Genomic DNA, 144,179 nt, shown 5'->3' on the forward strand with positions numbered 1-144,179 from the left:
GATGGCGTCCACACACAAACAGAAATGTGGTGGTCCACAGATCCCTACATAAGGAAAGGTCACACTGGGCATGCTCGCACACTTAGATAAATGAGACGTGGCAGTCAAGAAGCCATACAAACTGCGAACTGGGCATGCTCACACACTTAGGCCATGTCACAGTTCAGTAGTTGCACACACATATCTGGCTTTTCTATGTGTTAACACAGGAACCTCCCACAATACAGACATCTGCCCAGTGCACACAGTGAAGTTACAACAGAGACATAAGTAAAGTACTGGATCCCACTTATATGCAAACATCTCCAACAGTACACACATTGTTTATAGAGATAGGGAAGGCTATGGCAATAAAGACCCACAAACAGTATATGAGCAACAGATACTTGCATCTGACAGATAAACATATGGCCGTAGAGTGCAATACCTGACTGTTGTCCCTAGGGAATACAGAAGGCTATCCACAGTGTATTTGGCGTCTGCCTCCACAGTACAGTAGGCCACTGTGCCTGTGCAAAGTTAATGCATAGATATGCTCTCCCCTGTACTGATGGATAGTCACAGATGTACATACCTCTTCATCCATAATGATGTCAGCACACTATACATATGTCAGGAGCAGAAATTATGCCCAGTAATGTGAATAGCGCGCTCTGCTACTGCATCTCTAAAAAAGTGTCATAACATAGTTAGGTAGGGGTTTGAATCCTGCAAGTGCTCAGTATGTGTGTGGGGGAGTAGTGTGTGCAATTCCATGTGTATGAGAAATGTCCCTTTTGGCAACTGTTACTACACAACACATGCTGCATATTCCACTGTCTAAACACTGATGATGTCAGCACCCTATAAGTACAGCAAGAGAAAGCAATCCCCCCAGTAATGCAAATAGCGTGCTCTGCTAATGCGTTTCTCACAAGTGTCATAACATAGTTAGGTAGGGGTTTGAATCCTGCAAGTGCCCAGTGTGTGGGGGAGTAGTGTGTGCAGTTCCATGTGTATAACACATGCTGCATATTCCACTGTCTAAACACTGATGATGTCAGCACCCTATAAGTACAGCAGGAGGAAGCAATCCTCCCAGTAATGCAAATAGTGCACTCCACTAATGCGTCTCTCACAAGTGTCATAACATAGGTAGGGGTTTGAATCCTGTATGTGCCCAGTGTGTGGGGGAGTAGTGTGTACAATTTCATGTGTATGAGAAATGTCCCTTTTGGCAACTATTACTACACAACACATGCTGCATATTCCACTGTCTAAACACTGATGATGTCAGCACCCTATAAGTACAGCAGGAGAAAGCAATCCCCCCAGTAATGCAAATAGCGTGCTCTGCTACTGTGTCTCCCACAAGTGTCATAACATAGCTAGATAGGGGTTTGAATCCTGCAAGTGCCCAGTATGTGTGTGGGGGAGTAGTGTGTGCAATTCCATGTGTATGAGAAATGTCCCTTTTGGCAACTATTACTACACAACACATGCTGCATATTCCACTGTCTAAACACTGATGATGTCAGCACCCTATAAGTACAGCAGGAGAAAACAGTCCCCCAAGTAATACAAATAGTGCACTCTGCTAATGCGTCTCTCACAAGTGTCATAACATAGTTAGGTAGGGAGTTGAATCCTGCAAGTGCCCAGTGTGTGTGTGAATGTGTGTGGGGGAGTAGTGTGTGCAATTCCATGTGTATGAGAAATGTCCCTTTTGGCAACTATTACTACACAACACATGCTGCATATTCCACTGTCTAAACACTGATGATGTCAGCACCCTATAAGTACAGCAGGAGAAAGCAATTCCCCCAGTAATGCAAATAGCATTCTCTGCTATTGCATTTGTCACTAGTGTCATAACATAGTTAGATAGGGGTTTGAATCCTGCAAGTGCCCAGTGTGCGTGTGAATGTGTGTGGGGGAGCAGTGTGTGCAATTCCATGTGTATGAGAAATGTCCCTTTTGGCAACTATTACTACAAAACACATGCTGCATATTCCACTGTCTAAACACTGATGATGTCAGCACCCTATAAGTACAGCAGGAGAAAGCAATCCTCCCAGTAATGCAAATAGCACACTCTGCTACTGCAACTCTCACAAGTGATCTAACATAGTTAGGTAGGGGTTTGTATCCTACAAATGCCATGTGTCTTTTTGTCACACAGTTTGTCCATGTGTGTGGGGTGTTGTTCCCAATATTGCACGGCATACATTATATCAGTAATGTCAATGCACATATGATGTATGTGTGTGCCACCTACACATATGTACCTGTGAACTGCAAGAGTTCCCATGTCCGAAGCCTGCCTCATGTGAATACATGGAATATGCATCAGACAACTGTATGACTGTGGTGTTCTGTGCAGGGGCTGCATGTGGTATGTGACTATACAGTGTGGGTTGTAGATGGTGTCATCCCACCAGCGAGGGATACATGATTGGTCTGGAGCATATAGTCCACATGTTGGTGATGAACAGGTGCAGCATGTTGTCACCACTTGTGGGAGTGGTAACAAGTTGTTCCATAGTAATGCAGGGAATGAATGATAAGAACCCTTCAGATAGGGTCTTGCAGCTAGAATAATGCTCACACTGTATATTTGGGTAGTCGCAGTACAACCATATAATGGTGTGTGTAGAGACCGTCATATTCCCAGTGTTGTCAGGAAGGCCAAGTGTGTTTCCTGGGTATGGGAGTGTGGTGTGTGCCAGGCTATTTACCTGAAGGCAGTCTAACCCACTGTGTGTTGCACATGGAGAGGCTCTGACGCTTTGTGCAGTGCCACCAACCTGGGGGGGGGTGTATCTGAGGTGCCTTTGGATACATCCCCCCTGTTCTGATTTGGTGCATGTGTAGGGGATGACAAGCATGGTATCAGGAATGACCTGGCACTGATGGTGTGCACCTGGGAGCCTTGTACCAGGAGTCTGTTACTGCATGGATATTGTTGTACCCCATGCTAAGGACAGTTTCCACTGCATGCATCTTGAGGTTTACAATGCTGCGGTTGAGTAGCATTGCTATTAGTGTCCTATCCCGTGTGATACCTGTGTAGGTGGCTATGTAATGTCAGCCTTGCATACAAAGGCACTATGTGTGTAGCAACAGCCTCTGCCAATATACAACGGCCCATGGGTGACAGGTGCAAGTTGTCCCAAGCAAAGCAATGTGGCTTGTCAAGCATGTAATCCCACACTGACAGGCACTGGATCCCCTTTGAATGTCACTGAAAGATACGTTAATTGCAGAAACTAATGATCCTGTCTACATATTGTGGCAGTATTCTTGGTGAGGGTGAGATGCTACTCAAAGCCAGGGTCATACCAGCCTGTGCCACAAGCTCAGAGAGCCCCTCTATGTCCCCTAACATCTAGTCCAGGGAGGTGCATCAGAGGTCATACACACTGGCACAGACAATGACTGAGTCATACTTCTACATGCCTTGGAGTGACCAGTATGCTTGTGTTATGTGGTGGATCATAGTGCCCGACGGTCAGCTCATCGTGACCATCACCTTGTTCAGCCTGGGAGCAGGACCTCAGTGTACGTGATGATAAAGGTACCTCATACAACTGTAGCAGGTGTGTTGTCAAGCCGTATGGCCTGTGACTGTTTGGCACACAGGCTTTGTGAGCTATGTGTTGCATGTGCTCTGCTCTGGCTTAACGTTTGCTTGTGTGTGTGCTTTGCAGGTGTCAGCTGCTCAGGCAGGATGCTATTCTGAGAGCCCAATAATGTACCTGTGTGTTTCTGTGTTTGGATTGCGGTCGTGGCAGGTCTATGGGAGACTGGTACTGTATTCACTGTAGTATCTCACTCCACCTGACAGGGAATGCCAGTGCTGTGTTAACAGAGCTTAGCCCCCTGTTTGGCTATGTGGTTGCATCTCTCACATGTGTTGTACGTGTATGGGAAGGGGAGAGGGTTGTCTGTGTACATGAGGCAGCTGTAACATTGCCACATGACTCACAGATTCACCAACTGGACCTGAGAGTAGATCGACAGGTGACCTTTGCACATGCTACCATAGCATTGTGACTCCCATACTAAGTAACAACACATAGGACCAATGGGGAACAAGGTACTCAAGGTGACTATGTGAGGGTGTAGTGCTCCTGATTTGTTAGTGCTGGCATATATGAATGCTGTCTTGAGCAAATGTGAGGTAAGTCATATGCAATGTGTTACAGGCAAGCTACCTGCAAACAGGACAAACAGTGACGTTCTGTCAAGTGACACATGGACATCAGTACAGTAAGCAATACAGATGTCACTAGGGATCCACAGAGGCACTGTATATCTGCACTGCAGGTGGAATCAGTGTTTCAGGAACATAACAGGCAAACATGCATACAAACAAAGCTACAGTCAGCAGGCCTGTATGTAGACTATGCTACAACAAACAAGGTGTACGACTTCCAGTAGGTAACGGTGCATATATGCAGGCACTATAAGCCAGTACCCAGACATTCACAGGTCAGACAGGCTGGGTCCAGCCGCACCCCATACAAGTGTATAGACCACGTACCTTTGTAATGTTGAATAACTGGCCTGATACCCAAGTGCTCATACCTGTAATAATACACATGTCAAATAACAGACACTGAGCCCTCACTCAGCAGTCCCAGACTTAGTATGATGTATGCTACCTGTCCTGGCACCACACTATCTTTGACATGTATGGACACTCTCCCTCCTGTCATAGTTAATTCTGTGTTTTGGTGCTGTCATGCATGGTATGAGGAGTGACCTTGTAGTGCTAGTATGCTCTTGTGAGCCTTGAACCTGTTTTGTAGTACTGCACAGATATCAACATCCTGAAACATCTGCATTGCAGAGTCGTGTGTGGACAGCATGCAACTCGTAGTTGACATGGCCATCATTGAGTATCAATATGTACATTGTTGTATCCCCTGTGCTACCTATGTAGGTGGCCATCCCTTCACAGCCTCACCACCAGTATGCAAAGATGTGCAGACAGAACACTGTGGTAATTACTATTGGTGTACAAAACAATACAATGACATTCATACTGTAACTGCATCTCAGGCATGCTGGTATATACCCACAATGCTATCATTACACTGTACTGTTGTCAACATCATATTGTTACAATACATCTATGTACTCACCCTGTGCATCAGCACCATGTTAACCTGTTCCTGCACCGATTTTACAGGGTGCAGGAGGTGGCACAGTTTCATCATATGCACAGGGTGTGTACCTGGTATGCCTGAGTCTGCCACTGATACAACTAACTGACATGTCTATGTGTGTGTGTTGGTGAGGGACAGCAGTACAAGATGGGGCAATGTTGATGCAGTGTGTGTGTGTATGTGGTAGCCCTAGGTGTTATCACTTTGCATGTGTGTATGAATGCACACAGTCCCACCTCATGGCTGCCATATACAGGTGTTTGTGGACAGCCACAGACTGTACCTGCCAGGTCATACAGATCACTGTCTGTGGCCACGGACACGGTACCTGTGCCTGGCAGGGGTTCAACAGACCGTATCAGGTACTAAGCCAGACTGGGTACTGTCATCAGAAGCAGGTGGTTGGTGACTGGAGACAGGTCCCTGTTGGGACTGTCCACCGCCACGTGCACATGGTCTCCTGGGGCGGTCTGATGACAGCACAGCCCCAGCATTGCTGGGGCTGCTGCTGGCACTATGTGAGTGGCCGCGGGCCTGTTGTCGTCCATGACGGCTGCCAGCTGCTGCTGTTGCTGGCATACAGCCATGTCGACGCCTCAACCGTCCACTATTGCCCTGGCCATGGACATGTAGTTGTGGAACAATTCTAATGTGTCCCCCCAACATCTGTCAATGACCTCGGTGAAGTTGCGGATGGCAGCCGCAACATCACGCATACTGTCACTCATGGCTGTGCGACATGCTCTCAGCTACCTCAGACCCTGTCTGATGTACTGTTTCATACGTGACTGTGCCTGCATTACAGCCTGAAACATAGCTGAGGTTGAAAGACCTCTGTGGGCATGTCTGACAGGGGCGGTACGCCCATGGATGCTACCACGAGAACCCATGGACATCTGCCTGTGTGGTACTGTGTCAGGACCCTGGCCATGGCTGCTGTGTGGTGATGCATGTGCCACCAGTACCACATTACCCTGGTAAATGCCCACTGTATCCTGTCCATCACCTAGGGACATTGGTGACAAAGGATGTATTGGCAGGATGACTGTGCACATTGATGGGGTCGACAGCTGTGTAGTGTCAACTGGCTGACCAATGACGGACCCTGGCACACCTACCTGTGCCATTACACAGGTATCATCATTATCACTATCCACAGCAGCTGATTCAGGTTCCCTGCTGCACGACACCAGAGCAGCACCAGAACCTGTGGGAGTAAGACAGGAAACACAGTTTACAATGTGTATACAATGTCACCACTGATGCACACATGCACACATGTGCACATGCACACATGGGTACATGCACACATGCACACATGCACACATGGGCACATGCACACATGCACACATGCACACATGGGCACATGCACACATGCACACATGCACACATGCGCACACCTCAGTATATGAGATATCAACCCACAGACACAAACACACCTGCAATCAAACACATAGCACTACTGCTTTAGCCTATTATTACTATTAGTATCAAGAGTATTGAAGGTAATGGTGTTACACACTCACCAGCATGGATAGGCTGCCTTGCTGTTACACCAGAGGGACATGCAGAAAAGAGACATTTATTGTCAGTGGGCACAACTGTGCCATTGATACTGTGGGCATGATACAGTTCAGTAGTGCAACAGTTAGCTTCCGCAGGTGTACTGCAGATATTGAGGATATCACTCTTGCACAATAATTACCAAGATTACAGCTACAAAACAAGGACACACCTCACACATGCATAACCTAACAGTGTACAGAATGGTCAACTATACACATGGCATGTTACCTGCACGCTCCGTGTCCTGCTGCTGTGTGGCTCCAGCCTCCATCATTACACATGTATGCTGCTGCTGTTGCTGTTGTGCTGGAGCCACAACACTTAGGAGTAGTCCCTCCAGTCTGGTGAGGGGGGATGTCTAGCCACCCCACCACCTGTAGCAAGCTGCTGCCTGTGGATATCCGACGCACGCTGATGGACATTTCTAATTAAATCACTGCAGTGATGGCGTACCTGCTCATATGTCCGGTTATGTGTGCCTATGTCATTTACCCGACGGACCAGCTCTTGCCACAGTGCAGCCCTCTCCTGCTGGTTCTGGCTGGTGCGGGAAAAGAGTACAGTGAAATCCTGCACCAGGATCTGGTGTATCTCCTCCTCCTCTGCAGCGGAGTAGACAGGGTTCCGCTGGTGAACCATAGCCCTGAAAAGGAGAAGGAAAATATGTCAGCAATATCTGTCAGCAAACTATGGCACACATAATACACACAATACTCGACTGCAGTGATATAACTTAAGCTCCATATATAGCATCTGTCCGTCTATTGGGGGATACACATGCAAATGACCAGATATCAGTGCTCATCCGACAACTGTGCAACAGTACCTGGCACACTCCATACAACAGACTAGTATACTGCAGCAGTCAACACACTGTTTCAGGTACAATACAAAACCTCACACTGGGGGTTTGTATCAAGGTACTGTATGGGGAACATTATCAGCCCATGCACTGCACACAATGCACGTTACATATTTCACTGGTAATGCACACTACTCTTACTTGCCATAACCCTACCTACACCACAGTGACATACAGGGTAACACAGCACAACATATGGCAATGTAGTATGTGTTGATCACAATACCTCACACACCTGTCTCTGGCCTCACACCAAGGACACACACTACCATGACAGACAGACAGTCATGGTGAGCAATCACACCAGTACACAACATGCACCCAGTCACTAGCACACACATTCCACCTCACATATTCCGTTTGCAATGTGTTCATGGGTGTGCATTGTGTCTTAGGTAGGTAGTGTGCTTTTGGCCCTGGGCCTACAGCAGCATACTGTTATGCTACCCTGCCCCTTGTGACACATGTGTTATGATCGTACCTGCTCCTTACAAACAGTTACACAGGGTGACTCATATGGCATATTACCTATCTGCATAACATTCAGCAGGGGTATGTCTGACATCTACTCATGGGGAGCCCTGCTTCTTAATTCTGTGTGGTCTACTACAGGGTATGTCGTATCTGTGGGTAGGGTCCTATACCTACACCATGTGATCTATACTGCAGTGACAAGGACGACAGGCATAGGTAATTTGTGTTGTGGATGTTGGAGGTGTTACCATGGTTGTTAGACAACTGTCATGGGTGTGACCAAACTATGTATATCCAGCAGTGGTAACCTCTATGTAGGTAGTCTGTGTGCGCTCTGTGGTGTTTGAGTGCATTGACACAGTTACTTGCATATGTCTGTGTCCTTCTCCATATCTGTAGCTGTCATGGGAGGTACATACCGTGTAGGACATTGTGGGGGTGTGGAGGGGTACAGTGACCTACATGCCCATAGCTGACACACCATGTCCGTTGACACATTCCATGTACAGGTATTACAGGACTTGTGTGCCACTGTGTATATCAATGTGGAGCCTATTGTACACTTGTTGCCCCTGTTCCCCCCTGACACATGCAGTGGTGGACAGGCATGCACATATGTGGTGGTTATTGGTGTCAGTGTTTTTGAATGGGATATGGTACTCCAGTATCCACACTGGTGTTCACTCCTTGCCTTTGACACCAGGCACCTGTTGCAAGACATATGCACACATGTGCCTCACACAGTCTATATATATATATAGATATTTGTGTATATATATATATATATATATATATATATATATATATATATATATATTTATATATATATATATATATATATATATATATATATATATATATATATATATATATATATATATATATATATATATATATATATGTTTGTATATATGTATATAAAATATGTATATATAGATGTAGATATATACATATAGATGTGGGGAGAGAGGGGGAGAGAGTGAGAGAGAGACACAGGGAGAGTGAGAGTGTGAGGGGGTGGGACATAGAGAGAGAGAGAGATATAGTCATATACAGACATATCTGTTGTCAGTCAGATCTATCTGTATATGTATATGTCTCTACAGATATCTATATATGTATGTTTGTATTACATATATCTGTACGTACATATTCTACCAATCTTGATGTCTGTGCAGTAAGTGAGAAACTGGTTCAAGGCTCCTGAGAGCACACCAGCGGTACCAGTCTATACCCCGTATTATGCTTTTTGGCCCCAGGACTCGGAACAAAACAAAAATGGAGGGGGGGTGTCTATATTCATGAAGGACACCCACACCTCCAGGTTAGTGGCAACACATGAAGCATCACAGACCATCCAGGTGCAGATAACCATAGGCAAACCTGCTATACAACTGGTAGCATGTTACAGACCACCCTCCCAATCTCAGGAACCACAGTCAGCCTTCCTGAAGACATTGGAGGATATGAATGTCCCACCACACACCATCATATTGGGAGACTTCAACTACCCTAACATACACTGGGTGCATTATTCTACCCCAAACACCCTAGCCCAAAGGTTCCCGAATTCACTAAGTCAAATGCAATGGAACAGCTAGTCACCTCTCCCACAACAGGAGATAATATACTAGACCTGATCATCACAAACATGGGGACAATGTGCTACACACCGGAAGTATACCCCTCACTAGTCACATCTGACCACAGACTAATCCCCCTGGATATACATATCCCACCTCCCCCACAACCCAAAAGACTACAGTGGGAAACCTCTCACATGCCGACTTTACACTTCTTATAACTGAGTTGGTATCCTTAATGCCCACTGGGCCAGTGGAAACCACTTCCCACAATGCAGACACCTTCACATATGCTTTCTACGGACATCTCCAAGAATGCATGGATCATGCAATCACAAATAAAACCATGACCCTCTCCACCAGGGGCAGGCATCCTGTCTGGTGGACCCCAACATTGAACAAATTGTATAACAACAGAAGGTAGCTACTGCACGGCAGAGCATAATTCCATAGAGCTACGGCATCTCTGATCAGCAGTAGTAGAAAGATACGTTTTGTTGTACAAACATGCAAGGCCAACAATGAGGGGGACATCGCTATGGACACTACAGATAACCGCAAGACCTTCTTCTGCTATGTTGCACACCTGGGTGGGAACCCTCAGATATGTTCACAGTTAGTTCACAGTGACAATCACTACACTGAACACACAGATAATGGCAATATTCTGGCAGACAGGTTCAGTGCAGATTTCTCCCCTCCCTCACCCACACATGAGGAATTACTTATCCCAGCTGACTGTAACCTCTCTGTCATCTCAGATGTCCAGCTGGGAACCACTCTCAGCAAAGCTATAAACACAGCACCAATGGGACCCGACGGTATTGCAGGTTGCATGCTACGTGAACTCCAAGAGGAGCTACACATGCACATTAAATGCTATTCAACCGTAGCCTTACTACAGCATATGTACCTGGGCACTGGCATACAGCAGCAGTAGTCCCACTCCACACAGGAGGCACCTCTACAGACCCTGGTAACTACCGCCCCATAAGCTTAACCACCCTAGTCTGCAACGCTATGGAAAGGATCATTATGGAACTCATACACAGAGACATTGGGGACTTAGACACTTGATCTCACCCAGTTTGGCTTTGTAGAGGGCAGATCCTGCCTTATGAACCTGGTTGACCTTTTCAAATCAGTCACTAGAGCCATTGACGAGGGCACAGCGGTCCATACAGCCTACCTGGACTTGCCTATGGCTTTCGATACAATACCGCACTCTGGCATCATAGACATGATCAACAGCTGAAATGTAAATCCATATGTCACAGGATGGGTTGCAAACCGGCTAACGGATAGAAACCCTACAGTCAAACTCACTGGTGCCATGTCAGACTCAGAGCCAGTCACAAGTGGTGTCCCACAGGGCTCTGTCCTGGGAGCGCTCATGTTCGGCATATAATTCTCAGATGTGGAAGCAGACGTGGGAGGGTAGTGGCTGACATTGTTCAAAGATGACTGCATACTAGGGGCCATAGTCGATACACCAGCTGACACATACATCCTACTGACAGGCCTCACGGACACCAACAACTGGTGCCGGAGTCATGGCCTTAAACTGCATGCCACATAATGTATACTCATACCCTTTTGGACGGACAAGGTACCCACATATTATCACATGGACAGTAACCCACTGAGTACAGACAAAGTAATTGGAGACCTGGCGACACTGATCGATGCTGACCTTTCATTTGACACCCATGTTGCCAAAGTGGTTGGATAGACTTCCTACCTTGCCCACCTTATCATGAAGGGATTCACATCCAGATCAAAAGGGGTCATTGTACCCCTATACTCTTCCCTTATCAGGCCCATGACTGTGTACTATGCCCCATTTGGTATGTACCTCACCTGGCACTTGCAACAGCTAGGGGGACACCATAAGTACATCACCAGGAGGATCAAGGGTCTCCAACAACTTTCATATGCTGCCAGGCTAAAGTAACTCATGCTCTATTCCATAGCATACTGCCTACGTAGGGGTGATCTGTGCCTGATGTAGTAGGCCATGTACAATCAGGTATTGAGGAAATGTTCCACCTCATACAATCCAAATCCATCAGAACCACAACAGCTACGGATTTAAACCTCAGCACACATATGAATAGGACATACTGTAGGGACAGATCCATCACTAAGAGGCTTCCCATACTGTGGAACAGGATCCCAGTTCATGTTAGGCAGAGACCCTCACTGGCACTCTTCATGTGCATTCTTGACGAGTGGATGGGAGATCATAGGTTTACAGCAGGGGTCATCTCTGTGTCACTACTAGACAGAGGCACAGTAAACTAATGCTATTATGTAGGGGGGTCTTCACTGTGTCACTACTATACAGAGGTGCAAGTTTATAAATCTATTCTATACACTGTCTGCAGATAGCCTAGTACTAAACTATGACACTGTGAAACTATATATGTCTATGTATTTCTACATCCCTCTCTATCTATGTATACACATATGCATATTATATATATATATATATATATATATATATATATATATATATATATATATATATATATATACATATCTCGATATACATACGTATACACATGTTTTATATATATATATATATATATATATATATATATATATATATATATATATATATATATATATACTCCTTTTTAGTTCCACATATGTATACACACAGTAACGTACTGCTGAACATCCATTACTCTACAACCTACTTGTACATTGCACTACAACCTACATTGCTATGTGCACATAGCTACCGTCACATACATATGTATGTGGAGCCTTCAGTGACAGTTGCAGTATGTCTCCGGCCCTATGCACATCTTCATATACATAGATACAGACCAATAACACATCTGGAGGGTTCACAGTATGTAGACTATTATAGTAGTACTTTACATTACCTGTGTTTGTTGCAGCTGTTTGCATAGGCTTGCAGTTACTTGGCCTGCTGTCAGCCTCTTTGTTTTGTTGTTACCGTTTTTTTTTCTCTTTCTTTCTTTCTTTCTTTCTTTCTTTCTTTCTTTCTTTCTTTCTTTCTTTCTTTCTTTCTTTCTTTTCTCTCTCTCTCTCTCTATCTCTCTACCTCCAGCGGGTGCAATGAAAGTATTACATGTGTGGACTGGGAGTACAGGATGCTTTTGTAGGTATCTGCACATGTCCATGTGATGGCCTCTGCACCAATTGTTAGCCAGAATTTACTAACTGCATGCAGCCTGTTGTGTACTGATTGCAGTTCTCACTGTGATTACAGGATTGTGCTATAAAAAGGTCTGTTAGGTAGGCGTAGCCCTTTCAGATTATCAGGGTGAGGACCATGCTGGTTTGCTGTGGACACTGTTCTATGAGTGTAAGGGTTGGTATGTCTCTCATATTTCAGGCTGTGTTGTAGACACTGCAATGCATGTTGTTCTGTAAACTGAGTATTCCTTCCTCCAGTGTCCTCTTCTCCGTGTGTATGTAAACTGACACCTACGACTAGTAATACTGTGTAAATGGGTGTGTGTGCTTTCCTGTGGGAATTGTGGTGTAACTGGTATATAGCAGTGGCTCTTGCAATCTGTTGCTATGGCTTCAATATTTGGCCTTTACATTCACTCGTTGTATGCCTGCTAGGTGTCTTTCCTGTAATGTGTTGCTATGGCTTTCCTATTTTCCATTTATATTCACAGCTTGTAATACTTGCTAAATCTGTTTGGGCAGCAATTCCCTATGTGTTTGTTGTGGTAGGGTGTTACTGCATGCAGTGTGGTCTGGCCATGGTGTGGGCCTTGACACTTACAGGGGTATTTGGTCATGCTGCTAAACAGGCCTCAGATACTCTCCGGAGCATCTTTTATCAGCCTCATGGAATGGTACATAGCAGTGGGTTACTCCAATGACATATTCTGATATTCTGCAGTTGTGACTGTGGGTTATTTCAAACATATGTATTAGTACTCCATTTGTGGCGTGCAGGTGGTGCATACCTTCAGTCAGTCATAGTTACCATTGCATGTGTAGTTACACCTTTCTGCCTACTGCTAGTACATTTGACAGGGTGTCAGTGGGGCACAGTTCACATTTGTTTTCACATTAGGGACATCCCTGTAACTCAGTCACAGTTGCTATGTCTGATCTCTTAACTATTCAACTATGGCAGTGTTTATCCTGCTCTGAGTATGTGTGTGGCTTGCCAAATGCTAGTGGCATTATTACATAGTAGCTACCAACTAGCATGACTGTTTCTCAGCACACAGTACTATTTTACAAATCCACTAGATTTGACAGTAAATATACATGACATGCTTTGTGTACTACACTTGCTATATTCCCTTTACATCAATTCCTACTATTTTATGATATATTTCTTTCAGCACAATGTTCTTGTATAGCAGTCATGGCTTTGTGGTAAGTCATGCAGACTAGTGTTTCCAAGGTCCTGGGTTCGAGACTGAGGGAGGTATTTTATTTTGCTGCTGAGAATACTACAGGCCTTGTCATTCAGAGTGACTAAGGCACTTTTAAGCAGTTGTAAGTGGGTTAGCGCTGGTTTGCACGGAGCTCACGCATGTGCAATGCTTACCTTCACGCACACACGCTTAGCTAAGCGCACATCCACTTTCTACTGCTTAAAAGTGCTTACTCTCGCCCACACCAGTGCTATTTTCTTTTAAAGAAAAGAAAATGGGGAGATAGGAAAGTGGTGAAAAAGGGGGCACAAAGAGGGTAGGACAGCAGGAAAACAAGCTCGGGTTTTGCAGGAGGGATGTAGGAAAGGCCCATAGCTGCCCATTTCTTCATCAGCAACAGCTGTGCATATGTTTGTAATTTGGTGTGAAATTTGAAACTTCCACCCCTGAGAGAGGTGTGAGGACAACAATAATATTTGTTGTACAGCCAATTGTAATTGCCAGTTCACATGTCCAGCAGACATGTGTGCAAAATGGGTAGCTATGTATGGGGCGTAATTTTTTTGTGGGTACAGAGTGCCCTTTTTTTTTTTTTCAGGTGAGAGTGGTATTTCAGGTACAGGAAGTCGTTATAGCAGGGGAGGTAGGTAGGGGAGGTTAACAGACAAGACAAACAAGACACATACAGGGGTGGTGTATGACACATGTGGGGGGGTTACACAACTGACGGGGACGGATGTTTGAATATCTCGAGCCCATGAGCCCACAGATGGCAACAGTGGAACTGAGATCCCCACCCATGGGCAGTTGCCACTGTGCCTTCACTGCCCAGGACGGGGCTGTGCTGGGGGCTGTGTAGGCCGGGCAGCAGGTACGCCTGTGAGTTGTGCCACCTGTGCCTCAAGCTGACGTAGGGGCCAAAGCACAGCGTGCTGGATCTCCCTACACACCACAGTCCGGACACTACGGAGAGTGAGTGGATGTTCTCCGGCCACGCTTGCAGAGGGGGGACGAGCCCCATCCCCTGCAGCGTTTCCACCCGCAGGTGGCACAGGACCACCGGAGGAAGGTCCAGCCTTGGCACTACTGCCAGGTGCACTCGCCAGCTGAGGTGGGAGAGGTGGGTCTACTGGAACCCGCCTTCCCTGTCATCCTATGTTTTGCATTATTTAGTGACAGTTTGGGTTAGTAACGTGCAATACCATTCACAATTAGTTGTAACAGCATGCATTAGTATTCCCATTAATCAAACACCCATAAATTCAAGCCTTTGAACAGCAAGCATGACACATGCATAATTTGAACAACAATACACAATCCAACAGCATGCAGGGTTGATTGATGGCAACAGGCCATCAGGTTTGGATATATGAACAGGGCACATGCATCAACTTACATGCATATATGTATGAACCAACAGGACAAATGTCCAGGGGTGTTAAATGTGGATACACATACCCATTTTACGTGGAATGGAGTATTTTTGGTTATAGGGTAGGGTGAAGAAATATTTCATTAACAACTTCAAATACCTATACATATGCTGTACATTTCTACTAGCTGCAGATATATACACACTACAGGTCTGACTACAGTTTCCTATGTGACAACTTATTCAGGTTGGTGATAGGAATGTTACTGCTACATCAATATACATTTCATATTTATTCATACACATTCATATCTGGCTCTGTTCAGCTACATCATCCTGCTACATTTGTTTTATATGGCTATAGACAACTGTGGATGTTTGGTATTTCATACAACCATGCTATCTGCATATTGCAAACTGAGAGCAACGTATCCAGATTTTGGGACACACATTCCTACTTCAGTACTTTTTTCAACACATGTTGCTGTTTGGTTCTGCCTGTCACATTCATTTCATTCTGTACTGACTGCAGTATACTTTATTCAGGAGTTATTACTACTTTATTGGTGAATTCATACCTCTTTCTCACACTCTCTCACTTGTTTTATTTTTACAATTCAGGATGGTACTTAATTCTAGGCTTTATTGACATGTTTTACTTTTAGTTATAACAATCCTTTCCAACAGTCTCACTTGTGTCATGTTTCAGAATTTAAACAGGGATATATTTCACACGTGTTTTACTCAGCTTCTGTAGCTGTACTTTTCAGCCTGCTGCAGGTTATGTACTATTATATTACAGGTGGGACATCTTTATTTCAGACTTGTTTCATTTTTATTTTTGGATTACAGGCTGCATCACACTTTTGTAATCAAACAATACTTGCAAACTCTCTTACACTGTTACTTGCACATTTTATTAATAAGTGACTACACTGCACTCTTTTGCAAGCTGTCATACTTATATCTTTTTACAGTTACAGGGAGAGAATTACTGACCTGCCTGGTGGCGCAACCACACCAGCCTATAGACTCGACGGTTCACAGAACGGACACCTGCAGCTGCAATATAAATGAAGTGATATTGTAATACACATCTCCATAATATCAGCTAGGTTACTTTCTTACATAAATAATTACTTGTAACTTACTCAGTAGTGGGGCGTTGGGCATTTGCCGGGCTTCCTGGATCCAACGGTTCAGTTGGTCCTGCTTCCGTCGCTTCAGGTTCGCATGGTGGTGATGGACCTGTTCACCAGTCCTTGGTATTCCTGTGGCACTGGTGAGATCATGTGCCAACCGGTCCCACCTCTCAGCCCTATATGCTCCCCACAGGACCTGGCCCTGCATGAGTTGGGCCTCATGATCATGGACGAGGAGCCAAACCATATATTTGGATTCAACGCCCCACCTCTGTGCTCGGAAGCAACTACCCTCTCCTACACCTGCCATCCTGACTGCAAGTCGGTTCCACAATCGGTTATGCTGTGTATTCCCGCCTATGGGGCTTATATATGCCGTTTTCCCGCACTTATCTGTGATTGGCCATTTTGGAATTGTATCAGCTTCACAAAACCTGCTTTGTCATGCTCCTCTTTCCCTTCATTCCTATATATATGCTATTACTGCATTTCTAAGAGCAACTGTCATGGTTTAGTGGTTCAGTACTTTGACTATGGTGCATGGTATCCTGAGTTCGAGCTTGGCTATTGCTTTTTATATTTTATGACTGTCTACACAGGCTAGGAGGTGTGTCTGTGTAAAGGCAGTTTTGATACAGCTTGCTCAATGTTGCCCGCCGGTTAGCTTGTTGGCACGGTGCGCAGCGCTGCGCAAATGGGTCACGCTGGTTTACGCGTTGTTTGGCTGTCAGCACGCATATTACGCTCAGCTCAGCTACGGGCACACAGTTTCAGCGTGTTAGAACTCTGCTCAACCCCGGGCACTCATTTTACACCTGTTAAACCACTGCTCACCTACGGGCACTCATTTTACACCTGTTAAACCACTGCTCACCTACGGGCACTCATTTTACACATATTAAACCACTGCTCACCTACGGGCAGATATACTCAACTTGTTAGAGTGTAGCTCAGCTATAGGCACATCTGACATTTTTTTTATTTTTTATTATCTCACATTTCTTCAAAATAGAATTGCCCTATATAGGGCATTATGTGGATCCTTATTCCTAATGGATGGCGGATGTTGCAGTATCCTTATCTTAAACATATTATTGGTCATCCCCACATAGAACCCTGTACATTGTGAACATTCTGCTATGTACACCAAATTTGCTGTCCTACATGTGGCCCTGGCCTTGAAATCAAAGGCCTGCCCACTGATGGGATTAATGAAAGAACTGTTCTTATTTATGTGGGGACATGCCCTACAAGTACCACAGGGAAAACTGCCTATTTTAGTCATCAATGGTCTCAGCCTATTTGGACATTTCTCACCACAAAGCATATCTTTTAAGTTTTTATTACGTCTATAACCAATGTTCAGTCTTGGCCCTACCAATTCCCTTAGCCTATTGTCACTCCTAAGGATGTTCCAATTTTTATGTGATCAGCAATAATTATGGCATACAGGCCATTGTTACAATTGTTAGTGACTTGGGAGCAGAAGTAGCCCAAATCACTTTGGTTAGCTCACTACTGCAGTTAGTCTTAGAGAACAATGTGTTCATAGGAGCACAGCAGGTATACAAACAAGCACAGGGGGTTGATTGCAACATCTGTCATCCATTAGGAATAAGGATCCACATAATGCCCTATATAGGCATATTGAGTCAAACCCCACACACACCTTCCTTTTTAAAGCTGTCGCTAATGTGAATATAGGTAACAGAGGTGGAGATTTAAAGCTGGCTACAGAATCCCTGGAGTCAAAATGGATAATTGAACTAATGGCTCATAGAAGTCCTGGTTTAAATGAGATGGTACCTTTAAAACCAGCCTTACAAAAAAGGTGGGTTGTTTATTGAAAGCCAATTGGTAGTTTATGTGTTTAAAAATGTTGAGTTCAGTGGTTTTATTTGTCTGATGAAGGGTTGTTAACCCGAAAGCACTTACTTTGGTGTATTGTGTTTTTAATAAAGAAGAAGATATTGTAGCAGTGTCCTGCCATCATTGCATCTTCTATTTGGACTCAATTTTGTGTTTGGTGGGACTTTTGGTATAGCACAAAACAATTTTGCTGGAATTTCTTCAAAATACATTGCCCATTTCATTACATTTTACATAAAATATCATTTTATATATGTACATATATGTCAGGGAATTGTTTCGTGCTTATTTCACTAAAAATAAAAATTTATGTTGTAGGGGCTCGAACCATGACTGCCTCCTCTTCAGCCAACGTCTCTACCATTACACTATTGCTTCTTGGCTTACTTTGCATATTTAGTTCTTATATGCTTTTCCACTGACTGCTAACTGTGGCTACATGTTGGGCACGCCCGCGCAAATGAGCGCACTCATGGGCAAACATCTTTACAACTTATAAAACAAAATATAAGATGTTCATTTATACATTTTATGTTCACCGTCTGTGGGGGAATGTGTTGTGTTGTGTTTATTCACATTTACACGGACTCTGTCGTGGGGGTTTACTTTCGGGACTTTTACTCTTCTGGGGGCATGTCCGTTTGCAGGGCTCGCCCCCTACTGTCTTACACGGACCGTGTTAACCCTAGGTGTGATTCAGCATGCCCTCATGCATATGCATGGCATGCTGACGTCACACCGTTTAACTGCAGCCTCCGTGTAAGCCTTGTAACTCTTACATGGAGGCTTCGTGAATCCTGCCCACTGTTAAACAAAACCTTCCAGATCTTTATCACTTTCTTCCTTCCTAGCTTCCAAACTTCCACAAAAATGGCATCTATATATGCGTCACTGTTTTTATCGCATCTTTTCTCCTATATTAACTGTTAATTATTGAGCTTCATCTTCCTCTAACTTTGGCTTACTTAAGTCTTCCAGAAATATTTCCATTTATACTTGTTCTTGATTTCCACATTCCTCTGTTTTATAGAAATTCTCATAAAATGTTCAGAATATCTATAATACCTCTACAGGATCTCTAGATACTTTTCTTGTTATCTGCTCCCCATGTTTTGCAACAACCTTATCTACTCTGTTGCCTAAGTCATTGTGCTAAAAGGTTTTGTGCTTTGGAGTTATTATGAAAAACAGTTGCTTAACAGCAGTCTTTCTAAACTCATGCATATTATCCAGGTACTCCTTCATTTTCCCTTTAGCACTCTGCTGTCATGCCTGTTCTTGTTCTGTGAGATTTCCCTTATTCTACAATACTTTAGCTTTCGACAGCCCATGTAAATAATTCTTGTTACTTCTTAACCATATCTCTTTTTCTTTTATTTATACCCTGTTTTTAAACTTCACTTTCATTTACTGATGATCTAAAATAGTTAATGGATATGTGTAAACACTTTCAATTAAATGCACATGTTCCAGTGAAATATAATTTCTGACTTATCTAGCCCAGTCATTGCACCTTGGGGAATAATATGCAAATTATGTCTGAATTCCCACTATTGAATTCATCTCTTTCATACTAAATATGTTCAGAAATTTATTCAGAAATCTGCCTTATTTTGTTATATTTTCCCTTCTAGGTCCCCCAGATACATCTTCACTGTTGTAAATCAAGTTCCAGTCCACACCTATAAGCAATATTCCCTGCTGAAAGCTAATTATGTATCACATGTTTTTCTTAAGCACCATAATAGCAGTTGTAGGTGGAATATAAATACATGCCAATGCAATCCTCCTCCCTTGCCAGTAGCCTCTTACTACCACAAATCTACCATCACTATTTTTTTCTCTTCCATCACTATTGGAGCACCTCTAGCAATCAGTGTAATAAGTGTTCCCTTTTTCCTTCGTCCCTGATATTCTGCTGAATATCCAACCTGAAATAATTCCCTTAGTAAAGTCACATGCTCACTTATTTCTAAAAGTGTCTGCTGCAGCATTGCTATTTGCACTCTGCATTCTTAATAAAATGTAATAGTCTTGCCTTTTTGTCTACACCTGTGATGTGATTTACTTTCCAAAATAATATGTTCAGTGTAGCCATTATGATGATAAGTTGTTATTCCCACCTATTAAATATGACAACTTTTTAAATATCTATTCCCTGCTTTTGTGTTACATGCAACCAGTAATGTTTGGCAGGTTGATCTTTTATACAGTTGTTTCTTATCATCTCCATTTGAACCTATGTCACATTTTACAAGACTTTTTTGTTTTAATGAAAGCCCTCAAAAACAAAACAAAACAAAAAAAAAACAAGCAAACACCCCCCTATAACATCCCCATTAACTTATTAACTTAAAACAAACACACAAATCTACAAACATATTTAAATAATGAAGTTTAACCCTCCTGAAAGAAGCAATTGACCCAAACTGACAGCTGCACACACAGCATAACTTAACCCAGTATTAAGGTTATCCGTGCTAAAATGCATATTACAGCCTGTGTTCCTACTTACACTAATTGACATTTGTTCTTGTCTTATCTTCATTCCCCACCCAGATGTTAAAAATAGCTTATATGCTTTCAGAAAACATTAACATTTAGCCTTAAAAAGTGTTCAGGCTTTTATTGCTTCCCCCTATAGTCAGCTTTTCTCCATGAAAACACAAGTTCCAAATGTACAGCTCTACAAACCTCTCACCTTACACTGAATATTTATTTGCCAAAGGAAAACTTTCCATTACATTCAGTGTCCTCTTATTTACTTGCTTGCAGAAAAAACTTGAGTAAACCAAAGGTCTTAATCCAGACATTCACTTATACAAAAGTATGCAGGAATGTATCAACTCTACATATGTTATAATCTGTGCACTACTGCATCTCACACCTCAATAACTCAAGATTACTGCATATTAACTTAAAAATGCTATTGTCCACTTTATCTTTTCCTCTACATTACTGGAAGCCGTGTTTTGCACCAAAGCTGAAGCTTGAACTATTTTTTACTGAAAAGCTGTACGATTCTTCCCAGTCATTGTGATTCTCTTCACATTTTTCAGCTGATTTTCTTTCAGGCTCTCAAAGTTTCTTATTTCCTGGCATCCAGGAAGTGTACTTTCTAGCCAGTAACTGAATTTACTAAAACTTGTGGAGTTTCTGGCTCTTAGCTCTCGGTTTATCTTTTCATACTAGGAGACCTGAAATCAAGCTGTTGATTACTATTTAGCCATCTTGAAAGACCAAAGTGCAGATATTTTCAAAGTAATTTGGAGTGAGAGACTGTGCCAAAAGCTTTAGAGAGATCTGAAAAAGTGAAGAAACAAGATTATTGTTATCTCAGGATTCGATGATGGTGTCAAAGAAGGAAACCAAGGCAGGTGCTGTATTGTGGCATGGGTGAAAGCCATGTTGGGTAGGGGGCTGTTTTTCTTGGAAAAAGTATTGTAAAGTTTGATGATTGATACATTGTTGTAATATTTTAGAAAGAGGAGATATGATAGCAATAGCAATAGGTTTAAAGTTAATAATTTCAGTAGAGTTGCTCAAAGAGATAGAACATGTACTTCTTGAATGGATCAATTAATTAAGATGGAGATTGGATAAGCACTGGAAGTGGCAGCAAGCTTTGGGCATTCTGTAGGTAGGTTGTCGGTGGAGGGAATGCAGGTATTAAGATTGTTCAACAAAAGTTTTATGTATAAGGTACAGACAAGTTTTAAGGGAAAAGATGTTTAGTTAGAGTGGGGGCCTTGTGAGGGATATTATGAGTTTATACAGAGTTATAGGTTAGGGAAACTATTGATTCTGTGAAATAGGAGTTACATTTATTAGTAGTTTTGTGGGAGAGTTGCCTGGGTAGGGGTTGGAGCAGTAGGTGTTACAAAGTGTAAGATTTTGTTAACACAGTCAAAGAGAATCAGGATGTGTCTATACATGCATGCATCTGATGCTGTCCGTTCTTCTCAGATGGATGCATGTTGATGTATACCCTTGTATGGGAATTTAGTCCATGCGGAGGGTGTGTTGAAGTGTGTATTCAACTGTATCAGGAAGTTGTATGTGCTGAGTCATGACCTGGCAATCTGTGATATTGCCACAGGCCATTGCTTCCGTGTGATAGGACTGGATGAAGGTATGACAATGCATACTGCCTATCATGATCTGCTGTAGGGTTTTAACACAATCCTCCATGCAGGTATCATTGATAAACCCTCCAAGGTGGAGATTAACCCTTACATCAGTAGATGGGTAAGCAATTGGCTCACTGACAGAACACATACTGTGAAAGTTGGTGAATCAACCTATACCAGTAAAGCTGTCACCACTGGCAAACCCCGGGGATCTCTGCTTGACCCTTCACTGTTTGGACTCTAGTTCATGACAGCTCAGGCTAAAGTTTATGGTCTTTGCCTTATCAAGTTTGCTGACTTTTGCATATTGGGTGCAATCATTGAATCCACTAATGATGATAACATAGTACAGGGGCAGTTAATACAGGCAAATGACTGATGACAAAGGCACATGATTTACAACTAAATGCAGAACTATGTCTTTTTTTATGTTGTCTCTCTGAAAAGTGGAATGCCATGTTAATCACAGTATTGACAACAGTCCTGTTATGCTGACACCCAGTGAGTCCAGCACTGGGAACACATGTAGATAGCAGTTTGGACTTCGACCATCAAGTGTCTACACTGGTATTGAAAGCCTATGTTGTGCACATCATATGTCATGGCATCATATGCAGTTCTTAGGATTTTATGACAGCACTATCATCAAACCTCATCAGAACAGTAACAGAGTATAATGCTCTCTTTGCCATGTATTTCACCAGACACATGCAGCAGCTGCAGAGACCACTGGGCTTTCTCAGCAAGATAACACAGGGCCTACAAACCAGGGCATGATGTATGTGGATAGAGTTAAAGCCATGTCACTGTACTTTGTGTGTCATAGGATGACGTGAAGTCTGTCTGGCCCCAGGCCAATGTCTGATCCTGCCTTGGTGGGAGTACTGCATATCCAAAAGTCTGATATGGCTGATGACATCAACAGTGTCTGTTGAGGAGAATATGGTAATAACACACACACACACACACACACACACACACACACACACACACACACTTGACTGCAGTGAGAATAGGGCCCCTACCTAAGTACACAGACTATAGAACCCAGTACGTTATGCAAGTGCCACAGCACAAGCCTGACTTTTACACAGCTGCAGGCCAACTTATAGTGGATGACATCCGCAGTGCATGTTGGAGGGAAGAAGTTGGGAGGCCTGCATGAAATAGATTTGTAGCCATGTGCAAGTATCAAAAAAACTGTCAGTTCATGGGAATGTAATAGTAACTGCAACATACACACTTCTGTTCTTCTGTCTAGACACACACAGTTGACTTTAGTGATAACAGAACCCCTGCTTATCTAGGTACATGAGTTACAAAACTAAGAAATTTATGCAAGTACCACTGCACAAGTCTGACTTTTACATGGCTGCAGGTCAACATATAGTAGATGACATCAGCAGTGCATGTTGGATTGAAGAAGTTGGGAGGCCTGCATGAAATGGATCTGTAGGCATGTGCAAATATCAAAACAGTGTCAATTTATGGGACTGAAGCTGAAACTTCAGGCCACACTTTTGCTGTTCTAGCTGGGCACACACACAATTGACTGCTGTGATAACAGAACCTCTACATATCTAAGTTCACATACTACAGAACTCAGTGCTTTACACAAGTCTGACTTTTACATGGCTGCAGTCTAACTTATAGTTGATATCAGCAGTGCATGCTGGAGAGAAGATGTTGGGAGGTCCACATGAAATGGATGTGTAGGCATGTACAAGCATCAAAATACTGTCAATCCATGGGATTGGAGCAGTACCTGTAGGATACATGCTTCTACTCTTCTGGTTATACACACATTTACACACACACATCCAGTTGACTCCAATGAGAACAGAACCCCTACCTATCTAAGTACACACACTACAGAACACAGTACATTATGCAAGTGCCATGGCAGAAGTCTGACTTTTAAATGACTGAGATGAACTTATAGTACATGATATCAACAGGGCATGTGGGAGACAAAATGTTGGGAGATCTACACAGGCTCATATGTACATAGGAGGCTACTAGCCTAATGGTTGTATGGTGTTTCGAAGCATAGCTGTGTAAAAATACAAGTACCCTTATTGAGTATAGTTGGATGGTCATTGTTAGCAGAGCGATTTTGTAAGTAGCACCAACTGGACCTGTCCATAAGGGGCAAAGCTGCCACCCCAGAGGTAACTTAACAATCACCCAACCAGTAGTTAAGGTTATGCTTGAACAGCATCATTGAGGAGCACTGATTCACAGCAGTGGGAGCCTCTTACAGGGGATTTTGAGTTGTTGGGCAATACAGTTGTCTCCTCAGCATGTTTTGTTTATCTCACAGGCTAGGTTGAGAACCCAGGGCCAAGTTATTCTTGTCTCATTTGATTTTCAGATGTGCAACATTTCCAGTAGGGCAGGGTCTGAGACTGCTCTATACGGCAGGCATAGGTCACTTCTCTGCAGCCTGCATGATACTGAGTACACTGACAGGTCTTTCAATCTTTCCATTTATGTCATGTTTGAAGGCCCTGGAGTCTCCCAGGTACAATCCTGTGCTTTCTCTAGTTGCTGCAAGTGTCTGGTGAGGTACAGACAGAAGGGAGCATTGCATTAAATTAGTTGTCTGATAAGGGTAGAACGCAGCAGAGGTATGACTAACCTGGTCTTAGATGTGATGTCCATATGTATGATGTGTGCAATGCAGAATGTGTGTGTCACCACTATGGACACATAGTGATGAAAGCATAGATTGCTATCAACATGTGTTTATAAGTCTCACAACACTGTGTTTGATCTTAGAGGGTGCTATGTACATTATAATTAGCAGGGACACTTCACTGCCAAAGGGGACAATGAGCTATTGTATGCTTTAAGGTTCAGTCTGTGAGTATGGCATCAATCATTTGTGTGTGGCAACCCCTTCAGTAATATGTCACCATCATTGGAGGACTCTATATTAGTGCATCCTGTTACCAGTCATCTGCAAACTTGGTAAACCACAGGCCATCTACCATTTCCTTTACTTCAGAGAAGCAGTTTGCAAACACCTGAAGGCCAAGCACAGATCCTTGAGGTAATCTAATGGTAATTGGTTACTTATGCAGGTGCAGTCCCCAACTTTGAGAGTGTATGTTATGTCAGTGAGCCAGTTGCCTATCCCTGTACTACTGTATGACTTAATTCTCACATGGAAGATTTTCACTATGACACATAAATAGGGGATAGTGTCAAAGGGCTTGGATAAGTCAACATAGGTGGTATGTCCTGTTATACCTCATCCAGATATGTGGGGTCACTATCCAAGAAGTCCATAAAGTTCAATAAGCAAGATATACCCTTGAGAAAAACAAAATCGGAAGCATCAAGTGTGATGAAGGTCACCTATGTCCCTGTGGATATTGTCCAGGCTGATTCCTTCGCTAGCCTTGCAGATAAGTGTTTTTGGCATATGGAGCAATAGTTGTAGTTCTGCATGTTACCCAATTGATGTGCATTGCATAACACACAACATTTGTGGTTACATTTTGTACTGAGACACCAGGGTTGCAGTGCTTGGGGGTGGTGGCAACAGATGGATGTATTGTAAATATGTGACATATTGCTATACAAGACCATCAGTTTGTAATGTTTACACATCTAATTTTATATCATACAGAGAGAATAGACAGTAAAGAGCAGTAATACAACATAATGTGCAAATTTCCATAGCACAGGCAGCAGGAGGTTTGCTCAATGGTTACCAAAGTGCAGACACATGCATGATACACATGTTTGCACATAGGCAAGCAGTGCACAAACGTCGGCCACATTGCTAAAGTCTGACAATTAGTACTGAGTCTATGAAATACACCTGCTGCTTAACTGACTCTGTGGCAGCATGTGTTAATGCATTGATACATTCATTGTTGGTGTCAGATAGTACTGGTTTGATACAGGTGTATCTAATACATTTAAATACATTTCTCTGTATCTAATACTTACTTTTAAATACATGTAAATACATTGTTGCTATTCCCTGTTGTTGCTAGTTGGTGCTCAATGAGCACCTTCAAGCCAAAAAGGCTTAAAGAGGTGAAATGGGTAGATAGGGCAGTGATGAAATGGGGAGCAAGCACGGTGAAGAACAAAGGGAAAGTAGGGCAGGAATGTGCAGGAGGGAGATAGGAAAGAACCATTTCTATCCATTTCTTTAACAGTGTAAAGTGAACATATGTGGAAAATATTAACTGAATTTGGACTGTCACCTCTAGAGAGAGAGAGAGAGAGGCGACTACAACACAGTCATGTTGTATACCCAATTGAAATGAATCAACTGTCTCAAGAAAACACATGTGTGAAATAAGGAGCTATGTATTGGATTATTTTTTTTTGTGGGATAGGAACCCATTTTTCTTGAGAGAGAGAAGAATGTTGGAGAAGGGATGTAGGAATATCTGGGACAAGTACATTAGATGGGTGAGGAAGCAATTGCAGACAGACAAGACAAACAAGACAAGAAAAAGGGATGGTGATGGATACAAAAGGTTGAGTGACACCATGATTGGGATGAGGGTGGGGATATCCCAACTCCATGGTCGTCAAGCTGGGTGACAGTGAAAATTGAGTCCTCACCCACTGGACTGTCATCATAGTCACCTCACTCCACCACTGGCTGGAGTGTTTGATGTCTCCTTCACCTACTCCTGGGACTACATAAAATGATGGAGAGCAACCTCTACAGCCAATGTAGGCATGCACCAACACTGCAGTGCACAACCCTATGCACCATCTCTGGCAACTCGTTGCGGGTGATAAAATCACCACCTTTCCCACTGTTCCCATTGGGAACAAGTGGACAGGACTACCTGAGGGGCATGTAGTGCAGGGGCAGTAGAGGAGGTACTGCCAGGTTGGCTCCGAGACATGTTTGGAAATTATGCTGGAGCTGGTGGATGGGGGATAGGTAGATCTTGTGGGGCAGGCCTACCCTGCTGTGCTATTGAGCATTTAGTGATGTAGTACATATGGATGACATGGACACATTTTGACGACACATAATAAAATTAAAAAAAAAAAAAACAAAAATAAAATACAAATAAAATAAAAGAGAGAGATAAGGGTGGGTAAGAGAAAAAATAGATTAAACTAGTATCTTCATATGTGGCATACAATGCATTAATACAATTATTTGATTCTATTATCTTAACTTTTAAGACTACCACCTCCTAACAGATTACTTTTACTTTTAAGATAACCAGCTCCTAACAGATGCACACTGTGTTACAGATTGCAGCAAGTATTCCTTGACATGTGCATACATTGCACATATGCGAGTTCCAATTATATAGATTACAGTTTACAGCAGGGCATTTGTGCCACTGGTATACAGGTTTTAATTTAATTTAAATATAATTGAAGGATTAACAGTACTGGATAGCTGGTAAGTATGGTATTTGAACCCACAACCTCTGACTAAAGTTTAATATTCTTCTCTTGGTTTGTGCTACAGACTAATGCAGGCATACTTCCTTTTACAGTTGAGATATGTATGCTCAATTTGATACAACTCTATAAAAGGGTTGGGGTGAGAGAAAAATAATAGATAAGATTAACACCTTCATATGTGATGTGCAATGCATTAATACAATTATTTGACTCTATTATCTTAACTTTTACATTTAAGACTACACCTCCTAACAGATGTACACTATACTGCAGATTGCAGCAAGTAATCCTTTTCATGTGCATATATTGCACATATGCATGTTCCAGTTATACAGATTACAGTTTATAGCAAGGCATTTGTGTCACTGATATAGAGTCTTAGTTTAATTTAAATATTATTGAAGAATTAAATGAACTGCATAGTTGGGAAGTTTGGTATTTGAACCCACAATCTCTGACTAAAGTCTAATATTGTACTATTGGTTTGTGCTATAGACTAATGATACAACTCTATAAAATATCAAAAAAGTTATATTTAACTTTTAATGCTACAATAACACTATTCTTCTGTTGCATGGATACCACATGCGTCCCTCATCCTCACTGATCTAGCCCCACAGGTTCGGACACTGACCTCCCAGTCCCTGGCAGCTATGAAAAAACAGAACAGAATACCATTATGAATACCAGTCTTGCCTATATTCAGATTTTAAGTCTTACATGTACTCTCTGTAGCTGATACTTACATGGGTGTGGGATTTCCACAGTCTTAAATTCCGTGATCCAACAGTTGATGGTATCTCTTTTATTCCTCAATAGGTCATTGCAATGATGCATACATTGGTCAGCAAAGCGTGGGATGTAGGTGGCACTGGTTACAGCCTGGGCTAAACTATCCCAAAGTTCCATCTTATACTGGGAGCCAGACTAGTCCCCATGTAGAAGCCTGGCAATGTGGTTCTTAACTAGGAGTCCAATAAAAATCTTGGACTCCTGGACACCCTATGTCTGTGCCCTAAACCTGACACCTTCTCCACAAATGTCTGCCATGTCTATCATGGATCAAGGGCAATGGAGAATGATGGTTTCCCACCAATTACTGTTATCTCATTTACTAGAAGTGCTCAAACTGTTTGAAACTGTTGTGCTCCACTTACCATCGTGCAAACTCAGTGCTTGGTATTGCATACCTCCGAGCATCGCATTTGTGTGATGGTAAGCAGAGAGCAACAGTGCCAAGCAGTGAGACATTACATAATTGCAGTTGCAATTTGAAGGTTATTGGATGTACAGGAAGTTGTGTATGTGTGTTGGGCAAATGTGAAGGCCATGCCAATCCAGATAGCAGAAATATACTTAAAGGAATATAGTACATAGTATACTCACAGTCATACATCTGATAATAAATGTGATAATACATAGATATATAAAATTATGTCAAGTGTTATAAGTGAGAGTGACTATAATGGGAAGTGGAGCAACAGAAAAAGTGTATAGAATACACTGTATTGGAACCCAGGACCAAGTGTATGACAGTCCTACACTTATACCTGTTTCCACAAGGAAGTTGAGAAAACACTTGTCTATGTTGCAGTTCACTGCTATAAACTACAATGTCACAACAGTAAAACAAAGGTTGCACACCCTGTACTAGGGCCCAGGATCATCTGTATTCCAGCTCTATACTTACACCTGCTGCCACAGGGCAAGTTACATGACATTCCTATTTTACTAATCATTCTTGCTGTTAACTGCTTCTTGACTTTGCTTTGTGGGTTTGCGCGATGCCAAATAGTATTAATTGAATGCATCCAGGCTCTCTGGATCCTGTCTGTTTTGTGGGTGGGCCAGTTGTCCAGTTTGCATGCTGCTGCACTTTGTGCAAACCAGATATGATTGCCAAACCTGGCATTCATTTTCTCTATCTCCATGCTTGTACAAAGCAAAGCATTGCACAAACACTGGTCAATAAAGAAAAAAAAATAAATAAAAGAAATTCAAAAAAGAAAGAAAAGAGAGAGGTAGTTGAAATGAGGAAAAGCAATTTATGACACACGCACACATGCACACACACACACACACACACACACACACACACACACACACACACACACACACACACACACACACACACACACACACACACACACACACACACACACACACACACACTAGAAAATATTAGTTCACATGAGATATTTCTGTGATGCCCATGCCCTGGCCCAGCAATCGAGGAGCCTCAATCCTCACCACTAACACCAGAGAGGGCGAGTCATATATGAGGAAATGATAACAAATACACACAGTAAAGTGCAATTTCTCTTAAGAGCACACAGAGATCACAGTCAGTTTGGGGATGGTCGCTCCCTTGCTCCCCAGGTCCCCAATAAGACTCCCCACTGGCACAACTATAGGGTCCAGATCTCTGCCTAGCTATGCAAGCTAAAATCTCCAGCACCCTCTCTGCCCAACCAGTGCTTCTTGTCCCTGCCCAAGTAGCTGACACACACACACTTTGAGATAAGTTCCTACAACCACACAGACACTCCTGGGGAAGGCTGGCACATGTTCTCCAGCTGTGTTCCTTTTACCCAGACTATACAGTAGTACCCTGCCACCACCAGGCTAATAATTACCAACTACTCAAAGGCCCTTAAAAGGGTGTCCAATTATTACTGTGCAATATTATTATCCAATTGGTAGCATGACTAAACAGTCTCAATGCTTATTAAAGTGACCTGGTACATGATCCTTATATACATGCAATGTACTCTTAGAGCTTAACTTATCTCTACACAAATCAGCCACAGTTAAAAGGTTTTAAAATATTTAATAATAAATAATTAAAACCACAAGACAATACTTTCTACTACACAGTCAGTGCTAGTCAAGAGTTCAGAGTTCACACAGAAATCCTTAAAATAATTCAGTAGTACAGTTCTGACATCACAGAAAAACACTTAATCTAATTTTTCTAGCTTCTAGCTACTTCTAGGAGAAAACACAGTTCTAACATACTACTTACATAAAGAGAGCATAAGGCAGTGCTGGGCTGGATGTTAAAGACAAAAATGCTTAATGATCTCTGGTTCTCACTGTTTAAATTGAAACTGCAGTTCCGATAAAACATTACATCATTTTACACTTTCCTGGTGTTCCCAGGCTGACAGAAACTGCATTTACATTCTTTTACACTTAGAGCAATAAAGGACATTCCACATGTAAATTCTGGTCATTAACTTTAGCCTTAAAACAATAGGCAGGAAGCCTTCATCTAGCCCGGCCAGATCCAAATTTAGATCAAAGGGTCACAACATGCTTTTACTGGGTCAATAGAGAGCACTGTTGCCACATTTTTGTAACAGCATTTTTTTTCATTTAAGACAACAAGCCTGTGATTCACATTCATATTTACAAAAGATAGAATTATCTATAAAATTATATCTGGCTAGGATGGCAGCCCTCAGTCATCTCTACCAGTCTTCACATCCCGCCCTCCCCCGGAGAACTCAAAATAGTTTTTCAAGTGACCCTTGAGAAATGCCACTTGAGAGGTTAGGTCTGAGTGTACCTACCCTATTCCCTGTCTTGAGAGCCCATCTGCATTGGCATTGCTACTCCCACTACGGTGGTGCATGGACATATCATATGCTTGCAACCCCAGGCTCTATCTTAGCAGCTTGACATTTTGCTGACTGGCTCTGTTTTACCAAGTTAGAAGGTTGTGATCTGTCATAACAGTGAATTTCCTTCCATACAGACAAGGCTAAAGTTTTTGCAGTGCCCACAATATGGTTAGACATTCCTTTTCTACAGCTGCATAACATTCCTCCCTGGGTTGGAGCTTATGACTGAGATAAACCGCTGGGTGCTCTTCCCCCTCTGAAGAAATCTAACTAAGTACAGCCCCTACCCCATGGTTTGAAGCATCCACCTGCACAACAAATTATTTGCTGTAATCTGGACTGGCTAATACAGGGGGTCCTCCCAAAGCTTCTGGAATGCCTGCTCACATGCTGGAGTCCACTCTGCCATATCTGGCCTGTTCTTCCTTGTCAGGTCTGTGAAGGGAGCAGCTATGGTACTATAACGGGGGATGAACTTTCTGTAGTACCCTGCTGTCCCTAAAAATGCCCTCACCTGCTTTTTGTAACAGGTGCAGGCCATGCCTGAATGGTTTCCACTTGGTCCTGCTAGGATATTATCTGCCAGCCTCTGGAAAGTTGCTAGGGCATTGTTCATCCCAACGGCATCTTTTTGAACTCATACAAGCCAAAAGGAGTCACAAAGGCTGACTTCTGTCTAGCACTAGGAGTCAAGGGCACCTGCCAATAACCCTTGGTAAGATCAATGGTTGTAAGATACTTAGCCCCACCCAGCTGCTCTAGGGCCTCATCTGTTCTAGGCATGGGGTAAGCATCTGTCTCTATGTGACTATTTAATTTCCTGTAATCCACACAGAACCTGGTGCTGCCATTCTTCTTTGGCACCAGCTACACTGGGGAGGCCCAGGGACTGTTGGACTCTTGAATCACCCCCAGTTCCAACATCTCCTGTACCCCCTCCCTCAGGGTCTGTCTGACTCTCTCAAGCACCCTATAAGGGGTCTGCCTAATAGGCCTTTGGCGTCCTGTATCCACCTGGTTCTGCACCAGGTGGGTGCACCCTGGTTTCCCAGTGAACATGTCCCCAAATTCCTGCAACACTGCTCAGATTTCTCTAACCTGGGTAGAAGATAGCTGCTGGGACATTCCTACCCCTTCCACTGAGGTGTCAGCCCGAGCCTCACTGAGGAGATCACTCCCCAGATCTCCCTCAGACTCCTCCTGCAATTCACTGCAAATGTTCAGCACAAGGGCCTCCCTATCATGGTAAGGTTTCATCATGTTAACATGGTACAATTTGTATCCCTGCCATCTGCCAAGCATTTCCACCATGTAGTTAACATCACTTACATTTCTTACCACTTTGTAGGGGCCCTCCCATGCTGCTTGCAGCTTGTTGTGTCTGACAGGAATGAGAACCATTACCTGCTGCCCTACAGCATATTCTCTAGCTCGAGCATTCCTGTCATACCACACCTTTTTCTGTTGCTGGGATTCTGCCAGGTTCTCCTGGGCCAAGCCCATGTGTTCCCTGAGCCTTGTCCTGAGGTTTAGGACATATGCCACAACAGACTCTTTGTGAGACTTACACTCACCTTCCCGCTCATCTTGAATTAAATCTAGAGGTCCCCTCACCTATGCCCAAACAGCAACTCAAAGGGTGAAAAACCTGTGGACTCCTGGGGAACCTCTCCATAAGAAAATAACAGATGGGGTTAATATTTGTTCCACTCCCTCTTAAACTGATCTGCAAATGCCTGTAGCATGGACTTGATTGTAGGGTTTAACCTCTCAACAAGACCATTAGTCTGGGGATGATAGGGGGTGGTCTTCATGTGCTTCACCCCACAGGACTTCCACAGATAAGCCAGCAGGTCTGACATGAAATTGGCACCTCAGTCAGTCAGTATTTCATTTGGAAAACCTACCCTGCTGAAAATCTCTAACAAAGCATTTGTGACCTTCTCTGCCTCAATGGAAGACAAAGCCACTGCCTCAGGGTATCGTGTAGCATAATCCACTACCACTAGGATATACTTTTTCCCTGTGGATCTTGGGGTACTCAGAGGACCCACAATATCCATAGCTACCCTCTGAAATGGCTCTTCAATCACAGGCAAAGACATCAAAGGAGCTCTCATCTTGTCTCCTGCCTTGCCTACCTTTTGGCACTGCTCACAGGTCCTCCAGTACCCTGTTACATCTCTGGAAAGTCCAGGCCAATAGAAGTTCTGCATAATATGTCTCTTTGTACGTTTTATGCCCATATGACCTGCAAAGGGAATATCATGGGCTATGGATAGAAGCACCAGATGATAGGCTCTAGGCACTACCAACTGCTGTCCTCTCTCACCTTCTAGCCCTCCCTCAGGGGTCCACTCTTTGTATAGTAACCCTTTGTCCCAGTATACATATTCCCCCTTTCCTTGAGAATCAGGTACCTCCCTAGCTACCTGCCTCAGGCCTTGCAATGTAGGGTCTGAGAGTTGAGCCTGTCTCAACTCTGTCCATGTAACCCTTCCCAGCTCTCCTTCAACAAGAAGTCTGGCATCCTCTGACAGTGGTGCCTCATTGTCAGCCTGGGTACTCTTACTCACCTCTACCTTTGCAGTCACTCTGTCCAAGGGACCATCAGCACTCACAAGCAGATGTGGCTCACCTTCAGTTTCACTGCTACAGAGTAGCTCCCTCCCTGAAGTAACCACATCATCAGTCCTGGCTGCAAGTATGCAGTCTGTCTGGGTCTTCCCCAGGCTACCAGATGCACATGCTTGTCTCCTAACCTCACCACTTGTAACTGCATAAGCACATGGTACTGCCTCATCCCGATCCTTCCCTCTCAGAACATCTGCAGGATGGTAGTTTAGTACACCTGTTGTCTCAAGACAACCTACTATTGGCATTTTCTCTTTCCCACTTACTGGCTCTCTCACCGTTAGTTCCCCACCTTGCCTCCATGGATACCTGTATGACACATGGCCCCACTGGTTGCATTTAAAACATTTATCCCTAGCTCCTGGACATGTACCTGGACGAGAGGCTTCCCCTGCTAATGGCAGATTCTGTTGTGTCAGTCTGTGCTGCCCACCTTGGGTTCCTTTAGAACCATAAGCAGTACTGGGGATCCCCTTCCTGTGCAGGGCTACCCTGCTTGCCAGGTACAGGTCTTCCTTCTTCCCCAACTCATCTGAAATAGCACATTGTCTATCAGCTAACCAGATCCTCATGTCCTTAGGCAAAGTGCTAAGGGCTTGTTCCCTCACCAAAAGGTCTGTCAGCCCTTCAAAAGTGGTGACCTGACAGCCACTCACCCACCTATGGAAATAAGTGCTCAGTTCAGCAACATATTCACGCACACTTTCATCTGCCTTGCGTCTATCCTCACAAAACGTTTTCCTATACGTTTCAGGTATTAGCTTAAACAGGTCTAAAAGACATTTCTTAACAACAGTATAATCAAAACATGCAATGTCAGACATTTTAGACAGTGCAGCTACAGCTTTACTATGGAGTAAGGGGGTCAGGAACCATACCCAGAGCCCTTGGTCAACTTCATACTGTTTACGTACCCCCTCAAACATATGAATGAAACTATCAAAATTATCCCCCTCTTTAAACTGCAGAAGAAATTTACTGACCTTTTCTGCTTCTGGGGTCCAGTTACTCCCTTCCCCATTACCTCCATGACTCTGGCGAAGAGTAACATCTCCTTCTCATGCTGCCTCTGCCTCTCTTGTTCCTCAGCTTGCAGATGTAACAGTTTCTCATTTTTCTCAGCCTGTAGACTCCTCAGTCTCTCAGCTGCTTTTATTTCCAAATGCCTGGCCTCCAACTCAAGTCTCTTTAGCTCCAGCTGGATTTTTAAGTCCACTGCTGAAAGGTTGAGCTGTCCATCTCTGAGGTTATTATATCTCCACTGTCATTCTGATTGTCCTCCTATTTGCTGTTTTCTGATGCAGCTGTAACCAAGGCTGCAGTCAGGTCTGCCTTAGTCAGGTTTCCATGCACCAGTTCCCTAGCCTGGCACATCTCCACCAGCTGACTCCTTGTCAACTTTCCATACTCCTCTGCTGACATGCTGCCTGCTCACCCTGACTAACTAAGCTAACAAAAGAAATAAAACAATTGTGATCTGAACTCTGAGTATTTACTGCATGGCTGATTTAGAGTACAAAACACCTTCAAAACTCACTATACACAAGGTACAGGATTTGCTCTACCCACACCACTACAAGCCAATTAGTATTTGCCAACTAATTAATATGTGATGTGGGTATCCCACTGCTGCCAAACCATTAATATGTGAAGATATCCCAACCATTGCCACCAATTAATATGTGAGGTAGATATCCCACCACTGCCACCAATTAATATGTGATGCCCGTGCTATGGCCCAGCAATCAAGGAGCCTCAATCCTCACCACTAACACCAAAGAGAGCATCTCATATATGAGGAAAGGATAACAAATACACACAGTAAAGTGCAATTTCCCTTAAGAGCACAAAGAGATCACAGTCAGTCCAGGGATGGTTGCTCCCTTGCTCCTCAGGTCCCTAATATGACTCCCAACTGGCACAGCTATAGGGTCCAGATCTCATCCTAGCTGGGCAAGATAAAATCTCCAGCACCCTCTCTGTCCAGCCAGTGCTTTATGTCCCTACCTAAGTAACTGACACATGCACACACTTTGAGATACGTTCATACAACCACACAGACACTCCTGGGGAAGGCTGACACAGGTTCTCCAGCTGTGCCCCTTTTACCCAGACTAAATAGTAGTACCCTGCCACCACCCAGCTAATAATTATCAGCTACTCAAAGGCCCTTAAAAGGGTGTCCAATTATTACTGTGCAATATTATTATCCAATTGGTAGTATGGACTAAACAGTATCAAGGCTTATTAGAGTGACCTGGTACAGGATCCTTATATACATGCAATGTACTCTTAGAGCTTAACTTATCTCTACACAAATCATCCACAGTTAAAATGTTTTAAAAAATGTAATAATAAATAATTAAAACCACAAGACAATACTTTCTACTACACAGTCAGTGCTAGTCAAGAGTTCAGAGATCACACAGTAATATGTAAAATAATTCAGTAGTACAGTTCTGACATCACAGAAAAACACTTAGTCTAATTTTTCCAGCTTCTAGCTACTTCTAGGAGAAAACACAGTTCTAACATACTACTTACATAAAGAGACCATAAGGAAGTGCTGAGTTGGATGTTCAAGACAAAAATGCTTAATAATCTCTGGTTCTCACTGTTTAAATTGAAACTGCAGTTCTGATAAACATTATATCATTTCACATTTTCTTGGTGTTCCCAGGCTGACAGAAACTGCATTTACATTCTTTTACACTTAGAGCAATAAAGGACATTCAACATGTAAATTCTGGTCATTAACTTTAGCCTTAAAACAATAGCCAGGAAGACTTCATCTAGCCCGGCTGGAGCTGACTTTAGATCAAAGGGTCACAACATGCTTTTACTGGGTCAGTAGAGAACACAGCTGCCACATTTTTGTAACAGCATTTTTTTCATTTAAGACAACAAGCCTGTGATTCACATTCATATTTACAAATGAGAGAATTATCTATAAAAATATATCTGGTTAGGCTGGCAGCCTTCACCCATCTCTACCAGTCTTCGCAATTTCTACATAGGTCTGGATTGGAACTTTCACTCCAATCCACCTTCAGAACACAGGATGGATGCCTTATCCCTCTTTGCACACAAACAGTTTTGCAGCAAAGAGCTTGAATAAATATGCACATGACTGCAACAACATCTACACTGATATCAAACCATACAAGTGTTATTTGTATATTTATTAGTTTTGGATGTAGTGCACCTAGTGATCATACAACTTGTCATGATTATTGCTTGCAAATATACAGCTCTGCCTTACATTTCTGTGTTTGTTGGCCATTTTTCATTTATTTGACCAGTAATCTGAGACATGCAGTGTGTAAGCTATTCTATATCATTGGTCTTAAAATGTATGAGGATATTAAGTGGAAATAATATCATATGCAGTTGCCAACAAATGAAGGGCAGTTTGGATGTTAAGGAATAAAACCCGTGACTTGTGTGATGCTTACTTACATTTCCAACCTTACATCTAACACTTTGTAGATTAAACCTGACACACCCAGTGGAGTTAAGGCAGCCTGTAATGGTATAGTGTTTTCCTTCTCCCAACCACTAATCATTCACAGTTGCACTCCATTAAAAACAAAGACTGAGGGAGTGCCTGCACTATGTTTACATCTCCTACATGGATCCATGTTTTTGACATTCAGCAAATCTACTGAGTTCATACTTCTTTTACATCTTCACAGTGCTAACAGCCCTGAATCTACACCATATAAAAAGGCAACCATGTAGTTAGAAAAACTGATGCTGAGGAGACTTGTTTATGCTGGGAAGACTGCACATACTACCATTTCTTCAGGATATATCTGCAAAGAGGATTACTGAACTTCAAAAGGTATGCTTCCATTTGGTCAGCTACATACTGCATATGATGGAATGTATTTAAGAAAAATCTGAAGCAAAGGCTTTTACACTTTTATCTGTATGCATTAGTTAGAAGTGTACTGATGACATGGGCATATTTGCCAAGCCATTTCAGAGGTATACATGATTGGCAATACATGAAAATGGAATGTTGTGTAATAAATATGCACAAATGTTCCAGGGACAGTTCATTTGATTGCACTTTTAGCATTTCAAAGATGGTTTGTTAGCAAAATGTGTCATTTTCCTGTTCATTGGGGGGAGGAAAGGTGAGTTACTGTTATGGCACAAACAAGGATAGACTGTTCCTTTGTGTGAGGGGGGGGCAAAGATGAGTTACTGTTATGCCACAAACAAGTATATGTTGCTCTTGCTACTCTTCTTGGTTTGCATCTGGCCTGTTGTTCATATTTGACATTTGTAGACTTTTGTATGTTTCTTCCAGGGGTAATACTGAGTGGATACCTTTTTTCTGTTTTATCTGGAATGAATTATTCAGCACTTATGTGATACTTATATGTATTATCCTTCTGTTGTCTTTTCAGACACATAGGATTATGCCACCCAAGCATGTCAATCCTCTGAGACCCCCCCCTTCACTGATACTGAGAACTAGGTTATAGTAGATGCCTTTAGGCAACATGGTGCTTTTCTGATGGAAATGGGATGGGGAGATAAGGCATGCAGGATGCAAATTTGACAACAGATAATTGCTGTTCTGAATGCAGTGGATGGCCACTGCAGGACATATGAGCAGGTGTACCACATGGCTACTGATATGATCACATCTCCACGCAGGATAGCAGCTGCAGTTAACAGTGACCAGATGGGTACCGGGGAGGACCTGCTAGGGAATCACCACTAACACCCAGCGAAGGGTTCCTGACCAATATCAGGGATGTAGACCTTTTTTGCTGAAAGTATACTTAATGGATATATAAAGGGGTAAAAGTATTATCCTCTATGTTACTGTTTATTTATTGACATTTGTTAACTGAGATGGTCCAACTGAGCTTAGGGCCCATTTTCAGTGGAGACCTGAGACTGTTAATTTTGATGATGTCACTCTTACCTCCTGCTTAACTTCTTCCAGGACTGTTTGGATTACAGAGCAGAATCTCTTCTGCAGATGGTAAGCAAACATGTTTATGGCAATACTCCTGAGCAATTTAACAAAATATTTTAGTGTGTGCTGTTGATGTCAGGCCTGTTGCGCGTATTGTTGCCTTTTCTGCAATAGTGGCAATAGTATTACTTTTATATTGCAGTATAGTAATGTAGGTATTAATGTATTTATGTGTAGCTTTTTATCACAGATGATCATGACAGTGGGATTGGGGGCCCTCTGCCACCTGATGTCAGTGTGTCAACAGACTCTGATGATGATGTTTGCCAAACTGAGGCACAGTCAAGTGATGCAGAGGTTTTAGCTGACACTGAGCTTGACATACAGCCATCCCATGCAATTCCACTGTACACAGTCAGTAGGTGTATGCCTACCCATTCCAGTGAAGTCACAGATATTGGACAGGTCGAGGGTGAGGCCATTAATCAGGGAAGTGTGGCTACTGGAGAGGAATGACATACACATGGGCATAGGTCAGTCACATCATCTACTGTCAGCCAACATGGCCATGCCAGATCACTCTCTGACAGTGGTAGTACTTCCACTGCTCCATCAGTGAGAGTGTTGTCCACACCCAGACATGGGAGTCCATGGGGTAATAGTCATGGGCGTCCCCGTGAAGTGAGCTCATCCAGCAGACATCAGTCACATTCAGGTAGCAGCACTGCATCTGACGGTGGGTGTGGACATGCGAGGGCAACTCCTGGCAAAGCCAGTTCTCATGGTTGGGTACAACAATGATGAACTGCCATCTCTACCATGCACAGCTCACACCTGTCCACCATACCAAAATGCAGAGCCAGCACAGTGCTTGGCCGTATTCATGCAGACACTCAGAAACCAATTTCACCTGGAGGACCCCTACAAACACAAACAACAGTTAATAATTTTCTCTCACTGGCCATTTGTTGGTGTATCCAACTGTCTATCTGCCTCTCTTTCTTACTCATGCACACTCACCAACCTTTTGTGTCGACTTAGACTTCCTGCCCCCACACAACACCCTGTGCATGGAATGATAACTGTGCCATAACCCAGTTTTCTATTTTTGGATTCAGGGATACATAAGCTTTGTGTCTGATGCTCAGGGTTCATAGCTAAATTAGTGTTTAGTATATCTGCATTTGTGGTCTTGAACTAGTAATTGTACCTTTCACATATATTGGCCTTGGAAAGTTAGACAGCTGATGGCAGCAAAATTTCCCAACTTTATAGTGAATGAACTTGTGAGGGTTGTGAAGTCAGAAACTGCAATGTGTAGCATTACTTTTTAACTTTTTTCTTGAATGATTTTCCAGTACAAACATATGGTGCTAAACTGACAGCATGAGGTACTTTTGAGAGGTATTACTGTGTGAATCTTTGATGAATGAGGCCTACTACTTAGTAATGGACACATATAAGTCAAATAAGTCTCTGCTGTCACATGTTAAGGTACTTTCTGTAGAAATCTCCCACCTTTTAATTCCTTACTGGACAAAGTAATGAAATACAAGAATATGCCACACATTTATATTATTAAGCAATATACTCCAAGTTCAGGACTTACTTTGTAAACGAAGCAGTTGCCACAGTTTTTGTTCAGGGCTGACTCTGCCTGATCCAATCAGTAGACAGCCAATACATGGGGAGGTAAATGTTTTGTGAGTTGTCTGGCATTAATGTTATTATATTTATGTGGGTAGGAGGAACGTTTTAGGCACCCTAGGTGGTGAGTGAGTATGCTCTGCATTATCTCTTAGCTAATACAAAGGCTTACTGAGCAATACATCTGCCTGTACCCACAGCAGCTGGTGGCTCCTGCTCTGACTCCTCATCTGCCTGTGGCTGTGATGACCATGGTGGAATGTGTGCCACTTCCCCTTGCTAATTCTGCTGAAGCTGTTTCCTCAAGATTATGTTGTGTAAAATGGCACATACAGTGAGTATTTCTGTATGTGTCCATGGATTGTACTTCAGGGCTCCCCAGATGTAATTAGGCACCAGAACTGTGACTTCAGCAGCCCAAACACACACTCTGTGATATTTCTGGTTTGAGCGTGTGCCTCATTATGGCATTCTTCCATGGTTATGTGTGCATTTCTGATAGGTGTCATCAGCCACGAGTCCAGTGCATGGCCTGTATCCCCCAGTAAATGACCCTGTGTAATATCTCCCCCTAGCAGATATCTGGTACAGTTGGGAGGTGTGCCAGATATGTGAGCTGTGGTAACTGCCAGGGTTGCCAGCACACATGTTCAAGATCATTCCCTTGACATTACACACAACTTGGCAGTTGGTAGAGTGTTAGCCCTTTCTATTCATGTACAGCCTATCCTGCTCCCCCGTTAGTGCCTTCATTCCTATATGTACAATCTATGGCACTCATTACTTCAGGGTGGTGTGCTACACTGTAGAATTCCTGCATATTTCTGGCCCTTTCCTCAGAACTATGGGGAAAATATATATGGTCACTGCCATGTTGGAGCATAGCATTCAGGAACTGATGGAGGATCCTGGATGATGATGCCTGTGACACCCCTAGCATGCTCCCTGCTGGTCTCTGAAAGGTACCTGTAGCTAAGATTTTAAGGATATACATACCTTTGTCTCTACTGGGATGGGTTCCTTCAGATGGCTGTGGCTCTGAGTTGAGGACGGCAGAGGTCACAGAGTTCCTGTAGCGCTCAATTTCCACATCATGTAGGTTGTGAAAAGTTAAACAGGGCCTAAAAACTCTTCTGTTTCTCAGTCTAGGCCTATTAGCAGCAGCAGCAGCATTGGCTTTAGCATGCACACATACAAATGCTTCTGACATTCTGTCTGTGTAAACTCCTTTCCATAGATGTATTCCAAAAGTTTTGGAATTTGCAGAAAAAAACAGCATGCAGTCTACACAGATGCTTTATAGCTTGTTGAATAGCTCTACTATGTTGGATTGGCTGATTAGTATGCAGTTCAGCTGCTTATGCTGTAATTAGCATGCCACATTGTTTACCTTGTTTGAACAGTGGTGATTGCCTCTTCAGAGTGTCTACTGAATCTAGAATTGTCTGCAGCAGCGTGCTTGTTTCAGTGTGATGTGCACATAGTGAAAAATAACCATGTAGGCTTTATTGAATGCCCCCTTGAGATTTTCAAATATAACTGGTCTAATATTGCTCTGAAAAGAAGGAATAGGGTATTGCTAATTCATTTATGTGATATTGCATTTAATGACAAATCCTATAGTTTTTCAGAGCAACTGCTGTCTGCGCATGTGTATGTGTGCATGCATTTGACTGCGTGTGTGTGTGTGCGTGCGCGCGCGTGTGTATTTATTTCATTGGTGGTAGACATACCTTTCAGAATCATATGGCAAGCCCAAACAACATATTGGTTGACATTGAGTGTATCTTCTTCTTCAGTCTCCAGGCTTCTCTTTGTCAATGTAGTCTACTGCATTTTATAATCAAATATTTCTTCCTAAATTTTATGATGTATTGATAACAATGAATGTGATGTCACTGAATGTGAGGTTGTTGTCATTTCTCCAGTAATGTATTCTGTTTAACAAATGTAATTGTTGTCCATTTTGCTAACGACAGAACTCCACTTTGATATCAGAAAAAGGCCCAAAGAGAAGAGAGCACAGTAAAGAACTCTGTGGAATGGAATTAGTTTGGTTCAGCCAGATTTGACAGGAGATCTCCCATCCTAACTTTTGTTTTGCTAAAAAGTGAGAGTTTTGCATACTAATTTGACCATTAACATTAAGCTTACAACATTTGTCTAGAATTTCCTTCTGAGCATTTGTAGTAGAGGCTTTTTTGTCAAGTCCAAGCATGGCCAACAGAAAGTAAATCCCTTACACAGTACTGCTGTTGCTTCTGTGAAAATTGTGACAACATTCAGCAGACATGATATATCTTTAATATAAAGCTGTATTGATAAAAGGTCAAGAAGTAAGGCACTTATAGCTTCTGAAATTGTTCCATAATGATTCAGTATATAACCTTACAAACAAAATACACTGGCTGCAGCTCCAGCTTCTAAAACTTTCCTGTGAGCTATTACTTTAATCATGGTAAATTGAACATTTCGCTCCTTATGTTCTGTATAACCTAAGATCTTGCCTTTGATAATTCTGTCAAGAACCTTCACTAGCAGAAATAAAGAGAGAAATTACATTAGAGCAACACATTTTACTTTAGTACCAGTTTTGAAAAGGTAACTGCAGTGGTGGTGCTGCGGTAGTGTTGTCGCCTCACAGTAAGACGTTGTCCTGTTCAATTCTCAGCTAGAGCGTCTTCTGTGTGGAGACATGCATGAATGGGCATACCATCGTTGAAGGTTGTGCATCAGGGCCAGCAACTCGGCACATAAAAATCTACTGCCAATCATTAGCGGACCGAAGTTCTGCTGTGGCGACCCCTAACTGGGAAAAGCCGAAAGACACAACAACAACCAGTTTTAAAAAGGTAGAATGATAGAATGTTAGCCCAGAAAATAGATTAGAATATACTTAAGAATGAGGAAGGTTATCTTAGTGATTATGTGAAAAAGAGTCTGGTGATTCTTTATTAATATTAAAAAAAACAGTGCCTAGAAGCACATATCATAGCAGGTTATCTTATACTAACACAAGAAGTAGGGAAAAAGATAGAAATCCTGAAGTAAAGGATTATATAGCACAATTTTTCTGTAAAACAAACTAGCACGGTCTTCAGAGTGAAAACACTGACTGATGCAGCAAAAGAAAATAAAAGAAAAATACCTTAGCTAAATATATCAAGCCTTGAAGTTATGGGGGGGCATATTTTTCATAAATGGGATTTGCTACAGCATATGAAAATTCGAGGGGGATTGCTTTAATTCACTTTTGCAACAGAAAGCTAAGGAGCAACATAACCTAGAAGCATATAAAAACTAGGCCTTGATTATTTTCCTGAAGTTCCATTTATTAAACACAAGAACAATAAATAAATAAATTTGACTTTCTTGATACATTTTGGATTAGCTGCAGTGATGACATTTAAATAATTATTATAAGATGTTAGCAATGATTAGTAGCCTTTTAATTCTTCATGCTACACTGATTTACTTACTCAGAAGTTACAGTCACTTTATATGCTCATGTGGTTGACATGTCTTAACATAGTGCTTGGTGTTTACTGTTTATTACTGTCTGTTTAGACAGGTAAGGTGCTTAAAATGGGAACAGAAGCTAAATAAGTCTGATAATTGCAATAAAACCTTCCTGATCTCTTCTGGAAGCATAGCTACTATATAGCAGGGGAACAGGACCTTGAATAGTGAGTACCATATGTCATCCAATGCTATATACTGTTTCTGCATAAAAAATGGAATTAACTGCAGGACCATATCTCTCAACCTCTTGGAGCAAGAAATCTGGACAAAGCCATCAATAATGGGGGGACAAAGTCTCAAAAATAGGGACACTTTTTTAAATATTGCTCTTATAAACTTAGAAAATTGATAGAATAACAGGTTTTGTATTAGCATGAATTTTCTGAAGGATATGAGGTATGAAACTCAAATGACTGTCATTATTTTTTCACTTTAACCCTAAAGGATTTGCCAGAAAATCACAATTTTATGAGAAATGGACCAAAAATATGAGGCAGAAATCTGGACATTCTGCAAAAATCTGTACAGTTGGGAGGTATGTGCAGGACCAGAATTGTAACTTGGATTTATAGCTTACCAAAAGAAGCTGTCCATAAAATGATTAACCAGTGATCTGTTAAAACTGCCATATTACCATGTTTTTTTAATTAAAGAGAACTATGTCATCATTACTGTAACCCTATCTAATGTGTTTATTAACTGTCATTAGAAAAATCTTCAAGAACAGTTCACTGCTGCTACAAAAGGACAAACCAAAGCTAATTTATATATTTGATTATTGTTATTACAAAAAAAAATACAAGGTCTGATTCAATAACTCCACCAGAGCAATTACATCACTATTTTAACACCACTAGATAGTTTCTAACCTAAATTTCAAGACTAATTCAGTGATATAATCCTTAATTACAATTTAGGTAATGATTGTAATATAAGTAGTCTCTAAGTTTATTCATGTAAGTAGGGTGATTCTGTGTGTGATTTAACCTTTCTTATATATTTGGATACTATTTTGATTGCTGATGGTAGCAGCCTTCACTGATTTAAAGAAACCTTTACTGATTTATAATAGTTTATCCATGTAGGCAGTCAGATCCTGAATGGTGGTAAAATTGATGATATCTATTTTAGTTATTACAACAGCTAGTTGGGAACAGTTCATCAGCATCATGCCACATAATATACAAATCTGGCTTTAAAAACACTGACTAACGAAGGAGATAAAAGTTTGGCCCTGGTCGATGATTTCCTATAAACCTGGTAATGTCACATTACTGTTATCCTAGAAATTTTTGACATTTGCATAAGTCAACAGTATGACCATCTTTTTTGGGGGACCATCCAACCTGTATCAAATGATCAGTCCATTGCTGTCACTGTGATACCACTGCAACCTGTGGCTTTGGATCAGTAGAGTAGCTACAATGGGTTGATGGAGGGTAGCTACCCTGGGGTACAAAGTACTTTAGCACTCTGTGTGGCATAATACATTGTAGCAACAGGGTGCTATAGTTTAAAAGGAACGTTTTTTTTTTTTTTTTTTTTTTTTAAGAACCAAAGTGCTTAAGTACTTCAGGTGTGGACCTGCTTGCTAAAAATAGTTTACTATATTTAAAAGGAAGGAAGAGGTTACATTTTTTTAGCACTACAGAGCTTAATGTACTTTGTATAACATAAGCTGTAGTAGCTGCATGCAGTTTAAAAGGAAAGAAGTACATGTTTTTAGAACTGAAGCTCTTTAGTGTTCCTTGTTCATGTGTGGCAGAAAATGTAGTACCTGCTTGCTACAAATGTAGCAAATAGTTGTCACATTTTGAAAAGAAAAAAATATATATATTTATTTTTTCTTCTCAATTCTGGGGGAGCAGAGGACCATTTTTTAAAGAGGAGGTTCAGATCAGGGTACAGTGCTGATGCCAAAATGTCTAGCTACAGCTCTACTCTGGATCCTTCGGTTATTCTTTGTGGTTTTGGATGCTCTACCCCACAGCAGCATTGCTAAAACAAATCAGCATTATAAAAACATTTGTGTACATTGTTTGCTGACATTTGAAATCATAGCATTTGTACTTAAAACCAGTATGCTTATATTGTTTTCTTATTTAGTTTAACCATGTGGCTGCATGCACTATGGCTCACACAATATTTGATTACTGTATGAACTTCAGAGTGTACACTAAATTGCCCAAACATCTCTGCCTGTGATGCAGACATAGGCATTTCAGGGAAAAATTAGACTAAACAACAAGAAAAACACTCGTGATAATGGGAATATCCTGACTATGGTGTCCAGTTCTAGAATGCTTGGAAAATATTTATAACAGACAAAAACAGTATATATATTAAATGCAGGTATATAGATTAAGAACTGTTGAGCTGTTTTGCCTGGATGTATAACACATAAGAAAAAGATTACTGATTATTGGACATAGGATCCAAGTCGGATGTTTTTAATTTTCTCTTCTGCATGCTTTTTATCCTTGCAAGGATTGTACATGACAGAATAATAAAAAGAGAAAAGAATCTTAGCATTCTGCTTTGGAATCAACAGATTGCTGTGGCATTGCCTGTAATTGTTCTGCATGACTTCTATTTAGCCTCTTACTGAAGTTGTGCTTTGTTTGGGATCTGACTACACCACTTTTTAGATAAGGACACATTAACAAATACCACTGTTTGCACCTTTTTATTGTGCTGATTGGAGTAGAGAAATTATTTTATATCCTAAAGAATGGATGAAGCAGTATCTTTAAACTTTCTTGCACTTGGCCTCTCCTTGTGTTCCTGAAAGGGTATTTAATTTGCTTAAAAAGCTGATTAACATTTTCTATTATTTCAAGCCATTATTTCTCTGATATATTAAGGCACTGTGAGAGCAGTTTCTGTACTATCCTAAGGGCACATTTAAACTTAGATAACTGTCCTGCTTTATGTCTGCCCTTAAATGTCCTTTAGTATGCAGATATTTCAGCTGTGTGGGCCTGCATTAATTCAGGTTTTTAGCTAATGAGCTTGACCATTCTCAGACTCGTGAACCTGAACCATGGTAATTACATTCTGTGGCCTAAGGCCTTTTAGCTACTGAAAGCTTCCTTAGTGTTTTGCATGTGTGTTGTAAACAGTAGAACAGTGTTAAATGTTTTGACAACTGGGCCATTTTTTCATGTGTTTATTATCCTTGATTATTTAAATTATTTCCTGCCACTTTTGTCCCTATTACTTATGCTTAAAATAACAGTTGTTGCATGTTGCGTTTGTTTTGTTGTTGTTTAGTCATTTAGTTAAATTAGACTGTTTGTGACTTCAAGGACTTTTCTCAACTATGGTTTGTTAAGGTCATGCAAATTCAGGTTCATTATTTCAGTATATCTGTCTCAGTCTATATCTCCTTTTTTGTTTTTTTTTTTTGTTTTTTTACATGTAATCTGTCTCAGCAGTGGTGTCTTTTCTGGTGAATCCAGTTTTCACATTATATAGACAAAGTATTTCCCTGGGATTGAATAAATCCCATGTAGGCCTTGCACAAACCCTACACAGAGTTTATGTGTTTGAGTGGTGAGCAGCAATGCTTAATGAATATTCATGCCGTGATTCGCCTTCAAACATAAGCAAGCAGGGTTTCACAGTAGCCAGGGAATCACATAAAGCAACATAGATAAGGAACTTAGTTACAGCATAGCAAACTGCATTAGTGGGATTGCACAGAATGCCACAAGGACCACCAGGATTTTTCATATAAAAATGTATTATGTTGCGGGGACAGGACAGGACAGTGTATGTGTAAACTCTAGCATACTGGACTAGCGGGACTGGATAGAATGCCTCAAGGACCACCAGGGTTTTTCATATATTAATGTATTATGTTGAGGGGACAGGAAAGGACAGTATATCAGGACAGGAGAGTGTATTTGTAAACTTCAGCATTTAGGGCTTGTAGGATTATGTGGAATGCCATAAGGACCACAAGGGTTTTTCATACATTAATGTATTATGTTGCGGGGACAGGACAGTGCATGTGTACACTCCAACATACTGGGCTAGTAGAATTGCATGGAATGCCACAAGGACTACCAGAGTTTTTCATATATTAATGTTTTATGTTGCAGGGACAAGACAGGACAGTGTATCAAGACAGGACCGTGTATATGTACACTCCAGCATACTGGGCTAGTGGGATTGCATGGAATGCCACAAGGACCACCAGGGTTTTTCATATATTAATATCTTATGTTGCGGGGACAGGACAATGTATGTGTACACTCCAGCATATTGTGTTAGTGGGATTGCATGGAATGCCCCAAGGACCAGTAGAGTTTTTCATATATTAATATATTATGTTGCAGGGACAGGGCAGGATAGTGTATGTGTCCACTCCAGCATACTGGGCTAGTGGGATTGCATGGACTGCAACAAGGACCACTAGGGTTTTTCATATATTAATCTACATGTTGCAGGCACAAGACAAGACAGTGTATATAGTTCTAAGTATTGTAGAATCCCATTCTAGGCAGTCTGTACAAGCTGAGTCAATGATCCATAAGGGTACATGGACTGCCATTTATAAGAAACAGTCATGGTAAGTGTGTACATTGAATAGGGACATACAAATGAAGTTTAGGGATGAACACTGGGAAGGAGACCAGGTGAAACATTGTAATGCACCACACATGAGGAAATGTAAAAAGTAAACAGTTGGAACAGGAATATCAATCACATCTCCACATGGCACAGTATGGACTGCACAGTAACAAATATATATGATGTGACTATTACACAAGGTGACATAACAGTGGCGGATGTCTGTGTGATATAAGCATCCAGATGAACAATGGAGAGGACATGTATCATGGATGTTAAATACAATTGGGGTTAGGTGTATATTGTGAAGCTGTGCAAAATGATTTGCCTGAGTAAGTCTGTAATGTCAACAGAGGCTTCCATCAAGTAGGACACAGATAGAGGCTCATGGCCAATAATAAAACCATTGTGCACAATCATGGACAATACCAAAATAATACCACCAGTAATACCCATGTCTCTGACAAAACATATGTGTTTCTGAGTGAGCATAGATGGTTCTGCACCAACACACTTGGACATCTATTGGGCCATGTCAGCAATCTATGAGTGTAATCAAGCACACTCTCCTGATACTAACATATGCAGGAGACTCACTTCTCTTACACATTGTGCCACAGAGAAAGCTAGGCAAAGATGCTCCTAGAGAGTAACATAAGTTCATAGATTATTACTAGACTAACTGTCTTTGTGGACCATTATTTAAGCCTAGCCAACTACCCTATGTGAGAAAAAAAACTGCACTTTGTGACTATGAGGGAAACAACTTAACCATTATGCCAACCTCCCTCTAATGTGCTGTCATGGCTGTGGCAGCACTCTTTGATATGTGTTGATACTGTCTGTATTATGCCAATGTCACAGTTGGAGTCAATGACTGTCTGCAATCTGTAGTCCTCCAGACTGCTGTTGAGACACAGGACTAGTATGTCATTCTTGAAGTCTGTGATTACAATCATGGGCAAGAAAGGACCTAGCAGATATAGCAGATGTACACACTTGATCACTGGAATGGGAAATAGGTCACTTCATACATTTCTACATATTTAGATGCCATGTATGTGATCCACTGTTCTACTCACTTGGAGATATAGGTGTTAATGGCCACATCTCTCATTGTGGAGTTAATGCTTCAATGTGACTCCTGTCGACTGCTTGGCTTTTTCAAGTTCCACAGGATGATGTTCCTTGAGAACATCTGACACATGTCTGTTTTACACAGCTGGGATATTACTAGTATCCATTTAGATAAGGTCCATGATGACATGTTGGTCTACCGCACAGATCAGGAGAGTCAGGATATGTCTATAGATGCATGCATCAGGTGCTGGCCCCAGACCACGCAGATGGATGCATGTCAATGTATACCCTTCTACGGGAAGATAGTCTGTCTGCAGGGTGTGTTGAAGTGTGTATCATACTGTGTCAGGTAGCCATATGTTCTGAATCCCTCTATAGGTGATCTGTGATGTTGTCACAGCCCATGTTTTCTGTGTGATAGGTCTATATGAAGGTAACACACTGCATACTGCCTCTCTTGATCTGTCCTACAGTTTGGACACAATCCCCCTACTCAGGTATCATTGACAAACTGTACTAACTGGGGATTAACTCTTGCATCATTAAATGGTTATCCAATGTCCTCACCGACAGACCGCATACTGTGAAAGTTGGTGAATTAGACTCTACCATTGCAGCTGCCACGACTGGTGTTTCACAAGGATCTGTGCTAGGCCCTGTACTGTTTGAAATCTATTTCTCAACAGTCCAGGCTACAAAATACTACCTGTAGCTACCCAAGTTTGCTGATTCATGCATATTGGTTGTAATCATTGAGTCCACCAATAATGTGACTATAGCACAATAGGGGCTAACACACACAAATGATTAGTTCCAAAGCCACATGGTCTACTAATAAATATAGAGTGTGTCAGGATTTCTGCCTTATGCAAAGTAGAATTTCCCGGTAAATACACCATTGACAACACCCCCCTATGCTGAAACTAGTAGTGCAATATTTCGGAACACATGTAGATAGCAATCTGAACTTCGACTGAGTATCCACAGTGGTATGGAAAAGCTACGTTGTGCACCTCAGACGTCATACCATTGTATCCTAATCTCAGGAGGATATAACAGCACTGTACTCAAACCTCATCTGAACACTAATACAGTATAATGCTTCTTTTTGCATGTACCTCACAAGACACCTGCAGTAGCTGGGCAGACCATGAGGATTTCACACCAAGAAAATACAGGTCCTACAAGTCATGCCACAACATACATGGATATACTAAAAGCCATGTTCCTGAAATCTGTATTGGAAAAGATGAGGTGGCTTGTGCATGGACTACAGGACATCTCTGACCATGCCCTGATGTGTGTAAATTGCACATCCGCAAATCAGCAGAGACTGTGGAGAGGAAGAAGGTAAAACAATATCCCACATGCTGTTGTAAAACACCCTCTATACTGTCAAACGAGTGCACAAGCACACACACACACACACACACACACACACACACACACACACACACACACACACACACACACAGTCGATTGCAGTGAGATTAGAACCCCTATCTATCTAATTACACAAACTACAGAACACAGTACTTTATGCATGTGCCACAGCTCATGTCCAAGTTGGAGTGTCTCAGACAACACTTAATAGCTGATGACATCAGCAGTTTCTGTTGAGGAGAATATAACAGTGTCCCACATGCTGGTGTAAAATGCTTTCTGTAATGTCAACAACTCACACACACAAACACACCCAGTAGACTGAAGTGAGAATAGAACCCCTACCTAAGTACACAGGCTACATTACACAGTACTTTACACAAGCACCACAGATCAAGTCTTACTTAGCATGTCTCAGACAACACTTAATAGCTGATTATGTCAGCAGTGTCTGTTGAGGAGAATATAAGTGTCCCACATGCTGGTGTAAAATGTTCTCTGTAATGTCAAGCAACAGCACACACACACACACACACACACACACACACACACACACACACACACACACACACACACTTGACTGCAGTGAAAATAGAACCCCTACCTATTTAACAACACAGACTACAGAACACAATAGAAAGTACACGCCAATGCAGGCACAACGGCACAAGTCTGACATTTACATGGCTGCAGGTCAACATATAGTGGATGACATTAGCAGTGCATGTTGGTTCATAGGTTAGTACTAAGCTAATTGCTCTTACGAGCCATTTTAAGCCTAGCCAATTATCCCTTGTGAGACTCAAACCCTGCACCTTGCATTTGCAAGGCAAACACCTTAACCATTAGGCCACCCTCCCAACCGCTCTATAGGTGGAGAGAAGAAGTTGGGAGACCTGCATGAAATGGATCTGTAGGCATGTGCAAACATCAAAATACTGTCAGTCCATGGGACTGGAAAGGTAACTATAGGATATATATTTATGCTCTTCTGGCTAGACACAGATACATACACATGCCCAGTTGACTGCAGTGAGAACAGAAGTCATACCTATCTAAGTACACAGGCTATAGAATACAGTACATTACACAAGCACCACAGCACACATCTGACTTTTACAAGACTGCAGTTGAACTTATAGTAGGCCATATTAATAGGCCATGTGAGAGACAAAATATTGAGAGATTTACATAGGCTCATAGCTTTATATGTACATAGGAGGCTACTAGCCTAATTGCTGTACAGCATTTACATGCCTAGCAGCATAAAAACAATAGTACCCCTTATTGGGCATAGTTGGATGGTCATTGATAGCAGAGATATTTTGTGAGCAGCACCAAATGGCCCTGTTCATGAGGGACATAGGTGCTACCCCAGAGGTGACTTTACAATCACTCAACCAGTAATCAAGGTTGTGCTTGAACAGGTCACATGAAGTGGGAGCCTATTACAGAGGAGTATGAGTTGTTGGGGAATATATCTGTCTCCCCGCCATGTTCTGTTTATGTCACAAGCTAGGTTGTCAACATTGGGTCAAGTTATTCTTGTCCAATTTGATTTGCAGATGTGCAGCATTTCCAGTAGGGCAGGGTCTGAGACTGCTCTGTATGGTAGGCATAGGTCACCTCTCAACAGCCTGTATGATACTGAATACACTGACAGGTCTTTCTATGTATGTCATGTTTGGAGTCCCTGGAGTCTCCCAGGTACTACCCTGTGTTTTCTCCAATTGCTGCAGGTGTCTGGTGAAGTACAGACAGAAGGGAGCATTGTACTCAGTTAGTGGTCTTATAAGGGTAGAATACAGCAGAGGTATGATCACCCTGGTCTAGGATGTGATGTCAATATTCATGATGTGCAATGCAAAATGTGTGAGTCACCACTATGGACACATAGTGATGAAAGTATAGATTGTTATCAAAATGTGTTACCAAGTTTCACAACACTGTGTTTGAGCTGAGATGGGTGCTATGTATGTCATAATTAGCAGGGGTACTTCATTGCCAAAGGAGACAATGAGCCATTGTATACTTTAAGGTTCAATCCATGAGTTTTGCACCAATCAATTGAGTGTGGCAGCTGCTTCTGTAATATGTTACCATCACTGGGGAACTCTATGTTACTGCATCTAGTTACAGTCCTTGGTAAGCCACAGGGCATCTACCATTGCCTGAGCTTCAGGGAAGAAGTTTGAAAACAGTTGAGGGCCCAACACAGATCCTTCTGGTATTCTAATGGTAACTGGTTACTAGCAGAGGTGCAGCCCACAACTGTGAGATTGTGTGTTATGTCAGTGAGACAGTTGGCTATCCCTGTACTACTGTATGGCTTATTTCTCACATGGGAGATCTTCACTATGACACATGAATGGGGGATAGTGTCAAAGGCCTTGGATGAGCCAACATAGGCAGTATGTCCTGTTATACCTCATCCAAGTCTGTGATGTCAGTATCAAAGAAGCCCACAAGGTTCAATAAGCAAGATGTACCCTTGATAAAAACAAAATGGATATGATCAACACCTATGTTTCTGTTGATATGGTCCATGCAGATTCCTTCCCTAGCCTTGTGGATAAGTGTTTTTATGCATATGGGTCAATAGCTGTAGTTCTGCATGTTACCAGATTGATGTGCATTCACAGCACACAACATTTGATATTACATTTTGTACCACGGTTGATATATATGTGTGGAAAAAGTACTGAGACACCAAGGTTACAGTGCTTGATGGGGGAGATGGTAACAGATGGCTATATTGTAAATATGTGACATATTGTTAGAAAGGGCCCTCATTTTGTAATGTTTACACATGTAATGTCATGTCATACACATGCAATGGACAGTAATCAGCAGTAATGCAGCATAATATACATTTTTCCACAGCGTGGCAAGCACTGGATGTTCATAGGTTCATATGAACAATGAGCACTAGATGTGCCTAATAGTTGGCAAATTGCATACACATGCAAGATACACATGTTTGTACGTAGGTAAGCAGTGTACAAACATGAGCTCCATTGTTAAAGTCTGAAAGTTAGTACTGAGTCTATGAAATACAACTGCAGCTTAATAGACTCTGTGGTTTGTACTACAGACTAATGCATGCATACTTGCTTTTACAGTTGAGATACGCATGCTCAATTTGATACAACTCTATAAAATGCCAAAAAATCTATCTTTAACTTTTAAAGCTAGAATAACAGTACTATTCTGTTGCATACATACCACATGCTTCTTTCATCCTCGGCAATCTTTCCCCATGAATTCATTTACTGACCTCACTGTCCCTGGCAGCCATGGAAGAAACAGAACAGAACACAATACCATTATGAGTACCAGTCTTGCCTATATTAAGCTTTTAAGTCTTACAAGTACTCTCTGTAGTTGATAATTACACAGCTGTGGGATGCCTGCAGTCCTAGATTTCCCAATCCAGTGGTCAAGGGTATCCCTCTTCCTCCTCCGGAGGTCATTGTAGTGATGCCTACATTGTTCACCAGTGCAAAGGATACCTGTGGCACTGGTTACAGCCTTGGCTAAACTATCCCAAGCTTCAGACTTATACTGACAGCCAGAATAGTCCCCCTGCAAAGCTTGGCACTGTGGTTCTTCACTAAGAGTCCAATAAAAATCTTGGACTCCTGGACATCCCATCTCTGTGCCCTAAACCTGACACTTTCCCCACAAACACCTGTCATGTCTGCCATGGATCTACAGCAATGGAGAATGAATCTTTCCCAACAATTCCAGTCCTCTCCTTTATTGTGAGTACTAACGCTGTTTAAAAATGTTGCACTCCACTTACCATAGCACAAAAATGGTGCTCGGAACTATGCACATTCGAGCACTGTGTTTGCGCAATTGTAAGAGGAGTGCAACAGTAGCAAGCAAAGGAAATTCAAGGTTATTTTATGTACAAGCACATGTGTATGTGCGTTAGACAAATGTGAAGGCCATTGCAGTCCAGATAGCAGAAATATACTTACAGGAATATAGTACATAATATACCCACAGTCAATACATTTGAAAATAAATGTGATAATACATAGATAAATGAATGCATAACTGACACTGTACTAGGGCCTCAGCCCTCATACATATAATTAATATCAGCTACACCATGTCAAGTGTTATAAGTGAGAGTGACTGTAATGGGAAGTGGAACAACAGTAAAAGTTTACAGAATATGCTGTATTCAAACCCAGGACCATGTATATGGCAGCCCTTCATTTACAATTGTTGCCAAACAAGGTCACAAAAACACTTGTCTGTGTTGCACTTCATTGCTATAAGCTGCAATGTCACAACAGTAAAAGAAAGGTTTCACTCCCTTTGCTAGAACCCAGGGCCATCTGTACTATATCCCTACACTTACACCTGCTGCCACAAGAATAGTTAAATGACATTCCCTGTTTTATCATTCTTAAGGTCTCACTGTTAACTGCCACTCAACATCGCTTAGTGGGTTTGTGTGATGCCTAATAGCATTAATTGAATGCATCCGGCTTCTGTCTGGGTCCTGTCGGGCCAGTTGTCCAGTTTGTGCTAAGTGGAGCATAGCACTAACAGTGCCCCCCCCCCAAAAAAAAAAAAAAAAAAAGGGATTGGTACTTGAAATGAAGAAAAACAATCTACGACATACATACTAGAAAATATTAGTACATATGAAATATTTCTACATTGGTCTGGATTAGAATTCTGACTCCAATACACCTTCAGAACACAGAATGGGTGTCTTTTCTCTCTTTGCTGCACAAACAACTTTGCAGCAAAGAACTTAAATCAATATGCACACAACCAAATGCAACAACATCTACAGTGATATCAAATCATACAAGTGTTATTTGTACGTGTATTAGTTTGGATGTACTGTACCTAGTGATCACACAATCTGTCATGATTTTTACTTGGAAATATACAGCTCTGCCTTACATTTCTGTGTTTGTTGGCCATTATTTACTAGTCTGAGACATGCAGTGTGTAAGCCATTCTATATCATTGGCTTTAAAATGTGTGAGAATATTAAAGGGAAATAATATCATATGCAGTTACCAACAAATGAAGGGCAGGTTGTGTTAAGGAACCAAAATTATGACTTCTGTGCTGCTTACTTACATTTCCAACCTTACATCTAACACTTTGTAGATCTAATCTAACACACAAAGTGGAAGCACTCCCTCTCCATATTAGATCCAACCTTCCTTTTCCCTGTTTTAAAAAGGAGCCTAAATCCCATCCACTAAACTTGAAATTATACCATTGCCTTGACCACATATAGTCTTAGTATGTCCTACTGTGCAACCTGTTGCATCTCCTAACTTTCTCTGTTAGTAACTTATGCTTAAGCTAACCTCCTAAACCCTCAGCTACTACTATAGCTCTACTATAGTCCCCTTCTTTCTCTCCCCCTCCCATTTTCCACATTATTTATTGTTTTTCCCCCACTTCCTATCAATCCCCCGGATTCATGAAGCTCGGCGCAAGGCCGGTGTAAGGCTTGCGCCGGCCGTGCGGCGTATATATGGAGTAGTAGCACCATATGCATATTAATGAAGGCATGCAGCCACCACAGTCACGTGCATAGGAAACGTGCGTGAGTGCATGGGGCGTACCGAAGTTGCGGAGGGAGGCGTGTCAATGTCGGCTGTCGATGAGCAACCTAAACTGCTGAATAGTATAGTCCACCTGCAGTAATACTCGCACCTATCAGTGTCCGTGGAGACTGAAACATATACAAAACATGCAAGATAGTCCCTGCAAACAGAAAATGAAGAAGCAAACACAAATGCATGATAGGGAATAACAGGTCCCTACCCTTGAACAAATGACAGAAAAACTGCATTCCCATGGTCCAACATAGTGTTTATAGCTATACCATGTGGAAGTGAAACATATCATATGCTAGGGCGCCACCAGGAGGTACGTCCAGCCCAATGGAGAGGGTCACCAGCAGACCCATAATGTGAGGGAGGGTATATAGCTGTGCAGATGTGTCCATAACAAAATACACGAGGAGAAATGTAGATATATGTAGTGACCGTATGTCTGAATCATATCCCACAAGGGATGTAATAGTCACATACAAAAGGTATGTCTGTATCCCACATAACAAATGTGATAGGGAATAGAATACACATGTAAACAAATCAGGAGCATAGAAACAGCTACAACAATAAGGACACATGTAGGCCGAAAGGAACAGTATGTCCCGTACCATCGACTAAGAATACCACCTGTCCCACTTTGCAAGCGACAGTACCGCTGCGGCCAGATGTGTCCTGACACAAGCATGTAAACATGGCAAATGTGCAGAGATTATAGGACATAATTATCCCTCAGACGTCATGTAATAGTGGCATTAAACAGTTGTTCTCCAAACGTATATTACATAAATGTCATAAGAAAAAGAATAAGCCACTGAAATGCTACAAGACTAAAGCTTAGATATAGGCAAGAGTTGTAAGTTCTATCTGCCGAACTGACCGTGGGTATGTGTCGGCATGGAAAATGTGTTATGTCCACCGCAAATGTTACATTGTGGCCAATTGAAAAGGTGGAAACAGTACTGTAGACTGTGGAGAGGCATTGTCCACAACAGTCGGATATGTGGAAGGAATAGCATGGACATTGGAAAAGGTGCCATCCCCCCAATGAGTACAACAGGTCTGCAAATCCCGGATTCATCAGTAGAAGCCAAACTAGTATGTGACACAGCCGAACGGGTAGTACCCAGGTATACCAACTAAGTAACAAAAGTGAAGTATGGGTGTGTACCTATGTGTGTGAGGTATAGCACGTGGGAAGCAAACATGGCAGGGTAGTCCACACAACCATAAAGGTACCCGACACCTGTAGGGCAGTCAATGTGCTACTCTGGCCGTGTCATGGCCCAGCAACAAAAGTAGTGAGCTATCGGATGTGAGTAATTTGCATGTGAGGGGTGGATGAGTAATGGTAAAACCCGCAAAGGCGATACTGTGTCGTATGCAGAAAAGGTGAACCAGAGGTATAGGAGGGGGCAGCGGGTGAAGTGGACGTAAACACAAACACATGGAGAAACAGCTGCAAGACAAGCAGACAGGCCATAGTGTAGAACACAATCCCACAAACATGTGTATCATGTAAATGTGCGATCAAAATGTATAGATATGTCACCGTCACATACCCACAGGTTGGTCCTGATGGAACTGGCCAGAACAAATGCAACACACCTGGCTGCATAATGGGCTACCCAGCATACCCTCCACATCACACAACCCAGCCCCGTAACAGAACATCCACCAAATCCACCCGTACATGGCCCACTGATCCGTTGCAGACACAGCTACACATACCGACCCCTACGCATAGCATGTTAAACCCCCTGCACATTTTCATAAAGCCAAAATACATTTCAATATCATTTCTGTGTGGAATGGTCCAATTTCTGGAATATCCCTTATGGGATAAGTAACCTGTGTAAATAGTAGAATGGGTATGATGACAAGATGTCCAATCCTGTACATATCTGGACACAAGTCAGAATGTGAAGTACAGGTCCAAGACACTGTCCAGACCTGAGTGGTCATGCATAACCCAGTACCCAGGATAAAACACCTTCCCGTGATGCACGTGTCCCCACATAAATATGCGGGAGAATATATCGCACACTCGCATAGTGGCAAACAGCAGAAGGGTGAGGAAGACACCCGACATTAACAGGAGAACACTGATGAAGTGTGAGGGATACCTAATGTGTGCCGGCGTGACCGACCATACCTGACAACCTGTGTGAGCTAGATATCTGGACAGAGCCGTGACTACAAGTGAGACAAAGGTACAACAGCAGGTTCAATATGCAAAGATAGCTGTTAGAAGTTATTCATGTATGTGCAGTCTGAGTACCCGGGAAGTCCACTGGGCGAAGAAGTCCCCAGTAACAGCAGAGGCCTGGGTAGAAAAGCTCCACAAGCAATACAAGAAAATAAAGGCTACATAATGTTAAATGTAAAATACAAAAGTAAAAGGCATACAGTCAGGAAATACACATGCATAACATGTGCATAATAAGACAGTGCAAATCCAGAGTTTGTAGTAGTAATACAGAAATGTACAACAATGACATACTTGGAGTCAAGTGAGTGTCAGCTAAGTCTGGTTAAGCTGGAGGGTAGAGAGGAGCAGGAGTATGGAGAGCTCAGAGGAGTGAGATCCATAGAATGTATAACAGGTGCAAGCAGGAATATATCCATGTGGATGGATAAACATAGATATATCATAGAATGACAGTTTGCACAATGGCATTAATGTCCGGAGTATGAAGTCTGAAACTCAACTGTCTGCCAGCACGTCCCGACATCTGTCCCTAATGCCGAGCTACTGCTGTGCCAGAACACAACAGCGTATTACAGAGGTTCGTACCATATCACTCAACTGTCCAGATATTCGCAGAATGACCAGAGTGTTGGCTCATAGTGTTGTGTGCCTCCGACAACCTGCGTCTGTCTGGTAAATAAGTGTGGATTGACGTCACGAAATAATGAGCATTAAGTATAACACTCCACATCCCGCAGAAGAGTCATGACAATGCAAAACCTAGTATTCTATCAACGTCATAAGCTTGTAAGGAAACTAGTTAAAATGTGTCCCTCTTACTCTCCCCATCATGTAGGGTTTGCGCATATTTGTTGCTCAAAGAGGTCGAGAGGTATGGTCCGTACATATGTACAGTAACAAGCCATGAGATTTGTGTAATGTACAACTGCATACCTGTAGTCACAACATGTCCAAGAAAATAATCCCCGTATGAATGAATACAGGTAATAGTCAAATGTGAATGGGAACACCCCCCCTCACCGTGGAGTATGGACCGTAACAACCCCACCCATAATATGTACAGCCAACAGAATAAGCTCAAACACGTGTCTATAAATACAGGTAAAATGTTCATAATAGGGAGATTCTCCCTGTCCACATGCTTCATCTGACATTTGAACTCGGCCAGGGAAGTTCCGTTCACCAGGCGGACAAGCCCATACCCAGATCACTACATGAACACCCTGACAATCAGAAACGTGTATGTGATACGACTATATGCTCTGGTGTTCTGCATATCCTCTGAGTGATTAACAATGCAGCTGGGGTCCACAGCAGTAGGCAATACGGAATGTGTAATATGTAGTACCGCGTTTCCCACAGCAGGGGAATGGATGCCTGTGTTGTAAGTGAAGAGGTGAGGCATATGTTGATGTAGCTAAGTACTATGGGTATGCATATCAATGAGGCAGAACAGCAACAGAATACTGTTTCCGGCATCCGTCCAACGTGAATGCAGTCCCGGTTGACCTACTACCACTGCAGATATCCCTGTAAAGTGTAATGAATGCGTTCGTGCTGTACACACAGTTAAATACGTAAAGGTGAACCATGTGTTTCACACCAGTCCGTAAAGCGGACTACAGATAAGTAAGTGTTACAGTCAGAAGTATGAAAGGCCACGCAAGCACACATTTATTAAACAGATGTAACCCACAACATGTAAATGCAAGTGCGCCTGTATGTGTGTGATCCGCTCACAGCATAGTAAATGAATGCTGTTTCCCCCACGTTAGATATACATGGCTCAAACCTATTAACCCCGTAAAGTATGAAACTGGACAAAGGCATGCAAACTACTGGTACAAATAGGGACAAACCCCAGATATGTACCAGAACAAACATAGAAAGTGGATAGAATAACGTGTGTGTCAGTAGCATGGATTCTGTGAAGGGTATGCAGTCGTAACCTGAACTGCTTGCCAGTATTTCCCAATGTAAGTCTTTAATGAAATGCCACTACATTGTCAGATAGACACAAGGTTATAAAAAACACACTGAAGATAAAGAAGCAACCAGCTGTACATTCTGCGACAATCTGTACAGTGGAAAGGTATGGTATGGATATAGATAAATGTGTATACACATAATCCACAGACGTAAACCAAAGCAAATTATGAAATGAGGACTGTACATGTATATATGTATACACAACAAACATATGTCCTGTAGATATGACATATGTACATAAATAGGCCACAGCATAGCTAATATGGGTAGACAAACAGACATGCACGAAAGGTGAATAAACCGCTGCTTTCCAAACCATTGGCCAGAAAGTGACAGTCCAGCAAGTTCTACACTTTAAACATGAATATAGGTGTCCATTGCAGGACCCCAAAAACTGATCCATACGTAGTGTCAACCATCATTGACGCAAAATAAGTGACCTCAGCAAATACGATATAGCTGTACATGCAACAGTAGCAGGTGCAAGGGTAATGACACATGTGTCGATAGAATGTATGATGTACAAACTGATATCTGGAGAGTGGGGAGTGCATATAAGTGTCTCCACACTTTAGTACCGCTCACATTAAACATGTGTAATGGGTACTGTGGAGGGGTGTCAGGTATGGGAATCATGGGTATGCAGAAATGGGCCTAGGTGTTGTTTGGCAGAGATTTATTAGGTCTGCCCCGTGGGAGAGATGTGGGTATAGCACACGCCTATATTCTCAATAATGGGGCAAACCATCCACTGGATATTGTGTAAACCATTGTGAGAATATGTAGGGCCCTATATCAGTGTCATGTAAGCGATTATCATGGATGGACATGCGTACGACCAAGATGGTAACCATACCTGGCAAACTGTCAGAATAAAACAGCTGCACTAAGGCAAAGTACATGAAATATAAATAGGGACTATATTAGATATACCCCAGACAAAGTCAGAACGTTGATAGAATACTGACGTAGCCAGGAATATGAATGTTATGAGTGTTACTAATCATGACATAGAAATGTCAGTCACTATTATCTAACCGCACAGTTCATAATGCCTTGCCAGTAATTTACCAGAAAGGCACATTACTATGACAAATGTAACAAGAGCAAAGGTGAAACGTCAGGGTGTTTACCCATAATGTGTACAGGTTAGGGGTATGAAGGTAACCTGTCCAAAATACATGTACAGAACTAGTGATACTAGGTGGACAGGTGAGAAGAAAGACGTCAGGACAAATGACAAAACATGTACAAGTCATACGCATGTACTCCGACAAATGTGAATGACAATGTATGCCCTGTGAAAGTCAATGTGGAAGGTTAATAGACTAAAAAGAAATGTGTCCCTCAGGGTGTCATGCAGTGTCACCGTTACAATGTCCAGTCCCCCATACTCGTACGTGAGCTCTGCCACTGACGGAAAGCGCAAATACCGGCGTACACATAAGGTACATGATAGACTAATTAGTCTGGATAAGCAGCTGTTGGCCTGTGTGAGGAATACAACCCTCTGGGTGGGTGTGTCCTGCAATATAAATGTAATGGCATGTGGCCTGTGATGCCACCATACAGTGTGTGTATTGGTGTCAGAAAATTGATATCTTGTATCAGACACATTCTCCACAACTGTACAGATTTACGCAGAATGTGCAGAGTTCTGCCTCATATGTTTGGTGTGTTCCACGTAAAATCAGTACCATTCTGGCAAATTCCTGAGAACTGAAGTCATGAAATAATGACAAACATGTGAGTTTAAGACACCAAATCCGTCAGAAAAGCCATACTAATGCAAAACCTATTATTGTGTCAACTATCTACGTTTGTAAGAGCAATATGTAAATACTGTCCCTATGTATCCCACTATCAGTTAAGGCTTTGTCCAGATGTTTGCTCTAGGAGGTGGAGTGGTATGATCAGAAACAGATACATGTGTGAGGAAACAGCATTATCGACTGCAAGATAATGCAGAAGGTATGAAAAGCGCTGCAGTAGGACGGTCAGTACTGTCCGCAGGTATGTGCTGACATGTCAAATGACACAGCAGTCTACATGAAGTACCTATAGGGCTGTCACCTTTACAAATGATGATAGTGGGACATACCCACAGCCATGCACACAACACAAATAGACATACACACAGCAAAACTAGGCCATGATACATGAAGTCTCCGGTGTGTACGAGTAGAGTGAGAGTACAGCAAAGATAGATGTCTGCCAAGCTATACAGCAAATGCCTGTAAGGGCGTGTAACACTGCCCGTAACACAAACGTTGCATGGACAATGTTGGGATTTGCAACATACCCCATTGGTATGTGAAAGCTATGCAAATATGCGATACATGAAACAGTCAGCTGTCCATGCAAGAGCAGAGTTATGGGCAGAAAACATATATATATATATATATATATATATATATATATATATATATATATATATATATATATATATATATATATATATATATATATATATATATATAGTGAGAGAGAGAGAGAGATACAGACATACACACATACACACACACGTGGCAGGGTTGTGAGCAGAACACGAACGTAACCACTGTACCACACAACAGCATTACGCAGTGACAGAACGTGCAACTGTGAGTAGTAGATCACGGAAATCACACAGGCATACATCTAGCCTGTAGACAGCGGCATCAAAGGCAAAGACACTGCACAGATGTTATGGTGAGTGAATATTGAAAAGCAATGTACTGTTGTCATGCAGCTAGAAACACACACACACACTTGGCAGGGCTGGGAAATGAACTTACACCTAACTACCCTATCACACTACAGCATGACGCATTTACAGAATGTGCTACCTAGATTACTAAACACAGCAGTCCCACAGGCATCCTTCTAGGTGCGTGTCAACATCCGCAAAGATGTCAGCAGGATATATCTGTGGTGTGAAGCGTCTAAAAGCATAACCTGAGTCCCCAGGTGGACGGGACTATGCGCACACACACACACACACACACACACACACACACACACACACACTTGGCAGGGCTGGGAATCGAACTTACACCTAACTACCCTATCACACTACAGCATGACACATTTACAGAATGCGCTACCAAGATTACTAAACACAGTAGTCCCACAGGCATCCTTCTAGGTGCGTGTCGACATCCGCAAAGGCAAAGACGTCAGCAGGATATATCTGTGGTGTGAAGCGTCCAAAAGCATAACCTGAGTCCCCAGGCGGACAGGAGCATGCGCACACACACACACACACACACACACACACACACACACACACACACACACTTGGCAGGGCTGGGAATCGAACTTACACCTAACTACCCTATCACACTACAGCATGACGCATTTACAGAACGCGCTACCGAGATTACTAAACACAGCAGTCCCACAGGCATCCTTCTAGGTGCGTGTCGACATCCGCAAAGGCAAAGACGTCAGCAGGATATATCTGTGGTGTGAATCATCTAAAATCATAACCTGAGTCCCCAGGCGGATGGGAGCATGTGCACACACACACACACACACACACACACACACACACACACACACACACACACACACACACACACACACACACACACACACACACACTTGGCAGGGCCGGGAATGGAACTTACACCTAACTACCCTATTACACTACAGCATGACGCATTTACAGAACGCAATACCGAGATTACTAAACGCAGCAGACCCACAGGCATTCTTCTAGGTGCGTGTCAACATCCGTAAAGGCAAAGATGTCAGCAGGATATATCTGTGGTGTGAAGCGTCTAAAAGCATAACCTGAGTCGCCAGGTGGACGGGAGCATGCGCACGCACACACAAACACACACTTGGCAGGGCTGGGAATCGAACTTATACCTAACTACCCTATCACACTACAGCATGACGCATTTACAGAACGCGCTACCAAGATTACTAAACACAGCAGACCCACAGGCATTTGTCTAGGCGTGTCAACATCTGCAAATCCCAGGACGCCGGCAGGGATTGTATAGAGAGTGTACGATCAGACATAGTACTGTCCCATGGTAGACGTATAAAAACACATGGCAGTGGTGCACTCGGGGCAACTATACATGTATGGAGCACTACAACAACAATACATATACACAGTACGCACCACAGACAGTACACCCTTCCAGATAGTCACCCAGTGTGTACTCGGTAGGCATCCATCCTGACGTTGAAGATGGAAATCCATTGCCTGGATGACCACCATGGCAATACAGGATGTCAACGGCTATGCCCATGCACAGAGGGACATCACTATCAAGGTGTCACTGGCCATGGCTGCACACCTGGTAATAAACTTCAGTTCGGACTGTACTGTGTGTCGATCTACACAATGGCATACTGGGCATGCTCACACACTTAGCTGTTGCAAAGGGCCATCTTGCATGCAGATGGAGTGTAAACACGGAAGGTCTCAGTTTGGACTGTACCGTGTGTCCATCTACACAACAGCGTACATGGACTGTACTGTGTGTCCATCTACACAACAGCATACTGGGCATGCTCACACACTTAGCTGTTGCAAAGGGCCGTCTTGCATGCAGATGGAGTGTAAACATGGAAGGTCTCAGATTGGACTGTACTGTGTGTCCATCTACATAACTGCGTACATGGACTGTACTGTGTGTCCATCCACACAACAGCATACTGGGCATGCTCACACACTTAACTGTTGCAAAGGCCTGTCATGCATGCAGATGGAGTGTACACACAGAAGGGCACAGTACAGAAGGGCACAGTAAGGTATAACTGTCCTCACGCACAGGGCGGTCACACATGCAGTGACCTGTACACACACAGCTGCCATCACAGCTGTCACAGGTGCAGGTCACATACGTACACACTGCAGTGTACACTGTAGCTGTCAAGTCATCACCATGTCATCGGTGCAGCAATACACAGCCTTACAGTACCACAACAGCATGTGACACATGACCACTGGGCTGTACAGAGGTGTACACCAGCTGTGCAGAGTACACATGTACCAACAGGGATCCAACAGGTGTTATGCATTGCAATGATACCAGTATACATGAACAGGTCAGCTCAAGACATACCACGGCCCTTACACAGCTGTGACACATGACTGTTGCTGTACACCAATGAACACACATCTGGATATGTCATACATGTGATTGTGTGGATGTGTGCATGGACTGCACACACAACACATACATACATAGCATAGCCTTTGATGTACCTCATGCATAACAGTGGCCTAATCAATGCTACACATGCAAGTGGAAGGTGGGTCCATGTCTGTTGAATGCTCACAATACAGGGGGTAGCAATGTTGACTGGGACATATACCCTTGTACTGGTTGTCTGTGACACCCGTGATATCACACCACAGTCCATGTGTTATGTATGTCAACACACATGTCCAACAATAGCAATGCATACAAACATGGCAACAGGAGACACATGTGACATCTGTACTGTGCATGCAGCAACCATGCATGTGCAGTGGCCAATGTCCGTAACATAGTTGCACCTAACTACGTCATGCAGTCGCAATGCAGACCCATCATTGACACCTGTATACGGTGACATACAAACAGCACGTATGGAGGGATGTGTGTACATAAAGTGGTGAACCACCTGTGTAGATGTATGTGTGCAGGGGGTGGCTCACAGTTGTGTCACACACCATCCTATCATGCCATGTGCAAACAGTACGCTATGTCGCTGTTACGTGATGGTGCTGACATAATGCATACACAGCGGTCAGGTGTTACCAACAATATGTCACATGGCACCTGTAACACCTACAACCTCCCGTGTATATAGCAGCACAATTGCCAGATATAGCGTTGGTACACATAATACAATCAATACTGCTGCATGTCTATCAAACATGTCATCATATGGCAGGTGTATCATTCCCAGCACTGCCATGTGTGTCCGAATGTGTGACCACAGATGCCACATATCATGGGGAATATGTCCCAGTTGTTACACATCCCTGTACACCGTTGTAGAGATCTGTACATACGTCAGTGTGGGAAGCATGATGTCGGCCAGTGTGGTGCATCACACACGTCGGCTGTCCGTATACACATGTGTGGTCACCACAGTGTGTGTGTGTCTGTATGTATGTCCGGTGCTTGGTGTGAGGGTGTATGCTAATATACAGTGAGAAATGATTACTAACCCCACGTGGTGACTAACCCATAATGGTGATGCAGTGCACTACCCTGTTGATGCCATAGGTCCCAGCCATACTGGCTACCTGTGCATGTTCCTTCTCTGTGACACATCGTGTGGGTGCATAGTACTGTGAGGGTGATGACCACATAGGCAAGGGTCCCCACCTGAACACTATGGGGTGTGCGTTATAGTGGTGTACACCCCATGAATGTGGCCATGTTCCCGCACTGTTACAGGGTCCTACTGCTGCACAGTGTGGCCTCCAGCTACCAAGTGACACCTCACATCATCATTGGCCAGACCGCTGTGTACAACCCCTGCACCATGTCACCATACATGTAATGTGTCCTGCTATGTATGTCACATCTCTGTCTAGTGTAGCCTGTGGCACTGACCACATGCGTTAGGTGCAGTATATGTATGGACATCTGTGTCATGTTGGTGTTTCCAACAATCAGGTTGAGGGTACATGTAGCATGCTGATATTGCCAGACGTGCCTGTGAGTAATCCACAGTTACACATGGGGGACTGCAAACACTGCTACCTATAGGCACATGCAAGTACACTGTAGGAGGGAACCAGGGTATCACAACCAACATGGTGCTACAGATGTAACTGAGACACATACCATGAACACATCACAATGCATGCTGCACCTGCACTACATGGTATGACCAGTGCATGTCGACAGTACACAACCTATGTCACATACACATCTCTCAGTATTCACACACAACCACTGCAACATACACATCCCTCACTATGCATACACAGGTAATATTATATACACCTCTCACTATTCTGTTCACCCTGTGCATCAGAATATTTGTGCATAACCCTGCACCGATGGTGTGGATGACAGGGATGCGGCACAGGCTTCATCATATGCACAGGGTGATATGTTTGCCAGGGGCATAGGCTGCACCAATGGTTAACATCATGTGTGTGTGTGTAAGGGCCGGTGAGTTGATTGGACATGTCTGTTCAGAATGCATGTGGATGTTGTGGAGCCCTACAGTTGTGTTTGCTGTGTGTGTGTATGTGTGTACACAGTTCTGCCATTTGTGAGGCCTACACAGGGTATAATTGACAGCCCCAGATTGTACAGACCAGGTTGTACAGCTCAGTGTGTCCGTCCATGGCCACGTGACCTGTGCCTGCTTGGGGTTGCACAGGCACTACCAGGTGGAGGTACAGAGTGGCTACTGTCCGATGACACATGTCCGCTGGAACCGTGTCCCCACTGAGAACATCCAGGGCCACGTCCATGTGGCCTGCTGTGTCCTGGTGTTGACAGCGCAGCACCAGCTGCACTGCTACTGCTACCGGCACTATGGGAGCGGGCATGTGAGGTGGCACGCTCACGTCGACCTACACTAGGTGGTGTTGCTGGCCTACGTCCACGTGGCCTACGCCTCACTCGTACCAGATGTTCCAGAACAGACAGCTCCCGCTCGCGGATTGCCATGCCTCGGCCAAGGATTCTGACCATTTCACCCAATTGCCTATCCAGAACATCAGCAATCTGCTGTTGAGCATTTGCCAATGCCTGGATGTTGTCATTTAGGGTATGAATAACAGCCCTCTGCAGCCTCTGCCCTTCTCTGTTCTGCCATTCAGCACGTGCCTGTGCTGCCATTACAGTCTGGAACATGCGTCTGGTGATACCAGCTGCTGCGCTCTGTCTGCCAGAGGTCCTCATACGAGCAGCACCGCCCACATGCCTGTGTGGCACATCTGCAGTCATTACACTGACACCATGGTGTGTAGACACACCTTCTGTAGCCACCACACGTTCCTGTTCCATGCTAACAGACGCTGACTGTCCTTCCTCTATGGCCACTGGTGATGTGGTATGTGTTGGCAGCAGAACTGTGTGCGAGGAAGAAGGGGACATAGCTGGGATGGTAACCATTGGCACAGATTCAGCCCCTGACAACCCTGCCTGTACCTCATGCATATGTTCATCACCGCTAGTATCTGTGGGGACACTAACATCAGATGGACCGCAGGAGGGTAACGCACCTACATCACCTGTGAATGCAAAGAAATACTGTAAAGTACAATAGACACAGACACACACACACAGACACACACAGACACACACACACACACACAGACACACACACACACACACACACACACACACACACACACACACACACACACACACACACAGACACAGACACACACACAGACACACACACACACACACACACACACACACACACACACACACACACACACACACACACACACACACACACACACACACACACACACACACACACACACACACACACACACACACACACAAACACAGACTCACACACACACACACAGACACACACAAACACACCATGCATGTGATTTGTCAGATGGCATGCAGCATGCCTGTGATACAGCAGAGGGCATGCAGCTCAGACATTAATAGTGTTAGTAAGCATACCTCCCTGGGGTGCACACTACAGCAAGCAGGTGTCATATCAGTAGCCATGCAGTTCACACAATCATGGTAGTATGCATGCAACCCTGTGATACACCATGTGGTCCAGAACAGGATAACAGTAGACATGGCTGACGTGACCTTGACATGTAATCTGCTGACATGTGCATTAACATGCATACGTGTCTGACACAATGGTGTCCTGACACATGTACAGCATCATAATGGGCTTCACATTGCAGTGTTGTCTGTATGCCCTACAGATAGAATGCATGTTTAGCAAATGTGCATGAACATGGGAGGGTAGTGTGAGCCGTCTACATTGCTATACAGTGTGAAGTACAGACACTGTGCCATTGCATGGCATCATGAGGCATCTATATTGCTGTAGAATGCATAATATGTACACATTGCATAGCCATAACTGCAACACAGTCGTGATGTTCAAAAGATCGTACATGGTAGACTTCAGTGACACCTCCAGTAGCTGTGCACAGGCTTTTAGGATGTCCAGTGTACCACATCAACTGTATAATCAGTCAACTAAGGCTATAATTGGACCATGTGTGGACAATGTGCAACAGGGTGTATACACATCCCATGTACTGTGTGGCTACATGTCTCTGGCCATCCCCCATGGCCATGTGTGCACATGTGTTGGCCAAATGTGTGTGATGGCCATCTATCTCACATGTCTGTGTTGTCCCATATGACATACACCCATAGATGTTGGATATGTCACAATCCACAGGGCTATGCAGACAACGGGTTGTATGTTTGGTATGTGGGGTATAGGTCATGTGATAGTGTGACAATATTGCAGACAGAACACTACATGTCTGGGACATGTCAGGTGGCACATCACAATGTGTGCACCCAATGCACGGGCATATGACACAATGGTGACACCTGTGGGCTGCCCATATCACAGATCACTGTGTGGTACTGTGTGCGTACCACACATGTCGTTCCAATGCATACTACATATGCCACCATTGTAGAACACCTCCACCGTTGTATGCACAGCTGACTACACATGTTGCAATGACAAGTACTGTGGTTTCAAGTCAGTGTATCATTTCGTTTGTATATATTGCACATGGGTGGTCTGTGTGAATGATGGGTGATGCGACCTGCATATCATGACTGGAACAAACATCAGGTGTGCAAGTGTTAAATGGCCACATGGCAAATAGATCTACACTGTAACATGCCTGATACTGATGACAGTCTCACCTGCAATGGACTCATGTCTGTGCGACACGCCAGAGGTACCTGTATAGGGGTGACACAGCAGTATGAACATTATCCATGACTGTATGACAGCCACAGGTTGCACTGTGCATGTGAACACATTCACCTGTGTAATAGCATATAGTATGCACATGTGTGCATACATAGCGTAGCATACTGTAGTATGCAGCATGTGTGTCCACATACCTTGCATATGTTGTTACTTTACATAATGTACAGTGACACATGCAACTAAATGGGATATAATAGCCATATGTGCAGTAGTGACTTACCAGGCAACTCCAGGCTCATTGGTTGGGAGACACCCACCTCCACGCTGGCAGCTAGTGTTTGTGGATGCTGTTCCCTGGGTGTCCCCAGACTGGCCAGTGCTCCTCAGTGTGTGTGAGTGGGGGCGGGGTTGGTGGCCCACCACCTATTCCACCTTGTTCCCTGGTGATTGCAGTGGCACGCTGTTTTGCATGTCGTATCAAGTCCGTGCAGTGTCTGCGCACCTGCTGGTAGGTGCGGTTATGGCCACCCACATCATTCACCCTCCTGTGTAGATCCTGCCACAGGTCATCCCACTGCTGGGCATGCTGTGGCACATGGCTGAACAACAAGTCATAGTTGTCATGGAGCTGTGGGATGAGGACATCATCCTCCTGGCGGCTGTAAGCTGGGAGGTGTGTATGGGGCATTATCTGTAAGACATAATGATGGTGACAGGTCACAGTTTCAGAGATGTACAGAGATACTGCTGCACATACATTTCTATGACATCTACTACATCTGCACAGTTATCTTTGCAAAGCATCATGACACTGACACGACTGACGTGTTTGTGTCACACACATGTCACACCCATTATGCATTGGATATCATCTCCATATATGTGTGTCACCTCATTACAGTGGTCATACTCCATGTAAATGCTGTCTTGCTGTGGGCATGTCTATTTGCCTGCACTTGTGTTCTTACCTATCTGCACATGCCTGGATGTGTCCACGGTAATGCTGTTGACCTGGATGCTGTGTATATGTCACATATCAACACAGACACAGCCGTAATGGACTTGAGCAGTGACAATGCACACATATGCATGAACACCTGTACATGCATGTGTTTTGCCATATACATCTACACAGCACTGTACAACTGTTCAACATCCTGTCACGGATCGCCTGTATTGCACATGTGATAGACATGGGACAATGGCTAGTCAGATGACATTCGCAGGGATGGTTATCAACCATAGCATGTGTGGGCACAGTTTCCAAGCTGTAACAGACAGCCATTATGCCACCGCAAGGTGCATCAGTGCCACGTTACTGATCCAGTCAGTTGATAGTACATCTACCATGCGGCCATCACACCATGTATGACTGGGATGACATGTGCAGCTTTGATGGACAGTGTTGCATGGTATGGTGGGAGTATGTCACATATATGGCATAGGGATCTGTCCAGCCTGTGGCGATCCTAGTATTAGGATGGTGGCTGTCCATGACATATGTCTTATAGATCAGGATATGGACATGTAGCATGTCCATCATCATGGTGTAGCAAATGTCTTTCTGCAAGGTAGACAGCATGCTGCATAGTGGAGGTGAGGGTTGTGAAGGCTGGTATCGCACATCCATGCATAGCCATTACCCCTTAAAGGTGGTATGTGATCCAATATTGGTCACCACAGTGCTGTATATGCCTGTCCAGTGATCTCTGTGCTCGTGGATGGCACCTTGACATGACATGGGTACCTCATATGACTACCTAAGGGGCCTGGAGACGTCACCAAGTCGGGGGGTGCACTGCACAGCACCATCCCTTACACAGTGTCCATAATGTTGACCACAGCCTAGGTAGTAGTTTATGGGTACAGGGATGTTCACCTAGCGGTGACAATGCTGGTATCATCCATCAGACTGTGCACATATGTCACACACCTCACCCACACAGCCCATTCTGTATGTTGTTCACAACACTGACACAGCTATACTGATAGATCATGGCCATTCACAGCCTTACATACACAGATGCCTAACATTTGCCTGTGTGGTATGGGCTACAATGAGGGTGGGGTACAACACATTAACCCTGTTCTACTGTAGCTGGCACTGGTGTGATGTGCACATGTCACTCTTGCACCTTTTGTAGTTGTGAGTCTGTCAACAGGCCACTGGTGGAAGACTCCTGTGACATACAAAGGTATTTGTAATCAAACATCCGTGCTGTCTTGTACATCTGTACTGCTAACATCTACAGTGATAATGGTTCATGGACATGCACACCATACTCAGCAGGGTTATAGTGCGGTGCCACCCAAAATGACAGTCATCACCACTTGTGGGTTGATATTATCCAACACCCTATCTGTATTGTATGGTCATGCTAGGCACTTGTTCAGAACTTGTGAGCATGTCATGAGCTACTGATTACTATAGCACCCATTCCACACCATTTCCCACAGGTACACTGGCTGTCCTACACTTCTCAGCTTGCTTATGGTACAACAGCTGTTGTACACATGTAACACACATATCCTGTGGGACATGGTTGTATATACAGGCATGTCCAACTGTCACGTACCAGTGCTACTGCCTGTCTATATGAGGGATATGTCGTACATGTGGCAATAGAGCAATTGTCTCATGTACACATTCAATGCTCACCTCCCAACATACGACACTACAGCCTGTGGGGGATGCACTTCTGCAGCCGTGCTGGGGGCATAGCTCTCAAGTGTACCTCATTATGAGGAACGTACCTCATTTGGGGTCTTAAAAAGTTGTTTCTCAAGGTTCCACATTGAAAGGGTCTGTCACACATTCATTGTTGGAAATTGTTTACCTGCTAGCCATGGCTAAATAGATGGGAATCATATTAATTCATTAGAATATCTTTTTATACGTAAAACCAGCCTATTTTAGCCATCATATGCCCTTCCTAGTTGAAGCTGTTAGTAAGCCAGTTGTAAGTGTTTCACATTTTGCCCATTTGTCACACATTATGAGGGCTAATGTTCCTCATTTTGGGGACAGGAGGTTGACAGCTATGGCTGGGGGTGGGGGTAATGCTGTCACCAACCCTGACTGCACCTGACAGTCATTTGGGGATGTGTAACATTCGCAACACACCCCACCCATCACAAAGTCTCACATGATCTCCACCACTGGCCACACCTACGAGGACAACTTGTGCAGTATGTCTCCATACTCAGTGTAGGCACCAGAGGTAGCCCCCATCATGGAAGACAACATCACCAACTTATAGCCCACAGACTCATGTGTGCCCATCACATACAGCCAATAGGGAGTTATAACATTCACAACACACCAGTCATAGGTGACTCTGTAGGGAGTCACACTGCAGTTCCACAGAGCAGGCTACACAAGGCGATAGTCACTTACATCTTGCTGTCGGGTAACTGCTTCTGCAACATAACCTATGCACCCATGTCACACCTCACCAGGTACGATGTGACTGTCATTCTCCATGTTAGTGTGACTGCCCTGTGATGCCACTTCACAGACTACGTGTGCAGGGACATGCAATAGCTCACCAGTCTTATAGCCCTGAGGGTGTGGGCCAAGCTCTGGGGAGCATTTTGCATTCGTCCGGACACAATACCACTGTACAATGACCGACTGTGTCACTTCAACAGTGGCCTATGCTCCTATTGTCATTCCACAGGCATCTGGTATCTGTCCGCTTTGACTGACCTGGTCAAACACAATGCTGTGGCACAGATGACTTGTACCTCTCAGCCCTGGGAGTACAGCTCACATGCAAGGCTCTTGCTGCATCTATACTGCCTGTCTTGCACAGTTTCCAATAACTGTCACTGGCAGAATGGGAACTGGCAAGCACGACATGGGTGTCATGTGACACAATGCTTGCATCTTCCTCTGTGACGCACGCAGGCAAAGCACACCTTATAATGCACCACTCAAACATCTCTGCAGCGACTGGGACCTGCCTCTAGGCTCTGCAGAGCACACTTGCAATGACAGGTTATAGACAGACCATACCTTTCAGGCACATACCTGGACTGGCACACCCACAGCTGAGGGGTTCCCATATCCCACTATGTTGTGCACACATCCTGGCTAGTTACTTAGCACAATGCATCAGAGGTGCTCCACGTGCAACTAACTGTGTCCGGGACTGCTATATACATTGTAACAAGCTACAGAGTCGACATCATACCCCACAGTTAACATACCTTATTTGTTGGTATATTGGACAGTGGGCCTCAGACAGCTACTACTGATGTGTGACTGACACTACCCCACACATAACTGGGATAGCCACTCATGTACTGACACATCCATGAGTCATAACCTCCGCTCTGCTGGATCAACCCATACACACCACCTCCAAGACCTACATTAACCTTGACATGAACACTACCACCATGTGACTGGTGTTACACACCTGGGGTTATCCCCTCATTGGTGGATTCCGAACATATGCTAATCAACCTTGTTAGCCACATCCCGGCACCACACCCATCACAGCATACACAGTACATGAGTACTACAACACCTACTACAGACGTCTGCTGACAGCGGTTGTTAATGTCATGACACCCGTGCAGATGGACAATGCACATACAAATGCTGACACATACCCCAGTGCATTTCATTAGCATGTAAACAACTGCATGGATCATGCTATTCCACACAGAGCCATGATGGTACACACCAGATAACAGACGCCACTCTGCTGGTCATGTTCCATGGACATATGATGTACAACAACAGGTGTAGGCTGTTGCACAATGGTGTACATTCCCATTGGTGGGGTGGCTCACTGGTCAGCCGTGGTAGGGCCACGGGGTCCCTCATCACATACTCCAAGACTAGCTACGTAAACATGACTGCGACACATTCCGGGGTGTACCACCAGGCATTATGGTGGTATGTCAGTAGTCGATGGCAACACCCACATCTGCTGTCACATACAACAGTCACTCAGGAACATTACAGACCCAGGTGATGTTGGCAACATGCTGGAGGATGGACCCAATGCTAACATTACACCCTCTCACTCACAATCCATACAGGAACATTGTGGTGTCCCTGTGGTCACACCTACACAGTACTGACCTGCACTCTATATGTCCTGGGACACTGGCCCCATGTCACCTTCCAACATCCCAGGCTGTGATGTCCACCAACCTCTGAATGACATGTCTCCCCACTAGGCCACCATATTCAGTAATAGCCTTGTTTCAGACATTGTAGCCCCTGAATGGCACACAGCAGCATTTATCACACTACACACAGGTGGCACCACAATGCACGAGTGGGACTATAGTCCTACACACCTGACTGGACTGTTCGGCATGGCTATGGGGCACATCATCAAGGTCATTCACAGAGACATTGTTGGGCTCCCGTCCTTTGCTGCCACCCGGGTTGGGCATGTTAGGGCCAGAGCATGGCCCCTACACATGGTGGACTCCTTTCATACAGTTACCAGGGCAGTTGCTGATGGTACGGGAGTCCACACATCCTACATTGTCCTTCCATTGCCATTCAGCACCATTCTCCATTCTGGTATTGACAACATACACATCCACCTGCACATCGTATGCTATGTCTCAGGATGTTATGCAATGTGGCTCATGGACAGGACACACACAGTGAGGCCAGCATACCATAGTACCTACTACATGTCAGGTACATTTGGCATACTACAGTCCTCAGTCATAGGGCCCCTCATGTTCAGTATATGCTTCCCTGCGGTACAGGCTAGCACAGGGGACTTTCCATGCCTAGCTTTCAAACCCCTGCATACAAAGTGCCATGATTGCTCCACCAGCAGATACTGACTCCATCCATACGGGTGTTGCTGTGACAGATACATGATATGACTATCATGGCATCAAGCTGCATGACACAAGGTGCATGAACATCACCTTTGCATTACACCATTCACCCACTGACTATCACATGGGTGGTAGTCCCCTACATACATATCACATTGTACATGTTTGCAGTACACACATATGTCGCACCCACTCCTGTGGTTACCGTATTGCCACTGTGGTGTGGATATCCTTCTATGTGGCCACACCTATCTGTACTGGGTGTGTAGCTGGTACATAGGCACCCATTGTACCTCTGAACTCAAGACATCTACACACATTCAAGGGTACACCACCCCATTTAGGGTGTACCTTACACAACAGCTACAGCTTTACATACCACAACATTAACACGCCATGACATTTACCGAGCTCCAACAGTTTAAGTATGCAGCTGCACTACGGACACCACATCTGTACACATTTGCATACTACATACTCAGGGGTGACCTCTGCTGATCAGACAGGGCCCATGTCCACAACATTATTAATGGATATACTCCTCATATGCGACATAAGCAAAAGCCACTGTGAGCAACATGCTCGTGGATATGTGCACACACGCCACAATGAGTAGGATGTGCTTGAGGGTTACATTCCCAAACCGGACACTCACCATGCTTTGGAACATAAGTCCTATGTACATCACGCAGGGACACTCAGTAGCACTGTTCATGTGATACCTCCCTTGATGGTTGGGAGACACATGTAGGCCTGGGATCACTGCAGTGGCTGTACTGTGCAGAGGTGCAGGTGACACATGGCTCTGCTGTTCACAGGACACTACCCTAGAGAGGTGCCATTAGTGTGAACACTGTGCCAGACTGCATAGTACCCCACTATGCACCTGTGAAGCTATTACATGTCCTTTGTGCATGGTTACTTGGTAGCCCTTCCATTTAGATTAGCTATCATGCTATTACAATGTCCCATGCCTACAAGCCATATGTATCCTGTTATTGTACATGCCAATAGACGATACCTGTGGTATGCATGATATGCCTGTTATGCTGTGTAGAATATCTGTCATATTTACCTACAATACTATACATTACACATATTTCACATAGTATCCCATAATGCAAAGCATACTTGCACAGCGGGACCACCTTAGATATGTCATTAATGTTATATGCCCATGCACATGCGTGCTGTGACAGTATATCAACATATACTATCCCCTGCTATGGCACGTCCTTGTTGGACATACCCTACCACTGACGGTGGGTTGTATGGAATTGTTCTGTTTAATGCCCTCATGTAGCATCCCTTGTGGTGTCTGTGCTGTGTACCTTGTGTCCCACTGCTGGACGCACAGTTTCTACAAGCGTTAGTATGCTCAGCAAGACATCACAACATAAATACCTTTTCCCACTTTATGCATTGCGGACACGTTTAATTAATGCAAACCAGGCTATACATACAGTAAAACTAATTAATACAGATCATGCTATACATAACCTTACATATCGGGTGTTCTACATACCTTGTTATCGTTACAGCATTTCGTTTCTATCTCTCTCACAGTGTTTCAACTGGTATTCGGTATGAGCATACAGTTTGAATGTCTGGCAAGTCATCCTTATATATGTCGATACCTGTAACATGTGGATTCATCCTGCCAAATGGTGTTCCTGAGTGACTAATTACTTGCATATCAGCTGTGCAGCTACTCCATTTGCCAATTACATGGCAACAGTGGGGTATAATTGGATTCTCCACTTGGGCGTTGCCTATTTGCCCTACCTTCGGGGAGACGGTCTGTATTGTGTTTTGTTATGTGTAATTGCAACTGCTATGCATGGAGACAAGTATACTTTGGATTCATGTCCCTCGTGGATTGTGTGTGACAGGTAGAGTATTTGGTTCAACATGTGGGTGTACCTGTCATCCCAATGTCTGATAACAGACTATTGCAAGCAAAACCTGTAACATGGCTGTTTGTTCCATTATACAACACCTGCAATTTTGCATGACGCCTTTAATTGTGTCTCTCACATGGTATGTTGAGGGTTCTGCAGATGTAATTGACTGACCGGATGTTTGTGCTGCTATTACAGTCTGTATTGCTTTAGTTTCTAGTGTGGGGGATGTCGGTGGGTGTACGTAGCATATACAGGTTTGTGGGCCTTACATTTCTACATATTCCATATATATGTGTGTGTGGGCTCCATCCCTAATTAGAGAGCTAACAGTTAGTAGACTTATGTTACGGGATTGTACGTCGGTCCATTGTTAATTGGTTTCTATATCGTCTGCAGGTGAGCTTGCTACTTGTATACCTCCGGAATTGCAGTGATATATCAAGGGATATGTGTAAGTGACAGCTATCCCTTGTATTTCTGTCCCAGATATTTGCAGTCATTGCGGTTGTGTTGGTAAAAGAGCCTGTTTGCCATGGGTTGCCACCTTTTCATATGGTCATTGCTGGACACTTGTGGGACACACAGCGGTGTTTACAGGCCAACACGTAGCCACGGTCAGTACACAGGTTAGCACATACTTTTATCCTCAATACATACCTATTGTTGTGGGACTTTGGCTACTTATCATATTGCATGTAACATTTACGTTTCTTACATACAGGCATAACTATTAAATATGACTATTACATTATATATGGGACATATTAATGTTTTACCATCTTGGACATTTGCCCTTTGTACTGTTTTATGTCAGGACACATCTGCCCAGGGTGGGGCTGTCCCTCCTACTGTGGGACAGGTAATAACCGTATGCCTACGGCTAGCTATACCCACACCTACCGTACTGATCTACCTCTGACTTGGCACTAACAAACACATGTTGTGGACACACACACACATTACAGTCACATGGAGATGCACACGGCACCCTCAATGCACACTTACACAGACTACGGCACTCACAAACACAGTTGAACACAGTACCTACATGGACCACAACACCGGCAGCAGTGACTAAATGTCCCTTCATATCATCATACTATTACTCACGGCTGTACTGTTCCAGTACTGTGTTCTATCGGTCTTTCAGCCTCCTGGTTACGCATGTCGGTATGTTACACATTCCATAGTTGGCGGTATCATATGTATTTGTACCTCCAAGGTGTTATGAATGTCATTGAACTATCTATTATATTTGCAGATATCGCTGAATCCATCTATATCAACATATATCACTCTATTGCCCTTTCTATCTGTATTATATATATGCATATGTGTACATATATATATATATATATATATATATATATATATATATATATATATGGCGGGGAACGTGACAGGCACACAGCACCATCATATGCTGTAAGGCTCATGTACTGTTCAGGTGTTGGCATTCTGTGTTCCACTAGCTGTTGTGTTTACAATGTTTGAGGGCTGCCTATGTAGGAGTCACACATTGGGCCACCTATACATTACAATTTACAGGTGGTCATGTTTGTGTGCCATCCATTTTACTGTGTGTGCAGGTGGAGAGGTGTCAGTCCGTAGGGGCCTACACTGTCAGAGTATGTGCTATACGTTCCCTCTTTGCCAAGGTGTAGGCATATTGGGCATGCCTCTGTCTGCCTACTGGGGCTGGCACAGTGTGTTCATGGTCTGAATCCCTCTGTGCCTGTAATGGCCTTGGCAATTGCGGTGGGCTATGAGGGCCTTCACCATTTTGTCCCTGCTGCAGCTGCTTCCACAGGATCATATTATGGAGCATGGCACATACTATGACAATGTGGGCACACATACCTGGAGAGTACTGCAAGGCTCCACCAGATGTATCCAAGCACTGGAACCATGATTTCAGCATCCCGAACATACGCTCTATGATGATTCTGGTTTGTGCGTTTGCCTCATTATGGCGTTCTTGCATGGGTGTGTGTGCATTTCTGATGGGAGTCATCATCCACGGCTCCAGTGCATAGCCAGCATCCCCCGCAAGATGGCCATGTGGGATGTCCCCCCTGACAAATACCTGATACAGCTGTGAGGCATGCCAGATATGGGAGTCATGGTAGCTTCCAGGGCTGCCAGCACACACATCCATGATAATGCCCTGGGCATTGCACATGACCTGGCAGTTGATGGAGTGGAATCCCTTGCGGTTTATGTAGCGCCTACCATGCTCACCGGGTGGTGACTTGATTTGTATGTGCGTGCAGTCTATCACACCCAGTACCTCCGGGTAGTGTGCCACATGGTGGAAGTGGTGCATATTGCTGGCCAACTCCTCCTGAGTTCGGGGGAAGTATATCTGCTCATTGGCATGTGGTAACATGGCATCCAGGAACTGGTGTAGTACCCTGGATGCTGATACCTGTGAGATACCCATTATATCTCCAGTTGGCCTTTGAAAGGTACCTGTGGCCAGTATTCGCAGGCTTACACATACCTTCGTGTCCACTGGGATGGGTTCCCCTCTGTTGTTTCTGGTTCTCAGGCGTGGCACAGCTCCACTATTTGCTGTAAGATGTCCCTGTCCACCCTGTAATGCTCTACTATCTCCAGGTCATGTAGCCTCTGGTAGGTTACCCTTGGTCTGAACACTCTCCTTCTCCTCTGAGGCCTGCGATGGTTGTCGGCATCATCCTCCACAACACCGTCAGTCTCTAACACATGCTGATGAATCACAGCTATGGCAGCTCCCAACATGTACATTTTAAAAGTTCCCCGTGTGTTTACACCTATGGTGCAGTGTTTGGGAATACACAGGTGTGTGTAGGATGCTTTCACACTTTATACTATTGTGCTGTGAACACCGATGATGTCATAGGGCGTGTATGCTACAGGGTATCTTATGTGTTTTACTGCCGGAACTACTATTGTGGTTCCTTTGGTGTTGAATTACATTTGGCTGCCGTGGATTACCTCTTGACCTTCCCTTTACATTTCTGCTCTTTGCACCTACCATTTTCTGGCGTGCATCCTGCAGCCTACTTTCATTTGTACTTTCCTGGACCTGGCCTATCTTGCGTTATGTGTGCTACTGCCGGTCTGCTGTCGGTTTGCTTTGCTCTACTGTGTCAGGTCTCCTATCTTTGCAATCCAATACCTCCCCTCCTTTCTTTGCATTCCAATGCCTCCCCTATCCTGTTTTGCAGGTTTCGGCAAGCAGACCTGTCGGCTGCCGTCGATTGGCCATCGTGGGTTGATTGGTGTTGATTGCTCATTAGTACTCCAGTTACCCTACTTCAGCATTTCCTTCTTTTCTTCCCCTGACCTTCCTGTTTGTGCTATTGTTCGCGGCATGTGTGTCTGATTACTGGGTTTTGGGCACGTTTTCATCCCCATACACATGCGCTTTTGGGCACCATGTGTCCTCTCAGCTAAACAATTCTATACCTTCCTCCCCACCCCTGTCCTGCAGCTTTGCTTAGCAATGGACAGGCCAGATTTGCATTGCTCCCATGTGTTTATTGCTACAGTGGCACACCCCTCTGCTGATGTCATGTATCTCCTCTGAGCCACTCCTCAGTGTTATACCACTGTGCCGTATGGTACAACCTTCATCCGGCGAGACATTTGCGATTCAGTATTATCTGCCTCATTTGCATGGCATTGACTACTAATTCATAGTTACCGCGCCGGACACTATTGCAGGCCCTTAGCAACCCTTGCACCTTGGTTGTGGTGTTCCATGCCTACCATTGTGTATTATGCTGTAAACCTGATTTCTATTATGTTGTGATTTTATGACATTTTTATATTATTTCTTTATGTTACAGCTTCCGCACACATGCCCTGCGGTTGTGCTGTGCGTTACTGTGGACATGACATTAAATGTTGTTATTTACGTGTTTTGCATCTTTTCTTATGCCATTGGCTGTGTATTTCACCATTGGCATATGTTAACGTTGTGATACCTGGGTCTGGCCCGCTTCCATAGCGCCGATGTTCTGTTTGGGAAAATGTAAACCGTGTTTTTTGGTTTACATTTCCGTGAGCTTACACTACGCCTGCACCACTTCATGAATCACTATATGCCTTCATTTGCATGGTGCGACACTGCGCATGGGGTGATTAGCATACCTAAGCTGGGGGCTGCGCAGTTCTGGCATACGCCGGTAGTGCACATGGAATTGGATCGTACCTGAATTGCTCGACGGCCATATTTGGCATTATACCGCTTACGCTATGCCTGCACCTGGCGCAAGCTTCATGAATCCCGGGGAATGTCTATATATTGTCCTTCTTTTGAACAATTATCTTTTTGTTTTTACTCTCATATGTAGTAAATTTTAGACCACTGCTATCAGTGCAATTCTTAATGTTCACAATTTTTGCTTTTGTTTTTATCTTTATAATTAATTTTGTATTTGCATTGTTATTTTTAATAGTTTTTGTCCTGCATGTTTATCTTTGCTTATGTTTGCTGGGGCTCTTTCCCCTTGGGTCTCCACTGAAAATGGGTTGCTTACTATCAATGCAGTGCAAATAGTTAATAACCTTTTCTTCTTTACAATTATTTTGCATTGTGATTGTTATTTAATATTTGTATATGTCATTTTATCTTTACTTAAGTTTGCTGGGGCTTTTCCCCTCGGGTCTCCACTAAAAATGGGTTTGTTTGCAAACTAATTTTGACTAACCCAGTTAACAAATGTGAAATAAATAAAAAAATAAATAAAAGTAAGGCAGCCTGCAGTGCTGTTGTGTTTTCCTTCTTCCAGCCATTAATCATTCACATGTGCAATCCATTAAAAACTAACACTGAGGGAGTGCCTTCACTTTCTTTACATCTCCAACATGGATTCAAGTTTTTGGGATTCAGAAATTCTAATGAGTTCACATCTCATTTGCATATTCACCTTGCTAACAGCCCTGTATCTACACCATATAAAATGCAACCATGTAACTAGGCAAACTGATGGTGAGGAGCACTGTATATGTTTGGACAACTGCAAAAAACATTTTTTTAGATATATCTGTACAGAGGAGTGCTGAACGTCAGAAAGCATGCTTCTATTTTTTCACCTACATACTGCATATGCTAGAATGTATTTAAGAAAAATATGAAGCAAAGGCTTTTACAGTTTTATCTTTATGCATTACCTAGAAGTCACTGATGGCATGGTCATGTTTGTCAAGCCATTTCAGAGGTATGTATGATTGCCAATACATGCAAATGGAATGATATGTGTAATATGTACAGATGTTTCAGGGGCAGGTCCTGTGATAGCACTTTTAGCATTTCAAAGATAGTTTGTTAGCAAAATGTTTTATTTTTCTGTTGTTTTGGATGGGGGAAGCAAAGCTGAGTTACTGTTATGGCACAAACAAGGATGGACTGTTCTTTTGTGGGGAAGCAAAGGTGAGTTACTGTTATGGCACAAACAGGGATATGTTGCTCTTGTTACTCTCCTTGTTTTATATCCTGCCTCTTGTTAGTATTTGACATCTCTAGACTGTTTATGTTTCTCCAGTGGGTAATACTGACTGGCTACATGTTGGAAACAGGTATTTTGTAGTTATGTGATACTTATGCGCATTATCCTTCTTTTGTCTTTTAGGACACCTACGAGTATGCCACCCAAGAGTGTCAATCCACGTAGACCCCCCCCTTCACTGATGCCAAGAACAAAGTGATTGTAGATGGCTTCAGGGAACATGGTGCTTTTCTGCTGGAAAGGGGACGGGGAGGTATGGCATGTAGGATGCAAATATGGTGGCAGATAATAGATGATGCCAATGCCATGAGTGGTCATGGCAGGACATAAGAGCAGGTGTACCACAGGCACATTGACATGATCACATCTGTATGGAGGAGAGCAGTTGCAGTGGGCAGTAACCAGATGGTTACCAGGGGAGGGCCTGCTAGGGAACCACCACTAGCCCCCAATGAAGAGTTCCTGGCCAATATTAGAATCAAGACATCTCCCAGAGAGTGCAGTATAGCATGTCCTGGATGTCAAAACAGCAGTTTTTGAGACAGCAAGCACATCCCAGGAGGAGTTTCCAGCTAGCCTTTGCTATCAGAACAGTTGCATAGTATTGTATAGTAAAACAATTGAAATCAATAAATTAATTCTGTGTCACATGTCTTTTTTTTGGGGGGGTGAAGATTGCTACAGTTATAAGCTTAGGTTAGAGTTGTCAGTCACATTCTGGTTGAAATAATAGTTAACGGACATATAAATGATTAAATTTATTACCCCTTATGTTACTATTAATTGTGATGATGCTGCCCTTACCTATTGCTTAACTTCATCCAGGACTGTCTGGACTACAGAGGAGTTTCTCATCTGCAGATGGTAAGGCAAACATTTTTATGTCAGTACTGCTGAGCAATTTAAAGAAATATTGCAGTGTGTGTGATGTTGATCTCAAACCTGTTGTGTGTATTGCCGTATTGTCTCTAATAGTGGCAGAACTATTAGTTTGTTAGCATATATTGCACTACAGTAGTGCCAGTATTAATTTATTCCTGTGTTTCTTGCTTTTTAATACAGGTGATCATGACAGTGGGAGTGTGGGCCCCATGCCACCTGATGTCAGTATATCAGCAGACTCTGATGATGATGCTGGCCAATGTCAGGCACAGTTGGGGGGTGCACAGGTTGAATCTGACACTGATGTTGACATACAGCCATCCCCTGCATTTCCATTGGACATAGCCTCTAGGCCTCTGCCTACCCAGTCCAGTGAGCTCACAGATATAGGGCAAGTGAAGGGCAAGGGCATTGATCAGGGAAGTATAGCTACTGCAGCTTCAGTGTCTGTTGAGTCTGGCTCTAGCCAAAGTGTGGGCAAGGTGCCATGCAGGAGGATTGATAAGGGTGCTTGGAGGGGGCCTGCTGTCCCTCCTCCCCTGTTGCAGGTGTCGCTTTCTGTGCCACTCAAAGTATATTTAGGGCCATCATGAAGGCACAGGCATGTTCCCATAGGTGCTCCAGACAAATGCTCAGGGTTGTGGATGTGGCACGGTCTGGCATGTGTGACTACCTCCACTGTGTTGCCAATTGACTGGATCAGATGAATGACAGATTGGAAAGAGGGGTGTATGATGGACTGAGGGATGTCTGTCATGGAACAAGCAGTGTCTGTGATGGAACATCTGATGGGAGGGGGATGGCATCCTAATGGGAATAGGTCAGCCACATCATCTGCTGTCAGCCAATGTGGCCATGCCTGAGAATGTTCCCATAGTGACAGTACTTCCACTGCTCCATCAGTGATTGTGCTGTCCACATCCAGACATGGCAGGCCATGGGGTCATGGTCCTGGGTATCCCTGTGAAGGGAGCTCATCCAATAGGCAGCAGTCACATTCAGGTAGCAGCATCTGACCATGGGTGTGGAGGTGCCAGTGCAACTTCTGGCAGAGCCTGTTCTCGTGATTGGGGATGACAACAACGAACTGCCACCTCTACCATCCACAGCTCACACCTGTCCAACATACCAAGATGTAGAGCCAACACAGAACTTGGCTGTGTTCATGCAGATGCTCACACACCAATTTTATCTGGAGGACCCCTACAGACACTTACAACAGTTTTTCATTTAGTCTCATTGGCCATTTGATGGTGTAGCCACATTATTGCATTCTTCTCTTTTTTGCTCACACACACTCATCGGCAATTTGTGTCAGCCTAGGCTTCTTGTCCCACCACAGAACACCCTGCACAAGTGATGATAACTGTGCCATATCCCTGCTTTCTAATTTCTGGATTCAGGGATACACAGGCTTTGTGTATGATGCTAAAGGTGCATAGCTAATTTAATGGTTAGTGCATCTGCATTTCTGGTGTTGAATGGGTAATTGTACCTTTGACTTCCATCGGCCTCGGAAACAGCTTATAGCATCACAATTTCCCACCTTTATAGTGAATGATCTTGTGAAGGTTGTGAAGTCAGAAACTGCAATGTGTATCATTACTTTCTAACTTCTCTCTTTAATCACATTCCAGTACAAACATATGGTGCTAAACTGAGGACAATGCAATGCTCATCAGTACTTTTGAGAGGTATGACTGCATGAATCTTTGATCCCTGAGGCCTACTATTTAGTAATAGACACATAAGCCAAATAAGTCTGCTGTCAAATGTTAAGGTAAGTTCTGTACAGATCTTCCACCTTTTATTAGCTTAACGCACCGAGTAGTGAAATACAAGGATATGCCACACAGTCATATTATTAAACAATACACTCCAGGTTCAGGACCTACCTTGTAAATGCAGCAGTTGACACAGTTTTAGTTCAGGGATGACTCTGTCTGATGCAAGCAGTATACAGCCACTACATGGGAAGGTAAAGGTTGTGTGAGTTGCCAGGCATCAATGTTACTATATGTATGTAAGTAGCAGGAAGGTTTTGGTCCCCCTAGGTGGTGAGTGAGTGTGCTATGCATTGTCTCTTAGCCAATGCAAGGGCATACTAAGCACACTTAGGTCTGCCTATACCCACAGCAGTTGGTGGTTCCCCCTGTGACTCCTCATCTGCCTGTGGCTGTGGTGACCTTGGCATTGGTGGTTGGATGTGTGCCCCTTCCCCTTGCTAATCATGCTGAAGCTGTTTTCTCAGGATTATGCTGTGTAGCATGGCAAATAATGTAAATATTTCTGTACATGTCCGTGGATTGTACTGCAAGATTCCTCCAGATGTATTAAGGCACTGGAGCTTTGACTTCAGCAGCCCAAACACATGCTCTATGATATTTCATGTTCGAGCATTTGCCTCATTATGACATTCTTCCGTGGGTGTGTGTGCATTTCTGATGGCTGTCATCAGCCACAGTTCTAGTGCATAGTGTGCATCCTCCAGTAAATGTCCTTGTGGGATGTTCCCCCTAACAAACATCTGGTGCAGTTGAGAGGTGTGGCAGATATGTGAGTCGTGGTAAGTGCCAGGGTTGCCAGCACATTTGTTCAAGATTATTCCCTTGGCATTACACCCGGCTTGGCAGTTGATAGATTGGTAGCCCTTTCTGTTAATGTGGAGCCTATCGTGTTCCCCAGGTGGTGCCTTAATTTCTACATGTGTGCAGTCTATGACACCCAGTACTTCAGGGTAGTGTGCTACACAGTAGAACTGCATATTTCTGGCCCTCTCCTTAGAACTATTGGCAAAATATATGCAGTCACTGGCATGTTGGAGCACAGCATTCAGGAATTGGTGGAGAATCCTGGATGCTGATGCCTGTGATACCCCCAGCATGCCCCCTGTTGGTCTCTGAAAGGTACCTGTACCTAAGATTCTAAGGGCTACACATACCTTTGTCTCCACTGGAATGGGTTCCCCTCGGTTGGTTGTGAAAAGTTAAATGGGGCCTGAAACCGCTTCTCCTTCTCAGCCTAGGCCTATTAGCAGCAGCAGCAACACTGGTTTCAGCATGTAGCACATACAAATGAATTAAAACAGCAGCTCCTAATATTCTGTCCGCGTAGACTGCTTTCTGTGTCTGTATCCCAAAAGTTTTGGAATCTACAGGAAAAAACAGCATGAAGTCTACACTGATGCTTTATAGCTTGTTGAATATCTAAACCATGTTGGATTGGTTAATTAGTATGCAGTTCAGCTGCTCATGCTGTTATTAGCATGCCACTGTGTTTACCTTGTTTGCACGATGATGTGCGTGTTGCTAAACAGTCCTTAGTGAACCCAAAAGTTTCTGCGGCCATTATGGAATTTCCCTGTCTGAGTTTTAGCTTTACTACTACACATCCCTGTGAACAATCTTCATTTCCTTAAACTCCACCATGGAACTTAAAAATGTATATTTTTTTAATGTCATCTCAGTTATTTCTCAAATTACCATCCTGGATGCACAGTATCAAACCCTGTCCTATCATCTCATGCATGTACACCTTGAATGACAGACATATGCATTATCAAATAGCTTTGGAAAAGAACCATTTATTTAAGAGTTCGAGGCAAAACCCAAACATTTGAGACTGTTCCAGTAAGCAAGGCTAGCCTACTCACATCTTTTCTACAGTTAGAGGCTTTTCATAGGTTCATAGGTGGGTACTAGGCTATTGGCCCTAGGGCCTATACAAGCCTAGCCAAATGGTACCCTGGCTTTTGCCACCCAAGAAAATTATTTTCCTGTGCCCCTGTCAAGCAGAGTCACAGAAGTGATCACCGGGGTGAATTTCCTATTTCCCATCCAATCATCAATATTCTTCTTGAAGAGTGCTAATGAGGAGCTTTGTTTGATATAGATAGGTAGTTTATTCCAGAGTATGGGAAGTCTCTGGGACAGGAATCTATCCCTCCAGCATGTTCTGTTTATTGTGGTGACAAGGTTTAGGTCACTAGAGCATGTAGCCCGGAGGGACTGGGATTTCTTTAAGTGGAGCATGTCCAACAGCTCTGGGTTTGACATAGCTTTGTATGTTAAGCAGAGATCGCCTCTGAGAAGGTAATATGCGACAGAGTAAAGCTGGAGTTTTTTGAGACTGTCTGCATAGGGCATCTGTTTGAGGCTGTTACTCCTCTTTGTGAGGTATTTATGTGGCCTTTCCAGTTGTGGTAGATGTCTTGTGAGGTACATATCAAAAGGGGTGTTGTACTCTATAATGGGTCTAATGAGTGATGAGTAGAGGGGAACAATGACCTCTTTTTTCCTGGATAAGAAACCTTTTGTGATGAGTTGTACCACATAGAAGGATTTCCTGACTACTGTGGTGATGTGATTATCAAAGGAGAGACTACTGTCCACCTGTGTCCCAAGGTCTCTTATCACACTTTTGATGTCAAGTAGACTACCGACTATGTGGTAGTTCATGGGTACAGAGGTTTTACCAAAAGGGATGACAATGCACTTTTTGTCATTGAGCTTGAGTCCATGGCTTTGACACCAGGTATCTGTCTCAGTGAGGCCCTTTTGTAGGATGTCCACATCATTAGGAGTTTTGATTATGGCTCCTAGTTTGCAGTCATCTGCAAACTTTGTTAGCCAAATACATTCTGTGTTAGCCTGTACTTCAGAGAAGTAGATACCAAACAGGAGAGGACTTAGGACTGAACCCTGTGGTACTCCACTTGTCACTGGTCTGAAGTTGGATTTAGAGTCTGCTACTTTCACAGTGTGGGTTCTGTCAGTGAGCCAGTTGGCAACCCATCTTGTGACATAGGGATTTATACCTAGTTTAGTGAGTTTATCTATAATTCCAGAATGGGGGATGGTGTTGAAAGCTTTGGCGAGATCTACATAGGCTGTGTGAACCACCTTACCCTCATCTACGGCTTTGGTGACCACTTCAAAAAAGTCTATCAGGTTTAGGAGACATGATCTGCCTTTTACAAACCTGAACTGGGTAGGGTCCAGAGTTTGGAGATTACCAGTGTCATTGTTTATAAGTTCCATGATGATATGTTCCATAGCCTTGCAGACCAGGCTCGCCAGGCTAATGGGGCAGTAGTTCCCAGGGTCTGTGGTGGCTCCCCCTTTGTGGAGTGGGATAACCATTGCTGTGCACCATTCAGTGGGCACAAAGCCTGAGGTGAGGCTATGATTGAACATGGTACTTAGGCGAGGTGCCAGTTCGTTCTGTTGTTCATGTAGAACGCAGCCTGGGATGTTGTCAGGTCCCATGGATGCTGTATTTTTGGCTTTGGAGAGTGTGTTTTTCACCTGTGCAGCAGTGATTACAGAAACTTTGCATTCTTCCGGTATAGAGATGGGCCCTTTAGGGGTTGAGAGAGGGGTAAAGTTAGCACTGAACCTATCTGCCAGGATGTTGGCAATATCAGTTGGTTCTGTATATTTAGTGCCATTGTGCTGTAACTCAGAGCAGATCTGAGTGTTGCCATTGAGATTCCTGACATAGCTATAGAATGCTTTGTGGTTGTCTTTAGAATCAGTGGGGATTTTGTTTTCTTAACTAGCTTTGGAGGATTTTATGATGGATCTCAGCTTCTTACTGAGGCTGACCACGAAGTTCCTCCAATCATGGGATTTTACTCTTTTTTTTGCAACAGTTTCTTTCTTCTGTTGTAGTTATGTATGTTATGGCAGGAGACCACCAGACTGACTTCCTTTTTTGGAGGATAGCACCTTGGTTCTGTTAGGGATTGCATGATCCATGCACTCGTGTAAGTGCTTATAAAGTGCATTTGTATAGGATTCAGCAGTCGTACCTTTATTGTCCATCAGCATGGGTGTCATGAAGTTTGCAACTTCTGTCTTAAGAAGTGTGAAGTTGGCTTTGGAGAATTTTTTAATGGTGGTTTCCCTAATGGGGGGGTGGGATGTGGATGTGGGATGTGGATGTCTAGGGTGATTAGCTTGTGGTCGGATGTGACCAACGAGGAATTGACCTCTGGTGTGGAACACCGGTTGCCCATGTTGGTAATGATCAGGTCTAGTATATTGCTGCCCCTAGTGGGGGCGTGGATAAGTTGATCCAAGGTGTTGGAATTTATGAATTCCAGAAAACGTTGAGCACAAGAGTTGGTACATGAGTAGTTTTCCCAGTTAATGGTGGGGTAGTTGAAATCACTCAGTATTAGGGTGTTAGGTTGTACCCTAATATTTTCCATTGTATCAAGAAATAAGGATTGGGAATCCTGTGGCATTGTGGGGGATCTGTAGCAAGCTACAATTTGGATTGCGGTCTTGCCCAGAGTTAGTTGCACATGGATAATCTCAGATGCATTATGCTGAGCAACTAGCCTGGAGGTGTGGATATCCTTAATAAATATGGACACGCCTCCGCCTTTAGTACTTCTGTCCAGGTTAGGTGGCCGAAAGGTGTGGTATGAATTATAGCCTGGTAATGCAGGGGTGCTCTCTGGAGCACTGAATCAGGTCTCTGTTACTGCACAGATGCCGATGTTCTCCATTTTAAGGAGTGCCTCGAGTGAGTGCATTTTGAGGTTTAGACTTCTAGCATTAGGTAGCATTACCCACAGATTTTGCTTGCTTGTACTTGTTACAATGGTGAATTTGTCATTTGAATCTTGCCTAAAAAAGGCACTATAGGGTGGCAAGAGCCTTAGCCAGTATCCAGAATCCCAAGGGCAGTAGGTGCAGGCCATCTCTGGCAAAGCATCGTGGTTTGTCAGTCATGTCATCCCAGGCAGACAGATACTGGATCCCCTTAGAATGACACCAGAAGCTTAGCCAATTGTTGAAGTCAATCATTTTGTCCTTGTACTGTGGTATCATTCTGGGTGATGGCAGGATGCTGTTCAGGGCTATGGTCATACCTGCCTGGGCTACAAGATCGGACAGCTCCTCCATGTCTCTTTTCATGTAGTCCAGGGAGGTACATCTCAGGTCATTCACACCAACATGGACAATGACAGAGTCATATTTGTACTTGTTGTGGAGTGATCTGAGTCCATGCATTATGTGGTGGATTCTGGCACCTGACAGGCAGCTGACAGTAACTTTCTCCTTGTTTAGCCTGGTGAGTGGAACATCAGTGTGCCTGACTACAGAGTCACCTATGACTAGAGTGTGTGGACGTTGTTATGCCTTATGGGCTGTGGTTGAGTGGCACACTGAGTTTGTGTGCTATGTGTCATTTGGGTTGTGTCGGGGGGGTGGAGGTTGCTTGCGTTTCTGCTTTGGAGGTCCCTGTTGCTTGGGTAGATTTTTTTTGAGAGCCTCTGCGAATGTAGGTGTGTGTTTTGTGTTTCTATGTGCGTGTTTTGGTGGTGTAGGTTTTGAGGGACTATGTGATGAGTATGGTGTGGTGCAAGTGTTTACCTTCTCCTCTTGACTGTCTAGTCCAGTCTTAGGTGAAGAGAACTTTGCTTTCAGTTTGGCTATATAAGTGCATCTCTCACAGGTTGTAGTGTTGGGTGGTAGGATGAGAGGGTTGTCAGTGTACATGAGGCAATTGCTGCATTAAGTTCCTTTCTCCCTATCCTCCTCTTCTCTTTCATTTCACTCTCTGAAAGCTTTTGTTTTCTTTGTCTGTAAAACAAACATATAGATATATAAGTAAAAAAGTACTTTTCATTTACACAAAGCTCTGTTTAGGACTGGATAATAATATTTAGTTGTGTGTGTGTGTGTGTGTGTGTGTGTGTGTGTGTGTGTGTGTGTGTGTGTGTGTGTATATATATATATATATATATATATATATATATATATATATATATATATATATATATATATATATATATATATATATATATATATATATATATGGGTCTACTTCTGTTGGTCGACAACCCATTTCACTGACACTTATTTGGTCGACACCTCATTTGATCGACAAAAAGTATTCAAGGCAAAAACCTGGGATTTGCCCCTGTACTGTGGAGTTATATATATATATATATATATATATATATATATATATATCGTTGCGATTTTTAGATTTTGTATTCCCTGTACAGGACCACTGAGTCAGTTTCCTTCTTGTATTAACTGCATTGTTAACCCTCTACTACCAAATTGTTGACAGTAAAAAGACTATATTAAATAATCACAAAAATGGAGTTGTACAGCATCTGACCTGTACATGAAAACAAGCTTTTTTACTTATCTCATTAAGTAAACTTTGGTTGGTGTGTATCTTTTCTCACTAGAATGCTCATACAGGAAATAAAAACTACTGCTTAAAAATAACCTTGAGAGTATCTCATTTTTCCTATGTTGGTAAAGACATCACTTTAAAAAAGTTAGTTTCTAGAAGGTAAATGGGGTTTGCTTTGCAGACTCATCTGTCACTGAGCAATACTTAGATTGGAAAGGGAGTGTGCTGGAGGTGGGATGATAGTGTTATTTGGGTAGGGGGAGGGGGAGAGCTTAGTGATCAGCTAAGTAGGATGAGATGAGATATGGGAGGGTGGTATATAAGGTTAGGGAAGTGACTGTTTCCCTGGCACTGTAAAATGTAAGTGTACTATCCAAGGAATTGGTTGGGGCAGGGTGGGCATTTTTAGTGGCAGTGCCGGGTAGAATTTTCTTGGTGGAGTGAGGTTAAGTGTGTTTTAATGTACATGGTTGGGTGAGTATTTTTGTTAGTGTTATAAGTGGGCAGGGTGGATTTTGGTTAGGTTTAGGTTACAGTAAGGTAGTATGCTACTTGCTGTTATAATTGCTGGGAACTTTGTTTGGGGGAGGCACCACAGTATAGGTGAATGGGGGATGTTTCCTGTAGTAGCATATGATAAAGTCCTTTTTTACAGCTGTATTTGGTCATTACTGTAGGGGAGCTTGAGTTAGGGAGCAGGACCACTTAGGCAGTCTTGCTGTGGGCTTGTGATGTGCTTTAGCACAGACAGAATAGTTTGGGCAGCTAGAGAAGGTTAGACTGTTGGGGATCATTCTTTGGTTAATTTTAGTTTGTTTTATAAAAAATAGGTGTGGCATTCTGTTGTGCAGTTTTGTTGCTGAGAGTGGGAGTCCTAGGCCATTATTGATGACCGCATGGATGAGTATGTGCATTATGATGTAGTCATGCCACATATGACATGAGAAGGTTAAAATTTTTAATTAAAAAAAAAAAAAAAAAAAAAAAAGCAAACAGACAAAATTGAACTAAAGAATGCAAATAGGAGGTTGACAGTGATATGTCAAACTGTGCAGGGCTGTGGAGTTATTCAACAGGTCTCTCTTTTGGTGGTGGATGATCACAGTCAGGGAAAGGGAGGTTTAGTTGTACGCTTGTGGGTGACTGCACTCTCTTTAAAGACTGAAAGGGAAGGCAGAGCTTGGTGATACAGCAGTGATAAAACATAAGAGCTATATAAAAACAAAAAAACTTGCATTTAAGCTCATATGAGTTTTATAAGTAAAAATAATAATAATAATAATAAACATTTTGTTAGCATCTTGGAAATGTTTGTCCTGCTTAAGAACACTCCCATGGTGGTAGTCCAATATTCATGGCAAATCCCATTTTAAATGGGGACATAGAGATAATCAGGAACAATAAGGGGCACATTCAGACTAGCAGGACTCTGAACTTCAGGCATTGTCAGTATACATGAATGTGAAGTAATATGCACTTCCTGGAGTGGAAGAAGTCCATAGCAATAATTGTTGTCATTATTTATTAAGTGTAATTAACCACCCTTTTCTAACAGTTGCCCATTTTAGGAAGGTTTAAGACGACAGAGCTAAAATGTGTGTTAAATTTAAGGATGTCCCTAGAAAGCAGGGATAGTTGAGCAGTATGGGTAGAGTACAGGAGGCAGGTAGATTACTCCCCAGCTTTTTGATCTTCATGGGGAAGGGGAATGAAGCTACACACACAAAAGGCACATTTCTGGGGTGTGACATTGTAGATGGGCCTGGTGAAAAAGAGGTTAAGGGGACATTCAAGGTAAGGGTAATTCTGGTCCAAGTGGGGGTTGATTGGTGTTGGGGAGATGTTATTTAGTAATTTTGATGTTTTCACGAAAATCTTTTCTTCTTTGTTTAAGATGAAACAAACAGAGGAGCTGGTGTAGAAGTGGCAGTAGTTGGTCTCATAAGCAGAGGAATTGTTTCAGAGAGTGTGTACTAAGTATCAAGTATTGTAGGAGGCTGTCCAGGTGGAACCATCAAAGGGCAGACAGAAAAGAAGGGGACAGGTTAACCAGCCAATAATAGAAGCCTCAGGAGCTAAACCAAAATGGACAAGGATATCACAAGGACGAATGGTTGACCTACTAAGTGAAAGAGCATCAGCAACTAAGGTAATGAGCTTGATGCTTGTAGCAGTAATGGGGAAAGGGATTCTATTCTGACAGATGCAGAGTTGCTTACACTTGTGAATAATTTAAGGGTAGATGGCAAGAGTAAGTTACTAAGTTTGCTACAAGGGGAGGGTCAGGTGTCATTAAGTGTGGACCATCTGTTTGCAGAAGGGGATTTAGATCTGGGAGGGGTAGTGAAACCTACAATGGGGTATATAGAACTTCCTCTGTTGCCCAGGTTGGGGTTATTAGAGGCACCTGGGCAAATAGCAAACATAAGCATGGTCTTGAGTCAACATTTTTTTTTCTGCACTGGAGGTAGGTGATATGTCAGTTTCCCATAGGAAGTAAAAGAGAAGATTTGGCAGGGGGATTTTGTTGAGGTTTTTTGACCTCATAGACATGGATGGATGCAGAGAGTGGTGGAGTCTGAAACTACTGGGATTAACAACCACATGTCAGAGTTAGCAGGTGCACGTAGGTACAAGACATTGATGTGGGATAACTGGATGTTGTGTTTCATTATTTCAAAGTGGTTATTATGGTGAAAGAACTGCAGCAAGGTCTGCCATTGCTTTCCTATTTCTTAATGATTAGGGAAGCTCAGAGGCTTCATGGCAGAAATACTTGGCTTTGGTACGATCAGCATTTTCCAAGTTGAAGGCATTGAAGAAGTCATTGGTATGGGAGAACAGGCATCCAGACACATAGATGGGAATCATGCTGGATACGCAGGAAGGTTCATTAAGGGAGGCTGTTGAAGGAAGTGGGGGCAAATAGAAGTAATTTAATGCTGCTAAATGCATTTGGCCTACCTGTAGATGTCTACATTTATATAAACAATGTGAGTGGGTTATCATCCAATAGTTAAGTGTTGATGGAAGGAGCCAATGAGGGCTCTGAGGAGTGATGGTGCATGGACATAAAATAGTGTTGAGGCAGATGGCCAGGCTAGTGGGTGTTCAGGGGTAGTAAGGTAGGACAGCCTAGTGAGAACTGGATGGGCAGCTGGGGCATTCACCTACTGTTGCTGACAGATTGGAGTCTCTGAAAGTTTTAAAGAATTTTGTACTGGCTTTGCATTGGTGAAGAGGGTGGTCAGTGCAGCTGGTGGTCAGGTACCTGGTGCAGAGATGGACGTCATGTGATACAGTGCATAGTATTAGGGTTCATTTGGTTGCACTGAGGGTGGTGGGTAAATTATCAAGTCTGTTGCATTGTTGCCCCTTGATTTGTTATATTGAGATATACTAACACTTGCCAGACTAAAACACATCTTTCTATTAAACAGTTGGAAGTTACAGAAAAATATATGTCTTACAAGCAGATCACTATACAATAAATGAGGTCAAATGTTAGCATTGCCATCGTTTTAGATGCCCAAAGTGGGACATTCTTACTGAAAATTAAGATTTTGCAAGATAAACCATACCATCAACCAATGAAAAAAGAATTATTGCCATCTTATAATTGGTCCATTTTGTCTAGTAATAGTGAGCAAGATTCTGGATCTTGGACTTCTTTTATTTTCCAAAAAGGTAGGAACATTAGGACTTATTTAGAAGGGATGCTCAACCAGGACAGTATGGAGATGCTTGGTATCTTTAAATGTGGGCCCCCTTCTGTACCTTTTTATGAGTTTGTGAGCTGCAGAAATTTTTAATCTGCCCCTGTACAGGTAAGAAATATAACAGTGAGGTGGCCGGGACTTGTAACAGTGAAAAGGCTGTTTACAAAGCCCAGTGTTCCAAGCATCACTTTTGTTGCAAAGGAAAGACTATTTCTAAGTTTAAAAGGAGCATAGCCCAACACGTATCTGAATTATAAATAGTCTAAGCAGGAATTGTCTTGCAAAGCACAGCAATGAATCACCATGTCATTCTTTTTTCACTTTTCACATTTTGGACATGCTCAAGATTGGTCCACTCAAGGGGAGGTATAATGCCATTCTTGAAAAGAAGGAGCTGGAATGGCAAATTCGCTTTAAGTCCTACAACCCCCCTGGACTCAGTTCTGCTTGTTTGGTTAAATCCATTCATCAGCATAGGAAGCTAGACCACAACTTATTTCATTAATGGTTTTGACATGACTTCTTTGCTCCTTCCTTCACTTTTCTTGGATACTCATATACCTGTATTGTTAATGGTTTCTGGTTGTTTTCTGTTCTGCTACATATATATATATATATATATATATATATATATATATATATATATATATTCACTTCATAACACTGAAAGCTCAAAACACTGAAACTCAAAACACTGAAACCAAAACACTGAAACTTCAAAATCTTGAAAACTCAAAACACTGAAACTCAAAACACTGAAACCAAAACATTGAAACTTCAAAATCTTGAAAACTCAAAACACTGAAACTCAAAACAATGAAAACATATATCATGCATATACTGAGTTTAAACAACATAAATCATAGCACTTTCTACCAAGTGTAAGCAGGGGGCAAGTCCCCCTGCACCTCTACACCCCCTGCTACTTATATATATCAACTCCAAGATTGCACTTCACTACACTAAGTGCAAGTTACACTTGGTGGAAAGTGCTATGATTTATGTTGTTTAAACTCAGTCCCCGGGATTCGTGAAGCTTGCACCAGGCACAGGCGTAGCATAGGTGGTATAACGCCAAATATGGCCACCGAGCGATTCAGGTACGGTCCAATTCCACGTGCACTACCAGCATATGCCAGATCTGCGCAGCTCCCGACATAGGTATGCAAATCACCTCATGCGCAGTACTGCAGCATGCAAATGAAGGTACATAGCAATTCATGAAGTGGCGTAGGCATAGCGTAAGCCTACAGAAATGTAAAAAAAAAAATGGTTTACATGTTGACAAACAGAACATCGGAGCCTTGGAAGCGGACCAGACTCATGTATTACAAAGTTAACATATGCCAATTGCTAAATATACAACCAATGGCATAAGAAAAGATGCACAACACATACAAAATAACATTTAATGTCTTGGCCACAGTAATGCAAAGTACAACCATAGGGCATGTGTGCGCAAACGGGAACACAAGGAAAATATATACAAATGTCATAAAATAGCAATGTAACACAAATCATGATTTCACCATAATAGTCAATGGTATGCATGCTACACCACAACCAAGCTGTAAGGGTTGCTAAGGGCCTGTGACAGTGTTCGGCACGGTAACTATGATTTAGTAGTCAATGCCATGCAAATGAGGCAAGTAATAGTGAATCACAAATGCCCCGCCAGTCTAAGGATGTACAATGCGGCGCAGCACTACAACACAGAGGAGTGGTCTGGACGAATACATGACATCAGCAGTGGGGTGTGCCACTGCAGCTGTAAGCACATTGGAGCAATGCAAATCCAGGCTGCCCATTGCTAAGCAAATCCGCAGGACAGGGGCGTGGATGTAGGTATAGCTTTGCTCAGCTGAGAGCATACATGGGTGCCTGAAAGCGCATGTGTACATGGATGAAAACGTGCCTGAAACCCGGTAAGTGGACTCACGCGCCATGCACCACAGCCCAAAAAGGAAGCTCAGGGGAAGACAATAAGGAAATGCTACAGTAGGGTAATTGGAGTACAACTGAGCAATTAACACCTATTAACTCACAATGGGCAATTGACGCCAGCTAACAAGGCTGCCAGCAGCAACCTGCAGAACAGGATAGGGGAGGTGTCGGATTGCAAAGAAAAGAGAACTGTAACCACCGAGCAAAGCAAACCTGCAGTAGATTGGTACTAGAACACATTTCACAAGACAATCCTGGTTCGGGAAAGTACAAAACAAGAAAGCAGGCTGCTGGATGCATGCCAGACAATGGGAGGGGAATTGTTAAGAAAAGTGGAGGCAAGGGCAAGAGGTAATCCATGGCAGCTAAATGTAATTTAACACCAAAGGCAGCACAATAGCAGTATCTGTGGTAAAACACAAAATACCCTGCAGCTCCGAATGTACATACACACCCTATGACATCATCAGTGTTCAAAGCACAATAGTATAAAGTGTGAAGGCACCTCACACACACTTGTGTATTCCCAAACACTGCACCATCAGTGTAAACATATGGGGAACTTTTACAATGTACTTAATGGGAGCTGTCATAGCTGTGATTAATCAGCATGTGTTGGAGACTGAAGGTGTTGTGGAGGACGATGCTGACAAACACCTCAGGCCCCGGAGGAAGAGATGAGTGTTCAGACCAAGGGTAACCTACCAGGAGCTACATGATCTGGAGATAGTAGAGCATTACAGGGTGGACAGGGACATCGTACAGCAAATAGTGGAGCTGTGCCGGCCACGCCTGAGAGCCAGAAACAACAGAGGGGAACCTATCCCAGTGGACATGAAGGTATGTGTAAGCCTGAGAATACTAGCCACAGGTACCTTTCAAAGGCCAACTGGAGATATCATGGGGATCTCACAGGCATCAGCATCCAGGGTACTCCACCAGTTCCTGGATGCCATGTTGCAACATGCCAGTGAGCATATATACTTCCCCCGAACTCAGGAGGAGTTGGCCAGCAATATGCGTCTCTTCCACCATGTGGCACATTACCCAGAGGTACTGGGTGCAATAGACTGCACGCACATACATATCAAGTCACCACCTGGAGACCATGGTAGGCACTACATAAACCACAAGGGATACCACTCCATCAACTGCCAGGTCATGTGCAATGCCCAGGGCATTATCACAGATGTGTGTGCTGGCAGCCCTGGAAGCTACCATGACTCCCACATCTGGCATGCCTCACAGCTGTATCAGGTATTTGTCAGGGGGGACATCCCATATGGCCACCTTGTGGGGGATGCTGGCTATGCACTGGAGCCATGGATGATGACTCCCATTAGAAATGCACACACACCCATGCAAGAACGCCATAATGAGGCACATGCACAAACCAGAATCATCATAGAGTGTGTGTTTGGAATGCTGAAATCACAGTTCCATTGCTTGGACATATCTGGTGGAGCCTTGCAGTACTCTCCAGGCACATGTGCCCACATCTTCATAGTATGTGCCATGCTACATAATATGATCCTACGGAAACAGCTGCAGCAGGGACATAATGGTGAGGCCCTCACAGCCCACCGCAATTGCCAAGGCCATCACAGGCACAGAGGGATTCAGACCATGAACAACCTGTGCCAGCCCCAGTAGGCAGATGGAGGCATGCCCAATATACCCACGCCTTGGCAAAGAGGGAACGTATAGCACATACACTGACAGTGTAGACCCCTATGGACTGACACACTTCTCCACCTGCACACACAGTAAAACAGATGGCAAACACACACGGCCACCTGCAAATTGTAATGTATAGGTGGCATACTGTGTGAATCCTACATAGGCAGCCCTCAACTATTGCACACACAACAGCTATTGGAACAAGGAAAGTCAACACCTGAACAGTAAACTAAGTTAACAGCATATGTTGATACTGTATGTATAGGTTCCTAGGTACATCAGTAGATACATGCCCGATTGTCAGAGGCCATTCAGCAGCCTAGGCAAAATTTGTCTGCTATCGCCACCCCATCAGTCAACCAACTGTCCTTCTGTGGAGCAGAGCCAATTGCGGGATCCACGTGTGTAACCACTGTTCCCCACCTAATCTGCATGGATTCCCCGGTGTGTTAATGAGGGCCTCCATATAATGTAATTAGGGATGTAGTGCCAAAGCATGGGGAGTACCCATGACAGGTATCTGCCACCCTAGCATTCTCCAGTTATGGTTGTGTCAAGGTGTAGCACATTACAGTGTGTGGCTCACTCTGACATAGATTCCCAGTGCTGGAGCACATCCATTAAACATCAACTGGACATACCATGAAGTGGTATCATCCATATGTGAACTAACTGAGTTACACATTTGACTGCAGTATGGAGGAACAGCTGTAGTACAGTCCACATACAAAACACCATTAACACCTGTACAAACACCAGATGACCAAGTGGTAAAGCCACTGACTGTGTCGTGTATGTACCCGGTTCCACGTCCTGCAAGGTATGTTACGTAATCCCGATGCACGAATAATAGATGTTGGATGCAGGTCATTAGAGCACATTTAAGCACATGTTAGCAGGTTTATGCAGCAGCAAGTGACGGTAAGCGTCGTTTAAACAGGACTACACGGATATGCTCAAAACAGGTCTAAGCTTTGTTGAATTCCGCGCAGATCACAGTCAAGGATGTCCAGAACAGGTGAAACCAGCATTATTCACCCATGTACTAACAGTGCCTGCTCTGAGAGGTAAAACGACCACTGGCAGGGGTAGAACATGCAACCATGCACACAATCACCTACCACTAAGCTACCCGAGATGTACCAATGGCAGGTGTGTATTGTGACAGGTTAGAACACAAAAGGGCGGGGTTCATCAAACAGAATACACCTCCATGTGCCCAACGAAAGATGTGTACACTCTCTCTCTTTCTCCCTGTCTATATATATATATATATATATATATATATATATATATATATATATATATATATATATAATAGGGATAGAAAGGGTGATAGAGAGATGTATGTCGATATATACAGAAATATATATATCTGCGAATATATAGACAGGTTAACAACACGTACACAACCATGGAGGTACAAATGAATAGGATACTGACAACTACCGAATGCTTTACATACCGACACGCGTAATCACGAGGCTTAAAGACCGAAAGACCACAGTACCGGAACAGTATAACAGCGAGTAATATTATCACAAAGTTAAGATACATTTAGTTATTGCTGCCAGTGCTACAGTCCAGGTAGGTACTGTGTTTAAGTGTGGTTCCGATTGCTGTAGTGTGTGTAAGTGCATATTGAGAGTGCGGTGTGTTTTTCTGTGGGACTGTAATGTGCGTTTGTGTGTGTGTGTGTGTGTGTGTGTGTGTGTGTGTGTGTGTGTGTGTGTGTGTGTGTGTGTGTGTGTTTGCATCGTGGGTCTGTTCGTGCTAACTCGGAGGTAGATTATTACAGTAGTAGTGGTCATAGCCAGCCTTAGGCATATGGTTACCACCTGTCCCACTTTGAGAGGGACAGTCCCTCTTTGGCCAGTTGTGTCCTGACAACAAATATTAAAAAGGGCACATGTACTGAGATTGTAGAACATAATGATGTCCCATATATTAAGTAATAGTTACATGAAATAGTTATGTCCATCTCTCAAATACGTAAATTGTACAAGAAACATAATAAGCAGCTAAAGTGCTACAAGAATAAGGTTTAATTTAGGGCAAACGTAACTTCTATCCTCTGTACTGACTAGGTTTGTGTCAGCCTCTAAACCTTGATGTGTGCCCTGCAAATGTCCCAATATGGCCAATTTTGAGGTGGCAACCCAAGCCAAAGAGTTGGAGTCACCAACACAACTGCAATGAGTGCAAATATTTGTGACAGAAATACACGAGACAGCTTTCATGTAGCAACAGTTCAGTACATATCGATGTATTTCAGAGGGATTGAAGGATCAACATCACCTGCATGCTACATAGGAACCAATTAACAATGGTTTAATGAATAAGCCTGCAATAACCATAGTATTAATCTACTAAATGACAGGTCTTCAATTAGGGAAGGGGCCCCCACACACATATGGAATATGTATAAATGCAGTCCCCACAAACCTTTATCTGCTATGTATACCTATCTACATCTCCCCACACCCGAAACAATTGCAATACAGACTGTAATAACATCACAAGCATCCACTCACTCAATAACATCTGCAGAAGTGTCAACATACCTTCTGAGAGACACACTTGTAATGGAGCCATGTGAAATTGTTGCTGTTGTACAATGGAACAGACGCCGATGTTACAGGTTTTGTTTGCAATAGTCTCGTATCAGACGGTTGAGATAACAGCTACACTCACATGTTGAACTATTTACTCTAGCCGTCACACACAATCCACGAGAGACATGAATTCAAAGTATCTGTGTCACTCCATATAGCTGTTGCAATTCATCATAATACAATACATCCAGACCGTCTCCCTCGAAGGTAGGGCAAAAGGACAACGCCCAAGTGGAGTATTCAATTATACACCACTGTTGCCGTGTAATTGGCCAATGGAGTAGCTGCACAGCTGATGTGCATGTAATAATTTACTCTAGAACACCAATTGGTGGCAGGATACCACATGTTACAGGTATCCACGTATAAAACGATGGCTTGCCATACATTCAAACCGTATGCTCATACCACTGAATTGTTTAAAGAGGAAAGGAGTAACACAGATATTATCGTATACTCTGACCACTAAGAAGGTATGTAGAACACTCAGTATGTTAGTGTATATAGTTTCTGTTCTGTATTAATGAAAGTGTATGCAATGCAGACAGTGGGAAAAGGTATTATGTAGTGATGTCTTGTTGAGCATAGTAACACTTGTAGAAATTGTGTGTACTTCTGTGGGCCACAAGGTAAACGCCTCAGACACCACAAGGGATGCTACATAAGGGCTTTAAACATAACAATTCCACTCCAGCTGCTGTTGGTGGTAGGGTTTGTCCAACAAGTACGTGCCATAACAGGGGATAGTTTATGTTGATATACTGTAATAGTAGGCATATATATGGGCGTATAATGAGAATAACATGCCTAAGGTGGTCCTGCTGTGCAATTATGCTTTGCATCATGGGATATGGTTTCAAACATGTGAAAAGTACAGTATTGTAGGTAGATAAGACAAATATTTTACATAGCATGACTGGTATATTATGCAAAAATAAGGTATGTGTATTGGACTGTACAATACACAATAACAGGATACATATGTCTTGTAGTCACCAGACAGTGTAACAGCATGACAGCTAATTGAAATGGAAGAGCTACTCAATTATTCATGCACAAAGGACATGTAATAGCTTCATAGGTTCATAGTTAGGTACTATGCTGTCTGGCTAAGTCCATTTGTAAGCCCTAATACAGTGTTGTCACTGGCGGCACCTCCCTAGGTTAGTGTCCTGTGCCTGTGTACAGCACAGCCATTTGTTTCCTACACCTGTGTACAGTACAGTCACTGCAGTAATCCCTGGTGTACATGTCTGTTCCCCATCCACCCATCGAGGTATCTCATGAAGAGTGCTAGTGAGGGTCCCTGCCTGATGTACATAGGAATCATGTTCCAAAGCATGGTGAGTGTCCGTTTCAGGAATGTATCCCTCCAGCACGTGCTACTCATCATTGCGTTTGGGTACATATCCCAGAGCATGTTGCTCTCAGTGGCTTTTGCTTATGTTGCTTATGTGGAGCATATCCATCAATATTGTTGTGGACATGGGCCTTGTATGTTCAGCAGAGGTCACCTCTGCATATGCAATATGCAAATGACTACAGTTGGGGTTTCAGTAGTTGTGCTGCATATGTCATCCTTTGGAGGTGAGTAATACTGTTGGTGCATTAATGTTGTGGTATTTAAAGCCATTGCTGTCCCATAAGGTACACCCTAAAGGGGGTGTTGTACCCCTGAATGTGTTTCATAAGTCAGGAGTATAGAGGTACAATGGCAGCCTTTGTTCCAGCTACATACCATTACAGATTAGGGTGGCCATATAGAAGGATATCACACCCCCTTGGCAATAAGTTTATCAAAGGAGTGGGTGCTATCTACGTGTGTACTAAGATCCCTTATAATGTCTTATGTATGTAGGGGGCTACCACCTATGTGATAGTCACAGGGTGATTGTTGTAATCCAAAGGAGATGTCTATGCACCATCTGCCATGCTGCTTGAGGCTATGTTACCGACACCAGGTATCTGTCACAGTGATATCTGTATGGAGGGTGTGTATATTAGCTGGTGAATCAATCATGGCCCCTAGTTTGCAGTCGTCTGGAAACCTATTCAGGGAAAGTGTTTCTGTGCTAGACTGTACCTCAGGGAAGCATATAACGAACATGAGGGTCCCTATGACCAAGGACTGGGGTATGCCAATTGTAACTGATGTACAGTAGGAACTGCGGTATGCTACCCTCACCGCATGTGTCCTGTCCGTGAGCCACTTTGCATAACATCTCAAGACGTATGGGTCGCTGTGCAGGTGGATGTGTATATTGACAATACCAGAATGGTGAATGGTATTGAAAGCCAATGAGAGGACAAGGTAGGCCGTGTGGACCCCCTTACCATCATCTACTACCTTGGTAACTGTCTCACAGGACTCCACCAGGTGTAGGAGCCATGGTGTGGCCCTAACAAATCCAACCTGGGTGGTATCAAAGGTTTGGAGGCCAACAATGTCTCTGTGAATGACTTCCATAATGATGTTCTCAATAGCCTTGCAGAACAGTCTGGTCAGGCATATAGGGCAATAGTTCCTCTGGTCCATTGTGGCACCACCTCTGTGGAGTGTGATAACTGTTGCTGTGCACCATTCAGGGTCCACAATGCCTGATACAAAGCTATTAGTGAATCTGGTGCCCAAGTGGGGAGCCATGTCGTTCTGAGGTTTGTGTAAATCACAGCCTGGGATGTTGGATGGTCACATGGAGTGTGTGTTCCAGGCTTTAGAGAGAGCAGGTCAGAATGGCATAGTTGTAACCGCAGGGACTCTGCATTGATCCTGTATAGATGTGGGCCCTTTAGGGTGTGAGAGGGGTGTAAAGTTAGCTGCCAGGTTGTTGCCAATATCAGTCAGTTCTGTAATGATTCTGCCTAACTGTTGTATGTCAGAGCAGATGTGGGTATTGCCATTGAGAGTAGTGACATACCTCCATAACGCTTAGTGGTAGTCCTTTGAATGTGTTACAGTGATGTTTACGTAGCTAGTGTTGGAGGATGTAAGAAGGGATCCCAGAATCCTACTGAGGCTAACTAGGGAGCTACCCCACCCATGGGAGTGTACCCTACTTTGCAACTGTCTCCTTCTGTCATGCAGTATGTCCATGGCAGTGGACCCCCAGAGGGGCATCCATTATGTGGTGGGTACTGTCATGGCTCTGTTTGGGATAGCATGATCCATGCAGTCGTGTAAGTGCTAATGAAGTGCAGATGGGAATGTTTCTGCGTTTGTAACTATATTGTTCATCTGCATGGGTGTCATGGCGTTTACTACTTCTGTCATACAAAGTGTGAAGTTGGCTTTGTAGAAATATTGTACTGTGTTTTCCATGAGGGGTGTGGTGCCGGGATGTGGATAACAAGGGTGATTAGCATACGTTCGGAACTGACCAATGAGGGGATACCCCAGGTGTGTAACACCAGTCACACATGTTGGTAATGTCCAGGTCTATGATATTGTTGGCCTTGGTGGTGGTGTGTATAGGTTGATCCAGCCAAATGGAGTTTATTAACCCACAAAAGTGTTGGCCTAATGTGTCAGTACATGAGTAGGTATCACAGTTAGGTGTGGTGTAGTGTCAGTGTCACATCAGTAGTTCCTGTTTGAACCCTACTTTCCAGTACACCAAGAAATGAGGGCCGATAACCGTGGGTTATGGTGTGGAATCCGTAGCAAGCTACAATTTGTATAGCAGTTCTGGCCACAGTTAGTTGCACTTGGATTGCCTCTGATGCATTGTGCTAAGCAACCAGCATGGAGGTGTGTACATCCCTGTGAAATATGGGCACACCTCCGCCGTGGGTCTTCCAGTTCTGGTTACATGACTGAAAGGTGTGGTCTGTGTAATAGCCTGTCAGTGTAGGGGTGCTCTCCGGAGTCTAGACGTGGGTCACAGTCACTGCAAAGACATCGAAGTAGTCCATTATAAGGAGTGCCTCAGATGAGTGCATTTGAGATGAAGATATCAAGCATTGAGTAACAATACCCTCAGGTTTTGCTTGCCTGTACCTGTTCTGGTGGTGAATATGTGTCTGAAATGTGTCTAAAACAGGCAGCATAGGAGCAGCAAGAGCCTGAGATGTTACCCATAATCCCAGGGCCGAAAGGTGCAGGCCATCTGTGGCAAACCATTGTGGTTTGTCAACCATGTCAGTCAAAGCAGACAGATACTGGATACCCTTGGAATGACACCAGAGGCATAGGCAACTGTTGACGTGAATAATTCTGTTGTTCTACTGTGTCATCAGTCTGGACTAATGCAGAATGCTTCTCAGGGCTAGGGTGATACCTGCCTGGGCTACAAGATCGGAGAGCTATTGCATGTCCCTGTACATGTAGTCCAGGAAGTTACATCTCAGGGCATTCACACTAATGTGGAGAATGACAGTCATATTGTACCTGTTGAGGAGTGACCTGAGTGCATAGGTCATGTTGTGGATCCTGTTGCCCAACAGCCAGATGACAGTGACTATCACCTTGTGTGGCCTGCTGAGTGGGACATCAGTGTGACTGCCTACAGAGTCACCTATGACTAGTGTGTTGGGTATGTTATAACACCCTATTGGCTGCAGTTGGCGGGCACACATGAGTCTGTGGGCTATAAGTAATTGGTGTTGTGTTTGGTGATGGGGGCTGCCTCTGTTGCCTACATAGAGTAATATGGTGAGGCTCCGCAAATGTTGTACTCTTACTATGTGTGGCCTGTGGTGCTGGAGATCTACTGAGACTATGTGATGAGTGGGGTGTGCTGCAAATGTTTAACATCCCCACATGATTGTCAGGGTAAGTCTGGGTTGGAGAGAGCATTACCTTCAACATGGCTACATATGTGCATCTCCCACAGGTTGTAGTGTCGTGTGTTAGGAGGTGAGCATTGACTGTGTACATGAGTCGATTGCTATATTGTCACATGTTGCCTACATTCATCATATAGACAGGCAATAACACTGGTAACTGATATTTGGACATGCCTGTCTAGTCAACCATTACTCACAAGATATGTGAGGTAAGTGTGTACAACATCTGTTGTACTGTAAGCATGCTGGAAATGTAAGGACAAACAGTGTTTACCTGTAGGAAATGAGTAGGATTGAGTGATAAAGTAATGAGTAGCTCATGAAGTGTGCACATGTTCTGAACAAGTGCTAAGCATGAATAAGCAATACAGATAGGGTGTTGGATAATTTAAACTCACTGCCCCCCCCAATAGGTACACAATCACATATCCATGAACATGACAGAACCCCTGTAACCATAACTATGATGGTACAAGGTACACTCCGGATGCATGTGACCTGTCCAAATCCATGGTCGTATAATACACATATGGCAAAACAGTTGGCTCTACACATACACTGCCATGTAAAACATAGGTTCATGGCAGTCTGTGAAAATACGGAATGGATCACACTAACAGTTATCACAACCCACAAAGTGGAGACGCCACTCATAATGGGAGGCACAGCACTATTACCCTGCTGAGTATGGTCTGAAAGCCTATGAACCTTAATCAACATAGATGTTGTTAGCAGTACAGATGTAGATGATAGTACCGATGAATACACACTGCATTGCATACCTGTGACAGGACAGAGGACATCATCACCCATACTGTGTTCCACCTACACTCAGTATACTACATGTACCATTGTATGTCACAGGAGTGATCTACCAGTGGCCTGTTCACAGAAGCAACACTACAAAAGGTGTCTGAGTGACATGTGCATAGCTCACCAGTGGCAGCTACAGTAAAATAGGGTTAATGTATTGCACTCCCCTTTCATTGTAGCCCATACCACACAGACAAATGGATGGCATCTGCATATGTAAGAATGTAAATGGCCATGACCTAGGAGCAATAACTGACTCAGTGTTGTGGACAACATACAGCATGGGCTTTGTGGGTGAGGTGCGTGACATATGTGCACAATCTGACAGCTGCTTATTGCATTGTCACAACTATGTTAATAACCCTGTACCCATTAACTACCACCTCAGCAGTGGTCAACATTATGGACACTGTGTGTAAGGCATAGTGCTGTGCAGTTTACCTTCCTGAGCTAGTGACATCATCAGGCCTATTAGGTAGTCATAAGAGGCAACCCAAGTCATGACAGGGTGCCATCCATGAGCATGGAGATCATTGGACAGCCATACTCAGCACTCACATGACCAGTATCGGATCACATATCACCTTTAAGGGGTATTGGCCATGCTTGGATGGGCGTCACCAGCCTTCACAATCCTCATCTCCACTATGCAGCATGATGCCTACCCTGCATAAAGACATGTGCAACACTGTAATGTTGGACATGCTGCACGTACATATCTTGATCTGAAAGACATACGTCATAGACAGCCACCGTCCTAGTACAAGGGTCACCACATGCTGGACAGATCCCTGTGTCATACATGTGACATACTCCTGCCATACCATGCAACCCTGTCCAGCAAAGCTGCACATGTCATCTCTGTCATACATGGTGCAATGATCGCATGGTAGATGTATCAGTGACTGTCTGGATCAGTAATGTGGCACTGATGCACCTGTCGCCGGGAACATGGCTGTTGGATACAGCTAGAAAACCTGACATCCTATGCCAATACATGGCCCAGGGCATACACACTACTACATGATCTTGGCCGTACATGCTATAGTTGATAACCATCCCTGCGAATACCATCCAGCTAGCCATTGTCCCATGTGTATCACATGTGCAACACCGGCAATACATGGCAGGATGTTGAACTGTTGTACAGTGCTGTGTAGATGTATATGGCAAAACACATGCTTGTAAAGGTTTCTGTGCGCATGTCTGCATTGTCACTGCCCATGTCCGTGAAGCAGTGTATGTGATGATATGTGACATATACACAGCATCAAGGTCAACAGCATTAATGTGCACACATCCAGGCATGTGCTGATAGGTAGGAACACCAGTACAGGTAAACAGACATGCCCACATCACGACAGTATTCACATGGAGTATGAGCAATGTAATGAGGTGACACACGTATATGGTGATAATATCCAATCCCCATCAGGTGTGACATGTGTGTGAAACAGATATGTCAGTCGTGTGAGTGTCATGACGATTTGCAAAGACAACTGTTCATAAGTACTAAATGTAATACACATGAATGTGCTTCTGTGTCTCTGTGCATCTCTGAGATGCTGTGACCTGTCTCCATCATTATGTCTTACAGATAATGCCTCAATCACGACTGCTGGCATATAGCCGCTTGGAGGATGATGCCCTCATACCATACCTCCATGATAACTATGAGGTATTGCTCAGCCATGTGCCGCAGCACACCCAGCAGCGTGATGACCTGTGGCAGGAACTTTGCAGGAGGGACAATGATGTGGGTGGCCATAACCGCACCTACCAGCAGGTGCGCAGACACTACACGGACCTGATCTGACATGCAAAACAGCATGCCAATGCAATCACCAGGGAACAAGGTAGAACAGGTGGTGGGCCACCAACCCAGCCCCACTCACACCTACCGAGGAGCTACTGGCCAGCCTGGGGACCCCATGAGAACAGCATCCACAAACTCTAGCTGCCATCGTGGAGGTGAGTGTCACCCAACCACAGAGCCTGGAGTTGCCTGGTAAGTCACTACTGCACATATAAATATTATATCCCATTTAGTCGCATGTGTCACTGTACACTATGTAATGTAACATCATATGCAAGGTATGTTTACACACATGCCGCATACTATAGTATGCTACCCTGTGTATGCACACATGTGCATACTCCATAGTATATGCTATTGTATTGGCGAATGTGTTAACATGCAAAGTGCACCCTGTAGCTGTCATACAGTCATGGATAATGATCTAACTGCTGTGTAACCCCTATACAGGTACCTCTGGCATGCCACAGAGACAGCAGTCCATTGCAGGTGAGACAGTTATCAGTATCAGGCATGTGAATGCACAGATCTATTTGCCATGTGGCCATTTAACACATGTACACATAATGTATAGTCCAGTCATGATATACAGGTTGCAGCTTTCATCAATCACACTGGCTACCCATGTGCAATATATAAAAAACAAATGAAACAACAACATGAACCCACAGTAACTGTCATTGCTAGATGTGTGGACAGCTGTCCATACAATGGTGGAGACGTTGTTCAATGTAGGAATATGAACTATACATCAGAACAACACATGTGGGGTATGCAAACAGTACTACACAGTGAGCTGGGATATGGGCAGCCCACATGATCCACCATTGTGGAATGTGCCCCTGCAATGATTGCAGACATTGTGATGTGCCAGCTGACATGCCCCAGACATGTAGTGGTCCGGCTGCAACATTGTCTCACTATCCCATAAAACATACCCCACATCCCAAACATACAACTCTTTGTCTGTATAACCCTGTGGACACTGGAGTATCTGACATCTATGGGTGTATGTCCTATGGGACAACACAGGCATGTGACATAGATGGCCATCACACACATCTGGCCAACACATGTTCACACATGGCCATGGAGGATGGCCAGAGATATGTAGTAACACACAGTAGATGTGATGTGTATGTGTGTACACCCTGTTGCACATTGTCTACACATGGTCCAACTATAGCCTTTGTTGAATGGTTATATAGTAGATGTGGAACACTGGACATCCTAACAGCCTGTGCACAGCTTGTGGAGGTGTCACTTAATTTGACCACATACAATGTGTTGCACATTATGACTGTGTCACAGCATGAAAGTAGTCACCTGTACAGCTTCCACATACATACACAGACACCACATCAGGCCAGAGATACCATACATTTCCTTTGCTGCTGTTGGACATCACTGTCAGCCGTGTACCTCGAGTGTGTGGTACATAAATGTCATGTGGAACATGGTGTATTGAGCAGCCTGCCATGTGTGGACACGGTTGACAGGCAGCTAAGACATGTTAGCAGTTGTGCAGGGGTGTCATCGGTATGTCGTCCGGTGGCCTGTCACACATGACACAGCATGGTTTAGTGTGTATACACCTCAGCGACGTGGGTCACAATCCACAGTATGTATGTATTGTGTATGCACGCAGTCATGGCTCTGCACTGCATGAGTATACCACACTGTATAGCAATAGACACGCCTCATGATTCCATGCAATGGCACTGTGTCTGTACTTCACACCGTATAGCAATATAGATGTCTCATATCACCCTCAATGGTCATACACATCTGCTAAAAGTGCATTCTATCTGTAGGGCATACAAACAATACTGCAATGTGACACGATTACACCACTGTACATGTGTCAGGACACCATTGTGTCAAACATGTATGCATGTCACTGCACACATCAGCAGATTACATATCATACTACATGTTAATATCAAGGACATATGCCTCACATCAGCCATGTATACTGTTAACCTGTGCTGGTCCACATGGTGTATCACAGGGATGCATGCTTACTACCATGATTGTGTGAACTGCATGGCTTCTGCTATGACACATGCTTGCTGTTGTGTAGAACCCAGGGATGTAATCTAACTAACACTGTTAATGTCTGAGTTGCATGCCGTCTGCTGTATCATATGCATGCTGCATGCCTTCTGTCATATCACATGCATGGCTGTCTGTGTGTGTCTGTGTGTGTGTCTGTCTGTATGTGTGTCTCTATTGTAATGTAGAGTCTTTGTTTGCCTTTACAGGTGATGTAGGTGAGTTGCCATCCTGCGGTCCACCTGATGTTAGTGTCCCCACAGACTCTAGCAGTGATGAACATATTCTTATGGTACAGGCAGGGTTGTCAGGGGCTGAACCTGTGCCTTTGGTTTCCATCCCATCTATATCCCCCTCTTCCCTGCACACAGTTCTCATGCCAACACATACCCCATCACCAGTGGCCATAGAGGAAGGACAGTTACCGTGTGTTAGCTCGGAACAGGAATGTGTGGTGGCTATGGAAGGTGTGTCATCACACCATGGTGTCAGTGAACTGACCGCAGATGTGCCACACAGGCTTATGGCCAGTGCTGCTCGTAGGAGGACCCCTGGCCGACATACACCTGCACGACAGAGTGCAGCAGCTGGTGTCACCAGACACATGTTTCAGACTGTAATGGCGGCACAGGCATGTGCTGAATGGCAGAACAAAGAAGGGCAGAGGCTTCAAAGGGCTGCTATCTGTTCTTTAAATGAAAAAAACAGGCATTGGCAAATGCTCAACAGCAGATTGCTGATGTTTTGGACAGGCGATTGGGTGACATGGTTGGAATTCTTGACCGTGGCATGGCAATCCATGAATGTGAGCTGTCTGTGCCAGAACATCTGGTAGGAGTGAGCTGTAGGCCACGTGGACCTAGACCAGCTACAGCATCTGGTGCAGGTCTATGCGAATGAGCTACCTCACATGCCCGTTCCCATAGTGCTGGTAGCAGCAGCAGTGCAGCTGGTGCTGCGCTGTCCACACCAGGACACAGCAGGCCATGTGGACGTGGTCCTGGATGGTCCCATTGGGGACATGGTTCCAGTGGACATGTGTCATCGGACAGTACCCATTCTGTACCTCTGTCTGGTAGTGCCCGTGCAACCCCTGGCAGGCACAGGTCACATGGCTGTGGACGGACACAGTGAGCTGTACATCCTAGTTTGTACAATCTGGAGCTGTCAACAATACCCCTGTGTAGGCCGGATACATGGCAGAACTTTGTGCACACATACACGCACACACCAGAAACATCTGTAGGGCACCAACACCCTCATGCATAATAACCACACATGTCCAAGTAGATCACAGGCCCTAACCCACACACATGATGTCATCCACTGGTGCAGACTAGGCCCCTGGCAAACATTATCACCCTGTGCATATGATGATGCCTGTGCTGCATCCCTGTCATCCACACCATCAGTGCAGGGACATGCTCATATGGTCTGATGCACAGGGTGAACAGAATAGTGAGATAGTTGTATATTACAATTGTTGTGTACTGTTGGCATGCAGCAGACATACCATGTAGTACAGGATTAGACTGCATTGTTTTATGTTGACAGTATGTGTCTTGGTAACAACAGTCACAGCATGTTGGTAATGATGCCCTGCATCCCTATGAAGATCTAATTGCATGTGCCATTACGTGACAGTGTTTGCGGTTAGAATGCATTGTTTTATGTTCACAATATGTGTCTTGGTAACAACAGTAACAGCATGATGGTAAGGATGCCGTGCTTCCCTCCTTAAGGTCTAATTGCATGTGCCATTAAGTACCAGTGTTTCCAGTTTCACATGTGTAAATGTGGAGTACTCACAGGCATGGATGGCAATACCAGCATGCTATACATAGCCTCTACCTCACTGTTAGTAAGGCTGATATTCCATAGATCTCTACACACCTATTGATCCAGGAGCATGTGAGCTGTGTACTAGGCTATAGTGGCTAGAGACGGGACATCCAAATCAGGTGACTTCACAGGTACAGCTACATGGTGCAGGGGGTTTACACAGCAGTCTAGCTGATGTCAAGGGTGGGGGCCAGTTGTTAGCATGTGGACTCACTGTGTAGCAGTAAAACACTCTCACATTACAGGATGTGAACACACACAGACGTACACAGACACACACAGTAACACGCCCACACTCACGGGGTCAACAACACTGTAACACACACTTGATATTGTTGAGGTGAGGATCCCTGCCTATGTGCTAATCACCATTACAGTACTGTGCACCCACATGACGCGACACAGAGAATGAACATGTACAGGTAGTCAGTAATGCGTAAGACTGACGGCATCAACAGGGTAGTAGTTTGCATCACCTTGAGGGGTTAGGGGCCCTATCTGTTCTCAGTGGTAGCAGACATCCTCACTCCATGCACCAGACAGCCATACATACATACACATACACACACTGGAGTCCACATGTCATGCACATACAGATAGCCAACATGTGTGATGCACACACCACCCCTGCCTATGTCTTGCTGTCTACACTGCAGTATGTACAGATCTCTACAACAGTGTACAGGGGTGGGTAACAATTGTGATGTATTCCCCACCATACATGGCATATATGGTCACACAGGCAAACACACATGGCAGTACTGTGAAACAAACACCTGCTATCTTCTGATACATCTGACAGACATGCAGCAGTATTGCATGCATTACAATGTGTACCGACGCTACCTTCGGCAAGTGTGCTGCTATATGCATATGGGAGGACTTAAGTATTACAGGTGTCAACTGCTTTACAGTCAGTGACACCCTGACCGCTGTGTAGGTCGTATATCTTCACCTTCAATTACCGGAAACATAGCTTACTGTTTTCACATGTTATGGTAGGACGGCTTGTGACACACCTGTGAGCTGTCTTCAGCAAACATCCACCTGCAAAGGTGGCCCACCACTTTATGTACACACATCCATCCACACCTGATGTACATCTTACCGTATTGTCAGTATTTCACCATATACAGGTGTCAATGATGGGACTGCATTGAAACTGCACGTTGTAGTCAGACACAGATAAACTGCAAACATCAGCTACTGCTCATGCATGGTAGCTGAATGCACACCACTACATGTACATGTGTATAGGTACTACATTCCTGTCATGTAGCCATGTTTGTATGAATTTCAATTGGTGAACATGTGTGACATACATGACACATGGACTGTTGTATGCTATGATAGTTGTCATGGGTAACCAGTACAGAGGGAATGTTTACTCAGTCAACATTGCTACCTTATGTACTGTTAGCATTGAACAGCCATGGACCTACCTTCCATGTGCATGCGTGTAATCACTGTAGCCACGTGTCTGCATGAAGGACAGCATTAGCTATGCTATGTACATATGTGTTGTGTGTGTATGTGTGTGTGTGTGTGTGTGGGGCATGTACATATCCATGGGAGTTACATGTATGTCACATCCAAACATGGGTGTGTTGCCTGGTGTACAGCAACAGTTATCTGTTACAGCTGTATAAGACCCAGGGCCCCTGTTATGTGTACAGCTGACCTGGTTATGAATAGTGATATCAGTGCATTGCATAACACATGATGGAACCCTGTCAGTACATGGGTAGTCTGCACAGTTGTTGTACAGCTAGGTACAGTCCACTGGTCATGAGTAACATGGTGTTGTACTAATGTATGGATGTGTGTTGCTGGTCCAAGGACGTGGTGATGTGTGAGGGCTACATACTACAGTGCGGCATTTACCACTGTGATCTGCACCTGACACATCTGTGATGGCTTTTGAGAGTGTACTGGTCAGTACATGTGAGTGGCCTTCATATACGTGGGGACACTAACACCTGGAGAGGTCTGTAACGGTCTTATGGCCCACATGTCTGTATCTGAGATATACAGTGGTAGTGCTATTGTGCACAACTGCACAGATGTCAGTATTCCCCATTGTTGGATCTAGATTGGCAACTATGATTACGAACGCTACACATCTAGCACTATTTAGCATACACATACAATGCAGTTGTCCTGTAGGTGTCAGGGTGTTTACCTGGTGTCAGGTTCTTCATCTCTGTATGGTACTACATGTGTGAAGTACCCACTCCTGTCAAGACAACACCATGGGTGGTATTAGTATGCCAGGTTTAGATTGGTACAGCTAAGGTAATGGACAGCAGCAGACGTTATGTAGAAGACCGGTGTCAGACATATGTCATACAGCATTCATGCCAACAATGATGACTATCGACACACTGTGCCCTTCCCTGTTTAGAATCTGTGTGCATACAAGACAGCCCTTCGCTACTAAGTGTGTGAGCATGCCCAGTACGCCATTTTGTAGATGGACACATAGTGCATTCCAGACTGACATGTGCTACTAAGTGTGTGAGCATGCCCAGTGACACCTTTTGTCGGTTGTGTGCCCCTGTGTATGGGCATGACCATTGTTATCCTGTATAGCGATAGTGGTCATCCAAGCAACAGATGGCCATACCCCACTTCAGGATGGATTCCTAAATTTAACACACTGGTTCACAGGTATGTACACCGTAACTGCCAGCATCCATGTCAATGTTTGCATTCCTAGAAGGTCATATTGACTGTCTTGAAAGATGTACTGTCTGTGGTGCATCTCGTATCTATGTAGTGTTGTATTAGTGCTCTGTAGATAGCCAGTTGTCCTGCTCACACCACTGCCATGTGTTCATCTCCGTCTGCCTTGGGACATTAATATGCTTTTAGACTGATCACACTCCATATAATCCCTGTCAGTGTCTTTGACTTTGCTGATGATGTCACCCACCTAGAAGTATGCCTCTGGGAGTGTTGCGATCCAGTAATCTCGGTAGCATGTTCTGTAACTGTGTAATGCTGTAGTGTGATAAGGTAATCAGGTCTATGTTCTAATCCCAGCCGTGCCATGTGTGTGTTTTTAGCTGCCTGGGGACAGAATAATATTTTTCAGACAGCTCACTCTCCATACACTGCCTATCAGCATCTTTGCCTTTGCTGATGATGTCAGCCAAATAGAAGTATGCCTCTGGGAGTGCGGTGATCCAGTAATCTCAGTAGCACGTTCTGTAACTGCGTAATGCTGTAGTGTGATAAGGTAGTCAGTTCTATGTTCTAATCCCACCTAGAAGTATGCCTCTAGGAGTGTTGTGATCCAGTAATCCCGGTAGTGTGTTCTGTAACTGCGTAATGCTGAAGTGTGATAAGGTAGTCAGTTCTATATTCTAATCTCAGCCTTGCCGTGTGTGTGTTTCCAGCTGCCTGGGGACAGAATAATGTTTTTAGACAGCTCACTCTCCGTACACTCCCTATCAGCGTCTTCACCTTTGCTGATGATGTCACCCACCTAGAAGTATGCCTCTGGGAGTGTTGTGATCCAGTAATCTCGGTAGCACGTTCTGTAACTGCGTAATGCTGTAGTGTGATAAGGTAGTCAGTTCTATGTTCTAATCTCAGCCCTGCCGTGTGTGTGTGTTTCCAGCTGCCTTGGGACAGAATAATGTTTTTAAACAACCCACTCCCTATCGGCATCTTTGCCTTTGCTGATGATGTCACACACCTAGAAGTATGTCTCTGGGAGTGGTGTGATCCAGTAATCTCGGTAGCGCGTTCTGTAACTGCGTAATGCTGTAGTGTGATAAGGTAGTCAAGTCTATATGCTAATCTCAGCCTTGCCATGTGTGTGTGTGTGTGTGTGTGTGCGTGTGTGTGTGTGTGTGTGTGTGTGTGTTTCCAGCTGCTTGGGGACAGAGTAATGTTTTTAGACAGCTCACTCTCCGTACACTCCCTATAGGCATCTTTGCCTTTGCTGATGATGTCACCCACCTAGAAATATGCCTCTGGGAGTGCTGTGATCCAGAAATCTTGGTAGGCTGTTCTGTTACTGTGTAATGCTGTAGTGTGGTAGAATAGACAGGTAGGTGCTCAATTCCAAAGCATAGCAGGTGTGTGTGTTTGGCAGTCATACCCTATGTGTTGGTATCTGTGGGTGGCTAGCTTCAGGATGTGTTGAGTGTGTTTTGTTGCTTTCCTATATAGTGTCCACAGCTCACATAATCGGCCAAGACACTAGGTTGCCAATAGGTCTGGTGAGTAAATGTCAGCAGCCCTACTCTTACCCTTAATACAGTCTGACCCGTGTGATGCAACATAACACACGTGCCTTGATAGTAACAACACTACATAATGCAGGTGGCATATGTAGTTTCCTTTTCATTCCTGTCTAATGCTTTGCTGTCATGTGGTCTGCTGTTGTGATATAAATGCAATATCTACATATGTGTGTATATGTATATGTGTGTGTATGCATGTATATATATATATATATATATATATATATATATATATGTATATATATATATATATATATATATATATATATATATATATATATATATATATATATGTATATGTATATATATATATATAATATATATGATATATGTAGATATAGATAGATACATAGATATATACATATATGTATGTGGACATTAGCACTATTGAATGTTTGTGCTGGATGATCTGTAAGTGATCACCTCGGATGCATGTATATCTGCCATGGCATAGTGATAAAGCACATCATCTGTGGTGTGCAGGGTCCCGGGTTCTAGTCGTGTAGACACCAGTTATTTTGTTGCTGGGAAGACCATGGGACATCGAATATGGTGATGGTAAGGCACCTGCAACCAGTTGTGTACAGATTTGAGCGACAGTAAGCAGTGATTATTAATTTGGAGGTTCGGTATGGGTCATATAACTATGCATTAGAAGACTATACTATGCAGATGAGGTTGACAATAGTGTATCCCATTTATCCCGAGGGTGTGATGCAGATCCCTGGACTGTATGTGTGTAGATAGCCGGGTGCAGGTCCCGAATATAGATGAAAGCATGGGAAGGGGGTCAGGCATACTGTACGTACATTGGAGACCTGTGCCTTGGGAGTGCTCCTGCCTTAGCACGCCTAAGCTAGGGGTGTGTCTATACCTGCCTGGTGACATTGGGAGGGACAAAAGCAGTAGTGGGGTAGTCAGGGTGAACAGGTTGCACACACAGGTGATGATCAGCACAATCAGCAGATTACATGGCCAGCCCACTACCAGAGCTGGGCCCCGTAGGTGAAAGGGCTGTGCACAGTATGACCTGCCCTTGGCAAAGGGGCAACACAAGGCATATGCACTGACACAGTAGGTACCCAGGGATTTCACCCTCTCTGACTCGCACACAGTACAATGGATGCCAATCATGACAGTACATGTGCTCAGCCATGTATAGGAAGTGCACTGTGTGCATCCAACATAGGCAGCCCTCCAGCACTGTCCTCAGGTCTGGAACACCCCCAAGGTACGTCTATCAACCTAACAATTGACAGTTGTATTAGAATGGGTATTTACCCGTTGCTATGGTATAGATGTGAGCATACAAGAGAATTTGGTGGCCGAATATTAGGGCAGCAGACAGTACACGTCCATAGTGGCACCATGACATCTGTAGCACATACCGGGATCACAATAGTAGCCAGTAGTACACAGGGTGTCCTAACCCACTGCAGGTTATGGGCTGAACATCATGTGTGTCCATACAGCCCACACACGTTCCATACAGCTGGACAGGTGTAGACCAATACAGCCAAATGATATACAATGGCCTCTGGATATGCCCAATGAATGACCCCAACCCCCACAGACACACACAGACTACAGCAGGCCAGGTAGTTGGATGTAGGTTGTGAAAGCTAGGACGTCTGACACCACTATGCTGGTAATTAAAGCTAGGATTTGACGTACACTGGTATGCCTCCAACCAGCAATTTAGGTAGGTCCACACACTGACATGGAGTACCTGGCATACCAGTACAGTAGTGGCAAATGTGTAGAACTGTCAGCTGTGCCCCCTTCCAACGTACACATGTGAGAGTCATATGCGCCACCCACGGTGCTGTGTAGGACTGTGGATGCGGTTGGATGTCCCCCCACGCTATGCAGAAATGTAGCAACTGTCAGTGCCACATGATCATTAGCTACCCTGCAGACGCAGCATGCCACCTGTCGGTGTAGAAAGCAGGGGTCGGCACCACAGTACTGACTATCTGGACATGTGACACATGCCATCCAGTTGACCATACTTGGCATACTCACACACATGATGGTATGTTGGTAATGTCAGTCGACAACATGCATAACAGTCATACTGGGCATGCTCACACACTGAAACACAGGATGGCCAGGCCTGCAAACACCAGTGGTCCGGACATATCTGCCAGTACATTGCTATACTGTTGGATGACTGTGCTGTATGGTATATGTGTGGTCTATTGTCTGTACCTATGCCATGGTGTATTGGTAATTCACATGAGCTATGTGCGCAGGGTATTGCTACCAACACGTGCAAAGGATGGTTCTTTGTTTGCTGACAGAACAACGCTTTTGGATACGGAGTGGGTAAGGCACATTCCAGCAGGTGGGAGCAGTTGTGAGTGGGTTTGCACGGTGTTAAGCACTGCTGACGTCTGGTTACAGCTCCTTATACCCATTTAGACTCCACATTTCTTTAACAGTGCACTACTGGCATACTGGTAGACAAACACGCTTACACCCGCTCGCTCACCGACATTTGTGCTTACATTTGTCACTCACGCTGGGTGTGTGCGATCCCTTGTGATGTGTATTACATTGGACTACATGATTACAGTATCGGGTATGTCTAACCATTAGGCGACGGCAGGCATTCGACTGTACGTACTCGGCGGCCTGTCCAGTGACATAATCATATTATATGCGTGTTCCTCATACAATCTGCTCCCATCTGGCTGATACATGGGAACCGATACTCTGCAATGCTGACATGTGAATGTTATTTGGTTAACGCAACTCTCTGCCGGGTCATGCTACCACATACCTACTGTAGGTTTTCCATCTTTTAGATTGGACGACAGGAGACTGACTGTAGGAGTAACACCTTTCCCATTTTGCATGGGACAGTCCCTCATTAGGCATATGTGTCATGTGACAATACTCTAGCCATTGCAACTGTCCTGATTAGAGGACATTCTTATATTCTACGTGTCTGTAATAGTTGCATGTAACAGGTCTTGTATACATGACACGTCGATATGTTATGTGAAGTAGCATAAGCAACTTGACTGCTGCTAGACTAAGCTTTGATTTGTGCTAATATGTATATTTCTGTACTATGCATGGCTGTAGGTATGTTCTGCCCTGGTGCGTCTGACATTTCTACAGAGCAGGTCCCACTTTGGCCATTCAGAATGGTGGCAGCCCTATAGGACCTATATGTAGAGCTATCACATTTGGCAAGGCAACACATACCCACAGCCAGTAGTAAACTGACTACTTCACCGGTTTGCATACGTTAAGGTTATTCTTGTAGCATTATAGTTACTAATACTGTTTCCTATAACATGTAGCTGTTTCTTATACAACAAAATAATTTTATGACACCACTACACACAATCTGTGACCTCCTTTCCCGAACTCACAGGCCATGTGCCATAACATTCATTTTGCAGAACACAACTGCCCAGACTGGTGTGTCCCTCAAAGGCGAACAGGTGGTAATCCACATCTATTATGCTATCATCTACCTAAGGTGGTCAGCGAAATATGCGCTTTCTGTCACTAGCAGACCTCACATACCAATGGGGGAGAATGAACACTATATCAGGGACACTGCATAACACCCTGAGGGACACATTTAGATGATTGGTTCTATTAATCAGACACATTGACAGTCACAGAGTATATGCATTCATTCACGTTTGTTGAGGTACATGCTGTTTATGACTCATACATGTTGTCATCAGTCATTACCTGTATTCCGCCACCTGTCCACCTAATATCACTAGTTCTGGAAGTGTTTAGTTGGACTTTGTTACATTCTGAGCCATAACTATGGACGTCCATGCTTATCAGGTACACGGCACTGATATGGTCCCTATGTATTCCCCGATGGTTTACAGACTATCCAGTAGATGTGCTCTTCAGGTTTGGGAGGTATAGGTGTCTGCTATGCCCACATAGGAATATTAATGACTTCCACTGGGTGGGCCTACTACATCTCTGCCAACCAGCACCTGCACACTAAAGCCCATTATTGCATACCCATGATTCACCTACCTGGCACCCCTCTACAGCACTCATGACAAATACTTACTTACTGTAACAGCAGCTGGGGTATGAGCACACCCCTACACATTGCCCACTCTCCCCGTCTCGGGACACGTCATACATTTTGTCAACCCATGTGTTATTACACTTGCACAACCTACTGTTCCATGTACGTCTACATTCTGCTCGCATCGATAACCAGGGATTCACATGTAGAGTGAATTTGTGGTATCCCGCAAGGGACCCCGTTATCCATGTTTAAAGTGTAGACCTTGCAGATCTCTCCCACTGGTACTTTCCTGCCGGTGTTTTGGACAGCAGCAGTGTATTTATCTTTATTGCCTGTCTGTATGTCTGACCGGCCTAGAGGTAAAACGTTTGTTTATTAGACCTCCCAGTAACATATGCCCGGTCTGAACATATGTTACCCGTAATTTCTGTAAAGTAACCTAGTTATGTACATGTGTATATCTACAATGACATATATATTTGTTTTGTGTGTATGTGTATATATCAATAACTGTTGTATGTGTATATATATCTATATATATATATATATATATATATATATATATATATATATATATATATATATATATATATATATATATATATATATCTTTGTGTGTGTGTGTGTGTGTGTGCATATATATATATATATATATATATATATATATATATATATATATATATATATATATATACATCTGTATGTCTGTTAACCAATACATTTCCCGGACATACCCACTTACACATGCGTATTGGGTTTTATCTCTGCTTCAACAGCATACTATTGCCTTAGTCATTATGACACTGACACTTCACTCCAGTTAACTTGTAATCAGTATACAGCACATTATACAGCGGACAGATGTTGCACGTTTTTCATGTCTGGAGTACCGCTGATAAGTGTGTGTGATACAGTGTCATTTGACCTATTTCTCGTATGCACAGCCTATTGTTCCTGCTACTGTGTTTGTTTCTGTGCACATTCATATTATTTATGTTAATAAATGGAGTGCTTGTGTTACAGAGATTGTACGTCAACATATTGATGTCTGCATGTAGTTGTGTCTTTCTGCTTTTCCTGGTTTGGGGTCGCCACAGCAGAACTCCGGTCCGCTAATGGTTGGCAGATAGATTTTACGTGCCGGGCTGCCAGCCCTGATGCACAACCTCTAACGACGGTACGCCCATTCACGCATGTCCCAGCGCAGACGACGCTCTAGCTGGGAATTCCACCTATGTACTAGCTGACCTCCACAGGCCACTCCATTGCAACCAGTGCAACCAACCCTAGCACTCCTGTGTCCATAATCGCAGAGCCATAGTTTCTCCAGCCCACCCGTGTTGAGTTTCCACACGTAACAGCCATTATCCACCTGATATCACAGCCATAACACACCTTTACACATTGCCCTCTCCAGAACGTTGGGGGCCTACACACATTTTGCACCACCTCATGTATTCACAGGGTCTCCCTCCATTTATAATTGCACATATGTGCCTTTCCTGGTGTTATGGATTATGAACAATTTGCGGGTTACAAGTGTAGGTGGTCACAACATGAACTACATTCCGTCTGTGTATAATGTTGACGTAGCACTTCAACGATATTATGGCCACTGGTATAACCCAGCCATTGGTGTGAATAGCGGTGCTCTACTCACTCTTGTGCAGCTTTATCTGACATATGCTGTGAGCACTTTATAATACCTTAGTGGCTCTAGATTCCCTTCACAACAACCCTTATGCATGCTTTCGTCTTTCGGCGTTCATTATATATATATATATATATATATATATATATATATATATATATATATATATACATATATATATAATTGCATATTTCCTTTATGTCTGTGGATATTTATCTATACACACATCTTTATATATATATATATATATATATATACATATATATATATATATATATATATATATATATATATATATATATATATATATATATATATATATACATATATATATATATATATATATATATATATATATATATATATATATATATATATGTTACATCTGTACAAAACAACATACATTTGCTATGCTTAAAGTTGCTTACACCCATGCAGGCGCACTTACACCTCCTTATTGTGAGTTACATATGTTTACTGCCACTTCTTTGTGCTTACATGTGCCTTATTCCTTATGACAGTACCACTTTGATTGATGGAATCCGGTTAACGGCCCCACGTGAAACACGCGTTCACCTTTACATGTTTAAATGTTGACTTTATAGTACAGAGGCATTCATTACACAATAAATTGATATGTGCTATAGTCGTACTTGAACCGGGAATGCCTTTACGTTAGGCGGATGCTCTAACCACTACACTATTGGTGTTCTGCTTCATTTATATGTATACCCATGGTTCATAGCTATCCTAACATATGCCTCACTGCTTCACTTACACAGCAGGCATCCATTCTCCTGCTGGGAAAACCACAGTACTACACTTCCAACATTCCCTATTCCCTATTGCTCTGGACCCGTGCTGCATGTCTACTCACTCCAAGGATATTCAGAACTCCAACGCTTATAGTCCTGGCACATACATGTTTTTGATTGTTAGGGTGTTCATGTGCTGGTCTGGGTTTAGGCTTGTCTGACTGGTGACTAGAACTGCCCTGTACCTGTTCAAATGTCAGACGTAGCACATCGACAGAGTTGGTCCTGATTTTAACATTCTACCTATGTTTACAGATGCAGGGGTTTGGGCACCTCTGACCACATTATTAGATCGGTACTACATAATATAGGAGGGGGTGGTTCCACTACATGATACAGGGTGGGGGATGGTTTCCACTGGTGTTTCCCTTCACATTTGACTATTTCATTCATTCATATATACAATGAATATTATTGTGGCCATCACTTATAAATTCACTACAGGTATGCAATAGTCCTGTCAACAAATGTGACAGTTGGTTGGTGTACATATGTGTACGGACCTCTGTGATACTCGGGGACTAATTTCAACAGTGACAGGGACAAGGCAATGACAAATCTGGGACAATCACGGACACTTCTACAATATTAGTACTATTAACTTGGAACGTGTTGACAGATTCGTATTACTACTTGTTTTCTGCAGTTAAATGCATCTATTACTCTTAATTCTTGTCATTTGTCATTCTCATTCAACACCTTTCCTCCAAAGGTCACTGGCTTTGTGAGTGATTAAGAGGCTGACCAGTTATTGTGTGAATGCTCTGACCATTGGTAGGGTTGCCACATTTTCATATGTACAGGATGGGATATATTCTGGAGACACCAGATTGTTTAGGCCAACACTTACCCACAGTCAGTGCAGGGTTTAGAACATTCAATATTTTCCTAGCTGAGAGCCTATTCCTTTAGCATTTTAGTTGCTTAGTCTGTTTCTTGTATGAATTACATATTTTATATCCAGACATAACTGCTTTAGGCAACTGTTACATGCAGTATGTTACATAGTTATTTCCTACAATCACAGGACATTTGCCATTGTATCATTGTTGGTCAGGACACACCTACCCAAACAGTGACTGTCCCTCACATAGTGGGTCAGGAGGTACTCTGTTTACGTCAGTGCCTTAATCACCCTATTTTGAAGTGCCACTATGCGAATGTGTACAATATATTCTCTCGATTATTCATGTGGGGAGACGTGCATCACGGGCAGGTGTTTGATCCTGGGTAGTAGGTTCTGCATGACCGTCTAGGGCTGAACAGTCTCGTGCACCACTACTGCACATTCAACTTGTGTCTGGATGTCTACAGGACTGGACATCATGTCCTGATACCCAGTCTGATGTTTACACAGGTTACTTATCCCATGAGGGATATCCAAAAATTGAACAAGACGAATACCATCCATTCTTTTGGCTTTACGAAAATGTGTTGGGGTGCAAGGGATACATAGTTTGCAATCCTGAAACTGCCTAGGGTAACACTGCCTACTACATATGAGTAGTGGTCCCTATGTGTAGATATGGCTGCGCCAAGCTAGTAGGCCAAGTATGGTTGGATTTGGTGGACGTTCAGGTATGGGGGCGAGTTGTGTGCTGTGGAGGGGATGATGGGTATTCAATTATGCATCCAGGTATGTTGCATTTGAATGGGCCAGTTCCATCCAGACCATTCTGTGGGTATGTGCCGGTGACGTTTCTGTACATTTGTATCACACATTTTAATATTCATATGTTTGTGTGATTGTGTTCTACAGTATGGCCTGTCAGGTTGTATTGCAGATGTGTATACTTGTTCTTTGTGTTTCTTTCTGATTCACCCACTGCTCCCTCATACACCTCCAGTTCACCTATTCTGCATCCAACACAGTCTCGCCTTTGTGGATTATACCATTACCCATCCCCCCACAAACACATATTCCTGACACTCCATCCATCACTTCTTTGGTTGATGGCCCATTACACGGTCAAGGGAACACATTGCATACACTACATATGTCAGGTACCTGTATGGTTGTGTGCACTACCCTGGCATGTTTCACCTTCCACATGCTGTACATCACGCACATAGGTACACGCCCATACTTAACTTTCACGACATGGTTGGTACACCCGGGTAATACCCGTTCAACTGTGACACATCCTGACAAGTACGGCTTGGACCGCATATGGGCGGATTTTGGCCGACTGCTCTGACCATTGGTAGGGTGCCACCTTTTCATATGTCCAGGACGGGATATATTCCGGACACATATCTGATTTTACAGGACAACACATATCCACGGTCAGCACTACGGATAATACTTTTCCTTTCTGCCTACATGTTAGCTTATTGTTGTACAGTTTATATGCTCCTTCTGTTTTGTTTTCTTGCTTATTCTATTTCTTGTCATATGTGGTATGTTACATATGGACATACCTATTGTATGTGACTATTAAAAAAACAAGTAGATGCCAGTGAAATAAAACCACAAAACGAAAAAGTCACTGGGAGCTCACCAATAAGAGGAACGAGTTGGTGTTTAATGAAGCACAACCACAAACACAAACGTAACAGAATATGCTGTTGTGGGATATAATTCTGTTACACGGTCGCTAGATATTTACATTTATCATGGTTTTGGTATGGACACATCTGCCCAGCTGTGTACTATCCCTCACTATGTGGGACAGCTGGTAACCCTGACCATTGGGCTAGACGTAGCTATTGGCAGCGCGCTAACATGATGCATTTCACTTCCACTTGGTATAACTATCTACACTGCATTAGAATACTGGCACATGGTTTTCAATGTCATTTGTTCGAGGGATGGAGACTCGATATTCCCTACCGTGCATTTGTGTTTGCTTCTTAATTTTGTGTTCACAAGAACTGTCTTGCATGCTTTGCATAAGTTTCAGTATCCACGGACACTGACAGGTGTGATTACTATTGCAGGCAAATTGTTATATGCAAGCATTTTAGGTTGCATGTCGACAGCTGACATTTCCACGCCTCCGTGCAGTACTTTGACATGCCGTATGCACTCGCGCTTGTTTCCTATGCACGTGGTTGTGCCGGCAGCGTGCCTTCATTAATATGCATTTGGCACTACTGCACCATCTACATGCCACACGGTCGGTGCAAGCCTAACGCCGGCCTTGCACCGAGCTTCATGAATCACGGGGAGTATATGTATGATATGTGTTTTCAGTGTTTTAAGTTTCAGTGTTTTGAAGTTTCAGTGATTTGGTCTTCTATATTATGAAATTTTCTCATTTTCAGTGTTTTGAGTTTTCAGTGTTATGAAGTCCATCTATATATATATATATATATATATAGAGAGAGAGAGAGAGAGAGAGAGAGAGAGAGTCATTTGCATTTATTTCACACATTTTATTGATTGTTTTTTTTTCATATTTTAAGTGTATGGTTGCATTTAAGATTGCTCAATTTTAACTGTGATCTGTTGAAGCCCTGTGGCTGAAAGTGCTTTTCTGTTTGGTTTGTTTTTATAGTCTTATGATTACAGTTTTTATTTTGATTGTATTTTTATCTGTGATGTTTCTTTATTTTGCATCTGTTCTAAGGTCACTAGAGTGGGTGGTGTTTTCTTGATTCATGTGCCTTTTGTCACACACACACACACACACACACACACACACACACACACACACACACACACACACACACACACACACACACACAAACACACGCGCGCATGCACACACTCACACACCCACCCACACACACACACACACACACACACACACACACACACACACACACACACACACACACACACACAAACACACAGTTTTTCACTTTGTCTCTCTGATTTTTTTTTGCTTGTTTTGTTTCTGTCCAGTTGTTTAGTTTATCACTCCTTTTGGAAGGATCTTGTTGTCACTTTGCTGTTAAATAGCATTTAGTGAATCTCTGTCTGGAGACAGATGAGGAGTTAATTTACAGTTCAGTTTATTTCAATTTTGTTTTGTTAGTGTTGTTTCTGCTTTTTAATTTAGTGTGAATTGTGGAAAAAAATGGCATGTACTTCAGGCTAGCTTTTAATTCTAGGTTAGGCTTATTTCTATGTATGAGATTGTCAGTCATGATTTATGATCCTTTGTGCTTTTTATTTACATATTTGTTTCCAATGGGTTAAAGCTGTTATTGAAAAAAATGATCAGATAAAGTCCATTTGGTTGATGAAAGTGCTTAGCATGAATCAAATCTGAATTATTCCAGTGTCTAAGCCTGTTTGAGTTTTTTTCTTAATTATCTTCACAGAAGAGGAATTAATATCTGAAAATTTGGATTGTTTATTACTGTTGCTTAATATTGTAATGTTTAAGTGTCTTTATTTTTCATTTTCACAAATAATAAAAAAGTGAACAGTCATCTAGAGCTGAGGTTTATACAACCAGGTAGCTAGCCAGTCAGTTCTGTACCTCACACTAGGGGCAGCTATCTCCTCACATCTCTGTTGTGGATTTTATTGCCAAACTAAAAACTCTGTGATGTGCAATGTTAGTGGTTTATATTATTTTATGTGTTATTAACATGATATAAATGCAGCATTGCAGGATTTATGACATTTATAAGAAAATCAGAAAATATGTTTCTTGTAAAATATTAAGGCATTTGCCATTTTCATCCCCCCATACACATATACACAGAGGAGATCTGCCCAAATTAACACTACCCTGTAAAAAAGTCAGGTGGTAATCTTATCAACTATTTAAACTGATAGCAATTGGTCAGGATTCAATAAACTCTTTGTAGGTTCCACACAGAGCCTACACAAAGTGTATTTGTATATGCAATACTGCTTATCGTGCACCATCGTGCAGCATTCCCCAGCCTCACACCATGAATATTAATGATTTGTGGCATGCATAAGCAAGGCTTTCTGGCTCGCCCTGGTGTTTCTGGTGACAAAACCTGTATATCGACTGTGGATTGTTCCACACAATCTTTTAATGCCAGAAATGTGAACAAACACTAAACTAATGTGGGGACAAAGGGCAAGCATGCATTTTCTGAAGGATAAAATGTACAGAACAGAAATGTATGTCATTATATATTGACTGTAATCTTCAGTGATTTCACAATAAACTACATATTTTACAAGGAGCAGGCCAAATATATGATACAAATATCTGGACAATCTTCAAAAGTGTGGACAGTCACCCTTTTATGTTTTAATTTCTTCTTTATTTATTTATTTATTTTTTTTGGGGGGGGGGGTGTTGCCAGTGTTTGTAAAATGCGCTGCTTGGTATAAACATGTTTAGCTGTGCTCACCTGGTTTGCCTGAAGCACAGCAGCACACAAACTGGAGGAATGGACCACCCAGGTTGTAGACAGGACCCAGACAGCCACACATATAAACCAGATGCATTCAATTAATAAAGTTGTGCATCATGCAAAAACAGTAAGCAGTGTTGTGCTACGATTAACAGCAAGAACCTTACAATAACTACTAAGATAGCCTATATCATCTCAATAATCCCATGGTAGCAGATGTTAAGTGTTGGTGTGGAGTGCATCAGATGGTCTAGGGTTCTAGTACACAGTGTGCAAATTTTGTTTTACTGTTGTGAGATTGCAGATTATAGCAATGAAGTGCAACCTACACAACTGTTTTCTCAACCTTCTTGTGGTAATAGCTGTAAGTGTAGGAAAGCTGTATATATATATATATTTATATATATATATATATATATATATATATATATATATATATATATATGGTACATTTGACTAGCACATTTACACAAGGGCCTGTCACCTAATTATCTAGAAATTGCATTGTTCGTCACTGTTGCTCATCACTTAACATTGCACAAACATGGTGATCAGCACTGCACACCCTTGCCTACTATGTTTGCACTAGAGTAAGTGATGCACAACATTTTCAAATGTTGCAAAACCAAAATGTGTGGACTCTCAGTAAATGGGAGACATGCAATATGTGGGAAAACAGCAGCATATAAAATGCAGTTGGTGGGAAATGCTCATTATACATTGAGCTTGAACTATGGCAGGCATGTCAGGAATTGCTGCAGAGGGTATGTGCTTTCAGGTGCAATGTTAGGGTATCCAGGTGTCCAAAACTGTAAAAGGAAAGTATACATGCAGTAGTCTGCAGGACAAAAGAACAGTACAGCATTTTAGCATAATCATTGTTTGTGGGTTCAAAAAACACACTTCCCAAATGTAAAATACTGTTAGGTTTTCATCATTATTGCAATGTAACTGCATACCTCTATACCAGTGCCACAAATGACCTTCTGTAAACTGTAATAAGTATAATTGGAACACATATGTGCAATATATGCACACATCAAGGATTAGTGGCTACAATCTGTACTATAGTGTGCCTCTGGGTAGTCTTAAAAGTAAGAAAGATATTTATTTTTGAGTTTGTAGTGTTAAAAGCAAAGGTAACAGAATAGAGTCAAATAATTGTATCAATGCTTTGTATGTCACATATGAAGTTACTAATGTTCTCCCCTTTTCTTCTCTCACCTCAACCCTTTCTCTCTCCTTTTTTTTTTGTTTATATTTTGTTTTTCCCACAGCACAGTGGGGCAGGACTGTCCAGCTGGATCCACCTGCCCCTCACTCCACCAGCTACAGCAGAACCTGGTAGCACCCCCTCTGCTACGCCTGTACTACCCGGCCCTTCAGGTAGTTCTTCCCCAGAGGATAGGCTTGTGTCTCCCTCCGGCAGCAGTGGCAGAGGTGGTGAGTTTATCACTTGTGACAAACTGCAAGGGATGGTGCATAGGATTGTACACTCCACTGTTGGTGCATGCCTATGCCAGATGGAGCACTTGGTCTCAATCCTCATGCAGAGCACCCATAGGAGGCGCAAGACATAGGGCACTGCAGCCATCAACACAGTGAGGTGACAGTGACAACAGTCCACTGGCTGAGGTCTAGATTCTTACTGTCAACTGCCTTAATGTGCATAGGGACTGCATTTCCCACCCTCTCCCCATCCATTGTGTTCACCCATCTCATGTGTCATTCACCATCCCTGTCTCTTGACTTGTTTGTTTTGTCTGTCTGCAATTGCTTCCTCACCTGTCCAACTTACCTCACCCATACATTCTTACAGCCCTTCCCCAATGTTCCTCTCTCTCAAAATAAATAAATAAATAAATAAATAAATGAATAAATTGGCACCTGTCTAACAAAAAAAAAAAATCTTCCCATACCTAGCTCTCCATTTTGCACATGTGTCTTCATGACACATGATTCTGTAACAGGCCAAATTCAGCAAAATTTGTACATATAAGTTCAAGTTTTATTCTGGAAGAAATGGATAGCTATGGTTCTTTCCTACATCATTTCTGCACATTCATGCCTTTCTTTCATTTTGTTCTCCGCCTGCTTGCGCCCCATTTCACCACTTTTCTGTCCTCCCCATTTTTTTTCTTTAAGGAATAAATGTGTGATGGTGCTCATTATAAACTAATGCGCAGCTACATCAAAACCAGTTCTAAGTATTATATACTTGGATTCTTTTGTTTTGATTCAGATTTTATGCTCTTTGGATTTTAAGTACTTCTGCATTTTGTAGCATAGGCTTGATTTAGGCTTGCTGAATCCAGACTGTTTGGTATCAATGGAGCACTAAAATTAGCCCTCTTATATTAAGAAGGCTCGTCTGCACCCTTGTGGCAGACGTCTGCAGCCAATAACCCATCTGAGTTGGGGATTGCTGGACTAAGGCTCACTGTTGGCCTTTCCATTTGTTTACTTTTTTTAAAATAGTTTAACTTCACTTGTATTCCAGCATTGTGTTTTGGGTGGTTTGCACTTAATTTACCATAGCTGCTCAGAGCTTTCACTGCTGCCCTGTTAGAAACTAAGTTGTGCATTGTGAAACATTGACACATTTTTGTAACCCTAGTTCTCCATAGAACAGACACATTTTGTTAGTCTTACACCATAACCTGGTCTATCTAGCCCACTCCCCACTAGTAACTAAATTATTTACCATCCATAATGGACAGACAGTTTCCACCATTTCTCTAGGCAGTATGATTTACATGGGCATCCTGAGTCAATAAAGCAATTGCCTCGTGTATACTGACAACCAGTTACTGCTAAAACAAACTAATACAACATGTGAGAGCTGTATCTATACTATGAATTTGGAATCAGTTCTCTCACATAATAACAAACCAGATATCATGTTGTCAGCACACACAGTTTACCTCTTGGACATAACAAGGGCACAACACATAAACCCACATACATGGAGGTACTTGCTAGAAACCTAACTAAAGATTGGCGACCTCCCATGCGTAAATAGAATCCACTACACATAATAATACACAAACCAGTTTCTCAGCCAATAAGCCCCTCAGTCAAAACACCTCACAACCAAATGTCTTTCTCATAAGTGGCTCCATAGTGAGACATACAGATGTCCCCCTTGCAGGCTGACAAGGAAAACGTCACAGTCAGCTGCCTGTCAGATGCCAGGGTCAGTCAGATCACCCATGCACTCAAGTCTCTCAGCAGGTACCATTATGACTTTGTCATGGTCCATATTGCAGTGAATGACTGGAGATGTACCTCACTGTACTATATGAAAGTGCTTACTGTAGATCAGTGTGTGTGATATACTTTTAAGAAGCTTTCCAATGAGTCAGCACATGCATATAAGTACTGAGCATGTGCAAGCAACAGTGCCATTCTCAGTGAGCAGCCAGAGTGAGAGCATGCAAGTCTGTAGTCAGTCAGTTAGTTAGTCAGTTCATTTAAGTTTAATGTTCCTGCCATCCATCCTGATGTATTTGTATACAATAAACTACTTAAATGAACACCCAAGCCTCAATGTCTTCTTAATGCAAATAAGAAGAGAAACAGTTTCCTCCCCCATAGTGGACTTTTTAGGCAATGTCAGAACAACTAAAGTCACAACATAAAACAATCCACTACAGGCAAACCGAATGTTATGCTGTGTAATGCAATGTGTGTAAATCAAAAACTGCACTCATTGGAAGACCTCCTTACCTTGGAAGATGCCCATGTCTGTGCAGTCACACAGATGTGGTTTAAGGCCGCAGAGAGAACCCTAGCCATGCAAGGGTAACATGCCTTCCACACATACACACATCAAAATGAGCATGAAAGAACCAAAGACAGAGGTGTATACATTTTCATTAAAGACAAATACATTGCAAGACTGGTCAAAAAGTATGACTCCGTAGCACTACTCCATGTTCAACTAACTGTATGTAAAACCCCCTCCCATATCATTGATAGGTACAGGTCCCAAATCATGAACCATGAGTACCACCCTGCCTACTTGACTGTACTTGAGTCACTCATTATACAGCCAAACACCTTTGTCATGTGTGACTTCAACTATCCTTCCATCGATTTGGAGTCATATATGTGCACAAAAACTCTGACCCTAAGGTTCATGGACTTTGTTAATACACATGCTATGTAACAGATAGTCTGCACTCCCACAAGGGGCTTCAGTCTATGATACAGGATCGAAAAGTTAAAATATCGAACAGCTTTAACACCCATAATGCCATTCTTAGAAAGCCATTTTGTGGGGGGCTGCACCCCATACCCCCCTGCTAAATATATATATATATATATATATATATATATATATATATATATATATATATATATTGATATATATATATATATATATATATATATATATATATATATATATATATATATATTTATATAGATATATATATATATATACCAACTCCAAGAATGCACTACAGTGAGGAAAGGGCAAATTTTCTGATTTTCACTGTACTGTGATCTCACAAAATGGATTTATATGAACGGTATTTTTGGTGTTACAGCCATTCGATATTTTAACTTTTCGATCCCGTGTCATAGACCCAAGGGGTTTGAATGCCCTAGCCTTAGTACTGACTAACACAGTGGTTCTCTGTAATAACCTCTGTGTGTTGGCCCCCCTGGTCAGATCAGATCACAGTTTAGTCTCATTCACATTCACAATCATACTTGACACGCCCTCAAGAGCAGAAAGGATGAAACATTTATCCAAAGCAAACTATAAGCTCCTAACTGATGACATAAAGAGAAGCAAACCCCCTGCTACCACTGTCAACAATGACTGCTATACAGAGGTGTACACAAATGGCATGTTCATAGGTTCATAGGTTGGTACTAGGCTATTGGCCCTAGTGCCTGTACAAGCCTAGCCATAACAATTCCCTGGCTATTTCTTCCCACATTATTTATTTTCCTGGACCCCTGTCTAGCAGGGAAACTGACGTGATCCCCAGGGTGAATTTCCTATCTCCCATCCAATCATCAAGGTTCCTTTTGAAGAGGGCCGGGCGTTCTGCTTGACATGTATGGGCAGTCTGTTCCAGAGTCTGGGGAGTCTCTGGGTAAGGAACCTATCCCTACAGCATGTTTTGCTCATTGTGATGACAAGGTTTAGATCCCTGGAGCATGTGTCTCTGAGGGATTGGGATTTCTTTAAGTGTAGCATGTCCAACAGCTCTGGGTTTGACATGGCCTTGTATGTTAAGCAGAGATCACCTCTGAGTAGACGATATGTGACAGAGTATAGGTGGAGTTTTTTTAGAAGGTCAGCATAGAGCATCTGCTTTAGGCCTGTGATTCTTTTAGTAAGGTATTTCTGCAGTCTTTCCAGTTGTTGCAGATGTCTTGAGAGGTACATACCAAATGGGGCATTGTATTCTATAATGGGTTTAATGAGGGATGAGTACAGTGGGGCAATAACCTCCTTTTTTCTGGATGAAATGCCCTTAGTTATGAGGTGTGCCACATAGAAGGATTTCCTGACTGTTGTGGCGATGTGGTTATCGAAGGTGAGACCACTGTCCACCTGTGTCCCTAAGTCTCTTATCACACTTTCGTGTTTAGTATACTGCCACCTATGTGGTAATTCTTGGGTACATGTTTTTTACCAAAGGGGATAACTATACCTTTTGTAGAATATCCACATCATTTGGGGATTCAGTAATGGCTCCCAGTTTGCAGTCATTTGCGAACTTTGATAGCCAGAGTCCCTTAGTGTTGGCCTGTTCTTCAGAGAAGTAGATGCCAAATAAGAGCGGTCCCAAGTCTGAACCCTGAGGTACTCCACTTGTCACTTGTCTGGAGCTGGATTTTGAGTCGGCTACTTTTACAGTGTAGGTTCTGTCAGTAAGCCAATTGGCAACCCATCGAGTGATGTACGGATTAATGCCCAGTTTAGTAAGTTTATCTATGATTCCAGAGTGGGGGATGGTGTCGAAGGCGTTGATGAGGTCCAGATAGGTTGTGCTGACCACCTTACCCTTGTCCATGGCTCTGAAGACTGATTTGAAGAAGTCAATTAGGTTCAGGAGACAAGATCAGCCCTTCACAAACCCAAACTGCGTGGGGTCCAGTGTTTGAAGGTTGCCAATGTCTTTGTTTATAAGTTCCATGTTAATACGTTCCATGGCCTTGCAAATCACGCTTATCAGACTGATGGGGTGGTAGTTCCCAGGATCCAAGGTGGATCCATCTTGGAGAGTGAGATAACTGTACCTGTGCACCACTCAGTGGGCACAAAGCCTGAGGTGAGGCTATGATTAAACATGACACTTAGGTGAGATGCCAGTTCATTTTGTAGTTCATGTAGTACACAGCCTGGGATGTCATCTATTCCCATGGATGCTGTATTCTTAGTTCTGGAGAGTGCATTTTTTACCTGTCTGGCCATTATTACTAGAATGTGGCAATCTTTCAGTATTGAGATGGGCCCTTTAGGGGATAAGGGTGGGGTGAAATTTGTACTGAATCAGTCTGCCAGGATATTGGAAATCTCCTTGAGATCAGTATATTTAATGCCATTCTGTTGTAGCTCAGAGCAGATCTGAGCATTGCGATTTAGATTCTTGACATAGCTATAGAATGCCTTGTGGTTGTCTTTGGAATCTTTGGCAATTTTATTTTCGTAACTAGCTTTTGAGGATTTTATGAGAGATCTCAGCTTCTTACTGAGGCTGGTAAGGGAGGTTTTGCATCCTGGGATTTTCCTCTTTTCTGCAACAGTTTCTTCCTTTTGTTGTAAAGTTTGTTTATGTCAAGGGACCACCAGATTGGCTTTCTTTTTTTGGAGGAGAGCATCTTGGTTCTATTGGGGATGGCATGATTCATGCACAAGTAGATGTGCCCGTACAGTGCTTTAGTGAGTCGAACTTTCAGTTCCCATCTGCATGGCTGTCATGAAGTTTGTCACTTCTGACTTGAGTAGCATGAAGTTGGCTATGGAGAAGTTATTTACGGAGGTTTCCTTACTGGGCAGTGGGAGTGGGATGTGGATGTCGAGGGTGATTAGCTTATGGTCAGACCTGACCAACGAGGGGGTGACCATAGGTGTGGAGCATTGATTTCCCATGTTGGTAATGACCAGGTCTAGGATATTGGAGCCCCTGGTGGGACTAAGGATTAGTTGATCCATGGCGTTGGAATTTATGAATTCCAAAAAACGTTGGGCAAAGGTGTTGGTACACGAGTAGTTTTCACCATTTAATGGCAGGGTAGTTGAAATCACCCAGTATTAAGGTGTTTGGTTATATCTTAATATTTTCCAGTATGTTTAGAAAGGTGTAGTGAGAATCTTGAGGCATGATGGGGGATCTGTTGCCTTGAACAAGGTCTCAGTTACTGCACAGATATCGATGTTCTCCATTTTTAGGAGTGCCCTGAGAGAATGCATTTTGAGGTTTAGACTTCTAGTATTGAGTAGCATTACCTTCAGATTTTTCATGCTTGTACCTGTTATGGTAGTGGTTTTCTCCTTTGAACTTTGCCTAAAAAAGGCACTATAGGGGTGGTAAAAGCCTTAGCCAGTAACCTGAATCCCAGCGCGACAGGTGCAGACCATCTCTGGCAAAGCATAGTGGTCTGTGAATCATGCCGTCCCAGGCAGACAGATACTGGATCCCCTTTGAATGACACCAGAAGCTTAGCCAATTGTTGAAGTCAATCATTTTGTCCTTATACTGTGGTATCATTCTGGGCGAAGGCAGGATGCTGCTCAGTGCTAGGGTCATACCTGCCTGGGCCACATGATCCGAGAGCTCTTCCATGTCTCTTTTCATGTAGTCTAGGGAGGTATGCCTCAAGTCATTCACTCCAACATGGATAATGACAGAGTTGTATTTGTACTTGTTGTGGAGTGACTTGAGTGCATGCGTTATGTGGCAGATCCTGGCACCCGACAGGCAGCTGACTGTAATTTTCTCCTTTTTCAGTCTAGTGAGTGAGACATCAGTGTGCCTGACTACAGAGTCACCTATGACTAAAGTGTTGGGTATGTTGTCTTGCCTTAGGGGCTGTTGTTGAGTGGCACACTACTGTTGTGAGCTATATATCACTTTGGTTGTGATTGGTGTTTGTTTGCATTTCAGCTTCAGATGTCCTTGTTGCTTGGGTAGGTTACTGTTAAGGGCCTCCACATATGTGGGTTAAGTTTTGCTATGTGTGGGTGTTGGTTGTGTGGGTTTAGAAGGGCTATGTGTTGCTTGAGGTGTAGTGTGTGCGTTGACCTTCTCCTCTTGACTGTCTAGCACAATCTTGGATGGAGAGAGCTTTGCTTCCAGTTTGGCTATGTAAGTGCATCTCTCACAGGTTGTAGTGTTGGGTGGTAGGAGGAGTGGGTTGTCTGTGTACATGAGGCAATTGCTGCATTTCCCCAGTATGCCCAGATTCACCAGGTGGACAGGAGAATCACCAGAAGCTGACCCTTGGACATGCCTGGTTTGGTGGGGGGGTTTTGTAAAGTACAAGAGATGCTTTCTCTTACCTTAGTAAGGTACTTTGCAGTTATAGGCTGTTTAGTGACTACAATTAATTTCCCCATATTAACAAGGAGAGATGAGTGCTTGTATCAGTTTAAGACTTCCTAGTGCTTTCCAGCAGGTTTTAAAGCAAGTGCTAGTCACAGGGATGCTTAAAGGTAAGATGAAAAAAATGGTTTATCCTAAACACTGCAGTGTGCAGTAGAGAAGTTAGATGTGAAAGTATGAATACCATTGTCTGAACATGAACAGATCAAAACAAGTTCCTCACAGAAAACAAGCCACCCTGGTGGACATCAAGCACACATCAGTTATACAACAGGTGGAAGAAAGTAATGTCTAAGAACAAGAGGGAACTGACTCATTAGAGGAAGGACACCCTCCACAGCTTGAACAAGGAGATTAGCTATCTTGTAAAGTCCTCTAAAGCCATATACAAACTTAAAGTAGCATCCCTAGCTAAATATAATCTGGAGGCATTCCTTAGCTACATCAGAAATCTAAAAGTGAAGGGTCAGCTTTGTGTGGAACTAGTAGTGGATGATACCACTAATACTGACTCTGAGGACATCACCAACCTGTTACCAGACAGTTTGTAGCAAACTTCACACCTCCTATCCCAATTAGAGATACCCCAAATCATACCTGTCACCAGTCCTCTACCTAGTTACCTCCTATGAACCTAAGGTGACATCTGCCTGGGCTCCAGGCCAGTATCTGATCCTGCTCTAATCTGATATACCTGATATCATTGTTTGTTGAGCATGTGTTGATATCAGCATTGTCTGTTGAGCATATGGTAATAACAGTGTCCTGCATGCTGGTGTAAAAGGATCTCTGTAATGTCAAGTAATATCTGTTACACACACACACACACACACACACACACACACACACACACACACACACACACACACACACACACACACACACTTGACTTCAGTAAGAATAGAACCCCTACCTAAGTACACAGATTACATAAAACACTACTATAAGCAAGCGCCAGGGCACAAGTCTGACATTTACATGTCTGCAGGTCAACTCATAGTGAATGACATCAGCAGGCCATGTGGGAGACAAGAGGTTGGGAGGGCTGCATGAAATGGATGTGTAGGCTTCTGCAAGTATGAAAAGACTAACAAGCCATACCATTGGAGAGGTAATTGAAGGATAGTACATTTACTCTACTGAGTAGACACACACACACACACACACACACACACACACACACACACACACACACACACACACACACACACACACAGCTGACTGTAGTGAGAACAGAACCCCTACCTATCTAAGTATACAGACTATAGAGCTTAGTACTTTATGCAAGGGCCGCAGCACAAGTCTGACTTTTACATGGCTGCAGGTGAACTTATGGCCACATGGGGGACAACAGGTTATGAGGCCTGCATAGGTACATAGATTCATAGGTTCATATGAGGCCAGCAGCCTAACTGTAGAGTGTGTCCTAGGTGTGTAGAAGCCTAGCTGTGTAAAAACACAAGTACCCTTATTGAGCATAGTTAGATATCTGAGTTTAGCAGAACAAGGTTATCAGCACTACTGACTGTACCTATCCATGAGGGAGCACACAACATTATATATTAAACTTTGTAGTGTGATTGATATGTGTGTAAAAAAATACTGAGCCCCCAGGGTTGTATTTCTTGGGAGGGTGGGCAACACATGTATGTATTGTGACTACAGCACATACAATGAGAATGTGCCTTCAAAAACTAATAATGTGTACAGAAGATTAGCTGAATTTAGATGGTCACCTCCAGAGACAGAGGTGACAACAACGGAATCATGCTGTATAGCCAATTGGACAGAATCAAGTGTGTCAAGTAGACATGTTTGCGACATGGAGAGCTATGTATGTGATGATTTATTTTTTTGGGATAGGTACCCCCTTTATATTTTGGAGAGAGAGAGAGAGAGAGAGAGAGAAATGTTGGGAAAGGGACAAAGGTATGTCTGGGCAGGGTAGTTGGCGAGGTGAGGAAGCAACTGTTGAGAGACAGGACATACAAGACTAGACACAGGGACAGTGAAGAACACAAGAGTTGGGTGAACACCATAGTTGGGGTAAGGGTTTGGACCTTGAAATCCCATGGACATCAAACTGGGTGACAGTGAGAATTGAGTCCGCACCCACTGGATTGCCATCTCTGTCACCTCACTGTGTTGATGGTTGCAGTGTCTGACATCTGGATTATTCAGTACAATGATGGACAGAAGTGTCTCCATCTGGCATACAGTGTGGTGCACAGTCCTACCCACCATCACAAGCATTTCTTCTTGGGTGATAAAATCACCCCCCTGCTGCTGGGCCCAGAGTGAACCACATACCCATCCTGCGTGGTAGAAGTCCTTGAGGGGCCAGGTAGTGCAAGGGCAGCAGAAATGTTGCTACCAGGTTGTGGCTCAGATGTGCTGGACCTTAGTGCCATAGCTGGTGGAGTGGGGGCCGGTGGATCCCATGGGCTAGGCCTACCCTGCTGTGCTGTGGGGGAAAAATAAAAACAACCTAAAAAGAAACAAAAAACAAAAGAGAAAATAAGGGGTGGGGTGAGGGATTGCACAAGTTGTCTTATTTGCTTGTTTAGGCTGAGGAGCGTGGTCTCCCATTTCTAGGTTCTTACTTTTGGATTTGTAGATAGCAGCTTCTTTTGACTACTGTATAACCTAGTAATAACAGATGTGTGGCTGTCCAGGACAAGATAACAGTGTCCCACAGGCTGTTGTAAAATGCTCACAGTAATGTCCAGCAATAGCTCATACACACGCACACACACACACACACATACACACACACACACACACACACACACACACACACACACACACACACACACACACACACACACACACACACACACACTCACACACCAACTCCTCATTTGATTGCAGTGAGAATAGAACCCCTACCTAAGTACACAAACTAGTAGTAGTACACAGTATTTCATGCAAATTCCACAGCTCAAGTCTGACTTGGAGTGTGTGTCGGACAACACTTTATATATAATGACATCAACAGTGTCTGTTGAGGACAAGATAACAGGATCCCATAAGCTGGTGTAAAATCCAGTAACAGCCACACACACACACACACACACACACACACACACACACACACACACACACACACACACACACACGCACACATGCACACACACACACATGCACACACACGCACACATGCACACACACACACACACACACACACACACACACACACACACACACACACACACACACACACACACAGTTGACTGCAGTGAAAATAGAACCCTTACATACCTAATTACACAGACTATAGAACACAGTACTTAATGCACGTGCCATAGCACAAGTCTGATTTTAAAAGGACTGCAGGTGAAGTTATAGTAGGTGACATTGGCAGGCCATGTGGAGACAACAGGTTGGGAGGCCTGCATAGGCACATTGCTTTATAGTGTCATCTGAGGCTAGTAGTCTAATAACAATAGACTGTTTAGAAGCCTTGCTGTGTAACAACACAAGTACCCTTACTGAGCATACTTGGCTGTTTGGGTTTTGCAAAACAAGGCTGTGAGAACCACCAAGTGGCCTTGTCCATGAGTGAGCACACAACATTATATATAACACTTTGTATTGTGGTTGATATATGTGTGGAAAAAGTAATGACACTCCAAGGGTGTAGTATTTGTTTGGGGTGGTTTGGGGGGAGGAAACAATATAGATGGATTGTAAACATATAACATATACTTATATTGTGCCCTTACTTTGCAATGTTTCCACATGTAGTTTTATATCATAGAAAGGAACTGGCAATAAACAGCAATGATAAAATATCATATATACAATACCATAGCGCAACGAGCATTGGATTTGCGTGATGGTTAACTAAGTATACACGCATGGGAGATAGGCTTGTTGTGCATAGGAAAGCAGTGTGCAAATGTGAGCCACATTGCTAGTGTTTCACAGTTACTATTATGTGATATATATATATATATATATATATATATATATATATATATATATATATGCTACTATACCCCAGTCCCATCTGAACTCCAGGCTAGCTTTTTGTGATGGTTAAGAGGATTAATTGAATGTATCTGTTTTCCATTTTTGGGTGTCTGCTTTCTAGGCAGTCTGTTTTTCCCTGTTTCTGCAATGTTGTGCTTCGCACAATTAAGATAAGCTTTCCAAACTGTTTTTCAGGACGTGGCTCATCACGCAAAAGTGGAATTAAAAGAAGACAAAGAGGAAAATAAAATAAAACTAAAGGACACACATGCAAACATCTGTAACAGCACAATAAAATTGATAGTACACATCACAAATTTCTACATATGTCAGTATTTGAATCCTCACACCAATACAGCTTCAGAAAACAGGAGGGATGCCTTAGTTCTCTTTGTTACACAAACAGCTTTGCATCAATGAAATTAAGTCATTCTTCACACAACTAACTGCATCAGACTGTACACTGCTATCAAACCATCAGCTGTGATTTATACATTTAATTATCTTTACTATATTTGGACATAGATCAATTAGTGATCACACAACTTGTCATAATTGTGCTTACAAATATACAGCTCTGTATTACCTTTCTGTATTTCTTGATCATTCATCAGTTATCTAACACATGCAGTGTGTAAACCATTCTTTATCATTGACCTTAACATGTGAGACGATATTAACTGGGAATAATATGATATGCAGTTTCCAAAGGATGAAGTCCAGGTTGGATGGCACAAAACTGCTAGACAGAGGCCCAGAGAAGTAAATATTGTGGGAAGAAATATCCAGGGAATTGTTATGGCTAGGCTTGCATAGGCCTTAGAGCCAATAGCCTAGTACCAACCTATGAACCTATGAACCTATGAAGCATACATTATTTTGGAAGTACCATGGCTGAGTTACTGTTATGGCAGAAAGAAGGGTGCACTCCTCTTTTTTTTTTGGGGGGGGGCACAAAGCTCAGTTACTGTTATGACACAAAGAAGTCTGAAGTCTGAAACTGCAATGTATATCATCACTTTCTAACTTCTGACATTAATGATTTACTAG

The sequence above is a fragment of the Protopterus annectens genome, chromosome 17.part0 (genome assembly GCF_019279795.1).
Source record: "Protopterus annectens isolate FY-2018-M chromosome 17.part0, PAN1.0, whole genome shotgun sequence".
NCBI classification, from domain to species: domain Eukaryota; kingdom Metazoa; phylum Chordata; order Ceratodontiformes; family Protopteridae; genus Protopterus; species Protopterus annectens.